Source organism: Nematostella vectensis, chromosome 14 (assembly GCF_932526225.1).
Source record: "Nematostella vectensis chromosome 14, jaNemVect1.1, whole genome shotgun sequence".
Lineage (NCBI taxonomy): Eukaryota > Metazoa > Cnidaria > Anthozoa > Actiniaria > Edwardsiidae > Nematostella > Nematostella vectensis.
In genome coordinates, this window is record NC_064047.1 from 8,498,609 (window position 1) to 8,604,915 (window position 106,307).

Consider the following 106,307-nt stretch of genomic DNA (forward strand, 5'->3'; position numbering starts at 1 on the left):
TCGCGTTTGCCATCGTGCTACCACCGTGAGAAACAGCCGTTTCCTATTGTTGGCGGTTTTGGATGGGCGTAGAACAAAAGGTCTTCCGAGTAAGAGTTCACACGTACATGGCATGCCAACAGAAGTCGCGTTTGTCTGCGTGCGTGGAATACCGCACATGCTATTGCGGTGAGCGAACCCTTTTCGCTTTCGATAGCCGTTTAGCGGGTTATCAGTGGACAAGTGCTTTAGTGTATTGATAAGGGAGGGCGTGGTAGTGGAATCTTACATGTCCTTGGGATAGAAGAGGGAGGGATGGGACGGTGTATCATAGCTCTATTGATGCGTTACGGCATATCCATGTGACAGTATCGTACCCAGACTCCGCGTAGCATTGACATTGATTTTGAAGAGGTTAAATAAGCGCACGGTGCATGACGGTCAGGATACGGTTTCGGGTTCGGAAATCGATTTTTTTTTCCGCCTCCGCTTCAGGGTTCCTATGGATGTGCCCGAAACAGCAAATAACGACTGGGTCTGTCTGTCGACACGACACAGACTGTCTGTCCATGTGAACTGGCGCATACGACCTCTAATGAGGTCATGTTACACGAGGGGATTATCACTTCCAAAGCATGGCGGATAAAAAAAAGGTTACAAAACATAACAATATTTCTTGCATGTAATGCGCCCGCATTTAAGTTCCAATTTACAGCGGTCGCCTCCTTGAGAAAACAGGAAATGAAGAGCGCTTATTAGCTAATTTCCTGAAATTGTTTTGCGCTTTGCAACTCGAAGCCAAAAAGAAATTCCTGTGCAAGTTGAAAGCATGAAAAAATGCCTCGTTTAGTCTGACCTCAAATAAAGGGGTTGCAGTAATAATTGTTGAAGAAACCAACGTGCGATCTAGCCCCTGACGAAGGTTTAAAGCCGCATTGTCACCAGTTTTATTCCGGAGGTCCGACGGAAACCTCAACCGTTAAAAGACAAAAGAATCTATTAGAATCCGAAATATTAAACAGGCCATCCGCTCTAAATTATCACTCACATCCTCAAAGAAACTTCCAATAGACACATCGCTTTCAATATTTTGAAATATTTTTCGCGTTTTCAGTTAAAAATCATCGGATATTGTTAGGTAACCGACCGGAAGTAAACTGGTGACAATGCGGCTTTAACAGACAGATTTTTCCTTCTGCCTACGGACGCATACCAAGTCTTGTGAAATTATGAAATTAACATCGGCTTCCCCTAGCCCCCCCGCCCGACATTATCCCTTAGCTTCCACGCCTCTTCATCTTACCTCGTTACTTTTAATGCTTCCTAATAGTGTCACACTAGATATTTATTTCGATAAAACGGCTTTCCAGCACTACATACACGCCAATGAATGCTGCACGGCTGATAATGTTTAGCTTATGATGCCGGGGCTTCACGTCCCCTTCCGCCCACTTCTAGCGTGACATGCGCAATCGCGTGACGTGTACGCAATCGGGTTAATTTATCTGGATGGAATTTACATTTTCTTTGAAGAATAACAGTTGAGGAGGAAAACAAGATGAAGCAGGGAGAATGTCATTCTCGCAATGAGGGTGAGTCGAATTGGCTACTTTAGTCCTCGTCCCAGTCCCTGTTCTCTTTGGCTTTCGGTCCACCGGCCTGCTTAGCCATAATGATCTGGTGAGAAGAAAGAATAAGATGACACAGGAATCATTAGGAACCAGAAGTAAGCATAAGAAGCATAAGATGACACAGGAATCATAAGGAGCCAGAAGAAAGCATAAGATGACACAGGAATCATAAGGAGTAAAAAGAAAGCATAAGGCGACATAAGATGACATAAAAAATATAATGAGCCAGAGAAAGCATAAGGCGTAAAAGATGACATAGGAATCATAAGGAGCCAGAAGTAAGCATAAGATGACACAGGAATCATAAGGAACCAGAAGTAAGCATAAGATGACACAGGAATCATAAGGAGTAAAAAGAAAGCATAAGGCGACATAAGATGACATACAAATTATAATGAGCCAGAAGAAAGCATAAGGCGTAAAAGATGACATAGGAATCATAAGGAACCAGAAGTAAGCATAAGATGACATAGGAATCATAAGAAGCCAGAAGTAAGCATTATAAGATGCATAGAAATCATAAGGAGCAAAAAGAAAGCATAAGGTGTCATAAGATGACATAAAAAATATGACGAGCCAGAAGAAAGCATAAGATGATTTAGAAATCACAAGGAGCCAGAAAAATGCATGAGATGCCGAAAAACTCACAAGGAACCAAGGGCTAGAAGAAAGCATTAGACATCTAAAAATGACATAGAAATCTAGAGAATAGCATAAGCCATCATTAGATGATGTAAAAATCGTAAGGAACTATATAAAAAAGGAGCATAAGACGACGTTATTCACCTAACCGACACGCAGCACGGTAACCGGCATAAGACGACGTTATTCACCTAACCGACACGCAGCACGGTAACCGGCATAAGACGACGTTATTCACCTAACCGACACGCAGCACGGTAACCGGCATAAGACGACGTTATTCACCTAACCGACACGCAGCACGGTAACCGGCATAAGACGACGTTATTCACCTAACCGACACGCAGCACGGTAACCGGCATAAGACGACGTTATTCACCTAACCGACACGCAGCACGGTAACCGGCATAAGACGACGTTATTCACCTAACCGACACGCAGCACGGTAACCGGCATAAGACGACTTAGAAATCATAGGGAGCCAGAATGTGATAAGACAAGATAAGATTGTATACAAATCATCAACGTTATTTACCTGATCGACACGCAGCACAGTAACCGCGGCGTCTGTTGCGAGCTTCAGACCCCAGTGCTTCGTGAGATATACGTCTAGAATACCAGCCTCAACAGCGTCTTTGATGTCAGCGCTACCGCACTGAACAAATAATCATAGATCAATAAATGAACCGACAAGTCTGCAGAATAATCATAGAGGGAGAGGGTACTTTTAGCTCACACTACAAAAATAGTTTCATAAATAGTTACAGTAGTTACAATAGTTAATTTCGAAATACAAGAAGAAGAATGGACAGAAAAACACGGACGGACAGACAAACATGAACAACAACAGAATTACACATTCAGCAAGACATACAAACAGTCGAATGGACTGCAAACACAGACAGAAATACATACAGCAATACTCAGGACAAACAACAGCAAGATACAGTCAGCAAAACACAGACAGACATACAAACAGACAGTAAGACAGTCAGCAAAACACAGACAGACAGACATACAAACAGACAGTAAGACAGTCAGCAAAACACGGACAGACATACAAACAGACAGTAAGACAGTCAGCAAAACACAGACAGACAGACAGACAGACATACAAACAGACAGTAAGACAGTCAGCAAAACACAGACAGACATACAAACAGACAGTAAGACAGTCAGCAAAACACAGACAGACAGACAAACAGACAGTAAGACAGTCAGCAAAACACAGACAGACATACAAACAGAGAGTAAGACAGTCAGCAAAACACAGACAGACATTCAAACAGACAGTAAGACAGTCAGCAAAACACAGACAGACATACAAACAGACAGTAAGACAGTGAGCAAAACACAGACAGACAGACATACAAACAGACAGTAAGACACAGTCAGCAAAACACAGACAGACATACAAACAGACAGTAAGACAGTCAGCAAAACACAGACAGACATACAAACAGTAAGACAGTCAGCAAAACACAGACAGACACAAAAACAACAGCAAGATACAGTCAGCAAAACAAAGACAGACATACAAACAGACAGTAAGACAGTCAGCAAAACACAGACATACAAACAGACAGTAAGACAGTCAGCAAAACACAGACAGACATACGAACAGACAGTAAGACAGTCAGCAAAACACAGACATACATACAAACAGACAGTAAGACAGTCAGCAAAACACAGACAGACATACAAACAGACAGTAAGACAGTCAGCAAACCACAGACAGACATAAAAACAGACAGTAAGACACAGTCAGCAAAACACAGACAGACATAAAAACAGACAGTAAGACACAGTCAGCAAAACACAGACAGACATACAAACAGACAGTAAGACAGTCAGCAAAACACAGACAGACATACAAACAGACAGTAAGACAGTCAGCAAAACACAGACAGACATACAAACAGTAAGACAGTCAGCAAAACACAGACAGACACAAAAACAACAGCAAGATACAGTCAGCAAAACAAAGACAGACATACAAACAGACAGTAAGACAGTCAGCAAAACACAGACATACAAACAGACAGTAAGACAGTCAGCAAAACACAGACAGACATACGAACAGACAGTAAGACAGTCAGCAAAACACAGACATACATACAAACAGACAGTAAGACAGTCAGCAAAACACAGACAGACATACAAACAGACAGTAAGACAGTCAGCAAACCACAGACAGACATAAAAACAGACAGTAAGACACAGTCAGCAAAACACAGACAGACATAAAAACAGACAGTAAGACAGTCAGCAAAACACAGACAGACATACAAACAGACAGTAAGACAGTCAGCAAAACACAGACAGACAGACATACAAACAGACAGTAAGACACAGTCGGCAAAACACAGACAGACATACAAACAGACAGTAAGACAGTCAGCAAAACACAGACAGACATACAAACAGTAAGACAGTCAGCAAAACACAGGTATGTTAAACGCCTCTGTGAAACAGAGTGGTTGCGCTGACGTTTCGAGCGTTAGCCCTTCGTCGGAGCAAAAGAAACTGACTCAAAAGAAACAGTTTCTTTTGCTTCAACAAAGGGCTCGAAAGGCTCGAAACGTCAGCGCAAGCATTCTGTTTCACAGAGGCGTTTAACCTTTTCAACCTTGTGTTGATTCATACCTTGTCTACACCACACCTACGCAGACCATCTAGTTTTTGTACAGCTTGTCTGTAGTCTTTCTAGTTATACCATGCATGGTGGATTGTCTTACCTCGTTATCAAATCCGGCATTCATCTTGCCCTCTTGGTGTGCTGCATAGAGCTTGGAGATAAGCTCTGTGGCCTTCACCCCGGCATTATCAGCAAGAGCACGAGGAACACACTCTAGACTCTCGGCAAACTTGGCAATGGCATACTGCTCAAGGCCAGCAAATGTCTGAGACACAAACACAGGATATACAAGAGCTCGTGGAACACCCTCAAAATTACGACACATGACAAAAAAACTATGATCCCTTTTAGTATTAAAATCAATTTCAAACAAAAGTTACCAGGTACTTTGACAACATAGGTGTTTATACATGTATTTCATCAGTTTGCACTCTAGAGAATTTATGTGTCGTAGCATGCAGTGGCTCTTGGAAATAATAATAATGGCTAAATCTTTATCTCTGAAAGCCAAATGAATGTGTTCAGGAACAGAAAAAAATACTGATACAAAATCCTGCATCAGCTTCAATTTACTCTTATTTACTTGTTTATTTGATACATACTTAGGAAGCACTGTGGGTTGCTATAAATGGGTGATTAGAGGTAGTCTAACTTGTTTAGCTATTTTAAGTGTTTTTTTTTGTGTGTGATAAATAACCTGCTCTAGGACTCAGTAGATGTTAATTACTGTAGATATACTGACACCTGAAAACTTTCTTATTCGAAAAAGGTGTACACTGCTTGGATACCCTTTAAGCCTAGTAACTGGAGGTGGATGGTGTTTCATTGTAGAAAAGTAGATCAACTGGATAACTGGAAAAAATATAAAATACTGCTTCATACCTCCGCGTGTGAGGTAAGCTTCCTTGCAAGCTCAATCTCAGAGGCGCCAGCACCCGGCACAAATCGAGGGTCTCTGGTCAGGGCCTTGAAGGAGTTGACTCCATCATCTATGGCTCGCTCGATGTCATCCATAATGTTTTCTGTCGAGCCGCGGATCACAACTGTTGCCACTGCAGTCTCCTCGCGTTCTATCGGGGATAGGGTATTAGGACACAAAAACACATTATACAGATGCCACTGCTAACAGCTCCACATTTAGGAGAGGTGTCAAACACATTGCTGCAGTTTTCAATACTCTTGCTAATGATTTGCATCGACTAAATCGTCTTCTGGCTTCTGTCAATCAAAATACTTGAAGCACTTTCTTCAGCCAGCATTAAAATGGCTTCCAATCACGCCACTTCTCTGTATCACACTGACCAATCAAATAGTATAAAATGTAATTCTGTTAGTTTGAATGACTGAAGTTAGAACGTGGTTTAGCAGTTAAGCAGAAATTATTGATAAAATTTAGCCGAATATTGAAAAACGCAGAATGTGCCACTGTCTCTGCAGTTTAGATTATAAGCTCACCCTGTTTGAATATCGTGACTGGGGTTTCTCCGATCTCTGACAGGTACACAAGATCACAATGGCCGAGATCCTCTGTAGTAGGTGTGGTCTAGTGAACGGAAATGTGTCACTGTTAAAGGACTAGATTTTTTCAATAAAACACCGTATAAACAATAATGGAACTGATGTAAGACAATGCACAATAAAAAGCTTAATGTTCAGCAGGTCACATGCATCCAAAGTTCTAATAAATGGACTCACAACTTTCGGCAAAGCTGTTGCAGAGATGGCCCGACAAAGTCTTCTCAGGTCCCATTTGGAAGTTAACCTGTAACAAAAACCAGGGGGTTGTCTACTTATTGAAGTCTAGCTATGTTGGGTCTCTGTCCTCAAAATGTGATAAGTGAAATAATCAAAACAGAGTCACATATGTAACACACTGACATTTCAAACTTTTAGCAGAGTTACAACATATTTTAGACTTTCAAAATTCCCATACTTTTAATAACCCTTTCAAGGAATTCATCTAGATACGGTATAGAATAAATTCCATGATATTCCAGTGGAAACTCTGTTTTATTTAATTTCTTTTTCAGTACAACTAAAATACATGTCTCCGTTCCTTTTCATGTTTTTTACATCTAAAGAATAAAGCTTTGTCCAAAGCCGATTATACATAAATCCTAAATTAATCTAACATTCAACTATTTAATAAAAAGTTCAATGATGATATAACAACCTCTTGCTGGTAAAAAAGGATATCATTATAAATTTTATACTGTGTTTTCCAGTGACACTTACCTCACTACCATGATCTGATACTTGTTACAGAAATGAAGAGCCATGTCGGCCACCTTGCCGCCTGACACGATAACATCCGCACCCTTCTCTTTGATTGACTTGATTTGCTGAGATATAATACAAAACACCTATGATAAAATCTCTGAACAAAATGAGATAGTGTTATATCCTATGTTAGGTCAAAAAGCCAGTTCTCTACAATTCAGCGTGATTAAATGTCTAATGAGTAATATTAAACTGTTTCTCACCATTTCAAGAAGGTCTTCCTCTCCCTTGCTGAAGCTTTTCAACTCTTCTGCATTCTTGATAAGAACTGTACCCTGGGGACAACACAATTTGGAGCAGGAAACCATTTTATTTAAATGTATAACAAAAATTATGTTTGGCTGTAGCAAACTAGTTAAATGATCCACAATCATTCACCCAAATTTCCCAAATTGTGCATACATGGAGAACTATCAACTCGCAAATTGTTTTGCAATCACGTAATTTTGCTGTCAAAGCCCCACCAGTGAGCCCTGTTTACATATTGTATCATACCAGCAAATCTAATGAAACACTTAAAAAGTAAATTCTTTCATTTTTTGATGTAAGTAAATTGAGATTTTTTTATTGTAAGCACCTTAGTCTCAGTCTGCATTAGGTCAAGTGGGCAGGAAAAGACAGCGATCTTGCAATCCTTCTTAGATGTTATGTCACCTTCAACACCTTTCTTGAACACCATTCCTTGGACAACCTCAGAGTTATGGATACCAGAACCCTGAAAAAGGGATAATTGATGAGAAGGACCTGTGTTGAAAAATCACCAGTTACCAGTACAATAGATAAATTGGGGAGGAGGGAGTACCTTGATAGAACAGCAAATATTGCCACTATTACCACCACCATTACTATCACAACAATTTCTATTACAGTGGAACCTGGATTTTAAGATATGCCTCGGTAAAAAGAAAATGTATCGTAAAACCGAGGTACATCATACAAAGATTTTACTTGATTTCACAATATCAAGGAAAATCCATTGAAAATATCGCTGTTAATTATCAGGTTTAATATCAACTTTTACAAAATAGTAATATGGTAACTCTACTCTGTGTAAGACTGTACAGGTGCTCTCTGTAAGACTGTAAATTTGCATTAACTTAGATCTGTAAATTAAAAAAAACATACTGTACCTGTGTGGTGTCTTGAGTTTTTCTCGCTTTGTTGATAGACAGAATCAGTAATATTGTTGTATGGAGGTCAAAATTACGCTTGAGAGGACAGATTTGTATCGTAAAATTGAGAATATCGTTGTATCCAATATCGTAAGATCGAGGTAATTTCTTATACATTTCACTGCATTTCCGTTGGAAGAAAGGAACGTCATCGTTATTATAAAATCCGGGTTCCACTGTATCACAATCATTACCATTATTACTATTACTATCACCACCTTCATGATGATTTATTCTTTGTTATACTGTTATCACATAACCATCACTATTGTTTATTCTCATATCCATCCAATATACACTAGTGTCCTCATTTCATTGCTATCATTGTCATAGCTGGCAAGAGAAACATTATCATCTACCGTACATACATATACAGTACCTACCAATATTTTAGCCACTCTGACATTGTCTACGTTGAATGTTGCCTTCTCAGGTAAAATTGAAACTGAAGAAAAACGCATATTATTATCATTTTTGATAGATCTAATCTAGGAATTGGGGGCTAGACAGAGAGAACCATAAACAGCTGAAAGAGGACTTTATTAAACAGATGGAAGAGGGCTCATTATGGAAAAATAAAATAAATAAATAAAACATGAGGAATGAAAAGGCTTCTGTATTTACCGGCAAATAATGCACACTTTTTTACTCCCAAAATGACCTTGAAAAACGGGTTGCGCATTATACGTGCAGCACCCATTGTTTTCAGTATGATAAAAAGCGGAAATCAATAAGAAAATGTGGCGATCCCATTGTAGGTGAAGAACAGTCACAAAAAATCGCTTAAAAATAACACAGTAAAAGGTATTCCAAACAAAGAATATCTTTAATCCCCTCATCCTGTGTTTTGTAAGAAAATACATAAGCCCAAAAACTCGCCAGAAAAACAGAAATTATTTATTCTTCCTTTATGATTTTCTTGTTGTCTGCCATCATGTTGGAATTTACTCCACCAAGTCTCTCTGCATCATGTCCAAAATGGCAGTGAACGAACACAAGCTCGCATTTTGATGTTCCATGTGAAAATACAAATGTTCAGCATTAAGAATAATAGCTTTACAGTTGTGCTAAGATGCGCTGCTTATGCCTAAGAGGTTCAAAGTGGTTATCACCTTTAAGTTCAGGTGTAGAAAAGCATTTACCATACTTATATATGAATAAAATGAATTGTGAATCGGAACATTTATATCATCTTGATACTTGTTTCTTTTTTTGTTGCTTCTCACTTCCTTGTTTTTTTCTATTGGAGTGCATATTATATGCGGGTTTTCAAATTTTTTTTTTTTAAAGGCCTTATAGCGGATTATAGGTGGGTGCGTATTATATGCCAGTAAATACGGTACTGTAATGGTGAAAAAGGACACAGCTGATCTTCCTGATGAATTAACCACCAGCTCCAGAGGGTACAAAATGCAGGTTGCAGGTCGGCTGCAGGTTAAGTACTAACCTGAGTATCAGGGCCTATGTTTCTATCGCGCCGGAGAGAAACAAGACAAGGGCCTGATACAAGTACTGTTCGGATCGCATGTTCTCATGCCGGATTCCGGCATGGCTCCTGATTGGTAAAAAAAACAAAGGGTACTCGAATGGGACGCGCTGATTGGTTTAGCTATATATAGTACCCTAGCCCGTTGACTGCTCGTTCTCAGAGTAATGGCGGACTCCAAAAGTGCTTTTAACCTGGCGTTAGCAGAATCAGAGAAATCGTTTTCTTTAACATTTAAAAAAATATATTTTCCTGTCTTCATTTTCTTCCGAAAAATTGCGCCTGATACTCAGGTTAGATGTTCAAATGTTTTGCCAAGGCCGGTCGTTGCGTGTGTTTATTTCTCATTGGTATCAATTTTCGAAGCGAACATCTACTAGTTATACCAAAAGCGCTGGAAATAATGATGTCATAGAAGCTGCTTAATACTACGGACATCTTTAGTAGTAGTCATCAAATTTTTAGACAGACCAGGCGACGAATATTCAAAAAATTTGTCTGTGAGAGCACGAAGAATGCTTGGGATTGTTTGCGGTACTTCCCGCGAGTTGTTGATCGAGTGAGCTTATCAAATAATGGAATTTGTGTTCAAGCAGAGGTTTGTCTATTTAGACGAAAAAGCCTGTAGGAAATAAGTGATGTGAACGTCCTGCAGTAATTTAGTGATGTGTGGATCTGCAGCTATATACTTAAATCGTAAATCTCCTGAGCCGTCAACTATCTTTGCGTTCAAATCATTTAGCACAAAGTTCCTCTCACCGGGGTTCGTCGTTACTAAAATTATTTCCTTGCATATAACACCAATGTAGTTTTGATTTACATAAATGCTGTTTATAATTTGATTTGGGTATTTGATTTTGCCACCACGCGAGTCTTTGGAAAATTGACAGCCTGAAAATGGGCGGCAGGCGTCGCTTCTAGTATTTGTGTCAGGCGTACTTTTATTTTTGCTCTCCAAATTTTGAAAAATAAAATCGCCAGATACTCAGACTAGTTAAGTACTAAATGCGTTGGGTGGTTTTAATGTTTTTTATGTGTTTTTTTTTTGTTTTGTTTCTCTATTTCATTCAATTTCTACGGCTCACAAGACGTGTTAGATTATTGAATACTCAGATTCACGTTATTTCTAAGCAATCACATGACCATGGGAATAATTCTGATCTTGCCAGCGATTTGCTACACATCAACCAAACTTGGGTCAAATAATGCATCTGACCTGCACCCGACCTGCAACCTGCATTTTGTACCCTCCGCAACATGCTTCAACAAGTATTCTTATCTTTCCTTTACTCAAATGCTGTAAGTGTTTTTCTTCTTTTAAAATAATAAAAGCCCCGAAGAAAGTCAGAAAGTCAATAAATATCAGTAGTCAACAATCCTCATGACTCCGAAAGTAGGTGTTTTTCTACAGTTTTTTTGCACAGCTTTTGTCCTCAAGATATTAACTGCCTAATTTGGGATTCTCATATTTATTCCTAAGAACATCAACACTATAATTAGCCTGTTTTTCTATCATTATTATGGTTAAAGTGGATCTAAAAATGATTCAAAAGCTTTTACCAAATCATTACATGGGACATAATGTTATTCTTACCACAGGCATGTGCTATTAACTCTGATAAAAAGTCCTCATTCCCATACTGAAACAGAGAGAACAGAGTCATGTGAATCAACTTTTGTTCATTTTCCTGCATTTCTATAGTGAACCTTCCCTAAATCAGCTGTTATTTTTTTCTTTCTAAAAGAAGCTTACATATTATGTCTATGTAAATCACCTCTATCACTGAGTCAATTCATTTCCAAGTAAACAAAATCTATTTTCTACAGAAAAGATATTCAGTCACTAGAAATAGGACATGTAATCCATAATAGCAAGGGTTCCAAATAGCAGCCAGCTGCCGGTGATAGCCGGCTGTTTTCTGGTTTTTTTTCCAGCTCTTTTATTCTGTATTCCTCTTTCATATTTTGAGTATGCAGGCTTTTTTTCCCCACCAAAATCCAGAAAGCTGGCAAAATCTAGCCGATTTAAAAAAATATATATTTTTAACCCTGAATGGCGTATCGCAAAACACAAGTCAGGCCCAAGATTATCTGGGGGGGGGGGGGGGGGGGGGGGGCACAGTCATAGGTATCATATGAAAAAAGGATAGTATTTGAAAATTCCTTAACAAGAAATGACCCACTTTTTGGATGCCAAGGGGGGAGGGGCACGTGCAACCTGCGCACACCCCTGTGTACAGTATACCACAAACAATATGCTCCTGTTAACATTACCTGTTTACTGCTGACTGCTGTCTTGATAGCTTTTGTCACCTCCTTCTCATCTCTTATATTGGTCAGCTTGGAACAACTCATCTCTACAAGAAATTCAACCCAAATGAGCAAAAAGGATGAAAAAACAAATATGGGTGTTCGAACTAAGACCACTACATAGTCTTTGGCAACAAATTACAGGAGTAATAGTTTTTACTTGAGAGCATTCCATGATGCAGATGTGGACTTATTGAGACTCCAGGGTTCTGAGGCAGGTGGTGGGGGATGGGTAGTTTACCACAAGAATGTAAATCTCTAAGTTACACTTTTGTGTGAGTCACCCTAACATACCTGGAAACTCAAAAGCATTTTTTGCATATCCCTACAAACTGTAACCAACCTGGTAATAACTCTAAAGCATTTGTGCAGGCCTGCGCATATCTCTACATACTGTAACATACCTGGCAATAATTATAAAGCTTTGTTGCATACTCTACATACTGTAACATACCTGGTAATAACTCTAAAGCTTTTTTGCAGGCCAGCTCGTATCCCTGTATGACCTCGGGTGGTGAAAGACCCTGCAATAGAACAATCACATTTACAACAATAAATGCAAGAAATAATAAATATGTAAGCACAGAACGATATCATCTAAAGGGATTACAGAGTTTGTTGTATTAAGAAGTTTGTATTTACTGGCAGGTATTAAAAAATGAAATTTACTAATTGCATATTTCTACACCTAAACAATCTGCATTTCTTCCACATTAGCCTACACCTCAAATCTTAACCCTCGGACTCAATTCTTAGGTCTAAACATAAAGTGTTTCGATAAAGTCAAGCAATATTAGTATTTACCATTCTTAGAAGATCCTCTGCTGCACTCAGCAGAGCCCCAGCGAAGACAATCACGAAATTGGTGCCATCCCCAACCTAGAACAAAACACAGCAAAGTATAACACCAACCTCATTAACAAAAAATTGGGAACAAAAATGTTACTAAGCGTAGTGATTGATTTGACAGGACGTTATGTGACCATAGAGAGAGATTTTACATCTTTTAATGTACTGACCTCTTGTTCTTGCATTTGCAAAGCCAGCACAAGCATCTTGGCAGCTGGATGCTCAACCTGAAACAATATGCAGGAGAAAACTTAGAGCAGCTTGGATGCATTTCCTAAAATTCCTCCTTACTAATATCACGTTTGTATATATCAAAGACATGATATATACAGTGGAACCTGGATTTTATGGTATGCCTTGGGGAAAAAAAAAAATGCATCGTAAAATCGAGTTATTGTTACAAAGAGGTTCTCGATTTTACGATTTAAAGGAAAACCCGTTGTAACGAGGACTTTAACAAATTAATAATATTGTGAATGTACCCTGTGTAAGCCTTTACAGTTTCTCTCTGAAAGACTATTTTCTGTGTTTAATGAGCTCTGGCAACTCAAAAATCTATTAACTGTACTGTATGTGTGTTGTGTCTTGAGTTTTCCTCTCTTTGTTGATAGAGAGAGTCAGTAATATTGTTGTATGGAGGTCAAACCTACGCTTGGGAGAACAGATTGGTATCGTAAGACCAAGAATATCCTTGTATCCAATATCGTAAAATCAAGGTAATTTCTTATACAGTAAAGTACATTTCACTGTATTTCTGCCAGGAGAAAGGAACGCCATCCAGGATACTGGATCATAAAATCCAGTATTCTAAAATCCAGGTTCCCATGTATCTGTATGCTACATACTGTAATTAGGAAATGAAATTCATGATACCATATTTATTCATGTATAATACACACTTTTTTCGCCAAAATGACCTCCAAAATCGGGGTGCGCATTATACATAAAACTTCCTAATTGGTATGTGAATAATTTGCATAATAATAAAAACAACAGGAAGCTCTTGATTGGCTGTTCTCTGCCCCAAGTAACCAATTATAACACTGTTATTTTGATCTGTGAATACATTAGTTAAAGTATTTAAACTCCGCATCATTTTGACATACCAAATCTAAATCAACATCAATTATCACTCGATCATGTTTTCAAAGCGCAAAAGTTACACAGCAAACGACAAACTCAAGATTATCGGTTTTGCGGGAACAAACGATAACAGAGCCGAGGAAAGAGAATATGGAGTTAATGAGACAAACATACGGCAATGGAGGAAAAATAAAGAGAACCTAAAGACGATGCCACGCATGAAGCGTGCAGCGCATGGACGCAAGGCTGCGTTTCCAGAACTGGAAGTCGACCTCCTGGCATGGATTCAAGAGAAACGAAAGAACAGACTTGCCATACTGCCATTGCTTATCAGAATGAAGGCACTCGATCTTGCAAAAGAAGAAAAATATGGCATTTCAGCAAGAACAATCATGGCAAGCATCTTTTGGTGTCAGTTATTTCTGAAGAGAAATAGACTTTTCATTCATCAAAAGACCACCCTTGCGCAATGACTCCCCACCAACTACGAAGAGAAGATCCTCGGTTTCCAATCCTATGTCATCAACCGTCGTAAAGAGCAAGATTATCTGTTACACCTGATCGTAAACATGGATGAGATGCAGCTTACTTTTGACATGCCGCCAAGTCAAACTGTCAACAACATCGTCAAGAAAACAGTAAAAATCAGAACTTACATGTTTATCTATGCCTCCTACATGCTTGTTTTTATTGACTTTTCACTGGTTTTGAATATCATTTTTCAGTTAATACAGTTAATTTTCTATTTTTTTCCAAAATGACCCCCAAAAATCGGGGTACATATTATACATAAGTGCGTATTATACATGGAGTAAATACGGTATGTATATAATAAGGAAGTTGACTTGAGGACACTTTGAAGATCTGTACTGCATAAAACTTTTTTTTCCTTTGATAGCAAAAAAAAAAACAGAATATTCTTTTTGTTTCAAGTGTTTATACTGTACCTCCAGCTCTTTGATAATTGTTGCTGCATCATTTGTGACAAATAACTTCTCAAGATGGTTAACAACCATCTTATTCATGCCTGGATATCAAACAAAATAATGCTAATTTAATAACCCTGCCCGACGACACTGCCTCACCATTATTATGTATAAATGCCCTCCTTCAATTAAGTATTCCCTTCCTAATAAGTACCCCCCTTCGACCTAAAATTTTGAAATAAGCTCCCCCTCCCAATAAGTGCCCCCTTTCAACATTGAATTTTGAAATAAGTGCCCCCCTCCCAATAAGCGCCCCCCTTCCATCCCCTGTAAACAAATCTCAACAAATGCAACACTTGTACGTTATAAATTTAGCTTGCATTGACATGCTCACATTACAACATGGGCCTATTTATTATTCCACCCCCCCCCCCCTTGACAGCCAAAAAGTGGGTCATTTCTTACTAAGGATTCTGCAAATACTATTCTTTTTCCATATGATACCTATGACTGCACATGCCTGTCAGCCAATCCTGGGAACACACCTCATTAAAACTCACCATTAGGACCAAGTGAAGACTGCGTCACTTTGGCAAGTTGACGACACGCCTCAATGTTTCTATACACTGCTTCTTCAAGGCCATTGAACATCTGACATACAACAAACACAAATACTCAGTTAGCCAAAGGTTATGTCCCAATCATACCATATGAGTTATTTTCAATCTGTGTCGAGTTAAAAATTGTGAAAGTAGAATTTATTAAATAGTTTTTTGATATAAAACGTATAAAAGTCAAACTAAATAATTGTTTTCCATAGAGAAAGCATAAAGTTTTAAAAACATGTAATAAATGAGGGCTTGGTCTTGTATTGAGGATGAGCGGCTTTAGTAATTTTCGCTTTATATATTCGTCAGTTGCTAACAACATTGACACTTCATAAAAAGTAAAATTAGTATGTACAACTAGTGACTTGACGAGTAGATTATAGAGTGCAAAAATGGTGTTATTGTAATCAGCTTTTTAATCTAGGAACACCTGTATATTGTACAGTATTATCAGAGGGAAAACTCTCGGTTGCCACACCGGCTAAAACACGTGCCTGACTTGTCAAGGAATGTGTCTTCTGAGTTGCACTAAATCTGGACAAACCAAGCTCCCAGAAGATCCGTATCATGCAAAATGGTTACATTACTATGTCTTGCAGTACTATCCCAGTAAATACCTTCGCTCCATCTTTCATCATACGCTGAAGATTGCTTTGGGGAACGTGAAGCGCCATCTTGGAAAATTTGGTAGAGAAACTCCTTAGGCGGTGCGCGGGGGTTGACGGGTATTTACCACAGGTAGACCAAAAAACACAGGGCGCCCGTAAATATGTTTTTTTTTTCGAGGACGACCCTGTCGTGCGTGTCGAAAAAGGATAAAATGCATGAATTAAGTAAAGCTTTTACAGTTGTAAACTATTCAGGCTGCAACCTAAGTAAGATATAGAATCGAAATCAAAAACTGATTTATGAGTTTTCCTCACATTGATTTTTTTATTCCTGATAAACACTGGTCTTTCTATCTATCACGAAGTCCTGTTTTCCATTCAATACCTGTATTAACCTTAACATTAATAATTGATTTCGCGTCCAGTCGGGGTTTGCTTGTCATTGAGTAGACGCGCATGAATATTGATGTAAAAGACTTTTAATTATACATACGATGAGTATAAATGAATCCTCGAATAAACTCATGTGAGAAAGCGTTGTGAAATCAAGAGGCACTAATTTTGGTTTTGTTTCTAAGTATATCTATACAAATTTACTACGCAAGTTAGTACATGGCTAGCTTACAGAAGCATAATGTCTCAGAAACATAAAATATTGTGTGTGTTTTTTCATTTCCTTTGTTCACGTGAGGGCTATAAGGAAGTTTCTTTGTTCTAAAAGAAGAAAGGGTTTCCTTTGAGGCCCGCCACGTCACAAACTCACAACAAGGGAAAATATACAGAACAACAAAAAAACGTGCTCAATCTATAATACTTAATAAACAAATCACGTGTATGATGAAAGTGTGGTAAATAAATACACAATTGTCCTGAAATGTAAAAAGTGAAAGAGTTGTTTTATCATTTCGGGATTTTTGGGAGAACAGTTCACATCCGGGAGATAGGCTTGGAACAATTGGAAGCCATTGGAGTGTGCATCAGCTGATGACATTAGCCCCGCCCCTCGAGTCATGCGTACACAGATTGTAAATAACTTTCCAAGCGACAAATCGCGAGCAAGTCACCGCCAATAAAGCTAAAAGAACGCCTGATCTAACCAACTTTGGGGCGTCCAAGCGAGCTGAAATCATGCCACATTCTAAAGGACCTACCAAGAAAGCTAAAGCAACCATGAATGGTGATGTACACCACGAGGAGTCTGCAACAACGAGCGATAAATCGTCTGAGAGCTACGAGTGTTGTTTTCCTAAAGGCTGCACCCTCAAAACACCAGTCAAGCTACGTCAGGCTGTTCGGGTTATTTGCAATAACGATGCGTGCTCGTACGGTTGTTATATGCACGCTGAATGCTTTGAGCTCTTCGAAGACGATATTTTGACGTATTTACGTGGTACAGGAAGGGCTAGGAGTTGGAGCGAAAAGCAGAGACGCCAGAATATATGGACAAAGAAAGGATATGATTTAGCGTTCAAATGCTGTGCTTGTGCTTGCAATAAGGGCCATTTGAGGAAAGATCTGGATTTTATACCACCGACAGAGTCAGAGGAAGCTGCTCTAGCTAAAGTTAAGCGGAAAAAGAAGAAAACAAACGATAAACCGTGCATTGGTAGCGGGGCTAGGCCACGGCGGAGTTCACAGAGTTCGGTTTGTTCGCAGTCCCCACCCGACCGTAGCCCCATCTCGCCGCCTGTGCGTACACCAACAAAGAAAACTAAATCGGACGAGCATTTCTTTGGGGAATCTTTCCCGGTTCTTGAAAGCGTGGAGTCCATTCCACCACCCCCAGCCCCTACAAACGGTCATATATCGTTGAACTTTTTAAAGAGGGCCGATTTCGACTCGTTTCTAGCGGTTCTCCCTAAGCACAAAGTAAACCCCTACCATATAAAAATGGAGGATGAAGGTTCAGAGGATGGACGATATTTTGTTCTTTCTAGCCTCTCTTCACAAATGACAACGAACGTGAATTGTGTTTTATGCAGTAGACAATTGCAAGTCTTCGATAAATACCCACTTATAGATGGAACATTCTTCCTTACTCCTCGAAAACTCGCCGCGCACTGCATAGAAGTTTCGCAGAAAGGCAAAGCACGCTATCTATCCGCAGTATGCATGCATTGCTTAGAAGGTGTACCGAATGCGATAAAGTGCAAACTTTGTAGTAAAACATGGGATGGTTCCACACACCAACTTGGAACTCTGTATACGTATGACATATTCGCAGCGTCCCCTTGTTGTCAACAAAGGGTGGCGTGCCAATCCTGTGGCAAGCCTGTCCTAGAGTTGAAACCAGAAAACGATGTGCAATTTTTCTCGGAATATAGCCAACGTCTAAAGTGTCCTCATTGCGGAGTTTCGGCATATCACTGTATAAAACCTCTCACTTCCTTCGCTATGCCCTGTCGCTAGACCCCTCAAGACTCACTTTATAAAAGTACGGTAAGTATGGAAAATTGTCAGCCCTCATTTTGCAAATTGTGAACAAATGTTGGCTCTTTGCTTAAGTGATATTTACTCTTCACATTTATCCAGTCTTTTTCTTAGCCGTTTCTACCATTTATAACTTGGTTTATAATGATAAAGGAAAAAAATACTTTACAATCAAGGATTTAGTTTTATTTTTCCAGTTTTGCACAATTTTCATGCAGACAGGTGCCTGTCATATGGTTTTAGCCAATCGGGTAGCAGATTAGACTGTATAATAATTTTGGATGTAATTGAAAACCTTTCGTTTTCACATATAATTGATTTCCGTTCGGCTGTCTGAAATTCCCTTTTGAAATCTTTCCAAAAATTTAGATAATGATCTGAAATAGAAAGTAAAAAAAAAATCAGCATTTGCTTTATTTGGCTAAGGTCTTTTCATTATTTTTTAATCTATTAGCAGAGTATTGATTTTTTCAGCTGGACTTGTAACATTTTAAATATAGAAAGATTCAACATAAACTTAATTTTATTCAAGAGAGTAAAAGATAAGAGCAGACTTCTCTGGGGTGGCTCATGGCTCATCTTGCTGCATTTACAGTAGCAAATGGTTGACCAGATTATCAAATCTGAGTTTGTTTTTGCCTTTTTGTTTGCCAATCAATTCAAGATTTATGGAGAAGGAGCAAAGTCTCAAGTATGCAAGTATACAGTAAACTAGTTTGAAATCATATCTCAAAGAAGATATGTAATAAGCAAATTGCTGCTTTTGCCTTTATCTTTCTGAGATATGCATTATCCGAACTTCAGTCTGGTTATAAATGGGCCATTTTCTGGGGCGGGTCTAGCTTATCGCTAAAGAGGGGGTTTGGCTCAGTGACAAGGGGGGGGAGGGGGGATTTTTTTTTTAAATAGTGGCTTTCTGGCAGTTGCTCTAGCTCACATTACAGAATGCAAAAAGGCTATAAAATTATGACAATTAAATAGCATGCAGAAATTCTAAATTACAATAGTATCTGCTTATCACACTGAAAATAGGCGCGCACCGTTTTTGATGCTGTTCGTTTTGACTTGCTTAAGCTCTCTATTAGTAGCTACATACAGACTGTGCACTGGCAGATTGTTCCATAGTTTAAATATGACCATGTCAGTTGTTTCCTGTGTTGGCTGTCTCTTTATTAATTATTTTGTAGAATTTAAAATCAATTTTTTTAAATGTTTGAATGGACACCACATGACTACTGGCATTACATTTTTTTTAGCAAAAATATTGCTGTAGACTTTACATGATACAAGTCCTATGATGCCCATTGCTTGATCTTCCTGTTGGAATTTTAATGTATCATCTACTCATGCCGGAAGTGTCATTATTTGAGCATGGACCCATACTATACATCTATATTCACAAATAAACTCATTCTTTTAGGTTAAAGGTTGTGATTTATCAGCAAGAACAGCCAATGTGAGGCTTTTGAGGACAAATGCTTGAAAATGGAAGAGAAAATGCTTGAAAATGGAAAAGACAAAATCTGCAGTAATATGATGGAACCCATTGACTTAAGAAGCTATAGTATAAAACAGGCTTTACATATAGTTGTGTTTCCAGGGCCATAGCAGGCCTCGAAATATTAGGGGGGGGGGGGGGGCACAATGCAGAAACATTAAGAAAATATTGGGGGGCTTAGCCACGCCCCTACTGGTCATTTTCTTATAATTTTTGATAATATTGGGGGGCCCAGTACCCACAGTGCCCCACTTCCTGCTACGGCCCTGGTATCTAAGGGGGGTTGGTTTGGGGTGGGAAAGAGGGAAGGGGGAAGGCTTGCGGTGGCTAAGAACTCTGGTTTGGGCTGGGAGAGGGGGAAGGCTAAGAGAAAATGAGCAGTGATTTTTAAGTACCATCACATACCTGTCAACTCTACCGCATTAGGCGGGAGTCTCAAGATTTTGGATTCCTTCTCCCGCTCTCCCGCAGCACCAAATCTCCCGCTGAATCCCCTCTGAAAAGAAGCTGTCCCTCTAAAGAGCATTTGTGAAGGTAAAGACAATAGACCATTTTCACGATGTTGCGCACGCATCCAAAATGCCACAGACTGGCGGGCCTAAGCTGATCAAAAATGCAGGCGAAGGGGAATTTAACTACAAAATTCCTTGAAAGAAGCACTCTGACAGCATTTTCTAAGTCCACTTTGTACGCCATTTTAGATCACCCAAGGCCTGACAGTCTGTGGCATTTTGATATGCGCACAACATCGTCAAAACGGTCTGTTTTTAAAGAAGAGGTACTGATTTGATTTTTAGAAAGGCGATCCAGTGGGTTTTTTTTGGGGGGGAGGGAGGGGCATTCTTGTGATTATGATATCAGCCTATTCTTTTCTCCAAACTGATAGACAGAAACAAAGGAAGTATGAACTAGATAAGAAAAAAAGGCATCCTAGGGCCCAGGATTTGGTCACTTAATTTATCATCTCATTTTATATGTGCATTTACATACACTGCCCAAGGGTTTTTAAAAGCTGAAGCTTTTGAAATATGGCAGAACTTTTGATTTGTTTATTTGTTGATGTATAATTATATGGTGTTTTCCAGACATCAAGGAGTGAATCCAATTGTACACAGCTATTGTACAGTTTATTTGTCAGAAATAAAAATAAAATGTATAAATAGACCTCTACTATTGCAAATTAATCTTTAACAGTTTCAATTCTTTTGTACCTTAATTTCAAAACAAAAAGGTTGGGGCAAAGAATGTAGAGCTTGTAGCAAGAAAAAAAAATGATGTAGAAACATGACAATTATAGAACTAAAACGCACCACACCAAATACAACAAAAATAAGATTGACATTTTATTTCAATTCTATACCCATTCTCTTTATAATTTATGGAAAATGTGCATAATTTTAAATTGCCCTGGCTAAAATGGTCACAAGTTTTTGTTTTGTTTTTCTTTATTTGAATACTAATATTAAAATAACAACAAAATGTACGACATGGGGCAGTGGAACTAATGGGGTGCCAGCCCAGAACTCATGAAAGTTTGGAGGCTGTAGCGCCCCTGCTTAATACCCCTTTCTATCTAAATCAGTGACATGAGAATTAACAGTCTGTGGCACTACGGATATCTAAGAATTCCCTCCTGAGCACCCCATTCTCCTCGCCTCCCTTACCCCCCCACCCACACACACCCACCCACATTTTGTAGAAGTCGGTGCACAGCACCTCTTTTAACCATGAAAAGGTAGGCTTTGTTATGCTATCAAAGGTATATTATGTTTATCCTTCAATTATTACTAACAAGTTGTGCTATGGCTATATTATATGCCTGCCCAGTCTTCTATCAAATCCCTCAACTATCTTCTTCTAGCAAATCTTCAATCTCTTTTTCCCAAGCACCATTATCATCCCCATCTACCATCTCATAGTCCTGAAATCAAACAGTTTCATTTTAGATTAACGAGGTTACTTTTCCAATAAAACCATTGAAACTTATTTATAGAAGTTATGTGCATGTTTAAAGTGTAGACCACAACTCACAATAAAAAAAATTGACCATTTTAAATTAGACCATTTCACACATTAAAAAGTTGACCATTTTCACAACCTTTCTAGTATTGTTTGCAGGTGCACTTCTTATTTGGGACATTATACAATAAAGTGTTAGGAAACTACAAGTCTGTGTTGATATCTTGACAGACCTGCAGCTCTTGCTGTAATTCTTTCTCCCACTCTGGGATATCATCTTCTGGTTTCTGATCTGAAAAAAAAAAAAAAACCCGGCAGGTACTGTATAAATGCCAATTGCACTAAGAGATCATGTGACTTATTTCGTGGCAAACTAGCGCGTACTCAGCCTTAAGCTGCAAAAGCAACAAAAAGCAAATTATTTTATAGCATTTACAAAGCCAGAAAGTTTTCTTTTCAGAAAGATTATATTTGAAATCATTTGAAATAGCCACGCAAAAGATCACATGATAAGAATTTTAGTGCAAGTCCCCTATCAATCCAGCTTAGGAAACCCAGGCTAGAGGAAAATCAAAATAACCAAATAGTCGTGTAACGATTTATGTTCTTCAGTCTGCACTAAAAAGAAAATTTGTCAGACTTGATTACCACTTTTGGTGAACCAAACTTGTGCAAGTGGGATAAAACAAGTAAAGGCCAGAGTTCAATAAATAACAGTTGCCCATCTTGATGTTCTTTCCCAAAACCAGCTGCTTTTATTAAACATTTTTTGAAATGACAGTGCAAAGGACAAAGTACCTGATTGCGGCACCTGTGGTGATGATTCTTTACTTGTGTCTTTATTGCTTGGTTCTGATGTGTTTTCCCTTGACATTCCAATTTGCTGTAGATCCTCATGGCTTAGTTCTACAATGACGACAATGAAATTCATACAGTGTATCACAACAAGGCCAATTATAAATATTTTCTCCTTTACAGCTATTGCTGTATTGTAACGATAGACATAAACATGTTTTATTGATATATTAATCCCCTAATTAGACCTAAAACAACATACTGTAATTCTAGTAATATTTAAGAATGCATGCAGGACACAGTTCTGTCAATTCTGTGCAGTTTTTAAAGTACAGAGACAGTTAATGCAGGTGCTACCATTAGCAAGCTTACATGACCTTTGTTGGTACTGTATCAATCATTTAGTGGTGCACTTTTTATGAGTAGAAATAGACAGCTATTAAAGAAAGTATCACTATCTTGCATACAGTACACCAGCCAGCACACAATCAGAGCAAGTGCCAGGCAGGTAAAAGCTTGAGTTTTAGCACAGGCAGTGCATGTGTTTCTAAAAGGCCAACCAAGCCCTAGTAATTACCACCTTGGTGGGAGCTTTCTTGGTGCACAAAGTCGTCGCTGATAAACTCCATGTGTTGCGTTGGACTCTCCGGTAGCTCTTCTTCACTCTGAAACAATGTTTCAGTCATTCATAAGGTCTAAGCAATATAAAACTTAGTGATATAAGGGTGCGAAAACAGGCACTCTGCATTGTGTGCTGTTTCTCCCTGCAATTTTGGAACGTTCTGCCCTCACTTCTCTCAATTTCCTTGTCAAAGAATATTGTCTACTGGACAATTCAAATACTTCCTTTTCTCTTTACAAATAGTTGTCTACCCATTCCCACTTAACACTACTACTAATATGCTTGTTATATAGCAATCAACATAGAAGGTTCAAGGGTCCTTGAATATTCCATTGGCAAAAAACTATTTACCTTATCATGTGAGGAATCAACACAGAAGGTTCAAGGGTCCTTGAATATTCCATTGGCAAAAAACTATTTACCTTATCATGTGAGGAATCAACACAGAAGGTTCAAGGGTCCTTGAATATTCCATTGGCAAAAAACTATTTACCTTATCATGCGAGGAAGCAGCAGGGATGTTCTGCGGGGCACTTTGTTTAATTGGCTCTGAAAATAAAAAGGTAAATTGGCTTGAAAATAAAAAGGTGACAACTTCATTTTTTAGAAGTATTGACAGCAACATTGTGCACATTCTCGACCTTCCAGCATGCAATGTACAGAGGCATGACAGGCATTAATAACGTATGGGCATGTGTGTGCTCTAGCAAAAACAATAAACGTAGTCTTAGTGATTAATTGTTTGCATAAAGGTATCAAAGGGAGACTTCATTGCCTGTTTTGAAAAAGTGTACAGCATTAAAACCATACTGTACAAATGATGACAGATTTGTTTGATAAGTAGGGAGTCAATGAAAATTATAGCCTCAGCTGTATGTTATAGTTTTCTTAATATTCACCAAAATGTGACAGTGTGCCAGTTTTGTGCTCTAGCCAGGAATTTAGTGAAGGAGGCTGGTAGTTACTTTCCAGTTGGGTAGTATACAAAAGGTATAATAGAAGTTGATGCTAGTCTATCTACTGGTTTGGTATAGCCCTTTTGGGCCATCCCTGGATAAATTTATCTAAGGTGCTACTTTTACATTCCTTTGATCCACCCACCAGTATCAGCCTTGCCCTCTGTTGTCTCGGCAGATGTGGAAGGTCGCTCAGTTGTTCCTGACGCAGCCAGCGACGTGAGCTGAGTAGACTGTTTGATGAGAGAGACACGGTAGAAATAGTTCCTCCAGAATCTCTCCTCTGATACCCTGAAGAATACAGAATAGAGAAATAGTTTTCAATATAGTTTTCTTGTACAGTATCCACCTTCTTTTTCTTGTTCTAGATTGTAATGTATAGTCAGCTTACCCAGCATTGAGGATAGACTTTTTTGCCTCTTTTGCTGTTTTAATTTCATAAAAACTTTAATTGTACATGCTGAGACAGGCCAAGAATGTTCTCTAAAAACATGTTCACCCCTTCACACTTTCATGAATACCCTATGGACAAGACACTAATACAATGAAATTTCGTTTTATGTAGTTCCTGTTTGATCTCACTTATTATGCTGACAAGAGAGCCTTACATCTCTCCTTCCCTTTGTCCTAAGCCAATTTCCTCTTAACACAGAAGGTCTCTTAGGATAAATATACACATATCCAATTGCAATCAGAGGAAAGCTTTAAACCCACTTTTTTGGCACAAGCTTGAATCTCATCTGCTCAAGATTCTCGTCTTTTTGTAGTGTTGCCAAGGCAACAGGAAACATGGTCTCGCCCTCATAGAGAAAGGGAACACCCGAAGGGGGGTCCCTCAAGAAGTTTCGCTCATCCTGCAATGTTAAATTCAAAAAAGTTTGGTTAACACTATCAAACCAACAAATTTGGTACAATCTTACATTCCTTAGAGATTTACTTCATGTATTAGAGGGATGTTATCAGGCACTGGAAGATCAAGGTGAGAAATTGATACTCCCAATAGGGTTGCAAAGGACATGACGGAAAAACATGGAAGTGCACAATTCCAGATAGATAAAGATAGGTATTCATACCATGGCACATGGGGAGAAGGGGGACATAAAAGGAGAATAATGGTTGTGATACGGGTAGAGGTAGGTGGCAGGGGTGAGGGCGGGAGGGTAATTGTGGGGATATTGCTATGGTGAGTGGAGTTGGACTATAAGGAGTGTACGGGATAGTGATGCAGTTGTTCTTACCATGGCGTATAGGGTGAATGGGAAGATTAAGGAGGAGGTAGTGGGTAGGGAGGTATAGACCGGAAAACAAAAAGGTTGATAAGGGGTAAGGTGTACATGCTGGTGGAGAAAAAAGTAAGTTAAAATATAATGAAAACAACAAAAGTTCATAAACATGTACATAAATGTATAATAAATTAGCACATAAATGTATAATAAATTAAGGTAAATAAGGAATAAAATATTTCATAAAGCTCTTTGAAAGGTTAAGCAGCCTCACGTGTGTTCTAGTACAGGGTTTATCGTCAGAAGTCAATGCACAGTGATATTCAGTAATAAATGCACATGCCATTTCATTACACTGACAAAACTATGAAAAATGTGTCAAGTTTCAAAAGCAATAAAATATAAAAATTAAAAAGCATTACTTAAAGCTTTCAGTTGCATTCATTTGCTAGCTAATATAATGCTGTTACTTCATTTTAATAAATATTAGCAACCCTTATTCATAAGAAAGGATTTGAGTTTTGATTTTACTTACAGAAGAGAGTAAGGATTTGACTTTTGATTTTTAGTTACAGTAGATGGGGCAAGTATTTCAGTTTGGATTCTACTTACAGAAGAGAGTAAGGATTTGAGTTTAGGTTCTACTTACAGAAGAGATTAAGGATTTGACTTTTGATTTTTACTTACAGTAGACAGGGCAAGGATTTGGGTTTTCATGGCCTCCTCTTCATTGTATCCAACCCAAGGAGGGACAGCAGTTTCTAAGGAAAAAAACAGCCAGATTAAACATATTGAATAAAAAAAAATTATTGTTCTACTTCACGCATACTGATATGGGGCTAAGATAAATGCATATTAGTTGGCTTTTTTTTTTTCTTAGTGAAAGATTTTGATTCTGATTGGTTCTAAGAGGGAGCTGTATTTTACAACTCTGAATTCACTGAATACTCATACTGTACCTGATCTTTTGTGTTTTTCGCTCACAAACTTCTCTTGCTCCTTAATAAAATCACCAATTATTCCCTAAAATGGAAAGAAAGAGGGACAACTTTTAACAAAGACAAGGGTTATCTGGCTAGTACAAGAAAACTGGTTGTTGGTGCCACCTAGATTGGCTTATACTTGGTACAGCTAGAAAGACCACAGACATGCTGTAGAAAAACTAGATGGTCTGCATAGGCTTAAAGCTGCATTGTCACCAGTTCTCTTCCGGTCAATTACATTCCAATCTCCAATGATTTTTAACAGAAAACGTGAAAAATATTTCAAAATTGTGAAATCAGTGTGTCTATTGAAACTTTCTTCGAGGATGTGATTGATAATTTAGAGAAGATGGCCTATTAAATAGCATGGATTCTAATATATTCTTTTTATCTCTTAACAGTTGATGTTTCCATCGGCCCTTCGTAAACTGGTGACAATGACAATGACAATGGTGACATCAGAGCAGCTATACTTTGTTTCACATACTTTCATGTACATCATATTTTGTCAATCTTTTGTTGATTGATAGTTTGGTTTATACTTGTTTTACCGACGTGGGCTAAATACAGTGAAAGAGTACGAAAAGTCTACATCCCTCAGGGAGGTATCGAGATGAAATCACAGCCCATTCAAATCACTTGCCTTTTTCTCAACTGTATCCTTAACTTTGAATGCAGTGCTGGTAGCAGCTGAAGCTACGTTAAACAGAAAGCCTTGCAAAGGAAAAAAGACATTACTGCACTTGATGAATCAAGTCATGACCCTGTAGTTCACACCCCAACTCTCCCCCCTCCCCCTACAAATACACAAAAAAATTAATCATAGATACTGTCATTGTAATCTTTACTAGCTTTTACTCCTGTTGCCAAGAAACTGCAGTAAACCACAAATAATCCCAAAACACATTTTTGAGCGACAATCTATCTAATAGTAACTTGGCAATGGTTATTTATGTCTGAGTAGACATTGTGTGAAATGCAAATAAACTTACAATCAAAACAAAACAACGCAATAAAAATGAGTACATCTGAAATAAGCGAGATCTTATAAAACTTACTTCCGACATTCTTTGCTACATCCTTAGCATACTCCAAGTCAGGCAAAGCTTCGCCTTTTATTGGGGCAACGTCGGCTGTTGTTTCTTGCGATTTTTCGGATGCATTCGTTTTCTCGGCCGATTCTCCTTCATCGGTTTTTGACTCGACATTTTCAACCGTTGTAACCTTATCTTTCGATTCCTGGTTCTCTCCATAACCCAGCCAGCTAAACATATTGACTATTCTGTGCTAGAGAGCTCAGTAAAAAAACAATTAGTAAATTGTGTTTGTCATTTTGTGTATTTGGAAGTCGAGCAGTTCTCTTCGACGATATGATGACGTCACATGTAAACTGGACTGTGAGCCCACGATACTTGTTCACTAGCCTCGATTGCAAGTTACAGTGAGAACGTTTTTTCCTTTTTTCTTGAGTTTTTTAGCCAACAGGTAGCCCAGGCAATGTATCAAACCGATGAGAAATAACAGTGTTTTTTATGAGCAGATAAGAGTGATTCCCAAGCCCGCTATTTGGCGTTTTGTTGTGAAGTGGGGAAGGGTGCTGATATGTTTGTCAAGAAAAAAAACCGTAATAAAATTCACCGCGGTGAAGTTAGCAACTAATTCAGCAGCTAATTCAAGGGGGGGGGGGGGGGGGTGAATAGGTTCGCGGATCGGCGGATTCAGCCCCGAAATGCTCACGGATTACGGATTTTGATTATTATTTCAGCGGATTGGCGGATTTTGAAAATACGGCGGATCACGGATCTGTTGACAATTTGGGCACGGGTTTCGGATTTTGACTGCTTTGACGGTCGAATTTCGGATTTTAAATGAATTTCAATCGATGCTATTGTTTATATGTCAAACCATGCGGATCTAAAAATATTTGCGGATCCACGGATTTGCCCCGAAAATGTTACGTATCGGCGGATTTACATACCCCTATTCACCCCCCCCCCCCCCCCCCCCCCCCACCCACCCACCCATTCAAGCAGCGGATTCAGCAACCAATTCGAACAAAAGTTATAATAACGTCCTGATTTAACCAAATCTCGTCTGCAAACACTTAAATCTTATGTATTATGATTGTTTAGTGAATTACCGACCATTGTACAATTTCGTGGCTTTTCAGATCTTTTGCAAATTACGTAAAAGTTGGTTATCCATATAACACTGCTAAATTGGTTATAGTTTCGTTGTTTCTTAAGCTTCCTAATGCAATAGTAAGGGAATGAGATGTTAAACACACTCGTTTTTTTTCTTTTAAAATCGAATACAGAATACAAACTCTTTCTGAAAGAGTTTGGAATAATTAGGCACTCTACTTTTATTGACCTCGAGGTCACGCAAACATACTTCTGCTTTCTAGTGGAGTAGTGAAGTGCCCGAGCTCATAGATTGGTTGGTCATTCAATTGCAAGGGTTAAATCTATATTCTTTTAGATTTGTGTGGGGCAGTTCGCACATTTTCCATAAGCCAGATTTATGCAAGACCCCCTTTTCTTTGCAGCCACTGTCTTGGCTGACCATTAACCCTTTGTTTCATGGTTTCTTTGTTTGTTTTATAAGAGAAATAGAAGATAAACAAATTGCTTGTTGTCTTATTTTATTAACACATTGACCACTCAACCGGCCTGTACCGGCTTTGAGAAGTACCCACAACCCAAAAAATTTATAAATGCAAAATAAACACAACAAGATAAAGATACTCAGGCATCAGTCTAAGGGATAAATGGTCTTGAAGATATGCATCCAACCAAGGTGTTGGCAACTACTCTTAAGCCAAATAATAGCACAGGTTCTTTGACAAATTTCAAATCTAACAATGAAAGAAAAGCAGAATCGCCCCTCTCAATAAAACGCTCAAAATACCACACAAGGGAGTGAGATCAGCAAACACGGCTCAAGACACAAATAGATACCTTTATTCTGATCCTCCAGGTTCATTTCCATGGCCTCAAAACACAATGTCCACTCCTTAAAGGCTTGTAAAACCACTTGGATACCTTAACGGATTGCAAAGCATTCTGGGAGATCCAGGGGAAAATTCACGAGGGGAGGGCCAGTCAACACTCTTCTCCCCAAAGTCAGATGGGTTTTTATGAGTCTTTTTACCCCGAAGCCAAACAAATCAATGCCAGGTCATACAGACCCAGAATAGCAGTGTAAACAATTTTGGAATCAATTTGGTTCCAGAAAAGACAGCATTTAGGAGAGCTGTGGTGATTCATTAGAAAATTATTTTCTCATCCAGGCAAAGCCAAACAAGAATAATTATGAACCCACTTTTGCTTGCAAATATCCATAAGCAAAGCACTCAATTATGCCCCCAATAGACTTCATGATGTCCTGAGACACTCTCCTAATATGCTCATAGCTGTATTTTTTATGAAAAATACAAGCAACCATCAAGTTGTGCTCGCTTCAGCACAACGACGAGGGATTAAAAGCGGGGACCGCAAAGCACTGTTGGAGAGCTAGGATACCGCTGACTAGGTGCAGCTGCGTTTGACTTTGACAGGCTGTATATAAAACTCAAAATACTGTACATACTCAGTAAAGCTATTTGGGTCTAAGTGGTGGCCATAATAATAGCTACTGAAAAGATTACTGCTCGTGTATTAACATATAGTGAACTATACAGAATTTATGATCTCCTGCTTTTCCATAACAATAGCTTCTGCATGTAAGTACGCTACAGTTTCACTGAAGCCCACTGATTTCTAAAGAATCTCTGTCTCTCCTCCGTGGCTGTCTTTGCCTTGGTTTAAAATAATGTAGCAATCTATTTTGTTTTATTTCTTGGGCAATGATTTGCAATCATAGTTGGACTGGACATTGCTGTGGAAAAATAGACTCAAAATATAAAATACTGCAAACCCAGTATCGAATAAAAAAAACAATTTTATGTCTGATATTAGAAGGGCCAAGAAGCGGGGCAGAAAAATAAGATTATTGGGGTTGATTTTACATTTCCCTTTATACACAAGTCTCATCAAATAACACAGAGATCTACTGAATGCTTATTATTTCATACCTGTCAACTTTCCCGCATTAGGCGGGAGTCTCAAGATTTTGGACCCCTTCTCCCGCTCTACCGCGTTAAGCACCAAATCTCCTGGTTTTTTTTTAGCAATTTTTATTGCTTCTGAACAATTAGTATCGAATAAAAAACAATTTTATGTCTGATATTAGAAGGGCCGAGAAGCGGGGCAGAGAAATAAGATTATTGGTGTTGATTTTACATTTCACTTTTTTCACAAGTCTCAACAAGTCTCATCAAATAACACAGAGATCTACTGAATGCTTATTATTTCATACCTGTCAACTCTCCCGCATTAGGCGGGAGTCTCAAGATTTTGGACCCCTTCTCCCGCTCTCCCGCGTTAAGCACCAAATCTCCTGTTTTTTAGCAATTTTTATCGCTTCTGAAAAATTAGTCTTCAGGAAATCATCATTTTGCCTATTTCCAATAAAATATTTAGAACAATAATTCTCTTGTGTAGCCCAATTTATCTTACACCGTCGTGAGATCCGATAAGTCAATTTCCACGGCAAACACCTGCAAGGTTATACTCACCCCCCCCCCCCCCCCCCCCAATAAAATGAATATACAGTACCCCTCTCCCCAAAAAAATTCTCATGCCTTAAGATTTCCGGAGGTTGACAGGTATGCTGTGTTATTTGATGAGATGAGTGTATATAGGGAAATGCAAAATCACTTTGAATAATCTATTATCTCTGCCCCGCCTCACATTATCAGGCATAAATTCGATACCTATGGTTTGCATTTGAGTTTATTTTTCAACAGCAATGTCCAGTCTAGAACTACTATGTTTGAAAACATTGTACCAGAAATCAGATAAAATCGATTGCTACATGATTAATAACCAAGGCAAAACCAGCTATGTATGTAGGCACATGTTCCAAAGCTAATGTTGTATTTTACGTGTTTCATTCATAGTTACTGTAAATATATAGTGCGTTACAATAAAAAGAAATTGGGTTGACTTCAAACTTTTCTTACCTGTTTGTGGAGTTGTTATTTACATCCCTGTGAAGTTTTGATCCATTTGGGGAAATGCTCAATATTTTAATAAAATAATACTAGCAGCAATTTATTTATATTTTCCTTTACAAACTTATAAACAGATAAAACAGAGAAACCATCAAACAAAGGGTTAGTGCTCAGCCAAGACAGTGGCTTCAAAGAAAAGGGAGTCTTGTATAATTGAATATGGGAAATGTGTCAACTGCCCCAGGCAAATCTATAAGAATATAGATTTACCTTTGCTAAAAGGTGGAACCAGTGTTAATTCACCTCTTTTGGCACACAAACTTGAAATTAACTCCTGGATTGCTAGGGCTGTTTGGAAATAGAATTGAATGGCCAGCCAATCTACAGCTCAACCACTTTACTTCTCTGTGAGAACTTCTAGTATGTAAAAATGCAGCAATTTATGAACAGTGTCTTACTGTCTTTAGAAAATGATTTTCATTTTTTTGGAAAAGCTGAGCAATTGTCTGTTCGCCAGTTAATATAATGGACAAACTCAACACCGGATCGAGTAACAAAGGCTTTTATAAAACCGGAACGGGGTAACCGAAGACCAAAACAAGATGGCGGTCTAATAACACGAGAGCGAGCAGATCTCTGCGCGCGCATACATAACTAAGTCAGCACCGCTAACTGGCGGTTGATGAAAATATAATTAATAAAAATGATATGTCCTAACAATATCTGAGGTCTCGGTTTGCAAAGTTTCTTGCCTCTGAATGTACCGTGAAATGTGTCATAAATAAACCTCATCACTCAAATCATTGCAAATTCAAGATTAAAAACAAAGGGGTCCAGAAATGGAAATAAAATGAAACACAAGGTATAAATTTTATTTACCAACATTATCACATAAAGGTCTCAATCATAAGATCAGTCATTCTAAGTTTATTTTAAGAGAGATGTGGAGAAAAACCCTGGACGACCTTTAACAGCTATTGATTCTAGCAAAACAATTAGTGCTCATTATTCTCAAGGTAATGTCAGTTTATTTGGGTTAAATGCAGGGAGACAATGTGTAGCTATGTCACTTAATAGTGCATTAATTCATAACACCACCTTGCAATAACATCCTCTTTGGACCTAGAAAAGATCATGAATGTTGAAAATGACTTGTATACTATACTGTCTAGATTGTACAATCAAGACTTTTTAATATTAACAGAATTACCAGATTGAAAACATATTCGAACAATTATGAGATGCAAAATAAAGTCCCAGCTATAATGGTAATATACATGATACATCATCATCTAGTGTGGATTTTGAGTTTTGTATGCCGTTGGGAAATGATGTACAAATATTGATACAAGAGAACTATATGTTTATAATGACTGTTTAATGTAACACGTTAGCTATTTATTGCAAAGGTAATGGAGAATTCAAGGTCTTTTATTCTCATGAAAGAGATTTGTTTGGGTTACCACACCCTCAAGGCACTTGTGTACTTCTGCATGTTTACAATTATAATGATCTAGTGAGCTACTATCAGAAACTTTAAGGTGAAAATAATATTCCATTTGAACTTAGAGGTGTGCGTGTTTGTGAAATGATACTCAATGATAATTTTGCACCAAATAATCAAGATTTTGACAATAATTGACCTAGCAGGAAAGATAAACATACTTGCAGTGACACTGATACAACTATTACGAATTTTACCATATGCAGTAGTCATGATATCACTCATTCTGCTTAATTATTTTATTGCATATCTTATTCTATTATTAAACCATGTAGTTACTTAAAATCAGATACTTTGAATTATATTTCTGAGCAAAGGAAAAACCTGGCCGAATTAAGTCAAGAGTGTTTTACTTTTAATACCTTGCCACAAAAACTAAGCATTTATGACACAGAAGTCCTGATTGTTCATAACAATGAAAAGCATGAAAAACTTAACTGACTTAAACAAGGAAGAATTGCAAAAAAAACCCACAAGTTTTGGACAGTCACAAACGTGCTCGCTGGGCACTCCATTTCCCGCCAAAACCACAGGGAGTCCAAATATGTAAGAGACGATTTTTAAGTAAAAGAGTAAGTAAAAGATGTTTCAGGACTGTACCATGTAGTGGGTACTGGGAGCACGAGTAGTTTTATGTTTGAATGTGCTATTTATCCAGCGCATCTTACAATCATATGCTATGACGTCCCTTGCTGGTTTAGAGCGCAAAGAGCTATTTTGTGAAATTTGAAATCACCAATTATTCTCACTATTGAAAGGCTTGTCTATGCATACCTAAACTAAAAACTTATAAGCTGATGCCTGAACCTAATCAAAATAACTATCAATTACTGCGCAGCAAGGCTCCACGAAATTTGAAAATCTTAATGGACTTTAAACAACTTTAAAGGAGCCTAGGGATAAAATATATTGGTTCATTTGATAATAACAAAACATTGACCAATCAGTATTCGAAGTGCACTGAGCTGGAAAAGAAAAGGTAATTTTAAATTAAAATGCCTCTGTGACTTAGTAGCAATTGTTCATTTTTAAAGTGAGAAAATTGGACTTTAATGATTTAACAACGTCTTATGGGCAATATTCCAGCAGCAATACCCTTATTTGTTTAAATGTGAAGAAAGTGGATGAGAATGTACTAAGAAGGGAGGTCTAGCAAGTTTATTTCCGCACAACGTTCATATGCAAGGACGAGGACAAAAGTTTCAATGGTGATTTTGATTTCGAAGTTTTTCACACTATTTTTCTCTTTAATTCTTGTTTTTGAAAAGACTGTTATCACCTTAAGTTGATCAGGTCGCAAAAGCTTTTAACCTTTGGGTTCACGAGCTACTTTCTGCACTTCGCTTAACTTCATTGTGCTAACTGAAAAAATTGCACAGCACAGCAATCTTGCAGATTGTTCTATACTATTGTCTCTCTTGGGATGAAACTGGGAGAAGGATGAACACTGCTATAATTTTGTCGCTTTATTTCCACATTGAAAGAAAGCTAAAAATTATCTCGTTAATTTTGTTTATTCATATTTGAATAAACTTAAAAGGCCATTTGTGTCTGATATTGCCTATTTTTTTACACTTCAGCGCATCTCTTAGTTTTAGGATGCTGAGCTGGGTAAATGCTAATGAGCTGTGCGTCTGCTCTAGCTCGAAAATAAATAAACAAAAAATGACAATAAAAAAATATTTGCCTGAGTTTGAGCCCTTTGTTGTGGAGAGAAGTGAAATGATCCACACAGCGGCTACTGCTTGGAGTATTTGGAGTCTATCACTTCGACTGTTGCATTCCACCACAGGTTACCCAAGCTATATCAACTAAATTATTTGACCGTTTAGAGACAACAAATGTATTTGTTACTTTATGCTAGATTTTTTTTCAAAAAAGGGGAATAAATTCCATCAATGTGTTGTAGCAGTTTTCGTTGTCTTTTATTATTAGGTTAAGAATCATGGTCCCTTGGTTTTGAGCGCAAATAGCTGTTCTGTGAAATTTGAAATCACCAATTATTCTCACTATTGAAAGGCTTGTCTATGCATACCTAAACTAGAAACTTATAAGCTGATGCCTGAACCTAATCAAAATAACTATCAATTACTGCGCAGCAAGGCTCCACGAAATTTGAAAATCTTAATGGACTTTAAACAACTTTAAAGGAGCCTTGGGCTAAATATATTGGTTCATTTGATAATAACAAATCCAATCAGTATTCGAAGTGCACTGAGCTGGAAAAGAAAAGGTAATTTTAAATTGAAATGCCTCTGTGACATAGTAGCAATTGTTCATTTTTAAAGTGAGAAAATTGGACTTTAATGATTTAACAACGTCTTATGGGCAATATTCCAGCAGCAATACCCTTATTTGTTTAAATGTGAAGAAAGTGGATGAGAATGTACTGAGAAGGGAGGTCTAGCAAGTTTATTTCCGCACAACGTTCATATGCAAGGACGAGGACAAAAGTTTTAATGGTGATTTTGATTTCGGAGTTTTTCTGCACTATTTTTCTCTTCAATTCTTGTTTTTGAAAAGAATGTTATCAACTTAAGTTGATCAGGTCCCAAAAGCTTTTAACCTTTGGGTTCACGAGCTACTTTCTGCACTTCGCTTAACTTTATTGTGCTAACTGAAAAATTTGCACAGCGCAGCAATCTTGCAGATTTTTCCATACTATTGTCGCTCTCTGGATGAAACTGGGATAAGGATGAACACAGAATGCTATAATTTTGTTGCTTTATTTCCACATTAAAAAAAAGCTAAAAATTATCTAGTTATTTTTGTTTTTTTATATTTGAATAAATTCAAAAGGCCATTTGTGTCTGATATTCCCTATTTTTTTACACTTCAGCGCACATTTTAATTAAGAAATACTGATAGATATTTTGTGATCTTTAATTCAATTAAAGTTTTCACGCTTGGAGCCTTGAGCGGTGATTGGTTGTTATTCTGAAATGTCATTTTTGCTACAAAAAGCTCTTTCTTTTCTGCATGATTCAGTTGAGGCCACAAAGCCAAACAAGCACTATGTCCCGAGTGCTGGTGGTGGTTTTGGTAGCAGCGACGCTCATCCCTTTCGAGGGTGTGGCAGCGAAAGAGAAGTCAGATCTAAGCGACCACCAAGACACTGGTTTGAAGGGCCGCACAAAGTTCTTGGATGCAGTTGGTAGATTGAGTCATAAGGACTTGTCAGCTGTAAAAAGCGATGCAAAGGCGGGCCTTGAAAAGCTTAACACAGGCCAAAGCTGGGCGCCGGAATTGACATCCATTCAAATAGGAGGCCCCGACGAGGAAAATGATGCTCGCTCTGAGAAAGAGGAATTGAATAAAAATTCAATAGATTCTGAGCAAGATTCTGCAGGGAATGATAACGATAAGAAAGCTATGTCTGACAAGACCGATAAAGACTCTTTGCTACGGAGCAAAGAGCGGAAAGGTGCTGATTACGAAAACTCGCTTTATTCTTATCTGGCACCACAAGAACAAGGAAACGTTGGCAATGCTTTATCTGATGGCACGTTGCAAGTAATTCAAAGCCAAAAGACAGAACAAGATGCTGGTATTGATTCGCTTAGTTCGGGAGACGCTTTGAGTATGACCTCAAATGAAAGATTATTGAAAGAAAAAAAGAACCTGTTTGGGACTAGCTTTGACGGGAAAGATGATCAGAGTTATAAGGAAAATATCCCAAGTAAGTGCACGAATAATAATACACAAGCTATACCCACCTATCAAATGAATGAGGAAATAAGCGTAAATTAATAATACCCAGATACGAAAGGTTGCAACATTCTTGTTTATGTTCCTATTAACATGTACATGGCTTATGAAGGATTCAGCTATTTATATATTACCCATGGGGCACTGGGGCTACAGCGCATAGGATCTCGGGTGTAATTTTATTTGAAAAAGGTGCATAAAGACTAGACTCTTGATACTTTTGACTGTTCATTACTGCAAACAAACAAAAAACGCATTCGTTAGCGCATGTCTTTTATCAATAAAACAAACATAGATTTCTTTGCATGAACCGAAAAGACATTAAAGCATTGGATTGCAATGGCAATCACCCCGCCGACTGTAACTGGTAGTTACGATGCTGTCGTTAAAGAGCCTGTGAGCGTACATCCCTCCTTCACGGCCAAAAAAGGGGGTCATTTCTTATTAATGATTCCTGTGGATCTCCCCGTGTCTTTGCCCATTGCGTCTTTGATTGCATTCTGGAAACCCTGGCATTTGGTACGTTACATAACTACGAATTGGAAGTGCTGTTTTGAAAGCTGAATGGGAAACCGAAAGACGATGGTTAAACTTGTCGATGAAGTAGTATAGGGTAATAAATATGGACTCTCTTGAATCTAGCATGGAGAAGTCTGATAAAGGGAAATACAACTGTTTTTTTCTAATCGGCAGAATGCTTTTGTTCGTTCTGTCAGCGATAGAGATTGTCAAAACAATTCGTACAAATGAAATTCCCTGTTCTGTACCCTGTGAGCATGCCCTATTCTATTTTGGATCAAATTAGATTTAAACTTGGCACATTAAACAACAGAAGCAAATCCTGTATCATGTAAATATTAAAAAAATAATGATACATTAAATCATTAGAAATTTATTTTACGGAAACGTCCATTTAACCAACGCGAACGATTGCTAATTATGATATTGATAACAGACTTTTCCCGGTTAAAAGCTTTTCCTTTTACTTTCGACAAAGATTCAGGCACCTTAATTTAAAGCTTTTAGTATCTTCTTTCATATCTCAATAAGATTTTTCGAGTTCAAGGCCGTTACATAGTTGTGTTTGACAGCTATATATCGAAATTTGTTTTTACGACACAACATTCTTACAACGAACTGCCCAATCCATTATAAAAATTTTCCCGTTGAGAAATCTTTTTGCCGTTTATAGACCTAAATTCGAAAAATAATTTCGACCCCATAACCTTTAATACAATCTTGGTGCATTTATTTCCATGAAGAATAGTTAAAAGTAGCTTACAAATTATATTTATAACTTACTCTTTCGAAAGCAAAACATCATTCAGCAAACATGATCATCAAAAAGGAAAAATATACTTCTAAGAAGAACCTCAAAAACAATTATCAGAAGCGTGTGTTGTTGTGATCGCTTTTGAGCGGGTTTCAAGTCGCGGGTGCGGGTTTCCAGGGTGCGGGTTTAAAAAAGCTATGGATTTGAAATTTTTGGTTTTAGTTTTTTTTTTTATTTTATTCATTTATTTTTTTTTTGGGGGGGAGGGGGTTGTTTTATTATTGTAATAATATTAAATTCTTTTTTGGCTCGCGAAAATCAAATATTCGAAGAAAAAAACATTGGAGAGCCGCAAATCAATTTTCGGTAAGTTGATGACAAATCTCCGAATAATCGGCTCGGCGCAGTTTGCGCCATCCGAAATTTCAGCATCCGAAAATTCCGAAAATTCCGCGAAGATAAGGGCTATTGTTTTCGACTTTCGTTTTAAATGAGCTCTTTCTGTAAACGTTCACAATCGGTTCAAGGCCGGTAATTCTAAACTCACGAAAGACAGACGCTGCTAGGGTAACCTAATTATAAGAAACATTACTTGTTCCCGTTAAGAGAATACAGTTCATTTTGAGTTGAGCCAGCGACCGCAGGGTATAGAAATATGGTATAGCTGTGCGACTTGGTTTTTGGTGGTCATCGCGCGGGTACCCTATGGTGTCACTCGCTAGTCAGTCAGCCGCACAACCAGGTCCCACTCGGCCCCAAACTGGCGACAAATACAAGCACGGAGGAAGGAAAAAAGTTATTGTCGATTATGCGGAAACCAGTGCCTGTCTGTGTTTTTACTGTACTCTAGTCCTTCGAAGATACAGTAAAAAGCAACTTGTTCAGCTTACAAGAGAAATGTTCCTTACCGAGGATAAAAAAAAACCAAAATGCAACCCTTATTGTCAATCTATGTTTTTGTTTATATTGTTTGCATCTTGCATCTCATGTGTTTATTTTTTATTCAAATAGCTGCAGGAAATAGGTAAGATTACTTATGAGTAAATGGAGCTAAATGGCTTGATGAAAAGAAAGAAAGTTTTGTAATAAATAACTAATTGTTTTCACTCTTTTATCAACCAGGGACTACCTGAGGGCCAAAATGAATACTAAATACTAAAAGACATTAGAATTGATAAACATGTCTTGGAGATAACAATATGGAGTTCTTATGCACTAGTCATTTGAAACCTTCACACCCAATGTCCCGGGAAAGGGTGGCGGATTAGACTGAAACCTTAAACAACTGTAATAAAAGCTCCCCACCCTTCGGAAACAAACTGTAGTCAAATGCCTACCTAGCTCAATGATAATAAACCCAAGCCTGTACTTGAGCACAACTTTGAAACATATCAAAATTTAGCGTGAGCAATTTTTCTAGACAAATTCTTTCGATTTTTTTCAGAAAACGCACTAAAAATATTGATATGGTGGAAGAGAGCCTCTGAGGAGAAATGCGACCGAACAGTGCATTTGGGGGTTTTAGTTAGAAGGCTGTTTTACTCAAAGTTTCTAAGCTGATCGCTAAACTTCGTAAATCAATCACATTAACATGATCATTTCTTAGAAATCTTGAAGATCGGACGTATTTGGTTCTTTCCTTCACCAAAATTTATCGCATTATTGTTCACAACAACACACAACAATTTCAATGGCGCATTTTACGCCTTTCTGGTCGTTTAAAGCTTCTATTTAAAATTATAAGATTAATTGTCACTGATGACCTCTTAGTTGGCTCACAGGGGTTTACCTTTGATCTAGCATACGGTTGATGTAACAAAGGCTGTCTGATCTGCAACCATAGCTAAAAATGGGCCTTCTAACTTTTTTTTTCACTAACCTTTTTGGAGCACTGCAACATGCACTGCGTGGTTTAAATTAGTTTTAAAACAAGAGGACTCTCTCGTTTTTAACCGTTTTAACCTGACAAATTAGGGACTATGGGTCACATGACAGTTTGACATGACTCTTGTCATATGTTTACATTTTGATTTGATTCGCTTTTTTGAAAGCTGGTAAAACAACTTTCATAAATGAAACAGCCTACACTATCATATAAATGGCATTTTCCTTCTTCATGCGGAGTACCAGAAGGTTATCATGGCTGCTTACTCGTTTTAAAAAATGGCTAGAGGCCAGGGAAAATGATTTAGCTCGAATGTTTTGCCACATATCGAATTAAGTGTACCCTGGCATAGTTCTGCGGGATAAAAATATTTCGTTTGTTGTATTTTCCTCGCGAATTTCGACGGTATTTGAGTGCTACCGAAAATGGCGCCTCCAACCTTGTTTCTTTCCTTAGTAGGGGGAGAGAAGTCATATATACAACAACAAGGCATGTTCTAAGTTGTAAGGCAATTTTATTGGCAATATTTCACAAAAAATCGCGACTTCAATCCACTCGTTTTACCTCTAAGAAGAACAGCCGATTCCAAGCTACGAACAAACTTCAAAACCATTGCCCGGGCTACCTGTGCGATGAACTAGCGCCATTATCTTGCAATCTTCGTTACCCGATACTCTCGTATATTGGACGTCTCTGATTGGCTATTTTGAAGAATAGTAAACAGGATACCCGCCTTCGAGTTACCGTGACGCTCCTCCTTTTTATAAACCTTTCCCGGGTCCATGGGTGTGAAGGTTTCAAATAAGTAGCGCATAAGCACTCCCTACTGTTATCTTCAAGACATGTTCATAAATTCTCATTTCTTTTAGTCTTTAGCATTCATCTTGGCCCTCAGGTAGTCCCTGGTTGATAAAAGAGTGAAAACAATGATTTATTTATTTCAAAACTTTCCTTCTTTTCATCAAGCCATTTACTTATAAGTAATCTTACTTATTTCCCGTACCTATTTAAATTAAAAATAAACACATGAGATGCAAGATGCAAACAATATAAACAAATACATATACAGACAATAGGGGGTTGCATTTTGGGTTTTATATCCTCGGTAAGGGACATTTTTTCTTGTAAGCTTAACAAGTTGCCTTACTGTATCTTTGAATGACTAAAGTACAGTAAAAACACAGGATCAGACAAGAACGGTCTTCTTGAGCTGTAACTTATATGACAAATGCAGGACGATATTGGTTAGCCTTAATGAAATATCTCAACACAATCAAGAATAGAGATAGAACCAAGAATGTCAAAAGGAGGTGTTATGCTCAGATTACTCGTATTATAAGTATATTATTTGTAAGTTATACGCACGCATTCTCAAAGTAAACAAAAAGGACAACAAAAAAGCTTTTTGTTTGTCGCTTGTTTGTCGGAGAATAGTTAGTGACCTCGCACTTCTTAAAAGATAAACTCCGGCCTTGTCAAAATTGATTTTCCGCCTGATATTTCTCCTTAGCCTGCCGCCTACCTCACAAGAGCCAGTGCCTGTAATACCGATTCTCACTCCTTTCAGCTAAAATTAATGCTTTTCAGTTCTCCTTCTACTTACGCTTCTTTCGTGTTTTTAAGTCGTGGATAGCGAAGCTACTCAGGACTTTATTTCACTAATCGTCGACTCAAGTGTAACCTATAGCCAATCATAACTATTCTAATATCACAACTTGTGGCCAATCAATGCAAACGTTTTAGGAAAAAGCCCGCGAATTGTCAGCGGTTTTCCAAACCAAAATGTCAAAAACAAACATGGCGGCCGTTGTTGAATTCTTTGAAGGTGGTGATGATTAAGACTATGATTTAACGTCATTCCTGCCTTTCTGGACAATACTAAATCGAGGCTCATCCGATAAATAGCTATCTGAATTTTTCGTTATCAGTTCAACTTTTACGATACTGTATATCATGGTGGTAAACACACTTACGAAACGCCACTGGTAAGTCATTTCCACTTCCCGCTACTACTGCTGGCTGTTTCCCTAAATTCTTTGTTTATTTCTTGCATGCATACTTGCTGAATTAGCTCCAACACATTCTTGCTTTTATAATTTAAGTTTCCGAATTTATCCGCACTTCGCTACGAGTAGCATTGTTTCCAATGTCTTCATGAATAACATTTCTAGCCTTCGTCTGTCAAGAGGAGTAATCAGTTTTTTAAATGTCTATAAGCAAAATCACCCAAGGAGGGCTAAAGGGCCCCTTTTCCATCAATGGTATCTGGGTCGACTGGTTGTCCCCAGGGAATCAATCAGATGGGCATTGACTTACCTGAAGCAGTTATTCCAACATCACAGTAGTAACATTGTTTACACTTGTCTAAGACAAAATACCCTATGTGTAAATAAAGCCACAATAAAGCCAAGAAATTTATTGGTTTAGTCCATACTCTACATACCATTTTACCCTAAAGTGGGTTAAAATGCACCAAAACAAATTACCATTTTATTATCCACGACTTTGCAAGGGCCTTGCACTTTGATTTTTTTATTTGTTGCTTGCTATTTACATGCCACGTTAAGTATTCGCATCGCGAGTATTTATCTTGTATTATCATTGTTTTGTATATGTGGTCGCCCGTTATCGTTCTCACACGTCAGCCTCCGCTGACCGCCCATTGCCGGATTAGCTCGCTAGAGTCAATTAAGTCATTTAAAGTTCAAGTAAAGTTGTGTTTGTGCTCGCTGAACTGTCTCTCGTCGGCACCGACTGACGGCCCTATCTTTTTGAGATATCTCAAATAAATCTTGGCGTGAATGAATATTAGTAGAACTCATCAAGTTGCAAAAATTTAGTTACAAAATTAGAGTAAAAAAGGCAATGGTTTTGGCATAATCGACAAGAACTTTTTTCCTTCCTCCGTGCTTGTATTTTGTCGCCATTTTGGGGATGATGATGATGACGACGACGACGACGGCGGCGGCGGCGACGACGACGATGATGATGATGATGATTATGATGATACTCAGGGATTCTGGATAGGCAAGGGAAAGGGTTTCATCATAAGAGGTATTAGGGAAAATGATGTGGAGGGCTTTCCTTTGCACCATCTCAATGAGATCAGCTAAGTGTTCTGCAGAGCGGCCCATACAGGCAACGCGTATTCAAGGACCGGACGGATAACTGCACAGTATACGTTGATTAAATCTAACGGGGGAAGGCCACTCCTCTTGAGTATCATGAGACCATAAAGGCGTTTGACGGCCTTCCCGTGGATGTAATTGACGTGGTTGGTCCACGATGATAAATCACTGGATATAATAATACGTACGTAATTATACGTAATATCGTACAATTGATCTGCATTTTAAAAACTCAATAATCATCTCCTTACATTTCCTAGTGTTGAGGCGCATATTGCGTTCGGCGGCATACCTATTTAAGTCTTCGGCAATAAATTGGTAGATAGGAATAAGTTCAAAGATGGTAGCATTATCCACGTATCTCAGTCTGTAGTTTCAGTCGTTAGCAAGCCTGTTTACTAATACGGCGAGAAACAGAGGTGCCAGCTTGGTTCCTTGAGGGATTCCACCCCGAGAGGAGATTGGCGAGGAGATGGCAACACCAATTCTGTCTCTTTGTTGACGGTCTTTTAGAAAAGCCTTGATCCAGCGAATAAGGGCCTTGTGTACACCCAAGAGTTCATTGAGTAGCGCACGGTGATCTACGAGGTCAAAGCTAAAGTCAGTATAGAAGATCCTCACGTAGTTATCCCTTTTGTCCAGAGACTCGAGAATTACGTGAAGAAAGTAGACGAGCGCATTAATTGTCGATTTGCCAGCCACGGTAAATTGCTTTGACTGTTGCAAACTTGATTAAACAGGGACCATGATCTTTGCTAGCTGGGAGGTTAAGGAAATATGACGCAGATTTTCCTCCACAACTTTAAGGGGGTTGGACTAAGGGATGTGAGAGACACTAGGGTCCTTCAAGGGTGCAGGAATATAGCGCTCTTGGATTGGACGTTATATATGTCACGAATCACAGGAGCAAGCTCAAGGGCGAAATTTCTCCAAACCATGTTGGGAGTTGAGGTAATAAAGAAATTGAGGTAATAAAGAAATGGTAGGCTGTCTCTTCCGTGTCACTGTTTGGACCTCACACTTAGATGTGTTGAACTTTAAACGCCAATCCCTGCTCCAGCACAGCAAACTGTCAAGGTCTTCTTGCAACAAGTCACAGTCAGCAGGAGAGTTGATGGTGCGGGAGCACTTTAAGACGTCGGCAAACAGAGCCACAGTTGAGTTCTCAGTCGCAGCATGGAGATCGGTTTACGTAAATGAGGAACAGCAGAGGGCCAAGGATACTGCCTTGAGGGACTCCAGATGGAACAGGACACCGACCTGATGTGAAGCCGTGGACTGGACAACGTTGGCCACGTCCCGTGAGATGACTCCCAAGCCACTTAAGTAGACTTCCACCGATTCCATACCGAGACAGGTTGAATAGCAGATGACTGAGAGACACTGTCGAAAGCTTTAGCAACATGGAGAAGAACTATTTCCGACTGCAGGCTTTGGTCTAGGGCGTGGCCAATTTCGTGATAGAAGGACAGCAACTGCGTCACCGTGGAACGCCCTTTTAGAAAACCATGTTGGGAACCGTCCAATAGAGTACTCAGGTGATCTTTCAGGTGGGCATAGATACACCTATCTAGTACTTTGGAAACGATGCAAAGCAAATAGATTGGCCGGTAATTGGTGAGATCATCCTTTTTTCCCATTTTTGTGTAAAGGTACAACAAAGGCTTCTTTCAACTCTGCAGCAACCTTGCCAGAGTCAAGGGAATTATTAAAGAGGACACATAGAGAGGGCGAGAGCTCGAGCGCACATTCCTTTAGAACAGCAGTAGGTAGTCAATCAGGGCCGGGGGCTTGTGTGGGCTTTGTGTGTGTAAGAGCGTCGCCAAGGGAGTCGTGGTATTCTTTTAGCTTTGTATTTATCAGGTCTTTGGATTTTTGTATTTTTCGGTGTAATGGGGGCTGTTCAGATCTTTAGCTGCACGCCTTGCATTTGCTTCTTCTTTAGCAAGTGAAGCACTTCCTTGTCAATCCGTGGTGGGGTATTGGTATCCTTGATTTGACCTTTGGTATGTTGGCATCAATAATTTCCATGAGCGTCTTTTTCCTAGTGGTCCAGCAAGTGTCAACAACATAGCCAGCAGACGCGAAGATCTCAGCAGTTAGACGCTGCTGTATTTGCACCTTGATTGCATCAAAGTCCGCTGATTCGATCTTATACGTTGTTCGCGCTGGTTTCTTTACTCGCTTGGGCCGTGCATCGATGTCGAGTTCTAGGAGCTTGTGGCCAGTAAAGAGACCAGCGTCAGCTGCAGACATAGACTTACGAAATACGATTTGGTTCGTTAGAGATGATTAGGTCCAGGGTGTTATTCTTGGGAGTAGAAAAAGGGGTGGAGCTGATGTAGAGAATGATTCCTTAGCGTTTCGCAGAAGGCAAAGTCAGCAGAGTTGGTAGAGCTAGAAAAGCCACAACCATCAACTTATTTGATAGCAGGGAAGTTAAAGTCCCCATTGATAATATAGTGGCTATGCAGAATACGCGAGGCTACGTTGACCAGCAGAGTTGAAAGCTTGCGCGCAGATTCAGAGTCGTGGCTAGGGGTAGCATCCGGTGGACGATAAATGGTGCTGAGAATATAAGAGGGTCATACCAAATGGATTTCGAGACACACAAGTTCCAGATCAACCTCTAGGTCAGTATGACGACGGCAGTCAATATCATCCTTGACAGCGACAAGAACTCCTCCCCCAACACGCCCTGTCCGATCACATCTGAAGATCAAATAGCCTTTCTCCAGAACTTCAGAGTCCAAGATGTTGTCAGTTAACCAGGATTCAGTGACGCAGACAATGTCATACTGGTTCGCGTACACCAACTTTTAAAAGGCTACCAGTTGGTTGGCTTGTTCACCGCCAGTACTTTTTAAGCTCTGTGCATTAAGCGACAGGCAGGTGATGTTCTTACGGGTAGAGGATCTGTATGTTGTAGGGCTAGGGTTGATAGAAATATCTCCGCCTTAAGAATATGCCGCGAAGCTGATGAGTTTAGATAGTACAAGCATGGTGCCCGCGATCGCTTGGTCCTCCTGTGGTGAGAACTTAGGCGAGAAAATTCAATGCCATTCTCAACGCATAACAAGCGGGAGGCGGGTTGAAGCCATATGTAAGGTCTTTCTGCTAAACATTCCGATACAATGATGGAAGTCAAGTGATGTTTACACGAAAAAACACGACAGGAGATGGCGTTTTACTTTGAAGTGAATAATTCGCTTCGCTGAATCTTGGGTAGTCTCCATTGACCAAGGGTGCCACAGAACAATACGACCATTGTTGCTTGTCTGTGCAGACTTTGCAAATCGCAAACCAATACTCGTCGTCCTGCAAACCATCCGAAAGCAGAAACACAGCAGAAAACCTGGTTGATGAGACTCCCATCCGGCAGAGTGTTCCCACATATGTACGGAACACTGCTGAGAGTCAAGTTCGACCCGGGATCCGCATGGTGTAACAAAAATAAAAACAAGAGCGGAGAGCAAAAATACGTGGCCGGATCTCATTAGGGTCATTGTGCCCCTAACGATAGGGTCATTATGCCCCTAATGATAGCTTTATATAATGCTTCATGTTCGTTAGTGTGTTATTTATATTTTATTTATACACCCCAATATTTCCCTGTAGACCATCTTAATTCCCTCCCCATGCTTTAGATTTGTTGGGTATATTGCTATAGGTATAAAGCCTTCTTAACGTGTCCAAAGAAAGGACATCCGATACATCAACATGCCTATTGAATATTGATAAGCGTTTATAACCATGCTTAAAAAGATGTCATACTCAAATGGCTTCAACTCCTCCAATGGCAGTGGGAAATTTTGTGATTTGATTTCCAGTTGAACTTCTTTCGTCGTTACCTTTTCGATGCTTTTGATAAGATTTTTTGCTTTGCCGGGTATACTAGCTATGTACATATTTATTATAGATTATTCGATCTGTAAAGGTTAAATTCCGCAGCTTACTGTTATATTATTACCTTTAACAACTGCATACACTCATTTCTACACCTAATAAGAAAGCACGGGATAATTAAAAGCCAAAACCGCGTCTAAATAAGTTTATTGACCAACAATCCTTGATATATTATTTATATCATGAATTATTCTTTTTATCAGGACTCAAAAGACAAGCGATATTATTCTGCGGATCAAGACCATTCAACCCCGTCAGTCATATTTGCTGTTCTGGACGAGTTGTCACACGTCGTCATGGCAGATTTACATCTTGTTGCCGCTACACAGCGTACAACCGTCTGACCCAGATCTGCTGCTACCAAAACATCCTCCCAAGACGATATGGGGTCCACACTTCCTGCTGTGTACGCAGGACATATGACAACAGAAGGTACATTTGCTGTTCTGGACGAGTTGTACCACGTCGTTTTGGTAGGAATACATCTTGTTGCCGCTACACACCGTACAACCGACTGACCCAGATCTGCTGCTACCCAAATATCCTCCCAAGACGATATGGCGTTTACACTTCGTGCTGTGGACGCCAGACATATGACAACAGGAGGTACATTTGCTGTTCTGGACGAGTTGTCTTACGTCGATATGGCAAGAATACATCTTGTTGCCGCTACACACCATACAACCCACTGACCAAGATCTGCTGCTACCCAACTGTCCTCCCAAGACGGTATGGCGTTTACACTTCGTGCTGTGGACGCCAGACATATGACAACAGGAGGTACATTTGCTGTTCTGGACGAGTTGTTTTACGTCGATATGGCAAGAATACATCTTGTTGCCGCTACACACCATACAACCCACTGACCAAGATCTGCTGCTACCCAAATATCCTCGCAAGACGATATGGTGTTTACACTTCGTGCTGTGGACGCCAGACATATGACAACAGAAGGTACATTTGCTGTTCTGGACGAGTTGTCCCACGTCGTTTTGGCAGGAATACTTCTTGTTGCCGCTACACACCCTACAACCGACTGAAGCAGATCTGCTGCTACCCAAATATCCTCCCAAGGCTATATGGGGTCCACACTTCGTGCTGTGTACGCAGGACATATGACAACAGAAAGTACATTTGCTGTTCTGGACGAGTTGTCCCACGTCGTTTTGGTAGGAATACTTCATGTTGCCGCTACACACCCTACAACCGACTGAAGCAGATCTGCTGCTACCCAAATATCCTCCCAAGACGATATGGCGTTTACACCTCGTGCTGTGGACGCCAGACATATGACAACAGGAGGTACATTTGCTGTTCTGGACGAGTTGTCCCACGTCGCTTTGGAAGGAATACTTCATGTTGCCGCTATACACCGTACAATCGACTGACCCAAACCTGCTGCTACCCAAATATTCTCCCAAGACGATATGGGGTCTACACTTCATGCTGTGTACGCCAGACATACGACAACAGAAAGTTTATTTGCTGTTCTGGACGAGTTGTCCCACGTCGTTTTGGAAGGAATACTTCTTGTTGCCGTTACACACCCTACAACCGACTAAAGCAGATCTGCTGCTACCCAACTGTCCTCCCAAGACGGTATGGCGTTTACACTTCGTGCTGTGGACGCCAGACATATGACAACAGGAGGTACATTTGCTGTTCTGGACGAGTTGTTTTACGTCGATATGGCAAGAATACATCTTGTTGCCGCTACACACCATACAACCCACTAACCAAGATCTGCTGCTACCCAAATATCCTCCCAAGACGATATGGCGTTTACACTTTGTGCTGTGGACGCCAGACATATGACAACAGGAGGTACATTTGCTGTTCTGGACGAGTTGTTTTACGTCGATATGGCAAGAATACATCTTGTTGCCGCTACACACCATACAACCCACTGACCAAGATCTGCTGCTACCCAAATATCCTCCCAAGACGATATGGCGTTTACACTTCCTGCTGTGGACGCCAGACATATGACAACAGGAGGTACATTTGCTGTTCTGGTCGAGTTGTTTTACGTCGATATGGCAAGAATACATCTTGTTGCCGCTATACACCGTACAATCGACTGACCCAAACCTGCTGCTACCCAAATATTCTCCCAAGACGATATGGGGTCTACACTTCATGCTGTGTACGCCAGACATACGACAACAGAAAGTTTATTTGCTGTTCTGGACGAGTTGTCCCACGTCGTTTTGGAAGGAATACTTCTTGTTGCCGTTACACACCCTACAACCGACTAAAGCAGATCTGCTGCTACCCAACTGTCCTCCCAAGACGGTATGGCGTTTACACTTCGTGCTGTGGACGCCAGACATATGACAACAGGAGGTACATTTGCTGTTCTGGACGAGTTGTTTTACGTCGATATGGCAAGAATACATCTTGTTGCCGCTACACACCATACAACCCACTGACCAAGATCTGCTGCTACCCAAATATCCTCCCAAGACGATATGGCGTTTACACTTTCTGCTGTGGACGTCAGACATATGACAACAGGAGGTACATTTGCTGTTCTGGTCGAGTTGTTTTACGTCGATATGGCAAGAATACATCTTGTTGCCGCTACACACCATACAACCCACTGACCAAGATCTGCTGCTACCCAAATATCCTCCCGAGACGATATGGCGTTTACACTTCGTGCTGTGGACGCCAGACATATGACAACAGAAAGTACATTTGCTGTTCTGGACGAGTTGTACCACGTCGGTTTGGTAGGAATACATCTTGTTGCCGCTACACACCATACAACAGACTGGCCAAGATCTGCTGCTTCCCAAATATCCTCCCAAGACGATATGGCGTTTACACTTCGTGCTGTGGACGCCAGACATATGACAACAGAAAGTACATTTGCTGTTCTGGACGAGTTGTCCCACGTCGTTTTGGTAGGAATACTTCATGTTGCCGCTACACACCCTACAACCGACTGAAGCAGATCTGCTGCTACCCAAATATCCTCCCAAGACGATATGGCGTTTACACCTCGTGCTGTGGACGCCAGTCATATGACAACAGGAGGTACATTTGCTGTTCTGGACGAGTTGTCCCACGTCGCTTTGGAAGGAATACTTCATGTTGCCGCTATACACCGTACAATCGACTGACCCAAACCTGCTGCTACCCAAATATTCTCCCAAGACGATATGGGGTCTACACTTCATGCTGTGTACGCCAGACATACGACAACAGAAAGTTTATTTGCTGTTCTGGACGAGTTGTCCCACGTCGTTTTGGAAGGAATACTTCTTGTTGCCGTTACACACCCTACAACCGACTAAAGCAGATCTGCTGCTACCCAATTGTCCTCCCAAGACGGTATGGCGCTTACACTTCGTGCTGTGGACGCCAGACATATGACAACAGGAGGTACATTTGCTGTTCTGGACGAGTTGTTTTACGTCGATATGGCAAGAATACATCTTGTTGCCGCTACACACCATACAACCCACTAACCAAGATCTGCTGCTACCCAAATATCCTCCCAAGACGATATGGCGTTTACACTTTGTGCTGTGGACGCCAGACATATGACAACAGGAGGTACATTTGCTGTTCTGGACGAGTTGTTTTACGTCGATATGGCAAGAATACATCTTGTTGCCGCTACACACCATACAACCCACTGACCAAGATCTGCTGCTACCCAAATATCCTCCCAAGACGATATGGCGTTTACACTTCCTGCTGTGGACGCCAGACATATGACAACAGGAGGTACATTTGCTGTTCTGGTCGAGTTGTTTTACGTCGATATGGCAAGAATACATCTTGTTGCCGCTACACACCATACAACCCACTGACCAAGATCTGCTGCTACCCAAATATCCTCCCGAGACGATATGGCGTTTACACTTCGTGCTGTGGACGCCAGACATATGACAACAGAAAGTACATTTGCTGTTCTGGACGAGTTGTACCACGTCGGTTTGGTAGGAATACATCTTGTTGCCGCTACACACCATACAACAGACTGGCCAAGATCTGCTGCTTCCCAAATATCCTCCCAAGACGATATGGCGTTTACACTTCGTGCTGTGGACGCCAGACATATGACAACAGAAAGTACATTTGCTGTTCTGGACGAGTTGTCCCACGTCGTTTTGGTAGGAATACTTCATGTTGCCGCTATACACCGTACAATCGACTGACCCAAACCTGCTGCTACCCAAATATTCTCCCAAGACGATATGGGGTCTACACTTCATGCTGTGGACGCCAGACATATGACAACAGAAAGTACATTTGCTGTTCTGGACGAGTTGTACCACGTCGGTTTGGTAGGAATACATCTTGTTGCCGCTACACACCATACAACAGACTGGCCAAGATCTGCTGCTTCCCAAATATCCTCCCAAGACGATATGGCGTTTACACTTCGTGCTGTGGACGCCAGACATATGACAACAGAAAGTACATTTGCTGTTCTGGACGAGTTGTCCCACGTCGTTTTGGAAGGAATACTTCATGTTGCCGCTACACACCCTACAACCGACTGAAGCAGATCTGCTGCTACCCAAATATCCTCCCAAGACGATATGGCGTTTACACTTCGTGCTGTGGACGCCAGACATATGACAACAGGAGGTACATTTGCTGTTCTGGACGAGTTGTCCCACGTCGTTTTGGCAGGAATACTTCTTGTTGCCGCTACACACCCTACAACCGACTGAAGCAGATCTGCTGCTACCCAAATATCCTCCCAAGGCTATATGGGGTCCACACTTCGTGCTGTGTACGCAGGACATATGACAACAGAAAGTTTATTTGCTGTTCTGGACGAGTTGTCCCACGTCGTTTTGGTAGGAATACTTCATGTTGCCGTTACACACCCTACAACCGACTGAAGCAGATCTGCTGCTACCCAAATATCCTCCGAAGACGATATGGCGTTTACACCTCGTGCTGTGGACGCCAGACATATGACAACAGGAGGTACATTTGCTGTTCTGGACGAGTTGTCCCACGTCGCTTTGGAAGGAATACTTCATGTTGCCGCTATACACCGTACAATCGACTGACCCAAACCTGCTGCTACCCAAATATTCTCCCAAGACGATATGGGGTCTACACTTCATGCTGTGTACGCCAGACATACGACAACAGAAAGTTTATTTGCTGTTCTGGACGAGTTGTCCCACGTCGTTTTGGAAGGAATACTTCTTGTTGCCGTTACACACCCTACAACCGACTAAAGCAGATCTGCTGCTACCCAACTGTCCTCCCAAGACGGTATGGCGTTTACACTTCGTGCTGTGGACGCCAGACATATGACAACAGGAGGTACATTTGCTGTTCTGGACGAGTTGTTTTACGTCGATATGGCAAGATTACATCTTGTTGCCGCTACACACCATACAACCCATTGACCAAGATCTGCTGCTACCCAAATATCCTCCCAAGACGATATGGCGTTTACACTTCCTGCTGTGGACGCCAGACATATGACAACAGAAAGTACATTTGCTGTTCTGGTCGAATTGTTTTACGTCGATATGGCAAGAATACATCTTGTTGCCGCTACACACCATACAACCCACTGACCAAGATCTGCTGCTACCCAAATATCCTCCCGAGACGATATGGCGTTTACACTTCGTGCTGTGGACGCCAGACATATGACAACAGAAAGTACATTTGCTGTTCTGGACGAGTTGTACCACGTCGGTTTGGTAGGAATACATCTTGTTGCCGCTACACACCATACAACAGACTGGCCAAGATCTGCTGCTTCCCAAATATCCTCCCAAGACGATATGGCGTCTACACTTCGTGCTGTGGACGCCAGACATATGACAACAGAAAGTACATTTGCTGTTCTGGACGAGTTGTCCCACGTCGTTTTGGTAGGAATACTTCATGTTGCCGCTACACACCCTACAACCGACTGAAGCAGATCTGCTGCTACCCAAATATCCTCCCAAGACGATATGGCGTTTACACCTCGTGCTGTGGACGCCAGACATATGACAACAGGAGGTACATTTGCTGTTCTGGACGAGTTGTCCCACGTCGCTTTGGAAGGAATACTTCATGTTGCCGCTATACACCGTACAATCGACTGACCCAAACCTGCTGCTACCCAAATATTCTCCCAAGACGATATGGGGTCTACACTTCATGCTGTGTACGCCAGACATACGACAACAGAAAGTTTATTTGCTGTTCTGGACGAGTTGTCCCACGTCGTTTTGGAAGGAATACTTCTTGTTGCCGTTACACACCCTACAACCGACTAAAGCAGATCTGCTGCTACCCAATTGTCCTCCCAAGACGGTATGGCGTTTACACTTCGTGCTGTGGACGCCAGACATATGACAACAGGAGGTACATTTGCTGTTCTGGACGAGTTGTTTTACGTCGATATGGCAAGAATACATCTTGTTGCCGCTACACACCATACAACCCACTAACCAAGATCTGCTGCTACCCAAATATCCTCCCAAGACGATATGGCGTTTACACTTTGTGCTGTGGACGCCAGACATATGACAACAGGAGGTACATTTGCTGTTCTGGACGAGTTGTTTTACGTCGATATGGCAAGAATACATCTTGTTGCCGCTACACACCATACAACCCACTGACCAAGATCTGCTGCTACCCAAATATCCTCCCAAGACGATATGGCGTTTACACTTCCTGCTGTGGACGCCAGACATATGACAACAGGAGGTACATTTGCTGTTCTGGTCGAGTTGTTTTACGTCGATATGGCAAGAATACATCTTGTTGCCGCTACACACCATACAACCCACTGACCAAGATCTGCTGCTACCCAAATATCCTCCCGAGACGATATGGCGTTTATACTTCGTGCTGTGGACGCCAGACATATGACAACAGAAAGTACATTTGCTGTTCTGGACGAGTTGTACCACGTCGGTTTGGTAGGAATACATCTTGTTGCCGCTACACACCATACAACAGACTGGCCAAGATCTGCTGCTTCCCAAATATCCTCCCAAGACGATATGGCGTTTACACTTCGTGCTGTGGACGCCAGACATATGACAACAGAAAGTACATTTGCTGTTCTGGACGAGTTGTCCCACGTCGTTTTGGTAGGAATACTTCATGTTGCCGCTACACACCCTACAACCGACTGAAGCAGATCTGCTGCTACCCAAATATCCTCCCAAGACGATATGGCGTTTACACTTCGTGCTGTGGACGCCAGACATATGACAACAGGAGGTACATTTGCTGTTCTGGACGAGTTGTCCCACGTCGTTTTGGCAGGAAAACTTCTTGTTGCCGCTACACACCCTACAACCGACTGAAGCAGATCTGCTGCTACCCAAATATCCTCCCAAGGCTATATGGGGTCCACACTTCGTGCTGTGTACGCAGGACATATGACAACAGAAAGTTTATTTGCTGTTCTGGACGAGTTGTCCCACGTCGTTTTGGAAGGAATACTTCTTGTTGCCGTTACACACCCTACAACCGACTGAAGCAGATCTGCTGCTACCCAAATATCCTCCGAAGACGATATGGCGTTTACACCTCGTGCTGTGGACGCCAGACATATGACAACAGGAGGTACATTTGCTGTTCTGGACGAGTTGTCCCACGTCGCTTTGGAAGGAATACTTCATGTTGCCGCTATACACCGTACAATCGACTGACCCAAACCTGCTGCTACCCAAATATCCTCCCAAGACGATATGGCGTTTACACTTTGTGCTGTGGACGCCAGACATATGACAACAGGAGGTACATTTGCTGTTCTGGACGAGTTGTTTTACGTCGATATGGCAAGAATACATCTTGTTGCCGCTACACACCATACAACCCATTGACCAAGATCTGCTGCTACCCAAATATCCTCCCAAGACGATATGGCGTTTACACTTCCTGCTGTGGACGCCAGACATATGACAACAGGAGGTACATTTGCTGTTCTGGTCGAATTGTTTTACGTCGATATGGCAAGAATACATCTTGTTGCCGCTACACACCATACAACCCACTGACCAAGATCTGCTGCTACCCAAATATCCTCCCGAGACGATATGGCGTTTACACTTCGTGCTGTGGACGCCAGACATATGACAACAGAAAGTACATTTGCTGTTCTGGACGAGTTGTACCACGTCGGTTTGGTAGGAATACATCTTGTTGCCGCTACACACCATACAACAGACTGGCCAAGATCTGCTGCTTCCCAAATATCCTCCCAAGACGATATGGCGTTTACACTTCGTGCTGTGGACGCCAGACATATGACAACAGAAAGTACATTTGCTGTTCTGGACGAGTTGTCCCACGTCGTTTTGGTAGGAATACTTCATGTTGCCGCTACACACCCTACAACCGACTGAAGCAGATCTGCTGCTACCCAAATATCCTCCCAAGACGATATGGCGTTTACACTTCGTGCTGTGGACGCCAGACATATGACAACAGGAGGTACATTTGCTGTTCTGGACGAGTTGTCCCACGTCGTTTTGGCAGGAATACTTCTTGTTGCCGCTACACACCCTACAACCGACTGAAGCAGATCTGCTGCTACCCAAATATCCTCCCAAGGCTATATGGGGTCCACACTTCGTGCTGTGTACGCAGGACATATGACAACAGAAAGTACATTTGCTGTTCTGGACGAGTTGTCCCACGTCGTTTTGGTAGGAATACTTCATGTTGCCGCTACACACCCTACAACCGACTGAAGCAGATCTGCTGCTACCCAAATATCCTCCCAAGACGATATGGCGTTTACACCTCGTGCTGTGGACGCCAGACATATGACAACAGGAGGTACATTTGCTGTTCTGGACGAGTTGTCCCACGTCGCTTTGGAAGGAATACTTCATGTTGCCGCTATACACCGTACAATCGACTGACCCAAACCTGCTGCTACCCAAATATTCTCCCAAGACGATATGGGGTCTACACTTCATGCTGTGTACGCCAGACATACGACAACAGAAAGTTTATTTGCTGTTCTGGACGAGTTGTCCCACGTCGTTTTGGAAGGAATACTTCTTGTTGCCGTTACACACCCTACAACCGACTAAAGCAGATCTGCTGCTACCCAACTGTCCTCCCAAGACGGTATGGCGTTTACACTTCGTGCTGTGGACGCCAGACATATGACAACAGGAGGTACATTTGCTGTTCTGGACGAGTTGTTTTACGTCGATATGGCAAGAATACATCTTGTTGCCGCTACACACCATACAACCCACTAACCAAGATCTGCTGCTACCCAAATATCCTCCCAAGACGATATGGCGTTTACACTTTGTGCTGTGGACGCCAGACATATGACAACAGGAGGTACATTTGCTGTTCTGGACGAGTTGTTTTACGTCGATATGGCAAGAATACATCTTGTTGCCGCTACACACCATACAACCCACTGACAAAGATCTGCTGCTACCCAAATATCCTCCCAAGACGATATGGCGTTTACACTTCCTGCTGTGGACGCCAGACATATGACAACAGGAGGTACATTTGCTGTTCTGGTCGAGTTGTTTTACGTCGATATGGCAAGAATACATCTTGTTGCCGCTACACACCATACAACCCACTGACCAAGATCTGCTGCTACCCAAATATCCTCTCGAGACGATATGGCGTTTACACTTCGTGCTGTGGACGCCAGACATATGACAACAGAAAGTACATTTGCTGTTCTGGACGAGTTGTACCACGTCGGTTTGGTAGGAATACATCTTGTTGCCGCTACACACCATACAACAGACTGGCCAAGATCTGCTGCTTCCCAAATATCCTCCCAAGACGATATGGCGTTTACACTTCGTGCTGTGGACGCCAGACATATGACAACAGAAAGTACATTTGCTGTTCTGGACGAGTTGTCCCACGTCGTTTTGGTAGGAATACTTCATGTTGCCGCTACACACCCTACAACCGACTGAAGCAGATCTGCTGCTACCCAAATATCCTCCCAAGACGATATGGCGTTTACACTTCGTGCTGTGGACGCCAGACATATGACAACAGGAGGTACATTTGCTGTTCTGGACGAGTTGTCCCACGTCGCTTTGGAAGGAATACTTCATGTTGCCGCTATACACCGTACAATCGACTGACCCAAACCTGCTGCTACCCAAATATTCTCCCAAGACGATATGGGGTCTACACTTCATGCTGTGTACGCCAGACATACGACAACAGAAAGTTTATTTGCTGTTCTGGACGAGTTGTCTCACGTCGTTTTGGAAGGAATACTTCTTGTTGCCGTTACACACCCTACAACCGACTGAAGCAGATCTGCTGCTACCCAACTGTCCTCCCAAGACGATATGGGGTCCACACTTCCTGCTGTGTACGCAGGACATATGACAACAGAAGGTACATTTGCTGTTCTGGACGAGTTGTACCACGTCGTTTTGGTAGGAATACATCTTGTTGCCGCTACACACCGTACAACCGACTGACCCAGATCTGCTGCTACCCAAATATCCTTCCAAGGCTATATGGGGTCCACACTTCGTGCTGTGTACGCAGGACATATGACAACAGAAAGTACATTTGCTGTTCTGGACGAGTTGTCCCACGTCGTTTTGGTAGGAATACTTCATGTTGCCGCTACACACCCTACAACCGACTGAAGCAGATCTGCTGCTACCCAAATATCCTCCCAAGACGATATGGCGTTTACACCTCGTGCTGTGGACGCCAGACATATGACAACAGGAGGTACATTTGCTGTTCTGGACGAGTTGTCCCACGTCGCTTTGGAAGGAATACTTCATGTTGCCGCTATACACCGTACAATCGACTGACCCAAACCTGCTGCTACCCAAATATTCTCCCAAGACGATATGGGGTCTACACTTCATGCTGTGTACGCCAGACATACGACAACAGAAAGTTTATTTGCTGTTCTGGACGAGTTGTCCCACGTCGTTTTGGAAGGAATACTTCTTGTTGCGGCTTCACACCCTACAACCGACTTACCCAGATCTGCTGCTACCCAACTGTCCTCCCAAGACGATATGGGGTCCACACTTCCTGCTGTGTACGCATGACATATGACAACAGAAAGTACATTTGCTATTCTGGACGAGTTATCCCACGTCGTTTTTGAAGGAATACTTCTTGTTGCCGCTACACACCGCACAACCGACTGACCCAGATCTGCTGCTACCCAAATGTCCTCCCAAGACGATATGGGGTCCACACTTCCTGCTCTGTACGCAGGATATATGACAACAGAAAGTAAATTTGCTGTTCTGGACGAGTTATCCCACGTCGTTATGGCAGGAATACATCTTGTTGCCGCTTCAAACCGTTTATTTTGCTACCCGTTTGTTAGACCAAGACGATTTGATAGTTTTAATTCATGTTGCCGCTTTATATCATATAATCGTTTAACTCATTTTTGTGTTTCTTGGGGTGTTGCGCTTTGTTAAAATGGGCTTTTGTGGCATTGTGCTAGAGTCATTCATTCTGGGTACTAATTGCTGTATCGTGCCATTGATACTTGTGTGTAGAATGTTTTGCTGTCGGTATCGCTCTTGAAAGTGGTTTTTGAGTATACTCTAGCAAGCCTCGGAATTCTTTTCCAGCGATTTACATTCCCGACTCATCTTTCTTTTCTATGCCCGTGCATCACAGACATCCAGGTATCATTTTCTTCTGAAATACTTTTATAGCATCTATATAACAATTTACACAAATTATATCTAAACGAAATTGCAGCCGTTCTCGTGGGATATCCTAGAATCTTGAACGCGAATACTGTTTTGTGAGAAAAGATTGCTTCGTACCCTTAATCCTTTCCCCTACTGTAGCTGTTGGCTTTCGTTTATCTGCTGTGCCCATATTCGTCTTGTGACAGGCCTGATAAGTGTGCATATCCGCCGTGGTTACATTTGTCTGCAGCAGGCCTGGCAAGGCTTTGCATAACTGCTGTGTCTGCAGTCGTCTATAGCTGGCTGGGCAAAGCTCTGTATATCTGTTAGTTTTGGCAAACTGTTTATATCCTTGATCAGATAGGACGTTTACCGCTTCCATAGGACGCTGATATGGACTGCGATGAGATAATTAGTTGTAAAGGGCCCATGGACGTATCTCTCAAAGGCCGGTGCTATTGAAATTAAAACGGTTATAATTCAGAGAAGGTTTGAGATTTTCAAATGATACTTGAAATGAAGGGTTTAAAAATCACATTTTTTGCAATAATCTTTTGTTTTCTTTTTATTTAGAGAAAAACAAAGCTAAATATCCAGCATGGTCTTATTTTGCGAGGGAATAACTGTCACAAGTTCACGAACAACTACAATTTTACTTTGAAATTCGACTTTTGTCACGCTTCTTGCACATTGCAACCAAGTTGCATAGCAATAAGATACGTCATGGACCCTTAATTACTTTGTAGTAATAAGGAAAGCAGCGGGTAGAGGCTACAATCTTTGCAGATTATATCAGCAGATGTTGGCCCTCTCCTGCACAGATGTTACAGGGCCACTAGGTATTAGTACATGAACATTTGTAGGGAGACATTATCATCAATTTATGGACTTTATTTTATCCGATTTTGTAGTTTAGAAGTTTATTTTTAGTTTGCTTCGTCGATTAAGTGTGTTTAGGAATGTGATTCGGAAACCCGTAGGCAACACCTACGTTAAAACGTGCATCTAGGAGGCGCACAAATCACATCTCAAAGTTATATGGCTTAGATAGTGTAATCTACTTCCTATGCGTCGGTACAAGCAAAGGGTTTCCCGGCAGCGCTTTTTATCTACGAAAATGCTCAGGATTAGCCTACGCCTTTCTGCAATTTTAGGCATGTCCTTTTCTTGTTCCACCAAGTAAAAATAGAGGCACTTTTGCAAGTAATAATCAGCTGCGAAGAGCAGTTGAATAAGTGTTTGAATCAGAAAGACCAGGAGATCAATGAAAGAAGACGAAATAACTTGCTTCTAGCAAGCCATATTTTCGTTCCCGTTTTATACTATATTGTTTTAATATACCGTTCTACTGGTTTTACACTAAATTCTAGACCATTCTACATTACTTACTCATTTGGCTATATAATTGTAACTTTAAATTAGTTCATATTAACTTGGCTTTTGCTACAATAAATGTGTGTTTTCGATTATTTTCAGCAATATTAGTTGGTGTCCTGTGTGCAAGCCCTTGCACTCGATTTCACAGAGCTTCTGTGTCGCTCGTTTAGGAAGCAGACATTCTTTATCAGGGGTGGGGGGGGGGAATATTTTGAATATTTTTTCAACTCAAAAATTATGACCCTCCCCCAAATAGGTGACACAAAAATTTTGACCCTCCCTTTAACTAAAAAATAAGGTTTATCCAACACTTTAAGCTCTGCAAAGTTTTATTGGACTTTTTATATAGCGCTTCCCAAGTACGACAGGTTCTTCCACCAACTTGTTGTGTCTAGTCCACTCTTATTGTTCTCATTACTCTCATCACACTCATCTTCACCACTTCTTCTCCTCTTCTTCCTGCTCCTCTTCTTTTTCGTTAGCTGTCATCCTTTTCTCCTTTTTTTTTCAAACTCAAGGTCTTTCAGGTGTTGTATGTAGTCCTTGACCAAGTTCTTGTCTGTGATGAACTCCTTGCTAAATGCATCAATAATTGGTCCTCCACTTCAGAAATAAAAATAGCCGAATGATACTATTTGAGAAAATTGACAGAATACAATAAGAATTCTAGAGACGCAGAGCTACAAAAAATTTGTGAAAAAGAGGAAGCGACTTTTGGGGTAAAACTGCGAAAACGTAAAGCAAAACAGGCACCACGCTGCTGCCCTTAAAGCCGCATTGTCACCAGTTTACTTCAGGAGGTAAAACCTCAACCGTTAAAAGACAAAAGAATCTATTAAAATACGAGATATTAAACAGGCCATCCGCTCTATATTATCAATCAAATCATCAAAGAAACTTCCAATAAACACACTGCTTTCAATATTGTAAAATGTTTTTCGCGTTTTCCGTTAAAAATCATCGGATATTGTTAAGTAATCCACCGAAAGTAAACTGGTGGTAATGCGGCTTTAAAAGGCGCTGAACTTCAAAACGGTCCCTAGAACTGCTGAAGAAAATCTCTCCGTCCGTCGAGGATGATGATGCTATCAGGGCTGAACACGATCTTGACGGAGAGGGCAACAAAACTTGCAAACTGAACAATTTCCTTTGCTGAATGACGGTTGGAAAATTCTACTAAGGAAATATGTCCCGAAAGTGAAAGGAAGAGAAGTAGAAGACGAGGACGATAAGGTTGAAGGAGATGACGGAGACGAAGGAGATGACGGAGATGAAGGAGATAACGGAGACGAAGGAGATGACGGAGACGAAGGAGATGACGGATCGACTTCAGATGACAGAGACGAAGTAGATGACCGATCGTCTTACGATGACGGGCACATCGTTGCTTATTGGTAAAGTTCATTTGGAGGGCCGTAAACGACGCCATGCTATGACTGAAAAAACTTTTAGCTCACCCTGTATACGCGCTCTAGCATGTTGTTGTTATCATTTGTAATTAAGAAGACTGTGCTGCCCTAGCTCTTCGTCCCACACACTATGGTAGATTATTACTGAAATGTCACCAAGTACTATATATACAGCAGTTTAATCAGAACAAGAGAGCATATCTTAAAAAGATATTTGTAGGAGATTTGGAGATTCTCCGCAGGAATAAATGTTGAATTTCATGAGGCCCGGAGATTGTGCCAAATATACCTGTTCAAAAAATATGGCCCTCTTCAAAATCTTGGTTCAAAAATAAAGGCCGTACTCCAAATCCGAGTTAAAAAAATTGTGACCCCCCAAATATAGTAGCCATCCCCCCCCCATAAATAATAACTGCTCCTGTACGGTGCTCCACATCAATCTCTGCTGAAACGAGCCGGATTACGTGTCCCAGAAATTGACCAATCATAACAAACCTTCTAGACTTTGCTGGCTAGATCCAGACCCCCCTTAACTTGTTCTCTTCTTTTGCTGACTCGAATCGGCTTAGTTTTTGCCAGTAAAACACCACAGAGAAAAAGCTCTTCTCTGTCAGCGCTAAAGAACTATATAGACAGGGGCGGATATAGCTTTTCGCTAAAGGGGGGTTTAGCTCAGTGACAAAGGGTGAGGGGGGATGTTTTTGTCACATATGGCTTTCTGGCAGCCCTTGGAAATAGTAATTGCTATATATCTGTATATTTCTGATTTAATAGCCCTGAATCCAACCGAGACATTCGTATTATGATAACATTCAATCGTTCATGTCTGGAAACATCTTGAGTGTGTTGTTCAATATACATAAGTCATTTTGCAGCAGCAGAATGTAGACATCAATAAGACATTAATAAAACTCTCTATCTATTATTTAAACATTTTTTACAGTACCAAATGTCCAACGAGGTAGTAAATTTAAGTCTAGCTAAATCCTGCATATAACCGTCATCCCAGTACAATTATCCCAGTACCCAGTTCAATTATCCCATCCCAGTACCCAGTACAATTATCCCATCCCAGTACCCAGTACAATTATCCCATCCCAGTACAATTATGTTTTTTTTCAGCCTTCCATAGCGCCCTCTCCTAACATTTGTTTGAAAAGTCCGCGGAAGAAAAAAAGTCGTTCTTCGCATGTAAACTCACAACATACTTTCCGTGTCAACTGGTTTGCCTTGCTAAAAAACATTTTTTTGCTAGAGCTGTGGAAGAGTGCTGCAACAAACATGGCAAATTTCAGTGCACAGGAGTATATTATCTGTCCTTAATGAAAGTCTTGTTGAAAAAAAAAAAAACAATCAAAACGTAGCGGTGATCTGGCTTCTCCTTTCACCATCATTTCCCCTAGAAAGCACTGGTCAGTCTATATTAAGTGTGTTTCTAAAACGTTCTCTGATTGGCTACTGAGCCACTATTCTGGAACAATGGGTACGCGAAAACAGGGTCCGGCTCGTTTCAGCCGAGGTCGTCGTGGAGCAAAGTTAATTTTAATTTAAAAATAGCGACGGGTTTAGATGATGAGTCTATTTAAAGAAATTTGACTCACTTTATATAGAAAAAAAAATGTTGCGCTACTTTTTATGACGCTAGTTTTCAAAAATTGAAAAAGATTTTCATGTTTTTTTTTTGGAGCTTCTTCACACTCGATTGATAGAATGTGACACATGCAAGGAATGAATCAATATTTATTTTTGATATTTTTTAAATATTGTTCATTTCTTAAAATTTTGATTGGGGAATCAGTAGAAATTACGGCAAAATTTAAAAAGGTTACTGGTGCCAAGGGATCAGGGAAGGAATAGCCGAATCAAAAACTATCCTATGATAGTAACAGGAACAAGTAATGCATTCTTGTATTAGGGAGCGGTCATTAATTACTGGGTGGAGGGAATTTGCAACCCCCATACTTTAAAATGATGCAAAACGTAGACTCAAATGTCTTTGTTAACATCGTCGACGACGTAATCGTTTTCTAGCGACACAGATATTTGTTGTTTATCCCTGTGTCACTCGAAGTGAAGATTCATACTTTTAAATTCAAAGACATTCAAAGGCATAGCCACAGGTAGATTTCCCCAAATCTGGAATCAAAAGCCTGCAGGGGTGACCAAAGGCTATCGGAATACTATAATCTCAATGTCATCTAATATAGTGTTTATCATCTCATTCACTTACTTTTGCATTAGGAAGCCCAAGAAACAACGAAACTTTAACCAATTTAGCAGTTTTATATGGATAACCAACTTTTACGTAATTTGCATAAAATCTGAAAAGCCACGAAATTGTTGGTCGGTTGGAGGCAGCTCGAAGTCACCGAAGACGACGTAGCCGATGTAATCACAAGAATACAGTCACGCGTATCTTCCCATCCATGTGCTTCTGGTATTGTAGAAAGTGTCTCTCGACCATTTCAGCTAAACATGTGCACGTAACGAAACCATCTTCACAAGCATTGCAACTCCGCTTGAGAATTGATAAAGGCGCGGTTGTCATAGTAACAGATTCTATGGAGACTACATACGCACTCGGCCCGCGGTGCTAGCTACGGTTCAAGTTGAGCGCGCTCGCGACTGTCACACAGTGCTACCACCTGTTCACACAAGATTAAGTTTACGAATTGTACCCGCCATGCACCTGTCCTCAACGATAGCCCGTGATCAATGATTCAACGGTTAAGTCACACAGCCTAAACAGATTTCTTTTTCAGGCCCCTAGGCGAAAAAAACCCTGGATTTCTTTCTCTTCTGGGAAATATGGGTGATGGGATCTTTGTCCTAAACCCGCTTAGGATTTTTATAGTTGTAATTTTAGTACCGAGCTTTTTAGGGGTTCCGCTAACAAATCCTAACCCGTATTGGAATGCGACAAGAGATTGGAAGCGAGAGTTGGCGGACAAGGAGGGATATTTTACTAATACGTGGGCTGTGGAAATAGAACACCCTTTCGAAGAGAAATATGTCCGGGAAATTTCCAAGAGACATGGGTTTACAATTATTGGAAAGGTAGGATTTGGAAAACTCGACGATGGCAGGTAGATACCGGCAAAATGGCCGGCAATCCAAAACACAATCAAGTAACAGTAGATAGAGAAATATATTGCTATTTAATTGCACGATTTCAACTGAAACATACGCTTAATAATATTTGTTCGTACTTAGTTGTGGTCGTTTATATATCTTCTTTATCAAGCAAGATGCATTAGAAATCATTTGATCAATTTTTGCAATCCCTGAAGCATGGAAATTTATATTCTATCTTTTTAAAATACGAAACTGACGTAAAGCAAACTGTTAACCTTCATCAATAAATTCTAGAAACAATGTGTGACAAAACTAAGCCAACCAGACTCGCACGATACCTTTTATAGTACTTTTATAAATTAAGAGCAGGTTCAACAGAACAATGAGTGCTTTTATACAGCTATTTCAAATAAGGCCGGATTCGGAGAATCTGTGTATCGTAACCCGCAGTGCTTCATGGGTATAAAGTAAGAAGTAATAGGCAAATAAGCGTAAATTAAATACAGGTTTTAAAAGCTGTAGAATTATTGTTTATATTCTTATTTACATTCACATGCCTTTCTTTCCGTTTATACTATACCCATGAATCACTGCGGGTTATGACACCTTGATTCTCGAGTGCAACCTTATTTGAAACAGAAGTAAAAATGAAGGGCGAGTTTGGTGATGAGAGAAGTGAAAATACGCCTCGTCTAAACACGACTATGGGAAGAAAGGTTTATGGTAATACAGTACTCTGGTGATGATGGCTGTTGTAATTCTTATGACGATGATGATTGATAATGATGGTAGTGGTGCTGATTATGATGATGATGGTAGTAAATTGATCTGTTGATACTGCGATATTGGTGATAGTTATAACCATCACAACACGATAAGATGTCGAATTACGACTACGATAAAGATTTTGCATGTATATGATGTTGTTGATCATACACGATTCTGAAAATAATTACTTTGATATCATAGAGCTGTTTTTTACGAATCTTATTATAATGACCAAGATGGTGTATTTCTCCCTAGATCGGTAATCTAAAAGGCCATTATCACTTGCGCCATGACGATGTTGATGAGCTTAACAAAGAACATAATCGTGATAAGACAGACAGACTTCTTCTTGAGGATAACGTACGTATGAGCCATACAGACAGAAGTCTTTGAAGAAAACATATGTATATATCAACTATGTGAAAATACATCTAATTTAAGAGTATGATATGGTACATTCAACCCTTCAACAAGATTTTCAGACTAACATTTTTTTTCAGGTTCGATGGGCAGAACAGCAGAAGATTCTTCACAGAGTGAGAAAGGACGGGATTCCAACAGACCCGATGTTCACAGAAATGTGGTACCTGGTAAGATGATATTTAGAAGTCGAACATGGGACAAGATCCCTTTGAATCCTTCTTGTTGCTGTGTGATTATACAGCCTCGCACTACAAATGGGAAAAAAACATAAGTTCAAAAGAAAAAAAATCATGCGGAAAGAAAGTTCACAAAAATAACATGAACATTGGGGCAAATATCAATCATTCCTCATTGGATATTGATCTTTTGTTTATATTGGTCTTCGAGCCCGCCCCCCCCCCTTCTCCCTTTGATCCACAGTCGTCTGCGTAGCAGTGCTTGCAAAATACTAAAATTAGCTGCCAAGCCACTGACGATGCCTCGTAAGGCCGAAATCTCACTGGGCTCTAACATCGATCGAACGAACTCACGTCTCATGAGCAACTAAAACAACGGAAGTTCTTGCTTTAACAGTTTCCTGCAGTAAGTTTCCTGCTTTATGGCCTCCCGAGGCTGTGAGCAAAACGCATGCGTTTTTAAACTGTGCGCCGGGCTAATGACCCCATTCTGATATTAGTGTAGATATTGATTCAGCGCACACGGCACAGCGAATAACACTTTTTCTCCCAGATGAACACTGGGCAGACCGGGGGACCTGTGGGTGTTGATATCAACGTCATTCCTGTATGGAAGCGAGGCATAACGGGGAGGGGCGTTGTTGTCACAGTGTTAGATGACGGTGGGTATTTTGGCTTCTAACGTGATAACTACAGTAAATGATCTAATAAACGCCCCTTGTCTAAAGAACCCCTCCTTTCTTATGAACGCCACCCACTAAGCTCACAATTTCGTATTTAACGCCCCCTTCTAACAAACACCCCCCCCCCTATCAAACGTCCCCCTCCCCCTCTAAGCTTAAGAACAAATGATAGGAATTCGGGTAATATAAATCTAATTGCCTTTTTGGTTAATCTAAGTGGGAATGTCATGAAACGCTTGCAACGCAGGCTATAATTTAACGAGATCCTAACTGAAATTAGAACCCTACTGAAATTGGGTTTGCTAGAAATCCACTGCACTTGTGTTCGGTGTAAAACCCACTACACTTACGATGTCATTGTTATAGCTTGTACTGAACGCCCCTCTCTAATAACCGTATTTTGCCAAGGTGTGATAAATCCGTCATATTTTTTTTTCAGGCATGGACCACAACCATCCTGATCTGAAGCCAAATTATGTAAGACAAGCAAAATAATAATTTTACTGTTAGTGATTGACAAATTATGTAGACAACTCGAGAGCACTTTTCAGGGGTAGTGATTGTCGAAGTGTTGCCCGCTGATGATGATGATGATGATGATGATGTTGTTGATGATGATGTTGTTGATGATAGTCATAGAAATTATGATGATGGGTGTAATAATGAAACTAATGATAATGATGTGGTAAAAAAGATATTGGGGATAATGGTACGTATGATGATAATGATAATGATTGTGGTAGTAGTGGTGATAGTGTTAGAATTTGTGATGATGGATTTCATAATGATACTAATACTGACGGTGATGATGATAGCGATGGTCATAATACCAGTTATAATGCCATGCGTTATAATGCCATTCTGTTTCCAGGAGCCATGTGCGAGTCATGATTTTAATGATAATGATCAAGATCCTGCCCCGAGAGACATAGACCCCGATAACTGGTGAGGGATCTAATCTTTCTTATGTTAACTATTATAGTGCCAATTTTTACATGATCAAATGCCCAGCGTAACTGACATGATGTACCCGGAGAATCCATATAAACCACAGTGCTTTATGGGAATCAAATAAATAAGCAAATAAGCGTAATATAAATCAAAGTAAATCCAGGTTTAGAAAGCTGAAGCATTCTTGTTTATGTACCTCTTGGCGTTAACAAAGACAGAGCAAAAAAATGGCAAGTTTTCCCGAAATAAGGTCTGGTTATCTTCGGTAAGCTTGAATTTTTGCATAGAGGTTCCTTATGTTATGTAAATCAACATATAAGAAGGATTTTTTTAATAGATTCGTCTTCGAGATATGAGGCTTGAAGTGCAATTTTCAAATGTTTAAAGTATGAATTCTCCTAATTTTTGAGAGAAGTCGGGCTCTGATTAAAAATTAAGCCAACTTTCCTCGCTAATATCTAAATTTCATATCTTCTAAATTTCTTTAAAATTTGGAATGGAGCTTTTGGTCAGAGGAACTCCTTGTATGCGGAATCTTGAGCTTATATATTGAGAATTGGAAAAATTTCATACCATTTTTTTGCTCTGTCGTTCACAAAGCTTTCAGAAACCAGGATCCAGTCATTTATACGTTAAGGTAGTGTTACACGGGAAATGTAACAAAAAACTTGCAACAAAAAGGTTTCGCGATAAATTGTATCGTGGAACTTTCCGCGCATCATTTCACTCGGCAACATGTTGCGTGTTTTTGAACCCGGTTATTAAAAAACATGCAACACAGAATGACGAATATCTGGAAAGTTATTCCGGGTAACATCTGTTTGGCAACATGTAAGAATGGATATGATACAGAATATCGCGAAATGTTTTTTTTGTTTTAACCAGTGCTGAATAACGTATGCCCATGGCGTGCTCTGGCGAAAACAAACACAATTGTAGTGATAAGTTGAGTTGAGTGTTGACTCGTTCGAAAAAAGGTACGAAAGGATGACTTAAATGGCTGTTTTGACCAAGTTTATAGCATTAAAACCATACTGTACACAAAATGGACAGATTTGCTTGATAATGAGGGAGTCACCAACCTTCACGCTAGTTTTTTTTTTTTTTTTTAATATTCGCCAAATTGTGACAGTTCGCCGGTATTTCAAAACTAAAAGGCTGGTTTAACCGCGCAGTACTGGAGCACATGCCGTTACCCATAGACCACTGCGGGCTGGAATACATGGGTTCTCGGGTGTAAATCTTTTTGAAATATGTGAACTGTAACGGAAAATCTTATCACTTATACCAACCCCAATGTAAGTGTACTTACTTAAAAAGACAACTGATTTCCCATTGTAAACCATGGTCCCTTCCCCGACCGTCAATAGCTATTGCAACCATCCTTCCCCCTCCCCTTCCCCCTCCAACATACTATACCATCCTCTTCATTCCATATGTCACATTATGCTCACGTCAAACATATGCATGAAACTCTTTATTTCAGTTAGTTACGCGTTATTAAGTCATGCGTATCGCATCCATTTTATGTCACGTCTTATCGTCTCGCGATTTCTGGCCCATTATTTTTTTCTACCCTTTTTTCTGTTTTATCCATGCTTCTGATGTTACGCTTTGCTTTCCGTCACACATTAGGATTTTTTCTCCTTAGACTTTCTTTCAGTTATTTGATGTCCTCTTTTTTCTTCACGCGTTACATTGTTGTCACTCTTTTCTACAGTCACGTGTTTATTTGATGACCCCTTTTTCCTTCACGCGTTACATTGTTGTCACGCTTTCCTTCAGTTACGTGTTTATTTTATGCCCCCTATTTTCTTTACTCGCGTTACATTGTTGTCACGCTTCTTTTTAAGTCACGGCACCCGCTGTGCGGGCGAGATCGCGGCTGTGGCGAATGACTCTATCTGCGGGGCTGGAGTCGCGTACAATGCCAAGATTGGAGGTATGGAAAAAGAAGTTTCGCAATTACCTCGGCAACTGGTACTGAACGCTTATTTGAATACCCTTTTTTCAAATGATAGTTTATATTCCGTGAAACTATTCTGTGGAAAAATGGTGATGGAATCTTTGCAGTACTATTTTATATGGTGCGTTTTTTTATATAAACTCACTGGCAAAGGTTTATTTTCGTGTGTTCGTTGTTTTCTTGCCAGGCGTTCGTATGTTGGATGGTAAAGCAACGGACGCCCTTGAAGCGTGCTCGCTTGGATTTGCAAATCAGGTCACAGATGTGTATAGCAACTGTTGGGGCCCTAAGGATGATGGGAAGACCTTTGGTAAACCTGGTCCTCTAGCTGCCAAGGCACTCAAAAGTGGTGCAGAAAAGGTAAGAGAGGAATGATTGAGAAGGGAGGAAAGGGTAAAGGCTTTTTTGCTGTTCGGGCTTCCTGTGTGGACCTCGGAAAAAGGGCCATTTTTCGGTTCCGGTTCAACTCGCCACAGGAAGTTCCCAATTCATAAAAATACTGAAAAAGTAAGAAAAAAACACTTGAGATGCCTGCGAAGGAGGCTAACTCAGCTATTTATTTTTCCAGGGTCGGGGAGGTAAAGGCAACATCTTCGTGTGGGCGACTGGAAATGGCGGACTGACAGATGATGACTGTAATTGCGATGGCTATACCACGAGTATATACACGGTGTCAATAGGCTGTATCGGTGATCACGGGTTATCGGCCTACTACACAGAGCTGTGTTCGTCAACACTTGCTGTAACATTCAATGGCGGAGCACACAGAGAAAAAGAGGAGAATAAAATGGTATTTGACCATGTCACGTTATTCGCGCTATGTCAAGCTCTCCACTCTTTGTCAGACGTACTTTACTACATGTCATGCTTGCTGTTACGTTCAATGACGCACATAGAAAGAAAGATAGAAGAATAAAATAGTATTTGACCATGTCGCGCTATGTCACGCTCTCCACTCTTTGTCAGACATACTTTACTATCTCATGCTTGCTGTTACGTTCAATGGCTCACAAAGAAAAAAGATATAAGAATAAAATAGTATTTGACGCTATCCGAGCTATTTTACGCTCTATCCAATCTAGTTTTGGTCTCTCTTTATTGCGTTATGCCTATGTATTACGCTTGCTTCCACGCTGAATTATGACGCGAAAAGGTAAAGGAAGAAGTAAACTGATAAATTAATTTGGAGGATAATCATTTTTCTTGCAACTTGATGCTTGATTACGCGACGCAGATTCAACGTGGTCGAGTCTAAGGCATAGAAGGTGCCTCAGGTAGCCATGATACAACTCATGTCTGGAACAGATCTTATTATCATCATTTTTTATTTTTAATGGTCGAAAGGAAACTAAAGAACGCCGTGAAAAATTGCTGTGTTCATGTTTCAGATCACTACAGACTTAAAAGGCAAATGCACTGAACAGTTCAAAGGCACATCGTCTGCTGCTCCACTGGCCGCTGGAATGGTGGCACTTATGTTAGAACAGAAGTAAGTTTATCTTGTTCTTTACTGGGGAGGGGTTGGGATTCTGCTGCTCCACTGGCCGCTGGAATGGTGGCACTTATGTTAGAACAGAAGTAAGTTTATCTTGTTCTTTACTGGGGAGGGGTTGGGATTCTGCTGCTCCACTGGCCGCTGGAATGGTGGCACTTATGTTAGAACAGAAGTAAGTTTATCTTGTTCTTTACTGGGGAGGGGTTGGGATTCTGCTGCCCCAATGGCCGCTGGAATGGTAGCACTCATGTTTAATCGTTGGTAGTCGAGTTGGGATTGAAATTGTTGGTTTTGTGGGGAGAGGAATAACGGATACCCCGGAGAAATACCCTCGAAGCAAAGCGATAACCAACAAACTCAACTAACGTCGGAACCGGAAATCGAACCCGGAACTTAGTGGTGAGAGGCACAGGCAGAGCGACGCTCTACCAGCTGCGCTACCTAGGCCAGAGGGGTGGGGTGTTGCGCGGACCTCCTTCGTCTAGCTTCCTTATTACGTGCATGTGACTGACTGTTTTGGGGTGCGTGACAGCCCTTCTCTCACGTGGCGTGACGTACAACACATCATTGTGCATACGGCGAAGATGACGAGCCCTGTGGATGATGGATGGCGTACGAATGGGGCTGGACTCCACTTCAATCACAAGTTTGGCTTTGGTCGTCTTGACGCGGACGCCATGGTGGAGAAGTCACGTGTCTGGAAGAACGTCCCTGTCCAGCGGACATGCACAGGAGCGTCTAGCGTGACAGGGGATGAGAAGTGAGTGGGAATAACAACTTGTTGGTATTAATGGTCTAGCGTGACAGGGGATGAGAAGTGAGTGGGAATAACAACTTGTTGGTATTAATGGTCTAGCGTGACAGGGGATGAGAAGTGAGTGGGAATAACAACTTGTTGGTATTAATGGTCTAGCGTGACAGGGGATGAGAAGTGAGTGGGAATAACAACTTGTTGGTATTAATGGTCTAGCGTGACAGGGGATGAGAAGTGAGTGGGAATAACAACTTGTTGGTATTAATGGTCTAGCGTGACAGGGGATGAGAAGTGAGTGGGAATAACAACTTGTTGGTATTAATGGTCTAGCGTGACAGGGGATGAGAAGTGAGTGGGAATAACAACTTGTTGGTATTAATGGTCTAGCGTGACAGGGGATGAGAAGTGAGTGGGAATAACAACTTGTTGGTATTAATGGTCTAGCGTGACAGGGGATGAGAAGTGAGTGGGAATAACAACTTGTTGGTATTAATGGTCTAGCGTGACAGGGGATGAGAAGTGAGTGGGAATAACAACTTGTTGGTATTAATGGTGTTGTTGCTATCATTGTTGTTTTTGCTCCTTGTTATTGTTGTTGCTGTTGTTGTTATTGATATTGTTTTCTTTGATATTGTTGTTATTATTGCAGTTGTTGTCATTGCAATTTTTGTTATTGTGGTTGTTCGGTGCTAATGTAACCTCCCCTCTCAATGTAACCTTCCCTCTCAATGTAACCTTCCCTCTTAATGTAACCTCCCCTCTCAATGTAACCTCCCCTTTCAATGTAACCTCCCCTCTCAATGTAACCTTTTATCATTCAGAGACATCCCAGTGGGAGGCTCCCTGGACATCCAGATCCCGACCGGGGGGTGCATGGGCACCATTGCCGAGATCAACCACCTGGAGCACGTGGTACTCACTGTTAGTTTTATTCATCGGAGACGCGGTGACGTCAGCCTGCTTCTGACGTCACCATCCGGGACCAAGAACGAGATGCTCTCTACTCGTCGCTATGACGACAGCAAGGAGGGTCTGGATAAATGGTCATTTATGACGGTACACTGCTGGGGTGAGTACGTGACACAAACAAACACTAGCGTGACATTTCTGGGGTGAGTGCGTGATACAAACAAAAACTAGCGTGACATTGCTGGGGTGAGTGCGTGATACAAACAAACACTAGCGTGACATTGCTGGGGTGAGTGCGTGATACAAACAAACACTAGCGTGACATTGCTGGGGTGAGTGCGTGATACAAACAAACACTAGCGTGACATTGCTGGGGTGAGTGCGTGATACAAACAAACACTAGCGTGAGATTGCTGGGGTGAGTGCGTGATACAGACAAACACTAGCGTGACATTGCTGGAGCGAGTGCGTGACACAAACAAACACTAGCGTGACATTGCTGGGGCGAGTGCGTGATACAAACAAAAACTAGCGTGACATTGCTGGGGTGAGTGCGTGATACAAACAAACACTAGCGTGACATTGCTGGGGCGAGTGCGTGATACAAACAAACACTAGCGTGACATTGCTGGGGTAAGTGCGTGATACAAACAAACACTAGCGTGACATTGCTGGGGTGAGTGCGTGATACAAACAAACACAAGCGTGACATTGCTGGGGCGAGTGCGTGACACAAATAAGCACTATCGTGACATTGCTGGGGCGAGTGCTTGATACAAACAAAACTAGCGTGACATTGCTGAGGTGAGTGCGTGACACAAACAAAAACTAGCGTGACATTGCTGAGGCGAGTGCGTGACGCAATGAAATTGTTACGTGGCATCAATGGGGTACGTGTTAGTATGTGATCATGATGCGCTTCAACCTTCGCAGGGGAAAACCCGAGAGGGTTCTGGAAGCTGAACGTGATTGACAACCCTCTGAACGAGATCGGTGATCGCGTGGTTAACGGGTTTGGGACGCTACACTTGGACACGAGCAAACAAGACACAGACGTCGAGGATCTTGAGGAACAAGTAATTGACGACCAGACGAAACAGCAAGCAGCAAGAATTCAGAGTATCAAAAACACGGTACGTAGAGTATTCAAAGAATCAGAAACAGACAGAGCAAAAAAATGGCAAGTTTTCCCAAAATAAGGTGTGGTTAACTTCGGTAAGCTTGAATTTTTGCATAGAGTTTCCTTAAGGGAATTCCCTTGAAATAGATCTACAACCCAGAATTTTTTAAAACTTGGCATAAACAATATTGAAGTTAAGGGCTTTCAAAAAATGTAATAAAAAAATGGGGGTACCGACCTCGTTTTCGCAACAGAGGGGCGTAGAGTTGACGCGTTTTTACTGATCGCACAAAGAAAAATCCCAACTCTTAGTTTTCAAAAAGAGTGCCCTTAGTCTTTAGAAAATTAATTTTTGTTTGTCGATCTGCCAAAATCCGATCTCCTAAACAATAACCCGTAGTAGCTAATGTTCCAAACAAATCACATTTTAAGATATCGCACTAAAAGACATTGTTTTCGCCGCAATTCATACGGTAAAAAGCTCCATTTTAAAGTATTTTTACGGCTTTTAAGAGAAATAACAAAACTTCTACAACCCAACTTTTTTTCTTCTTTCAGTATATCATTTTTCCGTATATATTTAACTATTTGAGCAAATAAAAAATGGGGGTAACCGTTTTTCTGTCAAAGCGATTTTAAATAAAAAACGCGCGCCTTTTGCTGTGTTTTCTTGTACAACTGTGGCGCGCGCGCGCACTTAATATCGGAAAATTCGAACAAACAGCGCGCGCCACTATGCGCAGAAGGGGTGCGCAGTGCAATTCAAGGGAATTACCTTAAACCAACATATCGAAAAGTGTTTTTTCTTAGAGATATGAGGCTTGAAGTGCAATTTTCAAATGTTCAAAGTGTGAAGTCTGCTCGTTTTTAGGGAAAAGTCGGGCTTTGATCAGAAATTAGGCCAATTTTGCTCGCTAGTAGCTAAATTTCATATCTTCTAAATTTCTTGAAAATTTGTAATTAAGCTTTTGGTCAGAGGAACTCCTTGTATACGGAATCTTGAGCTTATAGATTGAGATTTGGACAATTTTATGCCATTTATTTTGCTCTGTCTCAGAAACACGGTTCGTTATCAGGTGAGTGATTACCGGGGGAATGCCAAGGGGTCCCGACCAAACCCTGCTTATGTGACTAGTAGAGTCCGACACCGTGTTGACATCTGCGTTGAGAGTTAACGATGGTTTTATTTTTATTTGTGCGATCGGATAGAAATAGATTTGAGATGGATCTAGTAATCTATTACAAGTGCAATAGATTGAGTAAGTACGCAGCTGCTTTGTCTCCTATTATCTTTGTTCTACAAAGGAGTTCTTTTGTCTCTATTCTTCTCGTTCTTTGTGTCGAGGTGCGGATATTGTTCATTTGCCTAATCAAATTGCAGCTTGTAAGAGCTGCGTACTGACCCGATAGATTTGAACTCAATTGATCTGTGGCAGGTGAATTGTGTAGTTCCAGAAAATATCCTTACTCCCTTGAGAGGATTGGAAATTCCGGGGGGGGGGGGGTGGGGTGGGGTTTAAACGGCTAGGAATTTCCAGAGGGGAGGGGGGGATAAAATGCCCTTTTTCAGTAACTGCATTTATTGCGAAAGACAGGATGCTTCAAACTTCTTAGCCAAACTTGCAAGGAGTTTTTGTTTGTTTTTGTTGTTGCAGAGACGTAGCAGGTATAATAAGATTTTGTTGAGCACAATACAGAAACATTAAAAAAATATTTTTATTTTTATTTTTTTTATTTAGGGGAGGGCATGTGATGTCACGGTTGTGGAATTGCATCATTTTGTGACACAATATAACAGAAAAAAGCATTTTTAACCACTGATATTTTTCTGTAGAATCCCCTGTTTGATTTCCCGTACCCCGCTGGTGTGCGGAGAGATAGAGTCAAGCCATTCTCTAACAACATGGACACTTCGGAGACCGAAGAGAGTATTGTAGATGATTTATATAACTTGACGCAGAGCGACACCGCGAGCTTTACCGAGTACGTGTACGACCGCAGCAAAATACCTAGACCGGAAGCGAAACTCAGAAGCGACGATAGTGATGACGACGATGTAACCGGAAGTAATAGTTCCGGAAGTGACGACACCGGAAGTAGCGATGCTGAAATAAAGGCAGTAGAATACAAATCTGATGGGGAAACACAAGATGGTGGTAGTAATGGTAGCGGGGTTTTCATTTTACAGAAACCGAACGAGAGAAGGCCGAAAAAGAAACTTAAATATAAAAAGCGTAGCAAAATAAACTCTCATAAGAAAAAGTTGATTAATGCAAAAGCTAAAAAGGACGCTACGAAAAAGGTCCAGGTTGCTGTGCAGGAGACCGCCACACAGCGGGTCCAGGTGAATGCCGGGTATGATAATCCCGAGATCCCGTGCCTCGCCCGCGGGTGCTCGGGTATCCTATTGAAGTGGGTACTTACTTTCTACGGTACATACGAACCGCCAGAGAACACATAGGCAGATAGATATTATACTGTTATACTTTAGATTTATTATGAGTAGTAAGATATTCCTCTGTACAAGATCTAAGAGACCTAAGGTGGGTGTGGTCATTGTGAATACGAGCTGCTGATTGGTGCTGATTGGTGGAATTTAGAAGATACTGTCATTAATATTCAGGTGGCAGTTGAAACGTGTGACGTCACTTACTCCTCTATCTCAAACCTTTTTAAAAAAACGAACATCAGTGCAAAATGGCAAATGGCCGATGGTACTTCTAAAACTAATCGCTGCTTCCAGAATAAAGAAGTGAAGTGAAGTGCAAATCGCAAGATTTATTTATATTTTCCTACATATAGTAGAAAATGACGAGTCCTATGGTATTTTCAGATGACAGAACTACCATTTTCCATTTGCACTTTGAAATAGGTGTATATCTTACTGGTATTGCCGTCGTTTGATAGGGGGCCGCAAGCTGCCTCTCTCCCTCTTGTTCATTCAATTCATACTCTGCAAAACTATCGTACTATGGGCCACCGTTCTTTTGTAGAAATAAAGTTTTGATTGGCGCATATCCGTAAATAAGAAAGTGGACTTTGATTCTTTCCATCTGTCCAAGTCCAACCATTCCACGTTTTACGGACATGCACCAAATATGGAACCACAATTTGTCTCTTTTGGATTCCCCTTAAAATTAGCACTCTTATCAGTGAGCAGCGCTTAGTTTTAAATGTATTGTTATCTTTTCACAAGCAATATAGTGCCAGTCTCTCGTGGCATTTGTTTCACGCGGTAACGTGTTGAGCAGGGTGGAGAGCATATCACTTCGAAACGCTTTTGCAAAGTTTATGTAAATTACTGCTTTATTAATAAAATTACATTACTTTTTGTAGCTTCATTCTTTAGTAATGCAATCAACATACAACAGGCGCAAATAGGTCGCATACTCTATTTCACAGCACGTGACTTGAGTCACGCGTTACACGCAGGCAGACGCCGATAGCAGTCACGCGACTCTGTACCACGTAACACAGACCAACTTGTTTTAAGCACAAATGCGGCCTCGTAACGAAAACCGCAATTTGAACAAAAGAATAACAGCTATTTCCAATACCATATGCGCAAAGCATGCTAAAAGAAAATAAACTAACAAAAGATGATTATTAAAGATAAAAATGATTGACCTTCGTAGACCATACTTCCAGGCTTAAAACTTTAAGGCTGAAAATAACTTATACAGGCGCGAACACGGGTGCGCAGAGTGCGCGCGCAAATAACCGTCATGCTGGATTCTAATGTTATTCATGACTGCACTTAGTCTGGAGCTGCAAACTGGGGAAAGGTTCTCTTGAGAGAGAGGTTGCTGTATACAAAATATTCTTTGTTTTAGGGATATGTACTTTACTATTAATTCCCCAAAATCAAACAAACACACAAAAAACATGGATTTATGGCTCAGTTTTGCGAAGACATTCTACAGCATGTTTTTGGTTATGATAAAAATGCAGGCCCGGAACTATGAGTACGGAAAGGGGTAGAGGTGTTGCTCGGGTGCCTGCGCAAGAGGTTCATTCTGAATGGAAGGGATTAGACAAAATCGACGTGTATTGTACATCAAGCATAAAGCCGTAGCAAACAGTCGCACTCAGACTTTTGACCACTGGTCGTCTAGTATTTTAAGGACCTTGCTGCCGGAGGTTTAGTTTTAGAGTATAAAGTGTGATGGCACGCGCACGTCAAGGTGAATTGTATAGCTCAATGGAAGTCTATGGTTTCTCGATACCAAGTAGTGTTTTTTATACGGGCAATATGATGGTGATTTAGATTGTCATTTGGCTGACATATATTGGATTTTGCGTAAAAACTCTTTATTTTTCATGTTCTGCGCGCGCTTTTGTTTTCTCGCTCATACAGCACAAGAATGAATCCAAAGTATGGATATAATTCGCATACTTCAGATGCCCTTATCCAATTGTCAACGGCAGTAGAAAATGATTGCCTTTCGACCACAGGCGGACCAAGTTCTAGGTCTGTCTACTTATGAAAAAAGCAAAATTGTTGAAGTTAAATTCATCCTTTTGAGTTCTATTGTGTTTTGCCTTTGGTGTTTGCTTTTGCGGCTATTTTACAGTCCGCACGCTCGCGCAACCCATCTCTATTTCTTGCTTACACAACAGTCAGGTCAGCTCAGCGGGACTTTCTCTCTTATTCGAAAAACAAATAAGTATAAATCGTAAGATTATCCATTATCGGTCATTAATGTATGGTTGCGGGGTTTTTTTTGCGATTATTTTTGCGGTCTTGCGATTTTCATGTCCCCTTTCCCTCCTTTTAATTCTCACGCAGTTTTTCTTCAAAGCCTTTATTGCTGCTACATATTGTGAGAAGACTGATATAAAGGACATGCCATGTTAAACTGCAGAATACCCAGTTCCTAGTACGTGAGTCTAGAGATATTTAAGGAAAAACGAGAATGAGAATCTTTTTTCACGATACGCCTTAAGCGTTGCGTTCCTATGGTCGAGTCTGGGGCGATTTATCCATTCGCTAGGCTTTTAGTTCACAAGGATCGCTTGCTCTACAAGCTATCAACTTGACCTGGGCGTCAAGAGTCTTTACATAGAAATACATAAAAGCAAAACGCACGATATTGTAACCCATTTGGTAGTTTTGAAATTTGTGAATTGTTCTGAAGTGAAGTTCACTGGTACTGATTTTTCTGTTATTTGAGAAATGCGACAATTTTCTGTGCCTGATGGTATTTTGTGTGGTTATTGAACCGTGGCAAAAAAGACAGTGGACAATGTTCGCAACCTGCTGCCAATCACACAAGAGGCCCAGCGGACAGATCAGACTTACTAAATACTCTCCAACACAAACACTAAACAATGTCACCAAGAACATAGAATTTCTAGCAAAAATACAAAATGATGACCCCCAAATGGGGCTATCTTATAGTACTAGCGATTTTTGTAATTCATTTTAGTGTTTTAGATTGCAAACCATCTAGGAAATTCCACAAACGAGGAAAAACACGAAGAAAATTAACTCGAGAGGAATGGAAGCAATTACATAAATTTGAGGACGCGCTAAAAAGCGAGGATGGGAAATTGATGTTCACTAATTCCTGGGCTGTCCAGTTGGACTCTGCGGAGGTTGAAGCTGCTGATAGAATCGCTGCAAAGCACGGGTTTACAAACTTGGGCCAGGTGAGTGTATCAACGCAAAGGCGACTGGTGGATAAACGACAGGTTTGTTAGTGTCAGCATTATATAACAGAAAGTGGTGCTTTAGGTCAAAACATTTCTGGTTCTCAACAATAATAGCTTTTGTGATGTCTTTTCATCGGATCTAAAGCATTAATGGTATTCATTTAATTGATTTGTTAGCGTAGCCCATAACAGTGACAAATAATTACAAAAACTATAATTAATTTCCTTTATTTCCTTAAATAATGAGGGACTGATATCTTAATGTCAACGACAACACGGTGTTTAGCTTTTTGGGGGAAAACATTCAAAATAATTTTGTTGTAGCATGTCATAAAGTGCTTCAACATCTTAAAATTGTGCGAAATGTATATATCTCGATTTTCTCTCAATTGTAGTGGGGAGCGAATCTTCATTTTTGTAGGGAAATGTTTTTTATAACATAAAACTAATAAAATAAAAGTACTTTTCGGCACCTTATGAGCTATGTCCTGACACACCAAAGAAAATGATCTTGGCCCGCATGTGAACTGCAAATAGTTCCTTTTTAAATAGTATTTAATAGGTTTTTTCTTTATTATTATAACCAATGACGGTCACTGTGGATGTTATATGACAGGTTGGCTCATTAAAGGGGTACTATCACTTCAAGCACGTGCATAAGCCAGGAAACAGAGCACGACGGGAATTGCACGTGCACGAGAAAACTAGGCTTCTTATGCAGGAGGACGAGGTGAGAGACCAGGGGGGGTGGGGACCGGGGATGAGTTGATAGGTAAGTGGGGTGGGTTGGGGGCCAAGGTGAGGGACCAGGGTGGGTGGGGACGGGGGTTAGTCGATAGGTAAGTGGTCGGGAAAGGGGGACGAGGTGAGAGACCAGGGGGGTGGGGACTGGGTGAGTTGATAGGTAAGGGGGTGGGGACGGGGGACGAAGTGAGAGACCAGGGTAGGTGGGGACGGGGGTGAGTTGATAGGTAAGTGGGGTGGGGAGGGGGACGAATTGAGAGACCAGGGTGGGTGGGGACTGGGGTGAGTTTATAGGTAGGGGGGTGGGGAAGGGGGACGAGGTCAGAGACCAGGGAAGGGTGGGAACCGGAGTGAGTTGATAGGTAAGGGGGGTGGGGACGGGGGACGAGGTCAAAGACCAGGGTGGGTGGGGACTGGGGTGAGTTGATAGGTAAGAGGGGGTGGAGACGGGGGCCAAGGTGAGAGACCAGGGTGGGTAGGGACCATTGTTGGTTGATAGGGAACGGGGGTGGGGACGGGGGCCGAGGTGAGAGATAAAGGGTGCGGGGGGGGGGGGGGCAATGCGAGAGATACATTAAGGGGGCTGAGGAAAGGGTTCGATGTGTTGAATTAGGTGTTGAGACGAGACACGAGGGGACTTAAGATCCATGACGGCAGAGAGTCGAGAACGGCGCACACGCACGGCGCGCTACCACATTTTTTTTGCGCAGGAAGAAATACAACGTGTGCGCCGTCGGAGGGGACTTAAGCCCTATTTAGGGATGTGGACGGGACAATACGAGATACACGGGGGCAGGGCCAGGGACGAGGTCAGAAATCACTAGGGTGGTGTGGGGATTGGGGATGAGAGGTGAGGTTTAGCTGATGGGGAGGAGAATGGAATCGGAAAGAAATCGTGTACGATTATTTGTTGTTTCCTGTTTTACCACTGTTTCAACGCTCCTCACAGGTATTGTGGGCTCAGCGACAACACGTCTTAGCAAGAACTAGAAAATACATAGTCCCACATGACCCAAAGTTCCATGATCAGTGGTATCTGGTAAGATCTCACACAAGCATTAGGTCTATACACGTTAAGCATACCGTGTGTATAAGCTGACGTTAATAAAGCTTTGCGAAACATTCGCAATTTCAGTAATTGAATGCCATCAGTGCTAAGGGTTTCCAAACAACAGTTTAGGGGGTTTAACCCTCCCCCCCAATATATATAAACATATAACAAAAATACCCCCTCCCCCCTCTGTCACTGAGCCAAACCCCCTTTAGCGAAAAGCTCGTCCCGACCCTGAACAAAATGTCGCGCAGTTAGCTAAGGTGCCTCTTAACGCTCTTAGAAGAGAGAACGAAGAATAGTGCACTAAATTTTAAGCCTTCCAGCAATAATGGCCCTAGAGTGTAGCAAGGAGCAAATGGAAGGGTGAGAAAGGCGCACTACCCTAAGCTTATTGAAGAATCGATACATATAAAATTTACCACATTTAAAAACTTTGTCTGTGCACTCTTTAGCGAAATCCAGCTGCGCCATGAGATCTATATCCTATATTTATTAAATTCTGGTTGCCGCCATTTCGTCATAGCAAAATAAGACTAATTTCCATCAGCTGTTTTGGGGGAATTTATGTTGGTATATATTTCTTATTGAATTCTTTAAACAAGGTATAAAACTTTTTGAGAGAGTTATTTTAAGATTTCGGTTCAATATTTATCTTCCAATACGGAATAAAAACACAAGCAAAGGTGTGGCTGACTGGGCCTTTTTAAATTTAGAGACTACAAAGTCTATGTGTCGTGTATGCACACATTACCTTTAGTGCTCATTTTACCCTCCCCTCCCTAGTTTAACGATGGCCAGTCGACGGGCCCCGCCGGAGTTGATATCGATGTAGTGCCCGCGTGGAACAGGAACATCACGGGAAGGGGGGTGGTGGTCAGTATCCTTGACGACGGGGTTGACCACACCCATCCTGACCTGAGGGACAACTTCGTAAGTACACTTCACGTTAAAGTTGGTTTCTATATGGTCGCAGTCGGTTGCACACGATCGCAGGCAATCGCAGGCGATCGTGTACGATTATATGAAATCTCACCATGCGATCGTGTACGATTTTATGGAAACTCACCTAAAGACCGTGCACGATTTCATGAAATCTCACCCTGCGATCGTGTACGATTATATGGAAACATCACCCGGCGATTGTGTGCTCAACCACTTTAAGATCAGTCAGAATGCGATCGTATGGTCAAATTAGCTGCGAGCGTCTGCGAACGATTGCGGTCATATGGAAATCACTCTAAATTTGGAATGCGATCGGTTGCGATAGTACGGTCAAATTGATGGCCGTGATTTTCTTCGATCGCGTGTGATCATAAGGAAACCTACCTTTAGTAAGTAGAGTAAAAGCAAGGGACAAGTACACTTTACTTATCGTTAAAGTGTAAAGTGCGAAGTGCACTAGTCATAGGGAGTATATTTGTCGGTGGAGACTTGGAGACTTGTTGAGGCTAAGAGGGAGGGTCCTAGACAATATGCGAAGAGTAGATCTTAAAACATCATTTTCTGTCTTTTAAAAGCAGACAAGTCTACGGTGGGAAGGGAAGATTAAAAACATCACCTTAGACAAAAAAAAAGATCTTCGGTATGGCAGGCCCTTATCCCGTTGAACACAACCAAAGATAGAGGATAGATTTGATTATGATTTACACTCACACATGATAATGTTGTCTCTAGGACCAGAAAGCAAGCTACGACTTTAATGATATGGACCCTGATCCAAGACCACGTGATTCAGACCCTGATAACTGGTAGGTGCACCCCAAGATTATTCTAGATGAGCTTACCTTTCATATTATTTTCAAAGACCTCATAAACTAGCAAATGAACTGGTATCTCCCTAACGACAACCCTGACCATACATGAAGTACTGACCATGGGGTATTACCTGACGTGCATCTCAGCCAGCGGATGTATGACTTGGTGACAGGCACCCCCCACCCCCCCCCCCCCCCCACACACACACACACACACACACGCACACACAACGGCCAAAGGTCCACTTTCGGTTCTCAATAGACATAGAGCATACAATAGATCAGTCTGGTATGTAGCCAAATACGACAATAAACATCGCGTGGCAATACTGCAAAGGCATAAAAAATTCTTTTTTTTGTTTGATATGACAATAGAGCGGCTGCTGAGACATCTAGGGGGGGAAACATACTTTCTCGTTATATCACGTGGTTTTGTCATTTCAGTCATGGAACAAGATGCGCAGGCGAGGTCGCAGCGGCAAATAATGACGTGTGTGGAGTAGGCGTAGCTTATAATGCTAATATAGGCGGTAAGGAAAGAGTGTCACAAAACTCCACTCCTACACTCCACTCTTGATTAACAACCCCTGTCTCTAAATCACTTGCTCCCCCCCCCCCCCCGATCGTCCAATCGTCCACAAAAATATGCAAAATTTGTATTCCTAATATTGTAAGTTAGTAAAAAGAGCTATCAAGTCAAGCTACACACGATCGTTGCCATATCACATATCAAACATATTCCCCATGGATAGTGTCCTTCGTATGCATTGCCTTATATGGACATTGATGCCCATATTTAGAAAAGCTAAAGTTTTCCCGCTCCCTGATCTCCAGAACATGGCGGAAAATGCTGATTCCTGTCAATTTGAGACTCGCGGCAAGAGTTTTTGTTCTTGGTCAGGCTCCGGACAGGCTACAATTCAGCCCCTTTATCTTTCCTCTCATCTCAAAACCCCAAACCCCACCCTCTAACTTACGCTCACCAGTGCAAATGTTGTAGGAGTGCGCATGCTCGACGGCCAGGCCACGGATGTGTTAGAAGGCAGCTCCCTCAGCTTCCAGTCGGCCTACATAGATATCTATAGCAACTGTTGGGGCCCGAAGGATGACGGGAAGACTTTTGGGAAACCGGGCAAGCTCGCTCAAGAAGCACTTATGCAGGGGGCGCTTAAGGTTAGAGCTAAACGCGCTTTTGCATATGGCGGGGAAATGAGTGCAACGTTTTGAGTGGCTGAATGGAAAAATTTCAATACGAATGTTTAATTAGAAAAAGCTTTGAATTCGTTCATGCATGTGGAAGTGTTTTGGAAGCCAATAAGCCATTCCAGCTATAAGCTTGCGCGCGCACTCGACATGGAAACCTACCGCAACTACCGTCATGCAGCGCTTTGTTTGGTGCAAGGTTAAAAAAGCGAGCGCTGCATTCTGGTAGTTGAGGTAGCTTTCTATTGTAATGCGCGCGCAAGCTTTGGCCGATTGAGTACCGTGTTCGGTGGATAGCTAAACGTACAAACATCTGCGTCAAACAAATTTCAATAAGTTCGCCGTTATTGCCCTTTGTGTAAAAAACATTTTCAAATAAAAAATTATCGGAGACAATCTACGGCTTTTCTATTTCTATATTTACGGAGCTTTGCACTTGACGTTGTTTAGCGGGAATGACGACTTGGACCAGGTCCGTGCCATTTATATCGCTGCAGTTCTTTCCCCGTTGTAAGGTCTACTGACTAGCATGTGGTACTTTCCAGGGTCGTGGTGGTAGAGGTAACATCTATGTATGGGCAACTGGCAATGGCGGACTGACGGATGATGACTGTAATTGTGATGGCTATACTACAAGTATCTATACCATCTCTATTGGCTGTATCGGTGATCACGGGCTATCGGCCTACTACACAGAGTTGTGCTCGTCAACGCTTGGTGTCACATTCAATGGAGGTTCACACAGAGAAAGAGAGGAAAACAAGATGGTAAAATCTCCATAAAAATGATTATTATCTTGTGAAAACTAAGAATATACAAAGAAAAGTTTTTAGGGCAAATGTCGCTTGGCAAAATGTAGATTTACAAACAAAAGGTCCGTGGTCTTTATTATACTTCGATCCAATGTAAGGTAATGATACATTGCTCTGGCATCACTGAAGTTTATCCCTCACCTGTATTAATAAAAATGATCCTGTACCCATAAGCCCTTTCGGCCCTCTAGAACTGCCAACAGACAACTACCATTGCTTGAAGGCACTGAATATGTTTTTTTAAAGCATGTGTTTCTATACCATCACACGCGGCCTCGGTCGCAAACTTTTAAAGGTTTTCTTTTTACGGCGTCCAACGCAGAAAGATTAAACATACTTCAATGATTCTTTTATTCTTTTAGCGGCCTTCTCGCTTTCTTGTATTTCGTAAAGCTTGCGTTGAATCACGGGCGCCATCATGTTTTGTTCTTGCTGCGCTCGAACTGGCCTCTTGCGAGGTTCAAAAAGCAAGATGGAGTAGTTTACCCTAACATCACCGAGTTCCCCTGCCTCTGCGAGCAGTAATTTTAAAGATATACTACTTTAGCAGTTCCACTGTTCTTTCGGACGTCATTTCTATGGAAGAACACATCAAATATGTTGCGCGCAACATTTATACCGGATACACTTTCAAGCCCCTGAGGATGCGTGATACTCTTTTTTTGCGTGACTACAGGTAACGACAGATCTACATCACAAGTGCACGGAGGAATTCAAGGGCACGTCATCTGCCGCACCTCTTGCCGCCGGCATGATCGCGCTAGTCCTGGAGGCCAAGTAAGGCTTGCGTGACGCGTGACTCTCTCGCTTGAGCCCTAATTTATCGCGGCGTGACTCATTGCGTGACACAAAATCAACTCATTGAATCTTAACGATACATGACTCATTGCGTTACGCGTACAGTAGTTTCCTTGTTTCAGCCTTAACTTGTGGAGATGTGTTTCATTGCATGACGTGAGACGTGACTCGTTGCGTGACTCTCTCGGTTAAGCTCTTGCTTTTCATACTGTGACATTACGTGACGCATAATACCCAAGTGTAACTCTCTTGTGTGCTTAAACGAGAGTCCCACTTCACGCAAAGCGTCACCAAAGCTGTGGTATCGTTATTCTCTCGTGTCAGCCCTTGCTTGTCATCGAGTGACGCGTGACCATCTCTTTTCAGCCCTAACTTGTCCTGGCGTGACGTACAGCATCTCGTGGTCGAGACTGCGCAGGTCACAAGTCCTGTGGACGAGGGCTGGATGAAGAATGGCGCCGGTTACCATTTTAACCATAAGTTCGGCTTTGGAAGGTACGCATTGACAATGTTTTTCTTAGTGTTCAGATTTCTGAGAACGATGTAAAGGGGAGCAGGAAATGGGTAAAAAATAAGTTGTGGTACGGTAACCATTCCTTTATTACATTCCTATACTTTAAAAAAAGAATAGCTCTTAAACTTTAATTGTTTAGCTTTAAGGGGCGGCTATACCTCGATTTTGGTATAAATTCTACTGAGACATGATGCATCTTCAATCTATCACTTTACTGCTGTGTACTTATTTTTCGTAATTCCCGCTTATTTTGGTTTGCTACTTTAATTTAAAAAATCATTTTGAAACTGGCAAGCCTTTAAAGCAGCTGCTGAAAGGAGTAGTTACGTAATCCAAAACCTGTCAGCTTGGTAAGCATTTGACTGGATTACCCATGTGATTGACAGATTGGACGCTGACGCGATGGTAAAGCGAGCGAAGACATGGAAGAGTGTCGCGCCTCAGCGAATATGTCATGGTCCCTCTAGCAGCACCCAGCAGTAAGTAGAATAAAACGTCAGAGGTGGCGATGACGTCATATGTGAGACTACAAGTGACGTCATCAGCCGTTTATCAATGTGTATACCATGTTACGTCCAGCAGCACCCAGCAGAACGTAGAATGACAGAATTAGATGATGATGACGTCATATGATGATGTCACTGTGACGTTATCAGCGTGTCAGTTACGATTCAGTTTCTCAACCGTGTTGCGCTAAAATAAATTGCTTATTCTCGGCACGTGAGCAGGGCGGGGTGCGGCCCACTCACATTTCAATCAATCTTGCTTTGAAAACTTTCGTTTTGCTAGCTCACTCGGTCAATGCCTTATTAGGCTTTACATACCATATTTGGGAGTCGCTTCGATAACGTCGAGTGAATTTCCACGTAAGTTTGCAGGAATCCGTATTTATTACGGTTGTTTAGGCCGCCATTTTGAAAAATCGGTCCCGTCCACAATATCTTTTTCGATTGTTTTCGCCTGGCTTAACAGTCCACACTAACACGGATTCTTCAGAAAACGGTCGCTAAGGCTTTCCAGGCTTCCCGGGCGCTCGCCCTGTCAGGCCATTAAGAATAACGACAGCCATTGATTGATATGCCCATCTCTGGACACGCTCCTGTCAACGCTCCTGGTTTTTTTAAACAACTTTATTGAGTATAAACTCAAAGGGTTCAGCACAAACGGGCCCAGAATCCCATGCGAGGTGCTGGCCCTTGTGCCCTGTGCCAATAGATAACCTTCATGCCCCCCCTAGGGAGATCCCTACTGGCGGCACGCTATCCATCACCATAGATACGATCGCGTGCAGCGGCACTGACAAGATGTTGACCAAGCTAGAGCACGTTACGCTGACTGTCAGCTTCCAGCATCGCAGGCGCGGGGATGTCAGGTAAGCAGCACACCTCGTGTTCTAGCATCCAAGCCGTCGCAGATTTGTTGAGCTTAAGGGGGAGAAAGGAGGGGAGGGGAGGGGAGGGGAGGGGAGGGGAGAGAAGGGAGAGACGCTTTACACAGCATCGAATGCTTGGTGACTATGCGTATAGTAGATTTGAGCAAAGAAATAGATCTTATGTCAAATTTAATCAAGCTTTTTGTAAACCTAGTTTTAGAATTAGGGTTAGCCATAGTCACATAAGGAAAGGGATTAAAGTGAAACGGGAAGAAGAGAAGTGAGACGCTTGACACCGACGACGGCTATGTGTATATTCATATAGTAGATTAAGCATCTACTTTACATATATCTTTTATCAAACTTAATTAAGCTTTTTTGTAAACCTAAGTTTAGAATTTGGGTTGGACATAGTAACTTCTTGTCGCCATCCTTTAATAGCATCTTGCTAAACTCAGTTTATCTCATAATGCCGGAATATGACTTACCACCATCGTTTGTTCATACCTTTCAGTATCGACCTATTCTCACCGAGCGGGACTAGGAACGAGATGCTGTCCACCCGTCGCTATGACGACTCGAAAAACGGTCTTCACGACTGGACCTTCATGACCGTGCATAACTGGGGCGAGAATCCCAAGGGGGAGTGGGTGATGAACGTGACTGACAATCTTTCCGCCCTCAGCAAGGGCGTGGATCCTAACGGCTACGTGCAGCACGACACCAGCAAACAGGAAGCGGATGTGGAGGACCTGGAGGAGGAGGTAGACAGGAAGTGACGTTACAATGATTTAAGGGGAGGAGGGAGATCGGAATTGACGTTCAATTACTACAAAAGTAGGCTGAAGGAAAGTAGGCTGAATGTGACATAAAACGAAAAAAACTACAGGCTTGCGTGATAAGTCTTATATTTGGTGACGATTATAACATTGTTTTGAGTGACATATTCGACGAAATGGCGTGACAAACGTGCCTCTTGATTGCGTTTCAATCATGACATTTGAGATTGCGTGACTGGTGTAATGCAATATTGTACTGTGTAGGTTATTGATGACGAAAAGAAAACCCAGGAGCTAGAGGCACAAAAACAAGGAAAAAATGGCAAGAAACAAAGCGACCTGGATGTACCGTACCCAGAAGGGGTCAAGAAAAACCGGGTACCGGACAACGGACAGGCCTGGTCGGACAACGATCCAGGAAGCTATATGGGTGAGTAAAGAAAGAAGTGATGACTAGGATTCGCACCTGCAACCTTTCGGTTCTTGCCTGTACACTTGGGCCTCTTGTTCGCAACCTTAGGTCTCTTGCTTGCAACATCGGGTCTCTTGCTTGCAACACGGGGTCTCTTGTTCGCAACTTTGGGTCTCTTGCTTGCAACATCGGGTCTCTTGCTTGCAACACGGGGAATCTCGCTTGCAACACGGGGAATCTTGCTTGCAGCACGGGGTCTCTTTCTTGCAACATCGGGTCTCTTGCTTGCAACACGGGGTATCTTGCTTGCAACACGGGTTATCTTGCTTGCAACATAGGGTCTCTTGCTTGCAACACGGGGTCTCTTGTTCGCAACCTTGGGTCTCTTGCTTGCAACATCGGGTCTCTTGCTTGCAACATCGGGTCTCTTGCTTGCAACACGGAGTATCTTGCTTGCAACAAGGGGTATCTTGCTTATAACCTTGGATCACTTGCTTGCAACATTGGGTCTATTGCTGGCAATCTTGAGTCTTTTGCTTGCACTCTTAGGTGCACGCATTAGGTACATTTGCATCTGATAAAGTATGTAATATTCCCTTATTTCTTGTTGAAGGTTACCCTGGAAACATGTACAGTCCCGAGTACGATCCGAATATCATGAACCAAATGATGAGCGAAGGGGGGTACCCTGAGGGTCCCAACCCTTATGTCGCATTTAACCCCTTCGGGGGAGGGATCGGCACAATTGAGAGTGAAGGCCCGAATGTTGACGCAACAACTAAAGACACAATAGTCGATAACAATTCGGACAACGGTGATACTAGCGATCAAGTTTACGGGTATGACCGATTTGCATACGATGATACTCCGAAAAGCAGAGCGGCTCCGAAAATTGGCCGACAGAGGGTCCAGGTGACATCGGAAGAGACGGGATCTCAGCGAGTACAGGTTAATAACGGATTCCAGGAGGAGTTCGTGCCGGGACTAAACCCCGAGAGCGGGAGAATCAGCTCCGGAGTACTCTTAGAGTGGAGGTTGACATTCTACGGGACGGGGCCTGGAAACTCGGACGATGACAGTGATGACGATATTGAGTCCAATAATTCCGGGACTGAGACAGTGGTGGAATTATAGTGAGAGGAGAGTGTCATGTACTTTAAAGGGAAGGTTCCGCTGTGTGGTGGAATTATAGTGAGAGGAGAGTGTCATGTACTTTAAAGGGGAGGTTCCCCTGCGTCTAAGGAGCATAGGGGCATAGGCGCAAAAGACAAGGGGGCTGGCCTCCGGGGTTGTAAATTGCAAGGAGTGGTTTACGATGCATTATAACATCGTAAATATAGAGCGTTAGAAAGATAGAGCTATTGGGGCTGGCCTCCGAGAAACTCATGAAAAATGAGCTTCCCCACCCACTCCCCCTACACAATACTACCAACCCCTCCCCTATTATTTGACTCAGGAAGGAGGGGGTGGGGCTGCACATCGAGTTTTTATCAACACTACTTCTTGTGTTAAAAGACCGGCGTCTGATGTCTGCAAATGCAGCACTCAAATGGATTTGAATTATGTATTATTGATGTTACCGCTGTCAAGTGACCCAAACAACAATATAAACAGGAATTATGCTTGATGATAGAGGAAAAATACACAAGAAACTATATCCCTGAAGACAGGCAGAAATCATTGCTCAAAGGGCTTATATGTCATTAATAAGAGGATAGCGGAATTCTAGCATTGCATTCGGCGCGTTTTTTTCTCTCTACGCCATTATTTGTCAGTTTTGCTATGCTTTAGTCGTTCCTTGCGGTTGGGTTGCATAAGTTTCTCTAAAAAAGGAAAGAGATACGCAAATAAAATACAATATTTTGTAAATAAAAGCGTTTTTGATGTGATTTTCTATTATAATCATCGATGAGTTTGATTTAATAAATTATCTTCTTATAAACGAGTCATAGTAGCTTGTTTTATGAGAGAGGTAAGGGAGGGTAAGGTTTGAAGGGGGGTTGGGGGGAGGTGGTCTGACTGGAAGGGGGGATGGTGGTAGGGGAAGGGAGGGTTCAAGGAGCAGAGGGGGTGGTAGTGGTGGCTATCATCTGTGTAAAGGAGTATCTATTTTGTCGTCTCTCACACGAATGGACTGGTTGTTTTTGAGAGCTCTTTATTTGTAGAACCCTACGGAAAGTAATCAGAAAATGTCCGAAATCCAGTGGAACGATAATGTGGCACAAATTTTGACTTAATGTTCACTCTGTCTAATTATTTCTGGACCAGGCATTTAAAGTACAAGGAGAAGGGTAAAGCGATATGACGTTTGCGCACGCTTGAATGGGTGGGTGGGGGGGGGAGGCAGTTGGTTAGGGCTGGGCGGTGTGTTTCATCTGAAATGAATGCACCCCAAAGTCCCCAAAGCAAGATATACATTGTAATGCTTCCAGGATAGTTATAATAATTGAACAAGGAGAAGTGTCATAACTGAGGACCATGGGACACTTAATGAGGTCTGAACAAAGTACAGCCTTCTCAAAAACTCAAAGTACGATGAGATAAACGAACCACGATATTGCATTATGAGACAAATCAAATATGATTTATATATAAGCCTGGCTGGTTACTTTAAATGTTTCAGTTGATTTTAACAGAATTTAAATTTCTTCTTTTCGTGATATCATAGTTCTTCTTCAAGCCTTTTTAAACACGGAAATCTTGTTGAAAGAAAAAATGTGTTTCCCGTGAATCAATTGACATTCAACGCACACACGCCTCTGGGAATGATATTGGTCATGCATTCCGCTTAATGCCCCTCTATTGCTCGTTGGGGTGAAACGAGACGCATAGCCCTAATAACTTGACCCTTCAATGAAGCTCACGAGCAACCTTTTATTAAAGCGTGTCTAGAATTTTTTCAATAATTATTTGATAAAGCGGGAACTTGTGGCGCAGAGAAAGAAATTATTGCAACTCAGTTGGTATAAATAATAACTCTTTATAATTTCGAAATTCGCACCATGTTGATTCAATTCAAGGCTTTTAGTTTACAATACAAAGCTCCATGTACTTCCTCGAGAATAAAATCCTCTCTTTCAAAAGTGTGATAACTATTGCATTTATCTACAAAAAATTCAAAACAAACAATTCCACGTAAGTCACGTAGGCATATGTTTTTTTTTTATTTTCAAAAGAAAGTTGCGTTGAGCTTAGAAGCATAAGATTGCAAAAAAAAAACAATGTCAGTTGTCAATATATTATCTTGATGTTCTTATAAGGCTTTTACCACTATGACAATAATTAAAGGTGAATAAAACAGAGCTTAATCCAACTAAATCAGGACTAAATCCAAGAACAATGACAGCGTGACGCTTTATGACTGGTGATTGTCGAACCTGTTGCCTGATCAAGTACAAATTCTCTCAACCGTGTGCACCAAAGTGAGGCGCTTTCCTGCTGGTCGAACGTGTAAATTTAGCGTGTGATTGACATGAAATCGAACTAGAGATCAGAGCGCTTTCAACATGGATGGTGATAGAGGTGGGATGTGTTGGCTTCTGAGAATTACAGTTCTTGGAATATTCTCTTTGACTTCGGCTAATGAAGAGAGTGGTGACGTCCGGTTTGCCAATTCATGGGCCGTTCATCTCGACAATGCAGACCCCGATTCAGTGGAGAAAATCGCCACAAGACACGGCTTTGTGAACCTTGGACAGGTAACCGATTCCCTTAAGGTGTAAAAAACATAAACAAAACCACGACCATACAGCTCCTTCCTGTATGCAAGTGAAATTATTGTTTTCTTTTTAACTAAACTGAGTTATTAGAGACTGAAAATATGCGTGCCCGTTAAATCGTGCTGGATCGGTATAAGGGTCAGTAATTGTTTTCGTTTGCTTATAAACCAATCTTGAGATTTACAAAATAGCCAGAGAACCACTTGCTCTCAGCTCGACAGGAGGTCACAATAACAATAATGACATATGGATGGCTTAATTATATAATAGGATATCTATCATTCTATTAGAGACTAAAGGTTGCCAATTAGATGAAATGTAATGGGCTGGGCACTCTTGAATGACAAGACAAATCGTGCCACAAGGAATAGAACTAAAATCACACTTAAGACAATAGCAGACTTGATCTGGTTTCACTGCTCTTTATCCAAAACATTCATGAATCAAGTATTTTTTATCGCAAAATTGTAAACGTAAGTGCAATAAGGTTGACACTTAGCACATAAACACATGATGACAAACCTTATGCTTGTCAAACTGCAATGATTCTAGGGCACCACATTTGAGTCGACATAACCCTTTTTTCGTGCTTTAGCACTATCGATCTAAGCGCCACTCTTTTTCCATTCGTAGACTAGACATTTCCATGCCAGTTTAGCAATATTCAAGTTATTTGAAAAAGAAGTATGTTTATCTCCACATGAAAGCGACTGCACTGAAAGGAAACACTATTGCTGCTTCTTGATTTAAATAAACAACCAAATCATTTCCTTTGGTTTGGATTAAATCCTAGCTCTATATAAGCAAAACTTCGTATCCCATCTATGGGAATCAAAATAGATTATCGTATCCTCCTTCACGAGTGCGTATTATTGTGAATTTTGACAGTAGCGATCACAATTGTTTTCTTTTACTTAGATTGGTAGTCTACCTGGATACTATCACTTTGTTAAGCGGTCTACCGAAATGCGCAGGCGCCGTAGCCTAGATGAGCATGCAGATAGACTGCAAGACGAGCCACAGGTGAGTCAATGTGTGGGGAGGGGTGGGGGACGGGTGGAGTTTTGCATTTTTGTTAAGCAGGGCAAGAATAAATACAGCACACTCTAAATTACAGTGTTTACAATAAACAGTCAAGAGGGGCACGCTAAATACATCATAACAATAATTTTTCATGTTATTTGTTTTTGCTATGTAAAATTTGTCTGTAATTTGAGCTCATCTTATAATCAAATGTGTTTGCCTTCTATTAAATGTCGATATCCAAAGGTCACGTGGGTTGAGCAGCAGCGAATACTGGAGCGCAGCAAGCGTCACGTTATCCCAGACGAGAACATCGCGCGGTCACTCAGACGGATAAGGCGTGACAAGGCCGTGACAGTGCAAGACCCACTTTACAAGAATCAGTGGTATCTTGTGAGTGTAACACAATGTTCAACAGGACCTTCGTAACAGATCCATGCGTTATTGTCACAAAATAAAAAAGCCATGACATTAAAAGATCCTTCATAAACTCTTTTATACTGCCACACAATAAGAGTAACTAGATCCTATTCTGTAATTAATTGAACTGGTAAGCGTTGCGTGACTATTATGACTGATACGTGAGCTGGTATCTAGTACTGTTATTGTGTGACTGTCACACAATGTGAGTGACATTTTCGTGACAGTACAAGCAGGTGACCGTCACTCTCAACATCAGGGAACTTTTCCATATTTTTTTGTAAATCGAGTTTATATATATCGCCCTCCTGGTTTCTTGAAACTCTAACAAGAACCTTGATTAGTGCCTGTGACAGCCAAACGATGCGTGAGAATAAGAAACTGAACAAGAGGCACTGCCCCAATAACAATATCTTTTTATTGTTTTTCAAGCAAAATGTCGGCCAGTCCTCCGGCCCCGCTGGGATTGACATCAATGTGCTGCCTGTGTGGGCCCAAGGGTATTCTGGGAAGGGTGTTGTGGTGTCGGTATTAGATGATGGTAAGGATGATCCATTTGAGCCCCTAAAGTTTGACATATTTGTCGTATCACTAACATTTGGCTTATACAAAGGATATGCGCAGCTTCCTCGATATTTAATCGATCTTGAATTACTCTACGCTGGAGAGAAGAATAATGAAAATGTCAACATGAAAAATCGCTCCGCTTTGGGGCCTTTTTGAAGACTCGGTCGTATTTGACAACAGGAATTGAAAATTACCGGAAGTATTTGAATTTCATTGATAAAAAGTTTTTTTATCTTTAGGTGTTGATTACACACACCCCGATCTCAAGCGAAACTATGTAAGTACACAGTGTTGGTAACAAATGAACTGCAATGTTCCCATGATGCATTGTGATGGTTGCCAGCAAGATAACTTATACGAATTTGAGGCGTGTACCCAGGATTGGCTAAGAGGGAGGGGGGGGCAGTAATAGATATCATATAGAAAAAGCATATAAGATTCCTTAAAAAGAAATGACCCATTTTGGTCGCTAAGTTGAGGAGGCTGCGCGCGCACCCCCCTGTGTACTCGCCTGCATCTTGTCTTTTTTACTTGACCTTCGGTTGCATCACAAATGGTGCCCACAAATTAGCCTCGAACGGGGCTCCCTGTGTAGGAAGCAAAAATTCCCAGATGCCGGAAACACAGGTAGCCCAAACCGCTCACAGCGCTTTTTTGCCAATAGAGTAGCAGTTGCCGATAGAGTTGCCTGCGGAGGGGGTTACCCACAAATAGTGAATAGCGTAATTGAAAGAAAAATCGGGATTTCTTAGTGAGTTTCCATATCCTCCAGGACCCGGACGCAAGCTTTGATTTCATCGATTTCGACGCCGATCCCAAACCACGTGACAACAACTCACAGAACAGGTAATCAACAAGCTTCTCAGTCACGTGACGACATCTCACAGAACAGGTAATCAACAAGAACACTCTCAGTCACGTGACGACAACTCACAGAACAGGTTATCAACAATAACACTCTCAGTCACGTGACGAAAACTCAGAGAAAAAAGATTCTCAGTCACGTGACGACAATTTTCAGAACATCAACAAGCTTCTCGCCACGTGACGAAAACCCAAAGAACAAGTTATCAATAGTAAGATTTTAGTCATTCGATGGTAACCCTTCTGATCCAGCTTATTATTAACGTTGTTAGTTGTTACCTCATTCCAAGCAAACGTTGTCTATCAAAAGTGTGCCTAAATAAGATTTTTACCTTTCAGTCACGGCACAAAGTGCGCCGGCGAGGTGGCAGCGGAAGCTAACAATGGAGTATGCGGAGTCGGTGTTTCCTTTAACGCCAGAATCGGCGGTAAGTACTGGGGAGAGCATTATTACGTTACATCTGCAATGAGCCAATTTTCAGCCCTCAGAACTAACTAGAATCACTTTATGCATTGTTTCTTTTGTCCGTTTACTCAGAGCAGCATATGCAGATTATGGGAGCAGCGGTCAGGGGCGCAACTGTCTTTATGACAGTTTTGAACAATCTATTCAAAATAACCAGAATTATACTAAAATACACGCGTATAAACACACAAGTGTCGGTTACTCAGGCACCGTGGTCAGTGCCGTAACGAGGCGCAAGAACGGGGTGAAGGAGGGGGGGGGAGGGGCGGGGAAAGAGGAAGGAGTGTATTCCCAAGGCTGCTTTAAACCACACAATATATTAAGAAACAGGACGCGGTTTGGCCAATAATGCCCTAGGATAATGCACTAGATTTATTTTTAAGCGTCCGGCTTACATGATATTTCTCGACTCGGCTCGTAGGGATCCGAATGCTTGACGGAAAACTGACGGACACTATCGAAGGCAGCGCGTTGAGTTATCGATCAGACTACATTGACATCTACAGCAGCTGTTGGGGACCGAAGGATGATGGAAAGAGATTTGGGAAACCCGGGATCCTTGCTAGCAAAGCGTTGCAAATCGGTGCAGAAAGGGTACGTTGCCTATATAAAGGAAGGACGGCTCCAAGAATAGGCGTACAACATTTAAGCGTTTCTAGGAAACATCACAGAAATTCTGACGCTCAATGCGATGAATTTTTTGAGAATTAGATTACCTTATTACACTTTATTTTTGTGTCACTTTAATTTCGCGAATTTCACGATTTTGAAAAATTCGCGAAAATTAAGTGACGCGAAAATTGGGATGCGCGGGAAGATAAGGTAATTCCCTTGAATTGCACTGCGTACCCCTTCTGCGCATAGTGGCGCGCGCTGTTCGTTCGAATTTTCCGGCGCGCGCGCCACAGTTGTACAAGAAAACACAGCAAAAGGCGCGTTTTTTTTACTTAAAATCGCTTTGACAGAAAAACGAAGTCGGATACCCCCATTTTTTATTACATTTTTTGAAAGCCCTTAACTTTAATATTGTTTATGCCAAGTTTTAAAAAAGTTTGGGTTGTAGAACTATTTCAAGGGAATTACCTTAAGTGAGTACAAAAAAGCTTTCGGCGAAATATTAACCGTGTAATAAGCTTTATAGAAAAACCTTGTCTATTTTGTCTTCTAATGTACATAGATGTACCACTTGTAATATGAGCTACTATAAATGGCTCGTTTTTATTGAAACAAGCAAAACACATACAATGTGTCTGAAACATCTAAAAATGGAGAAAAGGAAAATTTGATACAAGAAATGAAACTGATATTACCTGGGGCCGGTTCCTAGAAAGCAGGCTAGCGCTAACCCAAGAATAAAAACGGTTATCTTGAAATATGATTTGATAAAAAGGGCTTTCTAGGAACCAGGCCCTGAACACGGAAGCGTACTGTACTGAGTGCTGGCCAAAACATATGTATGCGAACTCAGTTTTTTAAGCTCGTCAAAATGCTGGCTGCTTAATAGGAGTACCCTGTAATGTAAACAAGCTCCGATTCTTTTCAGGGTCGTGGCGGAAAAGGCAACATCTTCGTGTGGGCGACTGGAAATGGTGGAATGACAAATGATGACTGCAACTGCGATGGCTATACCACGAGTATATACACGGTATCTATCGGAGCCATTAGTGACCACGGGTTATCCACCTATTACTCCGAGACGTGCGCTTCCACCCTAGCCGTCACTTTCTCGGGCGGTTCGCATAGAGAGGCGGAGGAGAATAATATCGTAAGTAGGACTGGTGATAGTGATGGTGATGGTGATGGTGATGGTGATGGTGATGGTGATGGTGATGGTGATGGTGATGGTGATGGTGATGGTGATGGTGATGGTGATGGTGATGGTGATGGTGATGGTGATGGTGATGGTGATGGTGATGGTGATGGTGATGGTGATGGTGATGGTGATGGTGATGCTGATGGTGGTTGTGATGGTGGTTGTGATGGTGATGGTGATGGTGATGGTGATGGTGATGGTGATGGTGATGGTGATGGTGATGGTGATGGTGATGGTGATGGTGATGGTGATGGTGATGGTGATGGTGATGGTGATGGTGATGGTGATGGTGATGGTGATGGTGATGGTGATGGTGATGGTGATGGTGGCGATGGCGATGGCGATGGTGTTAATAATGTTGGAAACAGTAGTCACTCAAGTTAGAATACAGATGGACATACTTTCATTGAGCTGGCGTTTTTTAGATCACAACAGGGCTTCATCACACTTGCTCCAAGACATTCAAGGGAACCTCATCCGCAGCGCCGCTAGCCGCAGGAATGATTGCACTCGTACTGGAGGCAAAGTAAGCTACAATAATTAATCCTCCTTATTTTATCTAGACGGTGTATTTCTGTTTCCTTTCAGACACGACGTAATTTTCCTACTGCCTTTCAGACACGACGCCATATTCCTACTGCCTTTCAGGCCCGACGTAATATTTCTGCTGTCTCGTTAGTTGTAAACTGTCTTTTTATGACGTCTCTTTGCTCTAATATCCAAAAGTGACCTTATATATTATATTATTATATATTCATTGCCCCCAGAACCCTAGCCTTGTTATCATATCCCGGAATAAAAAGTCAACCTTCTGTCGTTTTTTTTTTTAGCTCGCTCGGTCAATTCCTTATTAGGACCTTACATACCATATATGGAAGTCCGCTTCCATCATTGTTTCACTTCAAAGTGGAGCTAGAATTCGTGTTTACTACAATTTAGCGCCACCATTTTGAAAAATAGGCTCAGGCCCTAACGTTTTAGACCATCACAGGCTTCCCGCGCGCTATAGCGTCAGGCCCATTTAAAAAAGACATCCATTGATTGATGTGAATGAAGTCACATTTCTATTGTTTCTGTAGCCCTAGCCTGACAGCGTGACGGCACACTTTTAGCACATATCTCGGAAATGACGTCACACTTTTATTATATCCCGGAAATTACGTCATATTTTTATTGTCTCTGCAGTCCTAGCCTGACTTGGCGTGACGTTCAGCATCTGATCGTGGAAACCTCTCAGCTGACGAGTCCCATGGACGAGGGATGGAAGCGTAATGGCGCAGGGATACCCTACAATCACAAGTTTGGGTTTGGAAGACTTGACGCCATGAGAATGGTAGAGAGGGCCGTGAGATGGACGAACGTAGGCAAGCACAGGACGTGCCAGGGAGCTAGACATAATGTCAGAAGGTAAGGGATGGTAGATGATGGACATGGAGGTATACATAATGCCACAAGGTAAGGGGTGGTAGATGATGTACATTTAGCTAGACATAATGTCACAAGGTAAGGGATGGTAGATGATGGACATTTAGCTAGACATAATGTCACAAGGTAAGGGATGGTAGATGATGGACATTTAGCTAAACATAATGTCACAAGGTAAGGGATGGTAGATGATGGACATTTGGCTAGACATAATGTCACAAGGTAAGGGATGGTAGGTGATTGATATGGGGGTAGACATAATACCAAAAGGTAAGGGATGGTTCACAATGTTTTAAAGGTATGGGATGGTAGATGATGGACATAGAGGTGGACATAATGCCATAAGTTAAGGGATAGTAGATGATGAACTAAGATATTTTCAATCAAATATCGTCAATAACGTATCAGACTTTATTCGTAGATTGTTATTTTGAAGTTTCTTCGCATATTAACTGCTGTATTTTAAGCTATAAACAATAATAAAGGAGTTGTTGATCGACATTCCTTAACAAAATAATGTTGTTATCCTTAAGGTACATCCCTTCATCCGGGAGTCTCATCTTAAACGCCAATACATCCGCTTGTAGCGGAAGCAGCTCCGAGATACGCAAGCTCGAGCATGTACAAGTGGTGGTCACCCTGAAGCACCGGAACCGAGGGAACCTGGTTATCACTCTCATCTCACCGTCGGGGACTAGGAGCGAGTTACTCACAACACGAAGGAATGATCAGTCTAAAGCTGGGTTGAAGGTCAGTAATTATTGCATAGCCTGACGGGAATAATCAGCTGTAGGTGTGCAATCATCATAACACAAGCCAATGATCGATCATAGTGATGATTGCACAGCAACATGATCACCTGACCATAACATCAATAACTTCGAAGCGTGGTTGAAAATTGTCAAACAAATATCACAACTTTAGGTTTAACAAAGATAAATTTATCTTAGTTTGTGATTAGTAGCTAGGCTGGCAATGAAGCAGAGATTTTTAGCATCTTCAACTTTGGCGAGGGAAAAATTTTACTATAAAGGTTTTAATGATGTTATTTTATAATACGCAACAGTTTCTTAAAACATGAAGATAACATTCACTCTAACCTTAAAGAAGCCTACAAGCGTCAATTTGTTCTCGGTATCTATAATACTAGGAATACAGCATATTCAAGATTGGCGTTTTTAAATCTTACTTTCCGCGAGGGCACCCCCTCCCCCATTGGTACGGGTCTGGTAGGTGTTCCCGACAGTTAACTGTTTCTAAACCTTCTTCTTTATTGTAGTCCTGTTTTTTTTTTCATGTAAGTTCACTGCTTTAAAATCTTCCTTCCTTTGGTAGAGCCGGATTTGCATCACAGTTTTCTGTTTTCTAAATCTTCCTCTCTTTTGTAGGACTGGGTGTTCATGACAGTTCACTGCTGGGGCGAGGACCCGAAAGGAGCCTGGACCCTAGTTATCACCGACAACAATAAGAACACACGTGAGCACCACGTGACGAAATTAAAGAATGGAGACTTCGAGGATGTTGCGGAAATATTTATGGATGATACAGAAAAACACAAAGGTGGACCCCCCAGGTCTGACCACCCGGGTAATAGAACAATTACGGGCCACAAAAATACGGCGGCACCCCTCGGAATGGATTTCCCCAGTGATTACATTCTGAAGAGTATGGAGGACAGTGTGGGGGAGTTAGTGAGTGGGGATAAGTTTGCTAATGTTGAAAAGGCCAGAAAAGCAAGGCTGAAGAAACAGTATCAGATGCATCACAAACTTGTGTCTAAAATCTTGAAGAAACACAAGTATTTACTAAAGCATGCTAAGAAATCAACGGGTCGTCACCAAAAGTCTGTCTATCAAAGAAAAAGTGATGCGAAAAATAGAAATATTTCCGTCAATCAAATCAAGACAGCAAATAAACACGAGACTTTCGGTAGGCAGCGACATGGTCTCCGGCAAAGTAAGAAGCATCATCGCAACAAACACTATCGTCATCATGATCGTAACCATCATCACAGGCACCACCATCACCATCATAAGCACCACCACAAGGCTGCCAATCATCACAAATTATCCACTCAGAAACAAAGAAAGAACAGCGATTTGAAAATGGAAGATGACGTCATGGGGAATGACGTTGGACTTGCCGCTGCACTGGCGATGGAGTCTATGAAGGAGAACGAGAATGATGACAGCTCCGGCGATGCGGATTCTCAGAGTAACGTAGCGAACAATGACGGTTTAGCTTTACCTACAAATACGTCCCTTGAGGACAGGATCGCTCTACAAGCACTGACAAGTCCTTCACTGGCGAGAATGCTTGGTATCAAACCAGCGGATGCCACAAAGATGCTGCTAAAAACAAACGACAATGACAGCTATACGAGTGAACTTAACATACACATGAACATCAAGAAGGCCCATAGCCCATTAGGAAAGCTGGGTAATACGGAGAATTCTAATATAACGGTGAGTGGTGCGTCGAGTGAGACTACGAACGAAAACAATAGAGGATCCACAACCGCTTACAAAACGATGAAGTTATCCATTCAGAATAACCGGACACACAATGGAGATGATGTCTCTACGGTTCTGGCTGGGTCGGCGCCTGAGGGAACAAGAAAAGGCAGTGAAGAAATGGTATATGGACCATATGGTTGGTACCCACATGGAAAAGCTTCCAACAAAAAGTTAGACAGCTCCAGAGGACTCGGTACTGATCGGACTACGGGGTATACTGATGGCAGTCAACGGCAAGTTGATGATGGTAATGGTGAAGAGTCTACTGTGATAGATAATAACAGTACCTCAAATGTAACTAGTTGGCATGACGAAAAGGATTATGATAGCAATAAAAAAGAAGAAAATAATAATGACCTAAGCAAAGGTCAAAACTCTAGCATACAAAGAGAGCGAACGTATGATCGCGGTGTCGAGACAGACAATACGGGAACACGTCAACCTGGAGTCGTTACTCTACTTCCTATTAACGCAACTGAAGCTTTGGAGCAATGGAACAGTAGATCAAACCAAAGCCATGCAGACGGGCGTAATAAAACTGAGCCTAGGATGGGAAGACTCAAAGAGGTGGAACAAAATGCAATGGAACAGATGATTAGAAATGGACAGGGCCCAAACGATGTTGATGATCCGGAAGAGAGTATTGATGAGGACGATGAAGAAGAAAACGGAGAAGACACAAAACATGCCGAGGAGGATGGGTCAAGAATACAAGAACCCTCAGAGGAGCCCAGCCCAAGACCTGTCTCGGAAACCGAGGCGACAAATGGAAGCCCGGAAGACTACTCCGACGAGCCGGATATGGAGAACACTGATAAACCGGAAGTCATGATGCGTGACCCCGTCACACCCGACAATGAGAATACTAGCGTTACACGTGACCAAGGTATCGCAATGCAAGAGGAAATTCCGGGATTTTTTGTCCCTCCCTTTTCAATCCCTCCCATGACAGAAGTGACTCAACGGCAAGATAACTCGGAAGAATATCCTGAAGAACCTGGAAACATTTTTAGCACTGTTATGTCATTGCCTGGGAATATGTTAAAAGAGACTGTCACGCAAGAAATGGGCAACAATGAAGGGGTGACCAGTCAACAAGTCACGCAACCCGAGACTATGACACCGGACATTGCCTCACCATTGCCTTTACCTGGGAATTTAATAGCTCGCGTGACAGTCAATATGGGAGGTGTGAGTTTTGGGCCTTCACAAGACTTTAAAGAGACAGGCAACAGTTTTACACAAACATCTGAAAATAACCAAATTTCACGATCAGATGGCGAGACAGCAGACAATTCACCACAAGACTACGAAAGCGTGACAAATGGTAGCGTGACGCAATTACCATCAACACATGTGATAATTACCCCCGACCAGATAGAATTAACAGGCAACAACACTGCAACAGATATGAATACACCTGGACAAGGGACGAACGAAGACATTTCATCTGAACAAGTGAGGAATCATGAGGTTCTTAACTCCACTAATGTTATCCAGAGAGTTCAGGAAATTTTACCAACAAGACCACCTTCACCAGTTCCATCTCCAACAAACTCAAGCAACAGAAAGTTGCAAGCTATAAGTGGCGATAATACGGTGTCTGACCAAAACGGTTTTCGCAGACCTCTTAATATACCATCAAATGTGTCAGTGTTCCTAAACTTTTCCAGGATAATGAGTAATATCACTCAAGGTATTGCCGATAGCCTCGCGTCAGAGGTGTCTGGGCCGCCTTTCACCTTGTTTAACTCGACTAATAAGCCTCCTGACCTCAATAAGCAAAACGATTCACCTTCTCTAACTGATGGTGTGGATAACCCAACTACTATATCCATTGGCGTTCCTCCACAACAATCCTTCCAAGATGCTTCAACTGTTCCTGGATATCACATAGGAAGTGAGGAATCAGGAAGCGGAAGTGAGGAGAGCACTAGAAGCGAGACATTGATCGAAAAAGACAAGAGAGTGACTCAGGTGAGCAGTGCTGGCAATAGTATGGCGCAACCGGAAGAAATCGGCTCAGGCGAAAGCGGAAGTGAAGTCCACACCGATTCAGGATGGAAGACCTTGGACTGCGATGACGAGAAGAACGCAAAAACTTGCAAAAAATGGAAAGCGATCCTCACACAAATGAACGACGACATGCTGGACATTAAGGGAGACAGGGATTTGGTTAAAAATATTAACGGTAATGATGGAACCTCAATTGATGACGGATCCGGAAATGAAGTCAGTGACGACCCCGATGTTACCATCAATGATGATACAGAGCAATCCGGTGATTATGACACTTCTAGTGACGGCATCGATAAGGACAACGTTGACGCGAATATTAATGACGGGACTGACATAGATGACGATGGAAACAAAAACGTCACCCGAGGCAAAGACTTACCCACCAATGATGGAAGTGGCGTGGTCGGGCATATTGGTGGTTCTCCTGATCGCGCGGAGCCATCACAAATCACACTTGCTGCTAACTCAGTTGGGTCAGCGGTTAGTGGTATGAATGACCTCACACTTCACGAGCCCGCAGAGGTCAGCGGTGGCGAAGGGCCGAATGGACCCGTCACGTCAGGTGATATAGATGGTGTTCAGATCAACACGAGTAGTACTGTCAAGTCTACGGGCAGTGCTTTAAATACTAGCGCGGATCATAGTGCCATCGTTACCAAAGAAAATGAGTCTAAAAGCAACTTCGATCGAGCGAAGGAGAAAAACGATGGGCCGAGTAGAGGAGCAGTTAAGCCAGTATTAGGAACAATCATGATAGCAAGTAAAACTAGGCATCTAGTGAGTAAGGGAAAAACAAAAGCTAGTAACAAAAGACCAGTGATGAGTGGAGAAAGACCAACAGCGAGTGGCTTTAAGCCAAAAGTGAACAATGATAAGCCTCGAACGAAAGAGGAAAAGCGAGTGGCGATTCAGGAAAAAGGAGTAGCGAGTGGAGAAACACAAGTAGCGAGTGGAAGTAGTGACTTCGGTCCAGTCATGACCTTTACAGATGATGATGACTCACCAAGCGAGCAACAAGAAGAGCAACAAAAAAGTTCCGACACTCGGAAGCTAATCGATAGCGATTCGGATAAAAGCAAACTTCACCCGTTTGCAGGAGACGCTGATATTTCGAGAACATTCGGGGCTCCACCGGAAATATCAGAAATGTTCGGGAGTCATCATCAACCGAGAATTCAGGATTCTCGTTTTACATTCGGCAATAATCTGAACAAAGGGCGACAGGATTCCGACGAGTTGGCGAAGTTAGAGCGAGACAATTATAGACTTGTTGACAATGACGATCGTTCCACTCGGCAAAACCTTGAGTTGACTTCTCTCGATGATGAGCGACTCGAGCCGAACAATGATCGATTTTATACAGAGAAATACCGTGGTGATATAGAGAACGAAGACGGTACGATTCATGATCGATTTGGTTCGGACGAGGATAGTGATAGTCGAGAAAACCTTAAGGCGCTTCAGGTTGCTCTCAAAGATGAGATCGACAAAATCGCTAGGACGACGGAGCAGGACGGACAGAGTGATGTCATCCTTCGACGAGTACAACAAGACGTAAAAACAGGAGACGTGCAGGACTTGGAAAAACTGGAACTGGAAATCCGCAAGAAAATCAGGGGCTTCGGAACGGAGCGGAGTGGACAGGATAAAGACAATGGAATGATTGATGATCCCGACGAGGGCCATCTCGACATCAGAAAAAGAAGTTTGGACGAGGAGACAGGAAAACAGACAGGAAAACAGCAAGCTTATATTGGGAGGAAGAAGTCGAAATTCGGGGATAGGAACTCTGGACTGCTGAAATCGTGGAGTCTTGTTCTTTACGGAACTGGATAGATGATGTTTTTAGATGACACCTTTTATATAGAGAAAACAGTATTTACATAGTGAGATCTTTTCAGGCAATGGGATTTTTTTAGATCATTTTTATACAAGAAATACAACAAATAAATTTGAATGTTGTTATTCAAATGATTTTACTTTTTCTTTTGCTGTGGCATGGCTCAGGATTTGAGGACAACTTGATTACCCGGGGGGGGGGGGGGGGGTGGTTTGGGGGGACTACCATTAAAACAGACGGGGTTGATTGTCGGCAAGCAGCAAGCATAATTTTATAACCTCAAAAGATAGGACGATAACCCCCGTCTTCCTTTATGAAGAGTCCTTTCCTTGCCAGGCTCGAGTAATACCAAGGCGCAATATGTTGGTCAAGGTTTTCCTAAAAAAAGCTTGAGGGCATGACGCGCGTTGCCCAGGATCGGCCGAGGGGGGGGGGGTTATATCAAGAAAATTTAGCCAAAAATTGTCGTTTTTGCCAAACGCGGTCACTTCCATATAAGGAAACTAACATATTCCTTATTTGGAAAAACTGCATGATTCTTGTCATTTTTAAGGTTGCCGTACCGCAGGTGCTTCGTAAACATTATGACTTGTAATTAGAAGAAAAAAACAGTGACTGTGACCATCTTTGGTCAATGGAGAAAGTATCTGAAATGAAA

At 41.3% G+C, this 106,307-nt stretch overlaps 7 protein-coding genes and 1 long non-coding RNA gene across 10 annotated transcripts; 5 read left to right on the forward strand and 3 right to left on the reverse strand.

The window, feature by feature from the left end:
* Nucleotides 1-1,306: 1,306 nt before the first annotated feature.
* LOC5510442 (T-complex protein 1 subunit theta) lies at nucleotides 1,307-16,330 on the reverse strand. The gene is made up of 18 exons (XM_048721936.1): nucleotides 16,222-16,330; nucleotides 15,557-15,647; nucleotides 15,018-15,097; nucleotides 13,158-13,214; nucleotides 12,943-13,017; nucleotides 12,593-12,662; nucleotides 12,103-12,185; nucleotides 11,423-11,468; nucleotides 8,726-8,787; nucleotides 7,748-7,885; nucleotides 7,374-7,445; nucleotides 7,126-7,232; nucleotides 6,586-6,652; nucleotides 6,346-6,433; nucleotides 5,773-5,960; nucleotides 4,991-5,155; nucleotides 2,788-2,907; nucleotides 1,307-1,656 (listed from the first exon to the last, which is right to left on the reverse strand). Exons 1-18 carry the CDS (start codon nucleotides 16,276-16,278, stop codon nucleotides 1,591-1,593), a joined length of 1,632 nt encoding a protein of 543 aa, XP_048577893.1. The 5' UTR covers nucleotides 16,279-16,330; the 3' UTR covers nucleotides 1,307-1,590.
* Nucleotides 16,331-17,223: 893 nt separating this feature from the next.
* LOC5510441 (headcase protein) lies at nucleotides 17,224-21,304 on the forward strand. The gene is made up of 2 exons (XM_001630867.3): nucleotides 17,224-18,651; nucleotides 20,063-21,304. Exon 1 carries the CDS (start codon nucleotides 17,341-17,343, stop codon nucleotides 18,619-18,621), a length of 1,281 nt encoding a protein of 426 aa, XP_001630917.2. The 5' UTR covers nucleotides 17,224-17,340; the 3' UTR covers nucleotides 18,622-18,651; nucleotides 20,063-21,304.
* A 166-nt stretch (nucleotides 21,305-21,470) lies between these two features.
* Nucleotides 21,471-28,072, reverse strand: LOC5510458 (synapse-associated protein 1). Of its 2 annotated transcripts, XM_048721685.1 has the most exons (11): nucleotides 27,737-28,070; nucleotides 27,322-27,392; nucleotides 26,655-26,718; nucleotides 26,383-26,456; nucleotides 25,187-25,326; nucleotides 24,618-24,763; nucleotides 24,010-24,065; nucleotides 23,475-23,559; nucleotides 22,898-23,005; nucleotides 22,333-22,391; nucleotides 21,471-22,061 (listed from the first exon to the last, which is right to left on the reverse strand). In XM_048721685.1, the coding sequence occupies exons 1-11, from the start codon at nucleotides 27,948-27,950 to the stop codon at nucleotides 21,984-21,986; spliced, it is 1,095 nt and encodes a 364-aa protein (XP_048577642.1). In that variant the 5' UTR covers nucleotides 27,951-28,070; the 3' UTR covers nucleotides 21,471-21,983. The 2 variants fall into 2 exon arrangements, with proteins under 2 accessions (XP_048577642.1, XP_048577643.1); XM_048721686.1 differs by lacking the exons at nucleotides 21,471-22,061; nucleotides 22,333-22,391 and having other exon boundaries at nucleotides 23,939-24,065; nucleotides 27,737-28,072.
* An 8,134-nt stretch (nucleotides 28,073-36,206) lies between these two features.
* On the forward strand, nucleotides 36,207-60,243 carry LOC116617139. 2 transcript variants are annotated; one of them, XM_048721508.1, is made up of 3 exons: nucleotides 36,207-36,917; nucleotides 47,342-47,903; nucleotides 48,252-60,243. In XM_048721508.1, the coding sequence occupies exons 1-3, from the start codon at nucleotides 36,218-36,220 to the stop codon at nucleotides 58,225-58,227; spliced, it is 11,238 nt and encodes a 3,745-aa protein (XP_048577465.1). In that variant the 5' UTR covers nucleotides 36,207-36,217; the 3' UTR covers nucleotides 58,228-60,243. The 2 variants fall into 2 exon arrangements, with proteins under 2 accessions (XP_048577465.1, XP_048577464.1); XM_048721507.1 differs by having other exon boundaries at nucleotides 47,342-60,243.
* LOC125559796 lies at nucleotides 40,602-41,785 on the reverse strand. The gene is made up of 2 exons (XR_007306449.1): nucleotides 41,627-41,785; nucleotides 40,602-41,006 (listed from the first exon to the last, which is right to left on the reverse strand). It is a non-coding gene; the product is annotated as an uncharacterized LOC125559796 (long non-coding RNA).
* A 4,003-nt stretch (nucleotides 60,244-64,246) lies between the features above and the next one.
* On the forward strand, nucleotides 64,247-77,215 carry LOC5510440 (PC3-like endoprotease variant B). The gene is made up of 14 exons (XM_048722013.1): nucleotides 64,247-64,617; nucleotides 65,659-65,763; nucleotides 65,904-65,993; nucleotides 66,556-66,664; nucleotides 67,125-67,162; nucleotides 67,557-67,630; nucleotides 69,490-69,578; nucleotides 69,790-69,962; nucleotides 70,171-70,392; nucleotides 70,991-71,091; nucleotides 71,630-71,857; nucleotides 72,673-72,920; nucleotides 73,694-73,893; nucleotides 75,715-77,215. Exons 1-14 carry the CDS (start codon nucleotides 64,369-64,371, stop codon nucleotides 76,339-76,341), a joined length of 2,553 nt encoding a protein of 850 aa, XP_048577970.1. The 5' UTR covers nucleotides 64,247-64,368; the 3' UTR covers nucleotides 76,342-77,215.
* A 1,935-nt stretch (nucleotides 77,216-79,150) lies between these two features.
* LOC5510456 (PC3-like endoprotease variant B) lies at nucleotides 79,151-90,922 on the forward strand. The gene is made up of 15 exons (XM_001630864.3): nucleotides 79,151-79,532; nucleotides 80,152-80,265; nucleotides 81,229-81,318; nucleotides 82,117-82,263; nucleotides 83,008-83,081; nucleotides 83,532-83,617; nucleotides 84,088-84,260; nucleotides 84,836-85,057; nucleotides 85,779-85,879; nucleotides 86,267-86,395; nucleotides 86,801-86,893; nucleotides 87,652-87,786; nucleotides 88,301-88,550; nucleotides 88,830-88,995; nucleotides 89,591-90,922. The coding sequence occupies exons 1-15, from the start codon at nucleotides 79,251-79,253 to the stop codon at nucleotides 90,109-90,111; spliced, it is 2,583 nt and encodes an 860-aa protein (XP_001630914.3). The 5' UTR covers nucleotides 79,151-79,250; the 3' UTR covers nucleotides 90,112-90,922.
* A 1,488-nt stretch (nucleotides 90,923-92,410) lies between these two features.
* Nucleotides 92,411-105,780, forward strand: LOC5500435. Its single transcript, XM_048721878.1, has 13 exons — nucleotides 92,411-92,675; nucleotides 93,615-93,719; nucleotides 93,966-94,112; nucleotides 94,572-94,680; nucleotides 94,946-94,983; nucleotides 95,479-95,552; nucleotides 95,910-95,998; nucleotides 96,458-96,630; nucleotides 97,580-97,801; nucleotides 98,275-98,375; nucleotides 99,035-99,256; nucleotides 99,808-100,024; nucleotides 100,663-105,780. The coding sequence occupies exons 1-13, from the start codon at nucleotides 92,484-92,486 to the stop codon at nucleotides 105,643-105,645; spliced, it is 6,672 nt and encodes a 2,223-aa protein (XP_048577835.1). The 5' UTR covers nucleotides 92,411-92,483; the 3' UTR covers nucleotides 105,646-105,780.
* The last annotated feature ends 527 nt before the right edge of the window (nucleotides 105,781-106,307 follow it).

What these genes read in the sequence shown, in the direction of transcription:
- LOC5510442 (XM_048721936.1), bottom strand. Translation starts at nt 16,278, where the DNA reads ATGGCGCTTCACGTTCCCCAAAGCAATCTTCAGCGTATGATGAAAGAT. An exon ending in CAGCAGTCAGCAGTAAACAG is followed by an intron (nt 11,469 to 12,102) that starts GTAATGTTAACA and finishes TCTCTGTTTCAG; the next exon opens with TATGGGAATGAGGACTTTTT. An exon ending in GTTAATAGCACATGCCTGTG is followed by an intron (nt 8,788 to 11,422) that starts GTAAGAATAACA and finishes GTTTTTCTTCAG; the next exon opens with TTTCAATTTTACCTGAGAAG.
- LOC5510441 (XM_001630867.3), top strand. Translation starts at nt 17,341, where the DNA reads ATGCCACATTCTAAAGGACCTACCAAGAAAGCTAAAGCAACCATGAAT.
- LOC5510458 (XM_048721685.1), bottom strand. Translation starts at nt 27,950, where the DNA reads ATGTTTAGCTGGCTGGGTTATGGAGAGAACCAGGAATCGAAAGATAAG. An exon ending in TGTAGCAAAGAATGTCGGAA is followed by an intron (nt 27,393 to 27,736) that starts GTAAGTTTTATA and finishes TTCCTTTGCAAG; the next exon opens with GCTTTCTGTTTAACGTAGCT. An exon ending in CTGCTTCCTCGCATGATAAG is followed by an intron (nt 23,560 to 24,009) that starts GTAAATAGTTTT and finishes ACATTGTTTCAG; the next exon opens with AGTGAAGAAGAGCTACCGGA.
- LOC116617139 (XM_048721507.1), top strand. Translation starts at nt 36,218, where the DNA reads ATGATTCAGTTGAGGCCACAAAGCCAAACAAGCACTATGTCCCGAGTG. An exon ending in TTATAAGGAAAATATCCCAA is followed by an intron (nt 36,918 to 47,341) that starts GTAAGTGCACGA and finishes TCTTTTTATCAG; the next exon opens with GACTCAAAAGACAAGCGATA.
- LOC5510440 (XM_048722013.1), top strand. Translation starts at nt 64,369, where the DNA reads ATGGGTGATGGGATCTTTGTCCTAAACCCGCTTAGGATTTTTATAGTT. An exon ending in GACATAGACCCCGATAACTG is followed by an intron (nt 67,631 to 69,489) that starts GTGAGGGATCTA and finishes CTTCTTTTTAAG; the next exon opens with TCACGGCACCCGCTGTGCGG. An exon ending in TTCAGAGTATCAAAAACACG is followed by an intron (nt 73,894 to 75,714) that starts GTACGTAGAGTA and finishes ATTTTTCTGTAG; the next exon opens with AATCCCCTGTTTGATTTCCC.
- LOC5510456 (XM_001630864.3), top strand. Translation starts at nt 79,251, where the DNA reads ATGATGACCCCCAAATGGGGCTATCTTATAGTACTAGCGATTTTTGTA. An exon ending in TTCTTATGCAGGAGGACGAG is followed by an intron (nt 80,266 to 81,228) that starts GTGAGAGACCAG and finishes CGCTCCTCACAG; the next exon opens with GTATTGTGGGCTCAGCGACA. An exon ending in CGATCCAGGAAGCTATATGG is followed by an intron (nt 88,996 to 89,590) that starts GTGAGTAAAGAA and finishes TTCTTGTTGAAG; the next exon opens with GTTACCCTGGAAACATGTAC.
- LOC5500435 (XM_048721878.1), top strand. Translation starts at nt 92,484, where the DNA reads ATGGATGGTGATAGAGGTGGGATGTGTTGGCTTCTGAGAATTACAGTT. An exon ending in GCTTTGTGAACCTTGGACAG is followed by an intron (nt 92,676 to 93,614) that starts GTAACCGATTCC and finishes TCTTTTACTTAG; the next exon opens with ATTGGTAGTCTACCTGGATA. An exon ending in ACAAGAATCAGTGGTATCTT is followed by an intron (nt 94,113 to 94,571) that starts GTGAGTGTAACA and finishes TTGTTTTTCAAG; the next exon opens with CAAAATGTCGGCCAGTCCTC.